The sequence below is a fragment of the Patiria miniata genome, unplaced genomic scaffold (genome assembly GCF_015706575.1).
Source record: "Patiria miniata isolate m_02_andy unplaced genomic scaffold, ASM1570657v1 HiC_scaffold_1, whole genome shotgun sequence".
NCBI lineage: Eukaryota > Metazoa > Echinodermata > Asteroidea > Valvatida > Asterinidae > Patiria > Patiria miniata.
The window spans coordinates 8,617,041-8,733,566 of NW_024037047.1; the positions used below are offsets into that span (position 1 = coordinate 8,617,041).

At 42.0% G+C, this 116,526-nt stretch overlaps 1 protein-coding gene, 2 long non-coding RNA genes and 1 other non-coding gene across 7 annotated transcripts; 3 read left to right on the forward strand and 1 right to left on the reverse strand.

The window, feature by feature from the left end:
• Positions 1-18,581: 18,581 nt before the first annotated feature.
• On the forward strand, positions 18,582-82,410 carry LOC119721965 (nuclear receptor subfamily 1 group D member 2-like). 4 transcript variants are annotated; one of them, XM_038191930.1, is made up of 10 exons: positions 18,582-18,662; positions 29,072-30,356; positions 60,618-60,757; positions 73,069-73,210; positions 73,593-73,816; positions 74,685-74,870; positions 77,143-77,392; positions 78,342-78,457; positions 80,663-80,856; positions 81,821-82,410. In XM_038191930.1, the coding sequence occupies exons 2-10, from the start codon at positions 30,209-30,211 to the stop codon at positions 81,993-81,995; spliced, it is 1,575 nt and encodes a 524-aa protein (XP_038047858.1). In that variant the 5' UTR covers positions 18,582-18,662; positions 29,072-30,208; the 3' UTR covers positions 81,996-82,410. The 4 variants fall into 4 exon arrangements, with proteins under 4 accessions (XP_038047858.1, XP_038047884.1, XP_038047866.1 ...); XM_038191938.1 differs by lacking the exon at positions 18,582-18,662 and adding an exon at positions 18,673-18,987; XM_038191956.1 differs by lacking the exons at positions 80,663-80,856; positions 81,821-82,410 and adding an exon at positions 79,423-79,472.
• Trnat-ggu lies at positions 37,600-37,672 on the reverse strand. The gene has a single exon. It is a non-coding gene; the product is annotated as a tRNA-Thr (tRNA).
• A 7,758-nt stretch (positions 82,411-90,168) lies between the features above and the next one.
• Positions 90,169-92,317, forward strand: LOC119721993. Its single transcript, XR_005270361.1, has 3 exons — positions 90,169-90,287; positions 90,467-90,561; positions 92,201-92,317. It is a non-coding gene; the product is annotated as an uncharacterized LOC119721993 (long non-coding RNA).
• Positions 92,318-113,390: 21,073 nt separating this feature from the next.
• LOC119721986 lies at positions 113,391-115,364 on the forward strand. The gene is made up of 3 exons (XR_005270359.1): positions 113,391-113,474; positions 113,759-113,860; positions 115,076-115,364. It is a non-coding gene; the product is annotated as an uncharacterized LOC119721986 (long non-coding RNA).
• The last annotated feature ends 1,162 nt before the right edge of the window (positions 115,365-116,526 follow it).

A 116,526-nucleotide genomic window follows, 5' to 3' on the forward strand; every position in this document is an offset into this window, starting at 1 on the left:
AGCGAGACCGTTTACCTCACTGCCATGTTTAAGATCTGAATCACAATCAGAATTCTTCGTGTGTCAATGACCTTGCCCCTTTAAAAACATCCCGGATTTGTGTGCTGCGGCATGCTGTGCCAAACTGGACACCAGGGAGAAAGCCGGCAGGAAACCAGTTACCGGTTGTTGGGTTTTTTTACAGAGAGGAAATGAAGAGAGTTATATGATTTGAGTACTGGATTGAACCAAAGTTTATGAGAGGGGTGTGAGTGGTTTCAGATGGGGGAATCTGGGTTAGGGTCAGGTACCGATATACAGGGAGGGGAACTCCCCTCCAAATGATTTTACCCCTTTTGTTAATAATAATGTTTCCCAAAAGTTAATTTTTCAAATAACCATCCTCCCAATGTGCACTGAATAGCACTGGATTGAGCATTAAGGATAAACTTTTCGTTTCGACATTTCTTTATCTTGAAATTTCCAAACCTTTTCCCAAGGTTAAAATTTCCCCTTAATCCCCGATATTCAAATTTTTAGGAGTTTTAACAACTTTGTTCAAAAAGGATAAACCAAAAATTAGAAATTGAGAAGTGTCAGAATTGGGTATTTGTGGCAGCAAATAAATTTGCGATATAATCTTTGAAAACTGAAGGTTTTGATGTCCTGCTGGACATGAGACTGCGCGTTTGACGTTGCAGTTCTCATTGCGCAAAGCTAGTGTGCTGGCAGGTTCTACACGTACGCGCAACATGCTCAATGAACGCAGTGCAATATCATCCTCAGTGTGTGACATGCAGTTTTATTGTCCATACACGTGGCTGCCTAGACCAATGAAATTACAGTATCCAAGCACACGATATAACAATGTGACTTTCAGACTGTAAACTTTGATTTGATATGAAGGTGTACAGAACAATTTAGATTTTGGTACTACATGTACATGTCGCATCATCAGCCATTCGGTCTGAACATCATGCCCCAAAAAATAAGTCAAAAGGTTACGGTTTACATGTCGTTTATAATTTGAAGAGAAAATTTGAGGGGAACCATTTGTGGAATGTTCTGTAATTTGTGCCGTCTTACTGTCCAGATGCTATCTGAGGTCCATTTATCATTTGTCCGGCCCGCAGGGACCTTGAATGATGTACTTGGCCACTACATCACTGACAGGTCAAAAGGTCGGCAACATGACAACCAAAGAATGCCACCGCCATCTTTAAAGAGACTGTGTGCATCTCCTACTCTCTCGTTGAAGATTTAATTCTTGGGATCACTATCATTTTTTTTGGGGGGGGGGGGGTGGGAAGTAACACGTAGAGTCATATTTTGAAGTGCGCCCGAAATCAGCATCCGGGACACGTTCTCATTCAGCCGATTGCAGCTACGCGATGTTACGCACAGAACCTACAAATTATAGCAACCGTGAACTGCGTGTGCATCGTGTCAACGCTTGCGCGCACCCGTTCACGACTTCGCCCAGTTAAAAACGAACTACTAATGGAAATTTCAAAAAATGTGTCTTCAGACGCATCTCTGGAAATGACCTTGTTTTAGTGTTTTCTTCAAAATGAAAGCATGACAGGAAGAATAATTTGAAAGGGGAGTTTAGTGCCATTACTATCTTTAAACCAAGCAAGCTTGTCAACAATAATTTCGTCGGTTACCTCTTTTAAATATTCTACTCTACCTTTAAGCTACAAACGCTGTCTTTGTTGAAATTTTTTTACATGCATGTACCCCGTTTCCCCATTGAAAACGCCTCATTGAAACACTAAAATAACTCCCACTGCTAAATCTTAGCTCCGCCCCTAATTTTTTGGAACCTCCATCCAGAGACTGACCTTTAATTCAGCAGGCTGCAGGCAGGAGTGAGTAATGATTAGCTGTTGCCGAGCGGAGAGGAAAGTATGTGTTTCGTCTGTCAACGCCCGGCGTTCTGTTATATGGGGACTGACGGCCAGTTTACTCGAAAATGACCACGGACTTGAAATTGATTGTGGCATGGTCAGCCACTTAGACTGGCCAAACTAGTCTCCTGAGCAGTTTTGATGCATGCTAGGAAAAGGCTGGAGTTGCAACAGATTATACCTATAGACCTTTATCATGCTGCCACCATTTCAGTCATGTTCCTAATGTATCCAATACCAGTACTGAATGATAATTTTTGTGCAAAAAGGAACCAGACTATTTTTCCTTCCAGTCTCGCTTTGGTTACGTTGATTTGAATGGGAAAAAATCACGATGGCCGCAACATGATAATGGTCTACTGCCATGATCATCTCAACTTTCCAAATGGATTTTTAAAAAAAAATACAGTTAGGCCAAAAAAAAAAAGTCTCCGGTTTCTGGTATGGAGCTTGCCCCAAAAGTGGTGCGGCGACGCGGCTTTTTTTTTTTTTTACCTGTTTTTTTTGTTTTTTTTTTGCTTCAAATGTCGGCTGATGACTGCAAACGGTGCCCGACTAAACTTAGTGCAAATATATGGGAGTCCAGAGAGGCCACATAAAGCTTATTCTCGATCATAACCCCATCTAAAAACACGTTAAAATTGTGCAGCAGCAGGATTCCAGTCAAACCAGTGAGTTTGGCGGTTTTGAGACATCATCTTGTATTGAAAAAAAAACTTTTTCATTTTGCCGATGCGCATGGCTACGGCGACGCGCGCGCATACCAGAAACCGGAGACTTTTTTTTTTTGGCCTTATCTGGGTTTTTTTGGTTTTCAGAATTTGAAACAAAAAGCAAGAAGTTTCTGCCAATTTCAAATATTATTGAAGGGGGAGGGACTTTTGGCATGCCCCTCTTTTTTGTAATGACAAAGACTTAGTTTGAAGCTAATATTTTGCACATTTTGACGACACTTTTGTAAAATTTGAATGAGCTTTTTTTTCTTTTACAAAATGTTACGAGGAGTACCATGAAACGCAAGGTTTTTTCTACCAACAGTGCAGAAGAAATAGTGTTCATTCACTGACCGTTTTGACTTTACAAAATGCTTGATCCAAGTCAAGAGGGAGAGGTGGAAAGCATGGGATATGTACAACAGTGTTATTGTTAAGTATCAAATGTTAACGAATTCATTTCATTTGGAAAAATCAGGATAAATTGATCAAAATGTTTTTCAACTGAAGTACATCAATGTACATTTATACTAAAAATTTTAAACAGAATCATAACTACACACTTACAACCTAATTACAATGCAACCATTGGCATTCAACTGAGAATTATATTTATGCGATATTATGTTTAACGATTTTTAATAGAATCAATGTGAGGAGAAAAACAAGGAAATTGGCTGATCGGATGACAGGTTACATGCCTGCAAACATCCAAATCAAATAAAGAATGTAAACACAAACAAGCAAATGAATCATACCTGTAAATAATTGGATTAGAATTTGTAAACAAACACGGTTGATGATCCAACATGTACGAGGAAGTAACGAACGAACTAATAAACAGATGAATCATTTCTGCAACATGAACTCGCAAATGAATGAGTTAGCGCAAGGGTACAAATTCTTCCCCAAAAATTCCAGTTCTAAGGAAAAACCATTGGTTTAGAATTTAAAAAATTATATTATGAACATTAGCTTTTTTTGAGTTACATGTACATGTGCCTAAATCTGTAATCACATTACATGTATTTTCAAATTTGGCAAAGGAATTGACAATTATGAACAGCGCAACATGATCACACAGCAAATGAACGAACGATTACAAAGAGTACAAACTCTTCGAAGAAAATCCATTAAAATACACAGAACCATCGGTTTGGAATGCATAAAAAAATATGTTATTAGCTTCTAAGTGCCACATGCTTATAATCTGTCATCACATATTTGCATGCATACCAATGGTTTCAATGTGTGATCAATTCCGACACCGCAAAAATTCATGAATTTTTTAATAAAAATTATTATCATAATTGTACCGGTAGGGATATACCTCAATGAAGATATAGGCCTAAGCGCCGGGGACTGTGTTATAGGTTTTTTTATTGACCACAACAAAGATGGCGCCATGCAAGCACATTTGCCGTCCAACGGTGCAGTGGACATCACTGCGTGGTCTATTTTGGGCAGCTAATATAAATTACTGGCTTCCCTACACGTAGGGACACTTAAGCCACACATCATGCGGTTTCACTTCATCAAATTATGCACCGTGCTACGGCCGGCCGTTCCTATCACATACTGTGTGTTACTCGCGCCCGATATATGCACATGGAGAAGCAATGTCCAGTGAACTGGTTACACCATGCACATGGCCGCAATGACTGACCACCGCTGACCACTTTATAAGGCATTTTTTTTTTTACTGTGCGGCCAGCTAACCACATTGACCCCACACAAAATCATGAGCAAGAATTTCGTTCCTTAGCATCAGAGTTATGTGTATATAAGCGCTTCTGCGTTGAGTGTTTTGGTCAACAGTTTCAGTTCCACAAAATATGTAAATTCACAGTTTCACACACACACACACAGGCACAAAACACGATTGCCAGCAATAAATATATGTATCTCATAAAGACTTGGGCGTATTAAAGTTATTAATTTATGAAAAATGTATGTAAAGTCCTGATGAACGAAAGGCAGAACATTAAGTTCCATATTTTGGCTTTGCATATTCCATTATCTCTTCATAAGAGTGCATTGGAATTAATACTGAACAGTTATAAAATTTATTTAAACAGTTCTCAATATAAAAAATGTCTTTTATTTTGTAGCAATAAAACAATTTTATCAATGACACGATGTGATAAATAAATTAAAGCAAAAAACAATTCCAATTGTGAAATATAACTGAGTACTGGTAGTTCAGTAAAAAATATTGCAACAAATGGGCAAGAACGACTACATTCGAAGTTTGTTTCTATAAATACTGTGGATTAATACAGATTATATATATACTTCAGATTATTTTTTTATACAGATTATGTCATTAACACATCTAGTAAATACAGCCCCATGCAATGGGGATGTCATATTTTGAGGTCAAACGTGGGGTCAGTCACAATGGTGTGCCTACATGCATGCACTCATACACACGTGCAACACATACGCCTCGTCCAAGTTGTGTATATATACACACATGTACATGTACATTGTACATTGTGTACACACAATGTATTGCATTTTAGTTTGCCTATGCCCATGTCGTGCAATTAATAGCTCTATTTATATAAAAAAAATATTAAAAAACCCGAGAAATACAGAGTCAACGAACGTTGCTGGCCTGAAGGTTAAACTGGAATTTGTTGTTTATTCATCCTTATCCATTTTTTGAGAAATGGGCAATTCCACAGAGTGGACATGGCTGAAATATGGAAAATTTATCTTCAGATCGAACTACAACAAGCTCATAATGTGGTATCAAATAAAACGGGACAACAAGACCTTTCATTTGAGTGATGTGCCAGTGAGATACAAAGTGGTTAAATGTATTTTTTTTGTGCCCCTCAAAAAATGGTTCGGGGGCTAAAATTACAAATTTTAGGTAGTCATTTTGAAATCTTGTTTTCACATGAAGAAAATGTCCCCAAAACTCATTCATAGTAAATGGCCACTTGGAGAATATTTTGATCCGGGGTACGTTGTTGAAGAAGGAATTTAAAATTATAACATCATAATTTGGCAAAATAACTGTATATTACACAGTGTGTCAATCTTCTCAGTGGGTGGGGGGGGGGGGGGGGGAGGGTACATACCGGTCCCTTGATGAGCACTAAATGTGAGCATGAAGCGGGAAGCTGAAACAGCGTGGGGTTTGGGGCCCGTTTAAGGGCCCCGAAGTTTGCTTGACTCTAGATGCTCTGTGGTGCAATTTGTAGACGCTCCTAGGCAATTTCTGACCACTGAAACTAATTCCATTTTAGCAAAAGATCATCAAAAGATCATTAAACGTCATTTTCGAGTTTGGAGTCATTGAATCAGGTATTCTGAGCTATAGAATCATTACAGTAGGCTACAATTTTTATTCGGGGACGAAAAAAATGGGGGGACAAACGATATGATATCCCCACTTTAAAGGGGGGGGGGGGCTTTTTTCCCCAATCCCCCACTGATTGGCACCCATGAAATTACATTTCAAACATGACAACATGATTATGTTTAGTCATGTTTACAGAAGGATTTGGTTGAGCTTCTTCGATCAAGGAAATGCTCGCTGTACTGTTTCTTATCAAAAAATCAAATCAGTTTTCACAGGAAATTACTCAAAACATATCCTGTTACGAATAAACTTCAGCACAGAAGAAGCATACATGTACACGTACATGTACATATTGGATCATATACTATGTGAGGGATTTGGTGAAAATCCAAGGATTCGGCACGTTTTTCGATACACCATATAAAAAATAAATGATACAACCCAGCTGCATCACTTTATGTGTATGATACAAACAACGTATCTGAAAGTACAGAACATGCCACACACAAAAAAACGGTCATCAATTTATATTTTTCTTTAAAAAAAACCACACAACCAATCCAAACGGGGCTTCAATGGTCGTATAACGTTTTGTGTATGATTGCATGAAAAGGAATATCGAACAGAAAAATAATTTCAGATGAAATGCATGACTTGTAACAATGCAATAGGGCCTTATACACAGGATTGTGGCATAGATCATACCTTTTGTCCCTTCTCAACCAAGCGCAGTCTCTGGAACATAATAGTCGTGCATTTTGTTTTGTATATACAGAGTACAGAGTTGATTTAAAGAGAATATATACATCATTTGCTTCATGGCTGTAATTTTCAGAAATGGATGTATTTTGGGGGTTGGTCATATATATAGCAAATATTGTTACACTAACTTTTTGACATTTTGGGCTAGTAGATGCTATAAAAACCAAGAAAAACCAATCATTTTCCTGTAGTCTGGTTTCCTGACTCCATATAAGATGAAACGGAGCAATTTATAGCAAATGTTAGGTCAGGGAACCAGTCTAGCTGGCTTGTACCCGTTCATAGGTGTATAATCGATTGCAAACAAATGCGGACTAACTACGTACATGTATGGTCAATTGGGGGAAAAAAGGCCAGTTTTTTTCCACGCTGGTCGGCCGACCAGTGTTGGAAATTAATACGAAAATACCACTTTTCTTGAAAATGACAGTATATACCAGGTGCCATGATTTTACAGGATGCTTTAGACAGTCATTCACTAACAGTCCAGCAAGGTATTTCAAAGTAATTTGTTAGTTTCATTTTTTGACGTTTGCAAATGTTGTATTTTCCCTTTAATAACCAAGGAATTAATGCACAGAGTTACCGGTACGTGGCTTTTTGCAGGTTAACTCATACCACTGCATATCTCAAGTCAGTTTAGGAGGTATTGGGAGGGGGGGGGCTGGAGGAAGGGGGGGGGGCACTGGAGGGGGGAGGGGCCTAAAGTGCCCAAATTTGTACAAATATTTTTAAGCTCTGGCAGGAGTTTCTACATGTTACTTCATGGTCGTCCCCCCCCCCCCAAAAAAAAATTGAACAAATTTTTTAAGAATTTGAACCAAAAAAGTATCGGCAATAATTGATAACCATACGTTGTGCATGAACCCTCACAATGCAATTGAAAATGGTGAGCACCGTTTCTTTCCCTTTTTTTCAGCTGAAAATGAAAACCTACCAACAGAAAAATGCCAAACCACGAGGCCAAAGAGTAATGGTTTTCCATCATGTGAGTACAGGCCTATTCATTAGACAAAATTTAATGGCCCAGCAGGATTAAAACGTGAGCCTTGATCACAAGGTTTGCATAATTATGCACAATTTTATGAATAAGCATGTACATGTAGGGAAGTCTGCATTCATGACATTTGTGATCTGTATGTATATAAGGCCTTAAAAAAAAGTCTTCGGTTTCTGGTATGGCGTTTGCCCCAAAAGTGGTGCGGAGACGCGGCTTTTTAAAAAAAAAAAAAAAAAATTTTTTTCCTTCAAATGTCGACAGATAGTTCTGCAAATGGTGCCCGACTATTAGTGCAAAATATATGGGAGCCCAGAGAGGCCACATAAAGCTTATACTCTATTGTAACCCCATCTGAAAACACATAAAAATTGTGCAGCAGCAGGATTCCAGTCAAACCAGTGAGTTTGACGGTTTTCGGAGACATCATCTTACATTGAAAAAAAAACTTTTTAATTTTGCCGACGTGCATGGCTACGATGACGCTCGCGCATACCAGAAACCGGAGACTTTGTTATTAATTCATTTTTATGTCACTTCTTCACTTTATTTTATAGCATTATTTTGCTTTTAAAGAACAATACTCAATGCTGCAAAAAAATATTAAAATAGCTAGGCTTCATTTCAAAAGAACATTCTCGTCCACTCTGTAAATCACATCAGAATGCTTTAATGAGGATGTTTTAATGTTGATTTTTCATGAAAATTGGCACGATCTGTAGTCGAAACAAAAAAAAGGTCATATCGGGTTTAAATTGCATTAGTGTCTACATGTATGTCTGATTCTACTTGTACTAAATGGTATGGAAATCAATCAACATTATAGTGAGTTAATTAGTGGAAACCGGTTTTAAGTATGGCAGTTTACAATAACATAATTTATTGCCGTTGGTATTAAAGCTTTTCATTTGGCACAAATTGAAAATGTGCATTTAATTAATTACAACGCTGGTTGTGTTTTTATACTTTTGCAATACTCGCTACATGTAGCCACACAATGTACAAAAAAATGTACATGTAAAATTTAGATGCCTGCTCATGCACGTACACATACATGTACAAATGTACATGTACATGTATTCACAAGTGTACAGTACATGTACATGTACTGTACATGTACTTGTACAGTAAATATACATTTATACACTGTGGCACTAGAAGGAGTGTTGTTGAGAAATATGTAATGAATTATTCATAAGGCAATGAATTATTCACATTTTGTAGGTTGAAGGTCAGGCCAACACCTCATCACATGCCCACATGTACATGAACATCAGTACACTATAGCTCCATATGTACATGTACTGTACATTATGAAGCCCTAGGCCCACATGCTTTATTGAGGTCAACTGAGGACATGCATGTAATGACAATGGAACATTCCTGTAGGGGCCAGTGCAGTGTGTGTGTGTGTGTGTGTGTGGCATGTCACATCATCAGCCTAATAATCTCTCATGCATTATGCAACAGGATGTCTGCATTATTCATGAGCTAGGTTGAAGGGCAGACTTGTGTACTTTGAAGCTTCTAATCCTGGAGTTTAAGAGGTGTTTGAGAGGTCACCCAAGGACAACAGCCACATTCATATCAACATGAGGCACTGCGGCAGCCATATTTTTTTGAGAGCTTATGGGGCCATTGACTTTATGACACTCCTCATAAAAATAACAGAAGCTTGCCTGGTGCACAAAAAACTGACAGCAGAGGACCAATTGAAGGCCTTACACTCAGCATGGCTAAATTGGTGACCAGTCAAACATGCCATATAATGTGGATGTATGGTTTTTATACAGCATTATTCAGGCAGTTTGCTGAAAACACTTTACTACAGAAAAAAACTTTGTATAAAGGACCCCCCCCCCCCCTCCACTGCAGTATCAGGACAGCACATGTTCTGTACTGTTCCTTGCTCGGTGGTTTCACCATGTATAACCTCAATGGTGGTTAATTGCTCATTGCAAATATGTTGAGAAATGCGGATGAATAACGTGAAGAAGTGTTTCCAGTTCTGTTAGAAAATATCTGGAATGTTTCCATGTTACAGTTTTTGATGGGAGTCTAGCCAGAGTTTTTTAGCATCAGTATCATAACCAACTGATTATCTTCGTCAGCTACTGTTTAGTCTAAACATGTCTGAAAAACTTCCATCCGATCATAGTCTATCTCCCCTCCCCAAAGATCTATTAAAAAAAATGTTCTTTATACCCTCGCGTCCCTGAGTCTGTGATTAGACTGAAAAGTCCTTCCACTTAACGTCACTATTTTTTTCCCTTTGTAAATGCACCCTCCGGCCAGCAGTTTCATAAATCTGAAAAATGACTTTCCCCACAATGCCTTGCGGGCTATAGCAAAGTCATTCAGTATCTACCGGCAGAAAAAATGTAATAAATAAAAGGTGAAAAAGCAGTTCAAGGAGAGGCTAAACGGAATCAACCATGGACAGAGCTAACAATCACAACATCAAATTTCATAGTGTGTGAGGGTTACACTGCCATTATAACCAACAGCAGGGTACTGTAATTTCTTCTTTCGTTTTTTTGCCACGGAGCTGTTTTCTTTATACCAGTAATTAAGGGCTTTGGCGCTGGTTGTTTATTCTATTTCAATTTGGCCTATTTTGGCCGTCTTTTTTTTATTGTCATCACCTGTTGTGGTTTGGTGGGTTATGAGCCACATGTTTGTTTTTGATGTGAAACTTTATTAACAACTTTAGGAAGAAATCACCTACATGTATGCTATTTACAGAACATTTTGAGCTTCAATTAGAAAAAAAAAATCTGGAATGGTGGAAAACGTTATCTCTGCTATTTCATACCCTTTTAATTTAAAAATATTTGTCATGTAGATAAACAAAACCTCATCATCCAAAAAATGGACAAATTTCCAACAATCATCCCTGGCCTTTAATGTCGGTGAATTTCATGTCGCAAAACCTTCATGGAATATAGAGCATCAAAGTTCAATATGAAAGTTCACTGACCACCTTACGCAGTTTGTTCTGTCCCCCCCCCCCCTCCCAATATATAAAGTTAAAAAAATTTACAAGCTGAAGGGAATTAGGGCAAACAGTGCTGGCCAGTGACGGGTTCTGCTGGTTTTCCTGGAATATGGAGTGTACTATAGTATTAGAGAGATGTATGTATTCCCACATGCGTAGTAGACAGAGCTTAAGTAAAGGATCTGTCTATAACATCATGTGATGAACTATCAAAACCATAATGTGGTGTAGGCCTGGGCGAGGAGTGGATTTTTCTACTCGAGTACTCACAGAGAAATTGCTTGTGAGTAGTCGAGTACTCACGAGTAGTTTACTAATTCCTCATAAAAACACAAAAATGGCATTACGAAAAATACTACGAGTAAAAACGTGGATTTAATTGGCACACCGCATTCTTTAGCACTGAGATATAAAAACGTTGGGTAAAATACTGTTGGGCAATGTAATTTACCCGACATTGGTATGAAATTACCTCATATTGGGTTGAATTGGGTAAAAACTGTCAAACTATTGGGAAGAATTTGCCCAAGAGTGTAGGCAGTTGATAATTCGACCAGCACTGGTCGAATTATCGACCCATTTTGCCAAACTTTTTTACAGTGTACTATGCACAATTTTGGCTCATTTCACTTGAAAATTTGTTTGTTGAGAGAGCTGTTGGAATCCCAAGGAAACAGATGGAGATAGTGATTCCTTTATTGCAGGGGATGTATTAAGACAAAATACGTAACTTAAGTTTGGCACAGAATCTGCAAAGTGGTTATTTTTTCTAAGTCAGCACTTTTGAAACAAAAATTGCTACTCGTGAGTAGCTATACTTCTACTCGCGCCAGGACAAGTACTCGAATAGCTAAAAACCATAAGTAGTACGAGTAGCAAACACTACTCGTGAGTACACGTGAGCTATTTTAGTTTTTGATATGATAGTTTTTGAAGTGTAAAACTGAAAAAAGGTGGGTTCGGGAGGAAGTCTTCGAAGGCCTATAAGGTAACTGCCTAGCTTGACTTGAGGAGGAAAATTTAACAATGGCTTCAAAAGTGTACATGTCGTCATCGACACCACGACACCACCGACACCACCCAGGTCCACTTCAGTGTTACTTCATGAAAATCGCTTAACGACAAATTTCGGTTGCACGAAGTAACACTCGAGTGTGCACATGCACATCGGACACTGGCGCAAACGATTTTTGATTTCCCAAAGTTACAACACTGTTACAGAAATACTATTTGGATAAAAATGTTTTAAACATTTGACAGAAATGTAATTAATTTGTATTCTTGTAGGATTTCAGAATATTTTGATAAAAAGCCTTCAAACTGGTGAAATAATGATGAAAACGTGAAAACGAAAATGACAGAGTCAGCGCACAGTGTACATGAGTGTTACTTTGTGAAAACGAAAATCACTCGGTTCTGTAAAATACGCGCACATAGCGCGCACTCAAGTTTAATTACTTTGTGGTGTCGCTGACAAAGTGTACAACATAAATCTAATTCTGTTATTATTATCCTGTGCAACTGATGCTAAACTCCACAGCTGGTCTAGCTTGATAAGTGAACAAACATCCGAATGGATTTCTTTACATTGATCATTCTGAACAACTTATTTTACTGGCTGTTTATTGGGACAGGGCAACACCTGACGATGTTGACTTTAACGGTTCAGAGTTTATTGTGATTTCGAAATCAAACGTTCACTCTGGCCACTTGCTGCCATTTTGCTTGTGCGTATAGAGTTATAATCATGCCTTAAAAACAGATGGCAACTTTCTTTTATTTTTAGCGCAAGCACATACTGCTGGATTATTCTTTTTGAGGCAGAAATGTAGTTCTGCTTTTTGTGATTGCCAGACTCATTGTGATTCCAGTAGACTGCCAACTGCTGCAGTGCAGACAGTCAAGGTTTTTCTTTAGACACGAATTTCCATATTTTATCCCGCTTGCTACATGTACATAGTACATGTAAAGGTTTGCAGTATATCAAAGATTAACTTCATTTGAACTAATCCGGAAACAAATGGAACACTGTGGCCCTTGCGACCACATGCTGACCAAGAATTCTGAAGTTCCATTCTAATCACTTTTTTTGCATAATGATATTGATAATACCGAAAGCTGGTGTTTTTCAATTATTATACTTGTTGTTAAAGCCATGCAATGGCCAATTGAAGTGGCCCCACTGCCAATTAACCTATTGCCGTTTGCGAGTTAGCCACGCCCCTTAGACAACCCTATGGAATTTTTGTACTCTTTGAGTTTTGTTTGTCTCAGATTTTGCGCGTTCCGCCTCCATTTGAATAATCATGTAACTGAATATTTCACAAGCTGCGTTGACGCGATTCTAACGCGACTCTACCGCGATAGGTCAATAGGGTCTGATTGTATGACGTCAAAGTACAATGTGACCATCCAGTTTCCCTGTGATTGGCCACCATTGCAGCAGGCAAGCGTTTGGTTAGCAACCACGTCTTGCATTGTAAACTAGACAGCTACGGCATGTTTTCACGTAAAATAACAGCAAATTCTTTATACAATGGCATAATGGTCACTACCGGTGTCGTGTACAGTTGTCATAACCGTGCCAACCCAGCAATGGGTGTTGGCTCTGCACTTTTCGCAGAGATTTTACCATCCATCACAGCTTTGAACATTTGCCTACTACCTACTGTGCAGTGTGCAATATGATCTTTGCCTACTACAATGGCGATGCTGACTTTCGGGTACCCAGATGTAGGCCGAGTTGCATGGGTCAGCGACAGAGCCCTATCCGGGTCGTATTTTGTAATACATGAGTACGCCACTGATTACCCCTCCTGCTATCTGAACAGTCACAGACAGTCAAAAAAATCAATCCTCTTCCCCTGCCTAGTCAAATTCAGTCAACAGACAAAAATAGGCAACTGGTAGGCACAGCTGGCTTGTCAATCACCTACACTCAAAGCATAGCTGTATTAGGTTACATAAACAGTCACAGCCAGTCAATCCTGCATTATGTTGGCTTGGAGCACTTATAACTGTTGAAAAGAGTCACTTGATTGATTTTAACTGAAAGGAAAACTTGGAACAGAATGTATTTTGCACAGGAGGGTTACTACTGTCCCATTTGCTTAACACGCAACTTTGCCCTACTTCTGGTTCCATTGTTCCGATGCTGCCTGTGTGCAGTACGAATGGTTAGTTGCAATGATGGCACATTTACGAACCGGATTGACCTTGACACAAAAGATCACGTGACTTCTAAAGATGACTACTTGCGCAAGAAATGATTTGCAAGGAGTGACTCTATCCACTATTTCCCCTTAGTAATGATGTCAAACTTGTGCTGTCAAAGCATTAACTTGAGGTCAACAGACTGCGGTCAAGGAACTTTTGTCCAAGCCCCTCCCCCCCCCCCCAAATGGCTGATACGTCCCTACCCCCCCCCCCCTTCTTAAAAAAGGGTGATAAAACAAGGTTGATCTTGAGGCATTGATGTTAGTTGCTACCTCGGGTGTATGCCAAATGACCCTCCTAACAGAGAACCATGCAAGACAACTTCAACGAATTTTGCTTCAAGGATGTTCAAATTTGAAACACCCCATAACTGAACTTAACTTTGAAAGATGATTTCAAATCCCTCAGCCCAAGAAGCTAGCTGCCAACTAATACTACGCAACTCTAGATGAAACTCATGGCTCAATTTTTTTTTTTTTTGGTGGTTTTTCGTCGCCTACGCTGGGTGAATGGATCCAATTATTGTGAGCTTCCGGAATCTAATGACCGATTCACATAGCTTTCTTGAGTCATCCCCTGCGAGTATTATGCATCCACTTAGGGTTTCCAGTACGGAGAAGGCCAACCTTCGCCGTCACACTTCATAATGCTGTACCAGTTACCGCAGGTTACCAGTTGCAATGTTAAGAAATCGTCAGCGTTTTCTCGAAGGGACGAATTTGACCACGGGGTGTTTGTTGAACAGTGGTTCTGAGAAAATCGGGTTTTAAGTTGGTCACTTTTGGAAATAAAGATTTCGCCTATTTTTTGGGACTAATTTTTTATACAGATAGTAAGCTGAGATCTTAACTTCAAAAATGTACCTATTCAGAATAATAGAACAATTAATTGCGGAGTAAGCGGACTAATTAATCTCCATAGAGATTTGTCTGTTCGTGAAAACTCAAAATCCCACACGTGCGTTGTTTTGCCGGGCGCATTTGCCCATACCCATTGCGCTAAATTTGTCTCTACATGAAAACTAAAAATCCCACACGTGCGTTGTTTTGCCCTTTGCGCTCAATGTGGCACTTTGTGAAAACTCAAACGCCTATATGCGCGTTGTTTTTGCCCCATAGAACAACGTGATAAAGTTGGAATCTGTCTCTTCGTGAAAACTTAAAATACGATTCAGGTGAAATTTTCCCTTCATTGATTGTCATGATTTCACTGATTTAAACTGGTTTTGACAAACAAAAAACTTCGCCAAATGATTCGTTGCTGTTCACTTCACCAATTTCGGCTGGAAAAAGAATGTCGAAAAAAATATATGGATTTTTGGCCGAATTCGTCCCTTCGTGAAAACGCTGACGAAATGGGGTACCTTTTGGCAATTTTATTATTCTGGTTTCCAGCTCGTAGAAGCAAAATAAACTAGATTCACATGATAACATTGTCTAATACACCATTTTCATATCTTGCAGAAACCACATTCAAACAAAAAGGTACACAATTCATCATGATGTTCCTTACTTGTTGCGATAAGTGGCCTCGGCTGTTCAAATCACAGAAAAACGTGTGCCCTTGCCCTAAAGGCATCACTATTTTTTTTATCTACAGTGCATTGCAATCAAAGGTCCAAAGTTCACCACTGAAATTTTGCAATCAACCAAATTCTTAAGATTTTTTTTTTCCTTTACGCAAAGCAAGCGACATTTCCATCTAAGAATAATAAATAAACTTAAAGAGTTTTATTTCCTTACAAAAAGAAAGTAAGATTTTCATTTAAGAATAATAAAAAAAAACCGACTTAATTTCAAACTCAATGTCATGGACAAGGTTGGATGAAAACCTTGAAAATAACCAGCGAAACTGTTGACACACAAGATTTATAAAAGTTTTAAAATGTGGTAATGAATGAGGGTGGAGGTTGTTGTTGGGGGCGGGGCATGGGAAGTGTGGAGGGGGTGATGGAAAGACACTAGTTCAGGGGTGGGGGGGGTGGATGGGAGGGGGGTGGATCGGGAGGGGGGTGGATCGGGGGGGGGGGGTTAACACAAATTTCCTTTATATTTTCTGGCGAAAGCTTGGAGGGGGTTTAAGGTGTCTAGATTTACCACTAACTCAGAAGTAACGCCTGTTAGGCAGAGGGAAGTTATGTTAAAAGAAGGGTGCGCATTAGATTTACCATTTGCCCCAGTCAAAATAAGACTAGTGACAGAAAGGCATCCATGCCTTGAACACTGTATAGCAGTTGTCCTGTTCAAAATGGGTTGTAACAAAAAGTCTACACAATGTAATAATCATCAAAGCATATAGGAAATGGATTTGTTACAATGTAACATAATCTGATACATTGTAATACAAAGTAACAGAAAAAGGAAGTTGTATGAATTTGGTGTTGGTGTTGCAAATGAAAGTGTCATTGCAGGAAAAAAGCTACCCTTTTTGGTATTATGGACACATTTTTTTGTCATATAAATATTGGATGAGCATAAACTAATATTAATGAAGACTTTTTTTCTGAAAATTCCCTCAAGTACCACTACAAAGAGACTATATGCTTGTTGTAAACTCAAGATTAAAAATATATGAGTTGATTTTTTTTTCGCCTCATCTTAAAGTTGTGTGTTTGCCCAAAGAAATTCCTGAATTGCTGAATATTCCATTAATGTTCTGAAATAATATGCATCTTTAATATCCTTTAAAAATTAAACATGTGAACATGTTTTCAGTTTTTTAATGACCTTATTCTGACAAGCTATTCAATTAATTTATGCGTTAATTTAAAAGACATTGACATTGACATTGTTTCAAAACTATTAAACTATTACTGTTTTTCCTAAATTAACATAAAGTCTGTTTCCTGAAAACTAAAGGAAGCATGTCTTCCTGTGCAAAGGAATTACGAAAAAAATGCACTGACAAAATATTCCACATGACCTGAGATTTTAAATACAAAGTAAACAAACTTACTATGCCATCCTGTTTGTTTATTCACATAAACAACTGTATTTTCAGGCCAAAAACTGACCCATCTAATTCCACCATTTGTTATTATAATGAGGGTGACACATTACTCCGAATACTGCACTGGACACTTCAGGCAAGCCTAATGCTCCGGCCATGGCTTTTTGCGGTTGACCATGCACGCGTTGGTGACCGCGCCACAAAACACAAATCCAACATAATCAGGCAGAAAAAAAGATAACATTTCAATTAATTCCCACGGAATAACAAACTCAAATGTTCTTACCTGTGAGTGCTAACGCCATATTGTACATTCAGAAAGCCTGTCTTCTTCCGATCGCCGACGAAATGATGGTTTTTCTTGCCGTTCTTGTTTTACTTTTTTCTTTTCCTCGATTGATAATCTCCCTATCCTCGCCCGTGTGCAAGAACTAGATCCCCCCGTTTTGAGGGTAACTTCACAATGTTGGTCACCTCGTCAAACGGATCATTCGTTGGCTGAATTGAACCTTTCAACTCCCCTTTGGCCGTGGCCGGAGTGGCTTTAGTTCAAGGCCAAAAGGGGATGGGCAGTACACTGTGCACTGCTTGACCACCGCGTGTGCGTGGATTATGTACCAAGGCGGGTGGTCACACTCTCCGCAGAGCGGCGCTGTTGCCCTCGGCCGATACCCGGTGATTTTCTTCCCCCGCGGGGCGAGTCTCTGCTCCGTCACTGCGGTGCCTGAGTAGTAGGGGACATTCTCGGTCTTCCTACCCCCGATGACCACTACAAATTCACCTCACTGTTCCAGGAAAAGACAGATCGTGCTAGTCATTCAATACACCTGTAATTTTTACAGATGAAGAAGTTTTATGCGTGCTGCACTTTCGCGGGAGTTTCACACATAATTTTATATCGGAACGTGCATGTCATATTTTGTTCTACGCACATATCTTTCACATACAAGTTCACGTACATATTCTATTTCAACATACATGTACATGTACACGATTCCGAGCGCTACGCATTGGATCGTCCACATTATTCCAACCCTAGATGTTTCATTAAAGGGGTGTAAATTACACAAACAAAATGCTCTATGACAGAAATATGTTTGGCCCAATCATCCTATTTATTATTTGCTGAATTCAGATCAAGTGATATACTCAGTTTATTTTGGTATTTCCCCGATTTAGGGTATTTTCTCCGTGTGATATCAAATGACCGCTGTAAATTTTCACCCTCGAATTTATTGGTATCGTCCTGATGGCAAACTCTAACCCTTCACCGACCGCAAACAGAATTATACATTTTTATCAGCAAATTGATAAATTGTAGTATTTTACCCTTTTTAAAATATAAAATATTATACTAATAACATAAAGAGTGAAGTGGTTATTTTCGTGTGGACTTAATGTTGATAATAATATTTATATCTTGGAAAACATGATAATATCAATAAATATATAAACTGGGATTTTTGTAAGGAAATATATAGAATTATTCATCTTACTGAAGGGGAAGGGACATTGCAAACTGAATGTTTCAATGTATACTTTTATACTATCGATGAGATCTGAACTAAAATTCAATCTGAATTTTGTTTTAATAAATACTATTTCTGATTTTACTTCGATTTGTTCTTTAAATTTGCCACTTAAGTCAAAAATTAATTCAATTTTTACTCACCCTCTCAAGGCAATTTTCGTATGCACCCCTATTGTACAGAATCGTGTGATCTATTTGTCAAGGTTGAATATTATTATTAGAACAACACAACATGCAGTGTTTTCCCAAGGACAAGCTGGACGTGCTCCGCTCAAATCGCCGGACAATTTGGTGAGTATTTTCTAGAAATCAACTGAATTTTTTACATATTTTAGGTTGTCTGCCGACTTTAGGAAGGCATATGGTGTTATGTGTACCCTGGCAAAAGCGAGTTTTGTTATTTTAACGTTGTTTTATTTGGAAAGACATATCGGAAGCAGTATCGAGACAATTGTGATTTTGTTCGATCGCCGCGCGAGTACCATGGTACAAACAACCATGGACATGATGGAGGAATCCTCCATGGTACAACAGGGTTCGCACTACCAACTGTGTGGTGAACGAATGGTTGGGGGCATTTCGTGTGGTCTTATCAGGCAGATCTTGTGTTTACATGGTAGGTGACAACTTTGCAGATATTTCCACCATAAAGTCTTTTAAAGATGTTTTTCAAGATGGTCTCATCTGATTAAGCACAACATTACTGGAGTTACCTTAGCCCCATAAATGTGGCCAATTGACTACCTCCGTAAATAAAGGCCACACTTCCACCATGTACAAAAACATGTCGAACTTGGTCAAATTTTGATTCTCACATTTTTGGCTTAGTTTGTAGGTTGTTTTTTTTTGCTTTAGAAGCATACTCACCCTCTTTATACTAGGCTAATCAGAAAGTGCTGCCTTTTTCAGATGTCTATTTTCAGTGAAATTTCCAGATTCGTTTGCACACATTTGCGTATCAAAATTTCAACATGAAATTTCACGAAAATTAGACATCTGAAAAAGGCAGCACTTTCTGATTATAAAGAGGGTGAGTATGCTTCTAAAGAAAAAAAAACCCTACAAACTAAGCCTAAATGTGAAAATCAAAATTTGACAAAGTTTGACATGTTTTTGTATATGGTGGAAGTGTGGCCTTTATTTACATGTACGGAGGTAGTCCAGTAAATTGGCCACATTTATGGGGCTAGAGTTACATCAGCCCTATATTTTATTATTGGGTTGTCATATATGACAACCCAATAATAAAATATATGGCTGAAGTAACTCCAGCTACTTGATGTGTAAATTAACAAAATTTGTCCATAAATGTAAAATAGAATTGATATAATATTTTGGGAAAAGAATGTTGCATCCTGACGCCACTTTTTTTCCTCACTCATGTGTTATCTCACTGAAGGTCAGTCATTGAAAATATGTTGAAAAGACATGAATCTGGGGAAAGAGTTCCATACCTGGACATCCCTTGACACCCTGTGCACAAACCCTATGAGACTGGTCTGAAAAATTCCAAGTGTTTTCTCAGTAAATGCTTCAATATCTGCCCTGCTAAATAAGACTTTTTAGGACATGTTATCGCTTTCTGATGGCTGATTCGTCACTGCACGGAAAACTTACTGATGTCCATATAATTACATAATATTGGATGGCTCTGAGGTGGATACCAGAATATATTGCACAAGCTATGACAATATTGCACGAGTCGAAGACGAGTGCAATATTGTCATAGCAAGTGCAATATATGGGTTGTAGGGACTGAGCAACATTAATTTGAAAAAAATCATTTTTGCGTGCGACCAGGAAAGGTCAATATCGCGATACCTCTAACATAGCTAGTGGTTGTGTACAAAGTCTATGGAGAGTCCAGAACATTTTAAAGTATAGCTTCGGAAACCCTAGTAAAATTTGGGACTCTCAATACTGTGCACTTGTTCAGAGAAAAAGGCCACTTCGTAAAAAAAAGGACACTCTTTACAAATTATTGGGGGGGGGGGTAAGCCCGTTGAAATAGGGCATTTGAATGGAAAAAGGCAGTCTTTACAAAATATTGGGGGTAAATACCCCCTCCCCCCCCCCCCCAACTTAGTTCAAGTGATAATTATGTGCAGTTTTATGCTTGCACCGTAGCAATTATTGAATGTTTTTATACAAAACTTAATGTCCATTTATGACCAACAGACAATAAAATATTGGAATTTGATTTCATCATTATTTTTAATACAAAAAAATCAGTGAAATCATCATGATATACCCTGAAAACTGATAATAGTGATACTATAAAAGTTTAGTATACTGTATAGTGATAGGGGAAGTGGGTTGGCTGGGGGTGGGGTGTGTTGGGGTGGGGTGAGTCGGGTTGGGGGTGTGTTGAGGTGGGTGGCAAGGAGTGTGGAAGAGGGGTGGGGTGAGGGTGTGTTACTAGGCTGGGGTGGGGTGAGTCGGGTTGGGGGTGTGTTGAGGTGGGTGGCAAGGAGTGTGTAAGAGGGGTGGGGTGAGGGTGTGTTACTAGGCTGGGGTGGGGTGAGTCGGGTTGGGGGTGTGTTGAGGTGGGTGGCAAGGAGTGTGAAAGAGGGGTGGGGTGTGGTGAGGGTGTGTTACTAGGGTGAGGTGGGCCGGGGTGAGGTTGGGTGATGTGGGGTGGGGTCGGGTGATACTGAATGGGTTGTGTTTGGGTGGGATGACTGATAGGGTGTGGAAGTGGGGTGGGGTGGATATAACATCTTAACAGAGAACCTATGGAAATATCGTTTGCACCATTGTCTTTCTCCTTTCCAGAGCTTTTATTTGATGTAAATTTCAGCTATATTTGAACTTAAACTAAACAGTATGCTAATTAAATAAGGGACACAGTCACGTTGACTCAAATTACGACAAGAAGAATTCATGGAGTATGGTGTCTTTGGGAGGGCATAACTCACGATAGGAAGCTCCTATGGCAATATCGTTTGCACCATTGTCTTTCTCACATCTAGAGCTTTAATTTGATGCCAAGTTTGACTAAATTGGAACTTAAAATAAACAGTATGCTCATTTCTAACAAAACAATCACGTTCACTCAAATGACGACCAGAATAGTAAAAAAACAAATGAAAGCAGGTTATTTCTAAGCCCAGTAAACTAACTTGGGTGCTGGAACTCCTTTTTTGAAATTTTGCACCGTGATTGTGTAAAATGACCTACGACAAATTTTGGCTGCACAGAGTAACCCTCAAGTGTGCGCGCACATCAGACACTGGCGCAAATGATTTTCATTTTCACAACACTACAATTAACACTATTACGGAAATACTATTTGGAAAAGAACATTTTAAAACGTTTGACAGGAATATCCGTAATTCTTGTAGGATTACAGAAAAATTTAATAAAAAGCCTTCAAACTGGTGAAATAAAGACGACTGTTAGGCCAAAAAAAAAAAACTCGGTCTTTGGTCAGCGCACGCGTCGATAATAATCATGCGCGTCAACCTTTTTTTTTTCTTCAAATTAACACGGAAGCTACAACAGCGCCCTCTATTGCTGCACCTCCTCAAATTTTTGTACCAAGGAGCACCAAGGAATGGGGAAATTGTACCAAGGCAAATGATAAAGGGCACCAAGGCAAATTATGGAGGACACCAATGTATAATGAGGACACAAAAAAGCAAAATAGTACCCACCTTGTCTGTACAATACAAGCTTGAAAAAAAAAAGAAAAAAAAAGCGCGTCACCGCATCAATTCCGGAACTTCGGTCTGACCAGAGACCGACTATTTTTTTTTTTTTTGCCTTACTTCGAAAATGAAAATGAAAAATACGCGCGCACAATAGCGGGCTCTCAAGTCCACTGTGGGTGACACTTCATGGTGTTGCTGACGATTTATCACACTATAGTCACACAGTGCTTTTACCAATACTTTGCATAGATCTCCATTCATGAATGTGATACTGCTCTTATAGATAACTTCATTCTTGGTTTGCTGTTTTTTTTAAAGCATATCACACAATGACAGTGACATATTACACTTGAAGTAAATTCAATAAACCATAAAGATTAAAAAAAATTAAAAAGGACGAATGCCCACCCTTACTAAAGTTATCAGGATAAGTTATCATTTTGTTGAGGGGTACTCGTTTTTTTTTAAGCTTGAGATCTAGAGCGCAGTACATGTGTTTTGAGACACCTCCATTTAAGTCCTTTTTGCCTATTTTCTGAGTTAAAAAGGCTGATGAACTGACCTGGTTGTGGTTAGATTCTACCAAGACCCCCCCCCCCCCCCCCAAAAAAATAGAAAAATCATGCAGTGAAAAGTAGCACATGCCTGTTAATCAGTTACAAGTACTGCATTTAAAAAAATCACATTACATGGGCCCTTTAAAACCTTAACCCTGCTGAATCCAACAGGATCCAACTATATCATAAACCCATTGGAGCCTGTTGGAGCCTGTTGGATTCTGTTGGATTCTGTTGGATTGAGCAGTAAACCCCTTGTATAAATGTACATGTACATATTCAGAGTCGGAGTCTGTTGGGTACTGATAAATAACGCCAAGTTGGAATCTGTTGGATCCAGCAGACAACTAAAAATTAGGCACAGTTGGATTCTGTTGGATTGAGCAGGAAGTAACTGTTGGACTCTGCTGGATTTAGCAGGGTAGTCCTGAGGAACCCTTAAGGGGTTAGGATTAATCGTAGATGTCTTGACAAAGCACGCACAGTGTACTGGAGAGTGGAGAAATTATGATAGGATATCAAACACTTCATTGTGGGAGTTGGCAACACACAGTTTTGCTACATGTTATGTATTGAGTCAGATTTAAATTGTAATCATGCTGTCTCATTCAACAATCACCTCTATGTATACCCAAAACCAATCCAGTCCAGCTGCCTCCATCCCATCCCATCGTTCCTATCCCATGCCATTCCCACCTAACCCTGCCAAGCCCACCCCATCCCAACCCGGCCCAGTCCATCCCCAGCCCAGCCCAGCCCAGCCAATTCCATCCCCATTCCAGCCCCATTCCAGCCCAACCCAGCCCATGCCCATTCCATCCCTATTCCAGCTACGCCCATTCCAGTCCAACACAACCCAGCAAATTCCATATCCAGCCCATTTTCCAGCCCAAATTCCAGCGCAGCCCATTCCATCCGCATTCCAACCCAACCCAGCGCAGCCCATTCCATCCGCACTCCAGCCCAACCCAGCACAGCCCATTCCATCTCCATTCAAGCCATGCCCACCCCATTCCACCCCACCCATTCCACCCCACCCCATTCCACCCCACCCCATTCTATTCCACTCCATCCCACCCCATTCCACCCCATTCCACCCCAACCCATTCATCTCTACCCCACCCCATTCAACTCCACCCCACCCCATTCAACTCCACCCCATCCCACCCCACCCCATTCAACTCCATCCCATTCCATCCCACCCCATTCCACCCCACCCCACCCCATCCCTTTTTATCCCACCCCATTCCACCCCACCCCACCCCACCCCATTCAACTCCATCCCATCCCATTCCATCCCACCCCATTCCACCCCACCCCACCCCACCCCATTCAACTCCATCCCATCCCATTCCATCCCACCCCATTCCACCCCACCCCACCCCACCCCTTTTTATCCCTCCCCATTCCACCGCACCCCACCCCACCGCACCGCACCCCACCCCACCGCACCGCACCCCACCCCATTCCACCCACCCCATTCCACCCCACTCCATTCTATCACACCCACCCATTCCACCCCACTCCACCCCACCCCACTCCACTCCACCCCACCCCACTCCACTCCACCCCACCCCACTCCACTCCACCCCACCCCACTCCACTCCACCCAACCCCACCCAACCCCATTGCACTTCACCTTACTCAAACTCTTCTCCATCCCACCCCATGCACCTATACCCCTCACCCCACTTATACCCCTCACCCCACCTTACCCTATCCCACCCCTTATCCCACCTCACCCCTTCAATCCCACCCACTTCATTCCAGTCCAACTTTTCCCTTTGCCACACCCCCCTCTGTGGTTGACAATTCAAAAAAAGTGTTTGCGTGCTGGTTTACTTGATTCAGTACATTCTGCTAAATTATACCACCACACGCCCTACTACCATAATGAAACAGTGACAAATTATTAACTGGTTTCCTGCACACTGCAAGTGCAAAACAGTTTTCTGGTTGTGTACACGGAAACATATATGGCAGATGGTATTGAACAAAACCGTACGCAAACCCACACAGCTGCTTGTGCAATTTTGTTGGTGTTTTTTTCGGGAGTACACTCTGTTACAATCGGTCAGCATTTCTGGAAAAGAATGGACAGTTGTGAAGGAGAGCAAAAAAAGGGGGCTTGTTGTCCATCTGGTCATGCAATAAACCGGCCATGTTTACCTCAATTGCTGAGCTTCCGGATTTCATAAGGTGATCATCAGAATTATTGTCGTACAATGCTACAGCAGATGATACGTAGTGAGTATGCATGGGGTGTGGGAATTTAGTTTCTGAGATTACCATCCAATAAATGGAATCTTATTTGGTCACAAAGAGTCCTGTTGTATGCTGATGTGCCTGAAATTCATCATAGATTAAAGGGAATGTACCTTGCTTTTGCTGTAATTTTCAGAAATAAATGGATTTGGAGGAACAGTATGTTATAGCAAATACTGTTACACTGACTTGTTTCACGTTTTGGGCTTGTAGATGCTGGAAAAAAAACAAGACAACCAATCGTGTTCTTGTAGTCTGGTTCCCTGACCCCACTTAAGATGAAACAGAGCAATTTATAGACGTTGGGGAATTATAAGGTCAGAGAATCAGTCTACATGTAGCTGGCTTGTACCCTTCACAGGTGTGTAATCAATTACAAAGAAAATGCGGAATAACAAAATATGAAAAATAAGGAGCAGTTTTTGAGAAAAAAAAGCCAGTTTTTGGTCGGCTGACCAGTGTTGGAAATTGATACAAAATACCACTTTACTAAAAAATGTCAGCACACCAGGAGCCACAATTGTACGGGATGCTTTAGACTGTCGTCCCCTTACAGTCCAGTAAAGAATTTTGTGATAATTTCATGATTTTGTTTTTTGATGTTTGCAAATGTTGTATCTTCCCTTTAACTACAAAGTTTGCATTTTGCTGACAAGTACCTATAAAGGCTTAGTGCTGCATACCCAATATTTTTCAAATAATGAATGTTTGTGAGTGCAATGGTAAGAATAATTTCATGAGGTGACAGATTGAATGTTCACCTCGTGCAATGGAACATTCCATCCATCACCGAATGAAATTATTCAAAACGGTACTCCTGGATAAATCCTCGTCATCTGATTGGTCAGAGCCACCAAAAGTGTGACCATGCAATGGAACGTCCATTTTCACCGGAGAATGGAACTTCTATTTTTGGCCGTGCATTGGGACGAATAATTCAATGACACGTGATCAAAGACCCACCAATCAGATGACGGGTATTTATTCAGGCGTTGTATAATGCATTTTATTTCTGCAGAAATATAATTTGAAACTTCTTTGTATTTTAGAAATATATCAAAACAAGTAAACATTATCTGTTACAATACCCGTCAATCCCCGTCATTTGATTGGTGGGTCATTGATCATCGAATTATTTGCCCGAACCCACAGCCCTGCGGCTCAACAAAAATTGAAGTTCCATTCAACGGTAAAGAGAAGTTCTATTGCAAACTAAATAGATGTTCCATTGAATGGTCGCACTAGTATTACCATATTTCAAATAACGAGGATTTATTCAGGTGTTGTATTTTATAACACAAAGAATCTTTTTCCAGAATTTCACGGAAATTGCAACAAATATGTTTACTGGATCATCACATTGAATAGAAAAGTGCAAAGCACATTGATATTTTTAGCTTTATGGTGTCACACTTCAAGGAGTTTTATATTCACAACATCAAAGTCCAAAGCATCTGGCAACAATTAGGCTGAAAAAAAATTGTGTGGTTACAATAACACTCTAAAAATTATGCAGGTACGTGTACAATGTAAGGTAGGAAAATAATTTTTTTTTTTTATCTTTTTTATTTTTGACTCTCGGTCTTTCATACTTACTTTCTTTACTTTACAGTACCTGTGATGGTATTAAGTATAATTAACGTGGTTTATTGGTTTAAAATTGACTTCCTGAATTATTATTTAATTAACTCTAACTCCCTAGGCTTTTTTGCTAGCTAGGATGTAACCTCAATCCTGCAAAATCCTCAAACTGCCTTTCCAGGATGTCACTGGCCGAGCCTCAACATATTGACAGTCACTGCCGCAGGATTTTGCAGGATTCAGGCGGTGGTCACCCCTCCATGGACCATATTCAAGAAATACTGGAGGAATTTGCAGGATTGAGGCTATATGCTATTTTTCCATGAGGCCAATTGGAGGATTTTGCAGGATTGAGGCTACATCCTAACAAAAAGGTCCAGGGAATTTAGGGTTAACCCCTAAATATGCCATGCAACCAGGGATCAAGCACAAAGTTACCATGCTAGCACAAAAGCAATTCTGCAAACCTTTTAAAAACCCCGGAGTAGTCTGAATTCCACTTAAAAACTTCCAAATTCCAAATTCCATTTTACCAGTCACCTGTGTGTGTGGGTACCGTCACCTTAATGGCGTGTATCTGTCATGACCAGAGCAAACAATTCTCTGAGTGGTTGATGTGATACGACTGCGATAACTGCCACTTCCTGAGCCCCGGGTAAAACAGCAACAGAGGGCGCTGTTGAAAGCACACCGAAGCCCAGGCTCGTTATTTCGTTGCTCGACTGACAGTCGAGTCATTACTCTCTTTCTTCCTGTTGGCGGCGATGTCCCCTTGTACCCTCCTCCCTGTATACACTCTATAAAATCTCAAGTGCTGTCAACTTTCGCAGTGCAAAATGACTATTTGATTTCATATTCGACACTTGATAAGCTGATATCTTTATCTAGGTGAACGAGAGTAAAGTCTCACCTACAAAATGTAGTAATGTTAACCCTCCTACATGTCCTATGCAAACATACATTCTGTGCCAAGTTGTCCTGTCAGTCAAAATCAATCAAGTGACTGTTTTCAACAGTTAAGAGCTCCCAGCTTACATAAAGCAGGATTGACTGGCTGTGACTGTTTATGTAACTTGATACAGCTATGCGTTGACTGTAGGTGATTGATAAGCCAGCTGTGCTTACTTCCTGCCTGCTTTTGTCTGTTGACTGAATTTGACTGGTCAGAGTGCTTGTTTGAAATATGATCTGACTGTTGGTGACTAGCCTGTGTAAAAGGCATGGCAGGGGAGGAGGATTGATTTGTTGACTGTCTGTGACTGTTCAAACAGCAGGAGGGTTAGCAACGTGCATCAACTGATTGCCTCTTTGATTTCGCTGTCCTTCACAACTGAAAATAATCAGTTCAAGGCGAATTAATCCGGTGCGATTGGATTATCTGATGAATTATGTGCCCTGTCTTTTTATAATGTTTACCTGGTTGAATGTCTGTTTCGTTTCTGTGTCACCACACAGTAGCGCATTGAACAAAAATTTCACGTTGGGGGACCCTACCAATTTTTCACCAAAATGTCACTATGCCGGACAGCCTTGTTGATGGTTTCAACCGTGTCCGCATACAGTGCGCCACGCACAAGCGGGCTTCAGTGCCTTGGTAAGATTAGTCTAGGGGCTAGACGTTGCATGGTTTAATACACAATAACCCGCCGCGATAGCCCGCCGTCACAAGAGGGCGCTATCATGACCAACCAATATCGCCCACGGACTTGTCAGTAGCAACGTCTAGGGCATCTCCTGAAATCTCCCCCCGAAAAATGAGGGAAACTAGTGCGCATGCGGGACTTCTGCAGGCAATTACGGTCCATTTTCAGTCCCACGCATACTACTCACAACAAAAGAGCTGACCAGTGAAGTTGCACAAAGGTCTGGCTGCATCTTTCATTATACATTTAAATTTGAGTGTTTACTTCGGAACTACAGAACTATGAATTTTTTGAATTGCGCACTGCACATATTAGGCCAAACAGGTGCGCGCACATTACACAACCAATTATGAATAGGAGATGTCCTAGATGTTGCTACTGACAAGTCCGTGGGCGATGTTGGTTGGTCGTGATAGCGCCCTCTTGCGGCAGCGGGTTATTGCGTATCAAACCATGCAACGTCTAGCCCCTAGACTGTGGTTAGATGCGCAGATATACTGGTACCCCTGCCTTCCCCCTCCCCCTTTTTTTGGATATGGGGAGGGGGTTTGAACCTTGATGACTGTTATGTCATGCAAGCGTCTATGACCCTCTTTGCTCTTGACGAAAATGGAGATTCTGCAATCATCTGTTGTTCCATAATCTGGGTTTAAGAAAGTGACCTACATAACATGTACACTTTTGAATGATTCCAGTGTCATTATTGAGCAACTTGGCATTGAGTCAGGTTGATAAACACTGCTGTCCTAGACAATGACATGACATTGGCCTTGCCGCTCCTAATATGAACGCCTTCCTCTTTTGCCTTTTTCACAGGAAATAAGAATTTCCTCCGACCCTGAAAACATAAAAAGAAAGTGGGCTGGAGTAACTGTCTACAGCTGTGCACGAAGGGCTTCACCTCCGTCGGCCTGAAAAGTGACAAAGTGTTTTCTGGCCAGGTACCATCGCTGTCACGCTGTCACGCTGTCACAATTTATTTTGTTTGATTTTTTTTCTAGTGAGGGGGAGGAGGGGTGATGTGGTGGTGGCTTGCTCAGCCCAGACACAGACAGGACCCAAGAGGCGTGAAGGAGAAACGTGCTAATCTGAGCCAGGCGGACGTATTCGGCATCACCGCCCCCCTGAAGAATTTCCTCCCCTGGTGGAGTCTGTGGCAGGGCGAAAGAAAAGTTCGACAGAGATTGATCCTGGCAGAGATTGATTTGGATTCGCGTAAAATGACAAGACAGAAAATTTGCTGCATCTGCCTTCCCCGCGACTCGTCTGGGGACGGGTTCGGGAACTGATGCGTGGGCGATTGCCCCGTGAACACAGTCGTTTTTCCCTCCTATGGTATCCCCCACCCCCTCCCACCGGTAATTTCCTCCAACTTAGAAAATCCAGGTGTCACGATTGAGTCATCTCGTGGCTTGTCCAGGATTAGCGCTAATTTTCCCCCCGGAGAAATAACGGGAAAAACTTGAGACAAAATTTCCGACGGCGGAGTTATTTTTTTCGGGGGGGAGCTGCCCGCAATGTCAATGTTATGGCCCACATGTTACGGACGATCTTGAAAACACGTGTGGAGCTCGGTTGTTACTGCGGAGAACACTGTGCCATTGCATCCCACTTTGAAAACAATGGATTGTATTAAAGAAAGAATTGCAGTACCTTTGCATTGTGGGTACCATTGCATAAGACAACGATGTGTGCATTAGTCACTGCTGTCTGTCTTGCCAATGCACCCCAACCAATCAGAGAGCAGGAAACCTAGGTCTTCAAAGTACTAATTTTTTTTTTGTATACTTAATTTGGCAGTGGATTGACTGTATTGCACTGGATTGATTTGCACCAATGAAAATCAGGGCGTCTTCGATAACAGTACATCCCATTGGTCATTGCACCGCCCACTTTGCACATTCCGGCCAATCAGGAGGCCCCTTCTTCTCATGCAACTCTGGAGCTTAATTGAACCTTCGTAGATGATTTAAAAGTGCAGGCTCGATTCTCGTAAACCTCAGATCTGGTTTTTCACTTGGGACCTGAGGTAGTTACATTACACGATCACCGAGTGATTAACGTTTCCCCTGTAAGACTTTTAAACAAAAAAATATTCACGTTTTGACCAACTGCGAGAAAAGTGTGGGCGAGTTGCCATGGAGACGGCACAAGAGACATCGTTCGTCTTCCCGCTGAACGTCGTCGAGAATTCCGGAGATCACGCACACAGTACCAAGGCGGACCACAACTTGTCGCCGTTCAAGTTGGAGGGCGCCGAGGAATCTCACGTCACGCATTGTCAAGGTAAGATTTGAGATACAGAATTCACAACCAAAGTTCAATGGTTGCTTAAAAGGTAGAGTAGATCATCTGTCATTTGTGGATTTGTTTCCATGGTTTCGTTTGAAGCAACAAAAGTGCGCAAAATCCAAGGACGGGTGCTTAACAACTAACCTGATGAAGCTTTTAGCTCAGTGAATGCTGTACATTCTAGGGTCTTGATTTTACTTCAAAAGTTGCCAAGTCGTGTTTTGAATTGCGCCCAAACTCGGCATCCGGAACACGTTCTCATTCAGCTGATGTCGTGCACTGTGAAGGCCACGTGATTCAACAGCACCCGCTCTTTGAAATGCTTCAGTTAAAGTTGGCTAAATCATAACAATGGTGTTGAGGTCATAGTTTTCCCATCAAAATTACTGAGTTATTCATGAAATTGCTTCACCCCAGCCCCTGCCCCCCTACAGAAAAGGCAAAAACTTGTGTTCTGGCATCATCCAAACCTAATCCTGCACTGTGATATGTGAGACTCTCTGGCCAAATGAGATAGAACTGGGCAGAGGTCAAAATGAGGGTTTGCGAGTATTATGAAAGAGAACCAAATTCTCCTTGCAATACTGTTTTTCGCACTTCAATCGATCATTTCATTGACAAGTTATGGCTTTTTAAATTCCACATCAATTGACGTGTCAAAAAAGTAAAATACTGAGCAAAAGGCCTTTAAAATACTGAGTTTTTTAGTTCATGAAAATGACAGATGCCAATTGTTTTTCCTAAAAATGTTTTTTTAATATTCCACCAATTTTGTACTGCTTCTAATATGTGAAGTAGAGTACATGTACCGTATGTGGAGCGCTGTGGTCCAATGGTTACGGTGTTTGACTCACGTGCTGTGGTGCGTGGGTTCGAACCCTGACGGGGAACATGGTGCTTGTGTGCTTGGGCAAGACACTTTACAACGATTGCCTCTCTCCACCCAGGAGTATAAATGGGTACCCGTGAAGGTAGAGACCAGAATGCGCTGATCTCGAGCTGCTGCAAAAACTGGTCTCATGGCGTGATCAACAGGGATAATAATTGTGAAGCGCTTTGAGACCTTTGGTAGAAAGTGCTATATGTACCGGTATAAGCACCACATTGTATCAAAGATTACAAATATCAACAAATCTGAAAATCGAAAAAAAATTCCCTTCCCCCATTTTTTTCCACTAAGGCCTGTGCCCGGTTCTGTCTCATTTTGCCAGAACGCCTCACATATATTTAATGTTGCTCGCACTCCGGACTGCTGACAACCTTGTTAACTTCTTCGCAGGCTTTCTCTGTGTTCATGCGCAACATGACACAACTACTTCACACTGTACATAACATGTACCGGTAGCCTTTGTGTACATCTTGCACTTACATTGTAAGTAACAACATTGTCCACTTGTCAGGCATGCAAGTTGACCTGATGGGGTCACGGTGTATTGAACTGCATGCATATAGCAGTCATACAGCACATTATTATCTCAGCCAGTGATTGCTCACAGGATTATCCCTCCCTGTACAGTCAATATCCATTGTTGGTCCAGGCATTGTTATCAGGTGTAATTTGTATGGGCTTTTGTCCATTGAGCTTGTCAAGAGAGTGCTTTTGTGTGTACAGTGAACAGTGTATGGATGTACTGGAGGAATCACGGATGATACATGTACAGTCGAGTCTTGTTAATACAAACTCGTTCGGACCTAGCCAAATTGTTTGTTATATCACAATTTTGTATTATTAAGAGGAACATCAGTCCCATTCATTGTGCACATAAATGCACAGTCGGCACTAAGGCTTTATGTTTGTCATAACCAGAATTTTGTATTAAAGGGAATATACATCATTTGCTTTTGCTGTAATTTACAGAAATGGATGGAATTGGGGGGTTGGAAATACCGGGGGTATATAGCAAATATAGTTACACTGACTTTTTTGAGGTTTTGGGTTCGAAAATGCTATAAAAACCAAGAAAAACAATCATTTTCCTGTAGTCTGGTTCCCTGACTCCATATAAGAAGAAACAGAGCAGTTTACATACATTGGGGAATTGTAAGGTCAGGGAACCAGTCTAGCTGGCTTGTACCCGTTCATAGGTGTGTAATCGATTGCAAACAAGTGCAATGGTCAATTGGGGCCAGTATTTGAAGAAAAAAAAACAGTTTTTTGATACAAAATACCACTTTTCTTGAAAATGACAGTATACCAGGTGCCATGATTTTACAGGATGCTTTACACTGTCATTCACTAACAGTCCAGCAAGGTATTTCGAAATGATTTGGTAGTTTTATTTTTTGATGTTTGCAAATGTTGTATTTTCCCTTTAACAGAGTTTGTACTAACGAGATTCGACTGTACTGTACACTGTATTTGTGCTGTGTTCTTCTGTCGTATGAGGCAGCAGAAAGTCAAGCTATTTCGTCCAGTTGTCTTAGCCATGTTCTTGTTTGTTCACTGACAGTGGCGAAGTCCACCATGTCAGCTGGGGGCCAAGTGCAGCACATTCGTTGATGGTGTGCTGTGCTGTCTGCTGTGGTGCTCCACAAACGCAGGCTGCTGATGTCAGGCATGCAACTTTTCCTCGGATCCGCTGATTTCCTCGTTTTTTTACTTCTCATGAATGCCATTACAAATTGAAAAATGCTGTAAAGTCTTGTTTGATTTTGGAATTTCCTTGTTTTGTCTAAATTCCTAGTTGCATGCCTGTGATGTGCGTGCTGATGGGCTTGCTGTGTGCTGAGTGGGTTGTTCATATAATGGTCTGGAAATGTCAGACTTCTCAGCAACTCTGGATATTAGGAAACACCTTGACAATGAGTTTCCACTTTTTTACTAGTCAGGGAAAAATAAGGGTATTTGGGGGAAAAAATACCCAAAACAAATGAGGTACATGTGAAACTCAGGAAATTTGAAAGTTACCCCGAAGGGAAAGATTTGTGCATCTTTTGTGACGTGTGTCCACGTTGTTTCCATTGACTGGCTCTTTCAGTCCATGAAAAACATGAATAATTTCACAACCCTGTTGAAAATCAAACCAATACTTATTACCAGGGATAAAGCCGAGATTCCGAGCTTTAAAATGATATAAAAAATAATGGCGGTACGTGTTTCCGCGGCGACGCTATAGAGCTTCGCAAAAAAAAAAAAGTTGCGGGTATTTTGGGACTCGCTGTTGTATAGCTCTATGGTTGTGTTACGCTCTGCACAAACACAGTAAGCATTTGAAGTGTCTAGTTTTTGGCATTGCCTTTGGATGAAAACAAACCTGCCAGGGTTTCACAGCCTGGACACGCTGCATTGAGGCTTGCTTAATGGCCTGCATCTAGGTTTAAGCATCTCTCACACATCAGCTGTCAAAGGTACTTGGTACATATGTACGACTTATGTAGATGTATGTAGCTTATATCCGTGTTCCATCTGTGACACCCCTGAACCCCACATACTGTATATAATTTTGCATCAGTGATGTGTTAAACGAGGGACACATGTGGTTAGTTTATCAGAGCCGAAGCGTTGGAGATGGGAATTACAACATAATATCACTATAGGTCATAGGAATTGTTACACGGATGCTCTGTATGATCACCGTCACTAGACCCATTTAAGGAGGGGGGGGGGCACAAAAAGGGTGTCACGACAAATTGCAGACACAGTACTACAGGCAGAAACATAGCCACAAAACAAATTTATGATTTTTATTGGGGGGGGATGGGAGGGAGGGTTGGATATGAGTAGTGACGCTGACAATACTGGAGTGTCATGCCATAGCGGTTAAGAACACCGGACTCATGTTCTGGTGTTTCAGAGGCAACAGTGGCGTGGGTTCGAGCCCGCCGGGTGGACACTTGTGCCCGTGAGCAAGGCACTTTACCATTATTGCTTCATTCTTCGGATGGGACGTAAAGCCGTAGGTCCCGTGTGTTGTGTAATCCAATGCACGTAAAAAAACCCAGTGATACTTATCGCTAAGAGAAGGGGTTTGCCGCGGTGTTTCTGGCCTCCTATATAAACACCCACGTGGAGTATTTAGAAGACGAACCAACCAAGAACCAAGAATAACAATAATTTGCCCCTTCCCCGACTTTGGATCAACTTTTTAGGTTTTCAAGGCATTGTGTCAGCATAGGTCAGGTCAGTTGTCTAATATTAATGCAGTTTCATGGTGCCACACTACAGGCTTTGGACAAAAATGTGTGTAATTTGTACAGCGCAAACTGTTTTGGTTGTATGAGAAGTCGGCTTGAAACACCATGGTGTGGGATGAACAATGATGATTTTTGTTTGTGTACTTATTAATGAATTTTTCAGTGAAAAAGGAACAGCTTTAAACTGTTCAACATTGTAACAAACAAAATATTTTTCAATATAATATAGATAATAAGGTTCAAATTGACCATGTATCGGTATTACCGTTTTGGCATTTGAGGTTTATAATTCCTTGGAATTGTCCGTGGATATTAATGATGACTTAAAATAGCCAGTTTTGTTCAGTGGGTGTAATGGTGATGATATGAAAAAAGCTACATGTACATTAAGACTGATATTTGCACAATTATTACTTCCCCATATTTTTCACAATTCCTCATATTTGAAAGGCGACAAATTCCCGCCCCTCCCCCCTCAGCAATTTCTATATTAGGCCAAAAAAAAAAAATATTCGATCTCTGGTCAGACCGAAGTTCCGGAATTGACGCGGGGATGCGGCTTTTTTTTTTCTTCATGCTTGGATTGTACAGACAAGGTGGGGTACTATTTTGCTTTTTTGGTGTCCTCATGTACATTGGTGTCCTCCGTAATTTGCCTTGGTGCTCTCGATCATTTGCCTTGGTGCAATTTCCCATTCCTTGGTGCTCTTTGATAAAAAAAATTGAGGAGGTGCGGCAATAGAGGGCGCTGTTGGAGCTACAGCGGAACATTTTGGGAAAAAAAAAGATTGATGCGCATGATTAAAATCGACGCGCGCGCTGACCAGAGACCGACTTTTTTTTTTTTTGGCCTTAAATGGACGTTACAGTTTGATCAGGTGATGTGAAATTAGGGCGGGATATCTCACTGCATGTGACGTCCATAAAGTTGACGTCACCACCCTCCCATTCTGGTGTGGCAAAGATAAATATGCAGCACACTCGTTGCGTTATCGCGATAACCACTCGTAGTCCACAACTGATAATGGGTTTGTTTGCTTTATTCTTCTACATATAATGGATTTTTTTTTTTAAAGAAATAACTTCACACAGTAAAAAAACAGTTAAAAATTGATATGACTTATATTCACACGGGTGGTTGAATCAATGGTTTTGCTACAAATATGCTTCCTCGTATTTCATATGTGAAATTCGAGGAAGTCGTATTGTTTATTATATTCCGTTATGTACAGGAATCAAATGTCAAGTCCGGGTTTGGTTTCATGTTCATATTTCATGTGTTTACGGAATGAATGGCCTTGTTAAAGGGTTCATGTGATGAATTTTTCTCAGGAACACATTTTTTTTGCAAGTTTCTACTCCGCATAAATACATATGTACCGGTAAACTATTTGACATTTCTTCTTTCTTTCATTTGAAAAGTGCACTTCTTTAAACATTTAAAATTGCCTGTGCTTTTCCGGATAATTGAGGGTGCTGTTGCTGTGATGTCATTTCAGGAAGACACTGATCAGTTTAGGGGGGTTTCTGTTCAAATTGTGAACCCGAAATTTGTTTGAAAAGTTTGCTCGTTGGAATACTGTCGTGCACCGACACAACAACGAATCACCAAAGAAAATTTACGCCGGCAAAATATCCAAAATTCTAGGAACTTTTTGCACTGAAATAGCTGAAATAACATTGTGGTTTCGGCCCGGAATGGCATCACACTTTTGCTCATGGATACAGAAATTCGCATTAGCATTAACACAAAAAAGACACCAAAATACCCTTGAAAATGGCAAAATAAAAATTGAATATATAGGGTTAAATGCGACACTACGATGCATTTTCAAGGATTGCATTAATTAACCCTAACAGAACTCAACCCAGTATTTATGAGCAAAAGAGTCACGGAAACGGAAGATTACATCCCCCATCTTGGAAAATCGGCCATCTTGGAACCTTCCCCCCACCCCAAAAAAATATCCTCCCATTAAAAAAAAATATAGAAGCTTCTTTTTTTTGTTGCTTGATCCAAGATTCAGAAAAGTCTGAATAAAATGAGACAATTGCATGAAGAACTGTTGTCATTCTACTGAAATCCGTTGCTAAATGAACAAAACCGATGGAACAAAAAAAATTTGCAAATTATTGATGACTTTTCTAAAAAAATATCCTCCCATTAAAAAAAAAGTCTATAGAAGCTTCTTTTTTTTGTTGCTTGATCCAAGATTCAGAAAAGTCTGAATAAAATGAGACAATTGCATGAAGAACTGTTGTCATTCTACTGAAATCCGTTGCTAAATGAACAAAACCGATGGAACAAAAAAAATTTGCAAATTATTGATGACTTTTCTAGAATTTGACCCTACTTTATGTACCACACCAGTTTTTACACGTGATGAAACAATGGGCAGTGCCATTTTGTTGACCATTCCGTTCCCGTGGTGATGCTGTTGGCGAGTATGAATCACAATGGAATTTTTTGGGGCGTTTGGGTGCAGATGTACATACGTATGCGTGTACATAAAGCGCGTGACGTCTGTGTACCTTCAGATAGCGGCCCCTCTTTGAACGCACTGTGTGATAATTAACCTGGACCCTGCTCCCACACGGCGTGCAGTAATGTGCACACGTGTGCTGCGTGGCATGCCATAGAGACATGTACGGGCAAGCAAGAGCCTCACACAAGTACAGAAGTTCACTGACTGAGTGGAGCAACAGTCACATGCTCGTAGTCATACGTTGTACGTGCATGCTGGCATCTAGTTCTCCTGAAAAGCTGTCTATCCGTCGTACATGGGACTGCATTTTGGCTTAGCCGACGAGGCAATGCTTGAAGATATTGCCAGATTGTTGCAAAGCTTCCCCGAGTCTCAGAGTAAGTTGCTCTACAGACCTTTATCATGCTGCCACCATTTCAGTCATGTTTCCTGTATCCAATAACAGTATTGAATGATAATGATTTGTGCAAAAAAAAGAAGCAGACTATTTTTCCTTCCAGCCTCGCTTTGGTTACATTGATTTGAATGGGAAAAAATCAATTGGCTGCAACATGATAATGAGCAAACAGCACTTACGTGTATGTACTCAAATATTTTGAAAAGTTGAACATAGAAATTGACTGGAGCTGGGCTTGAACCTGCAACCTCCGGATCACCGTTCCGGTGCTCTACCAACTGAGCCATCCAGCCCTGTGTTGGCAGTTACCCAATTCATCAATATAAAATCTTTGTTCAAGGGGCGCTAGTCAGAAGTCTTTACTAAAATATCACTAAAAAATTTACTAAAATATTTCATAACTAGAAAAGTACATGAGTGATTTGAATGCTTCTTGTACTAAAAGAAAGCTTATTAATTGGGCTTTCATATCCTACATCTTGAAAGCGCTACATGCAGAACTTCCATTTGGGTTTCCTTTTTTATTACTCGCCCTGCAGTGTTTATAAAAATTTGTCAGTGAAGGGAAAAACCCAGTATTGAAGGAGGTTTCCAGTATTTGAACCTTTAAACTGGTACCCACTACCTTCGGTTGAGAATTGGGTACCCGGGTACACGCGGGTACCCGGGTACACGCAGGTACCCGGGTACACGCAGGGGCGTCAATTGGTTGGGGGTGGGTGTAAATTCCCCCCCCCTTACTTTTTAAAGTGGGGGAGGATAGCATATAATTTGTCCCCTCCACTTTTTTCATCCCCGAATAAAAATTGTAGCCTTTATGTGATTCTTTAGCTCAGAAAGCTGCTACAACAATATATATAGCGCCTGTCCATGAAGAAAATCATGCTCCTAGATGCTTTCTATAAAAAGTGACTCCAAACTCTAAAAAAAAAAATTACTCCAAACTCGAAAATAATGTTTAAATGATGATCTTTTGCTAAAAAAAAATGGTTAAAGTGGTCAGAAATTGCCTCAGATCGCACCACAGAGCATTTAGATTCCAAAATTTTCAGGGCCCTTAAGAGGGCCCCCACGTGCTCGCTTTGGTTCTATGCCCCCTCCACATTTGAGAAGCGATTGATGCCCTTGGGTGCACGTCCTAGCCCTACATGCATATATATCCAAAATTTCATTTATCTATGCTTGGAGAGCCCCCCCTTTCCCCATTTGAACAGGTGAAAAACACCCACATCATTTTAGGATATTTACCCAGTGTGTATCACTAAAAAAATTGCCCATCTGCAGGGTTTACTTTAAACATGTTAAAGAATATAGTCCATCATTTGTAATTTTTGCATTTTGTTCGTTTGAAGCAACAAAAGTGTTCAAAATCTAATGAAGGATACTGAACAACTAACCTGATGACGTTTCAGCTCAGCTTCAGCTGTATATTCTGAAAAAAACAGCATTCTAGGATCTCAATTCAAATCAAAAGTTGCTGAATCATGTTTTGAATTGTTTTGAATTGCAGCTATGCGATGTTGCGCACTGATCCGACGAATTGTAGCAACTGCACACGTGTGCGTCGTGCCAATGCTTGCGCGCGCTTCGCCGAATAACAAAACGAACTACTAATTTAAATTTCCTACGGTGGCGTCTTAAGACGCACCGTTGGAAAGGCCTTCTTTCGTCGATTACTTCAAAATGACAGGTTGCCAGAAAAAAACAATTTCACAGGGAGTTTTAGTCCACTTACTATCTTTCAACCAAGTATGTTTTTCAACAATAATTATGCCAGTTACTTTTTGGATAGCTGCAAATGATGGACTGTAGCTTTAAGAAGCACATGTACATGGGTCACTCCAAACATTTGGGGTCCAATTTTTGCATGTGCGTCCCTGTTACATCCGATTTTGATAAGTTCACGACACATTCCTTTAAGTGATCTGTCTCTAAGAGTGATTATGTAAAGCACAGGTATACCTTCCAAACAAATAAAGAATAATTTAAATATGCTTGCTGCATGGCAACTCAAAATCACAGGGACACACAAAAAAAGGCCCACTTTAGGCCCCCCCAAAAAAGTCTCCGGTTTCTGGTATGCGTGCGCGTCGCCATATGCGCGTCGGCAACATTAAAAAGGGTTTTTTTTCAATGTAAGATGATGTCTCACAGTCAAACTCACTGGTTTGACTGGAATCCTGCTGCTGCACAATTTTAACATGTTTTTAGATGGGGTGACGATCGAGTATAAGCTTTATGTGGCCTCTCTGCGCTCCCATAATATTTTGCACTAAATTTAGTCGGGCACCATTTGCAGACGGTGTTGTAATTTTGTAATTGTGCATCTGGAAGCCAGACTGACAGAGCGTGGTCCTGTATCTAATTAGCTCAGTATACTTCTCAAGCCTTATGGCCTTACTGAGGTCACCTCAAGCTGCACTCTGAAGGATAAGTTTTAAGGGGATCGAAACGTCATCTGCAACATCAGCCGACATTTGAAGAGAAAAAAAAAGTTTGGTAAAAAATTATTAAAAAAACGGCGCCCACCACCTTTGGGGCGAGCTCCATACCAGAAACCAGAGACTTTTTTTTGGCCTTTTGGGCCTCAAATTTGATGGCATGACCCACATACACTGTCAGTACATGTCATGCAAAGTGCACCATGGTGCACTTTGCCTAGTACTGCCCATGAACTATTGAAAATTGCATTTCTGAACTTTGTATGACCCATACATGCACAGGAGATCTGCATCTCACCTTTCAATTATTTTTTTTTTTGTGAAAAACAAATTTCTGAAGATTTGTGTGTGTGTGTGTGTGTGCACAGTGAATTATATTTATATAGTTATTACCTCTGCTCTAGATTTTCACAGGCTGTTGGTCGCTTTGTGGTTAGAAGGCAGGAAATTTCTATCAGATGCAACAGGCCGGCCAAACAGAATGATTTTACCCTGTAAATATGCCCGGAATGTTAAATTCTTCAGCAAGTACACAAGTCTGGAGTTATTTACTGTGTTGTATAACTCTTTTAAGGAGGGGGGGGGTTTAAGATGTGTTACTCATTAAACATCAGACTGCCAAGTTAATTCCATTTGACGTTTGCATAAATCGTTATTGTTGCCCCAAATTTGTGGCTGCATGGAAAAGTCTGTGAAACTTCACTTCTTTAATTTTTGAGCGCTCCCCCCCCCCCACTAGTGTAAAAGATGTAAAAGAGCCTCATGTGATGGTCTCGAACACTTTATTTTGAACCTGGGTTTGAACCTGGGACCTCCAGATTGCCGTTCTAGTGTTCTACCAAATGAGTTATCCAGCCCTATACATGTATGTCGAAGGTTCCCTATTTTGTCAATGCCTTTGCTCAAGGAGCGCTAGTTAGAAGCCATAAACCATAATCTCACCCAAAGTCAGGATGCTAGCAACATGAGCAATGCTGCAAACCTGGAAAATAGCAAACGGGATCAATTAATTTTGATTAAGACTGCTTTGGTTGGGGATAACAAGTAATTCTCCCCCCCCCCCCTGGACAGGATGCCCCTCCCCTCACCCACGCTTTCTGGTCCCATTTCCTCATCTCGGATGTTCTCCAACTCGAACCATCTCCCACCCCTTCCTCCCCGTTTTACTACTTCCCCGGGATCGTTCACGCGACTTCCCTCCTCCCACCCCCCCAACCCCTTGTCCAAATATTATCGTCTTTTCTCTATACTCTTTAGCCAGACCAGTGGGGCACCTGTCTTTCAAAAGACTGGCCATGAAACAAAATTAATTATCTGTGCCCATTTGTGTGGAGCTGGAGGGCCATTCTTTGGTCACTGTGTGACATAAAATTGGTCTCGTCTGACTTGTGAGGCTTTACCCCTTGTTAATTACATCTGACATTACTTTCGCCGATTCATCAGGTTAGTACTTAGTACTCCCTAACCTCGGAGTATAGTTTCTACTTTCACAACTTGTGTCAAAATGTTAGGAGCGGTCATCAAAGTTTTGGTCAGACGTTAAAATGTTATCGGGCCCATATCGGAAATGATTCACACTTTTCTCCAAAGTTCTAAGGACACACACACCCATACTAATTTTGGAGTAAGACTAGTCTGTTGTGATTTACAGAATTCATAAACAATGTACACCCTCTGCTTTAGTTTTACTAAATGGGAATTGTTCTGTGGTCACTTGTTAATTTCTGTGGTCACTTCTGTGTAATTTCTTTCAAGCAGCGATACGTTCATATCAGTGGTGTGCCCGAGTACCCGACCGCTGATGTCAGGATCCAGTTCCAGATTATGGAACAAGGCACCCATAACCAACTTTACAAATTACTTAAGTAACTTCTCAAACACAATGAAAAAGAAAGGTTTTGCATGCCACTTGTGGGGAATTTTCAAAATGAAAACCATGCTCCATGTACCGGTAGGCTTCATGTATGAAAAAAAACCACCAGATTTCACGTTGATGTGCATTACAATGCGTGACAGATGACACTCGCAAAAGTCGCAGTTTACACCGAAGCTACAATTCCTTCAGACAACTTCCTGGATTTGAGTTTTGGGGTTGGGTTTCTTTTACGGGTACCCAGCTACCCAGGTACCCGGTACCCAGTACCCAGGTACCTAGTACCCATGTTTTACTTCAGCGGGGTACCCGGTTCCCGTCCTACCCGTAAATGCAAACCACTAATTCATGTAGCGTTTTTCCCGTGACTGATGGAATTTGTATTAAGCAATGTCTGCTCACTCCATGCTTTCCAAGAGCTTGCGAGAAAAGAAAATTGGGTCGGGGCAGGGGACGAGTCAACTCAAACTTAACAACTTCCTGCTTACTAATAACCAATGTAAGCTGGGGGGGGAGGTGGAGGTAGAGATAGGGGCACTTGTCCACCCCTCCGCTATTTAAAAATGTCTTTCCGTTGCTTGTCAAGGTGTGTAGACAGGAAATTGCTGCCACCATTATAAGTTAAGTGCGGATGCCACCTGGCTTTCTTGGGTTGACTCGCCTGACTCGCCAGTTCACATCTGAGGTTAAATTGTTTTCAAATTTATTTTCCAATTTTGCAAAAGGGAACTAGAGATTCCCAAATGCCTGAAAGTGGTAGTGTTCAGTGGTGTTACGTGATTTAGACATGTGTTTTCATATTGGATTGGAAACAGAATGCAGGGCCTGATAAAGACTTGTTCCATAGGCCCTATAGGCACCAGTGTTCCTTCCGTTGGCCCTACTCTGCTGGCCCTAGGCCCGTGGAGTGTCGTGGCCTAGCGGTTAAGAGCACCGGACTCATGCTCTGGTGTTTCAGAGGCAACAGTGGCGTGGGTTCGAGCCGGGGCCCGGGCACTTGTGCCCTTAAGCAAGGCACTTAACCATTATTGCTTCGTCCTTCGGATGGGACGTTAAGCCGGAGGTCCCATGTATTGTATAAGGCCTAACGCACGTAAAAGAACCCAGTAACACTTATCGCTAAAAGAAGGGGTTTGCCCCGGTGTTTCTGGCCTCCTAGTTATACTCCCTTGTGGAAGTCCTTAGGAGAAGAACCAACCAAGTACCAAGTACAAGTACTAGGTATCGGCACCAATTTCACAGCTCTGGTAAGCGCGGGAGCCTTGCATTTCATGTTGACGCTAAGCTGTAGGCCTACTAAGCAAGCCAGGCCAAACTGGTAGGGTATAAAAGCCTGTATAATGTATTGTGTGTATTGGGTTTGCTACCACTGTGTGTATGTATCGGGTTCGCTACCAGTACCAGTTGTTACAGTCTATTGGGTTCGCTACCAGTTATTACCGTGTAGCTATAGTTTGAAGCTGTTGTTTCGCAGGCCCTTAAATTTTGTCAGAGGCCCCAAAGTTTTTGTAGGCCTTAGTGCCTATTGTGCCTATTGGATAATCTGGCCGTAGCATTAGAAATGAGTCATTCCATAATTTGAGGTCCAAAACTGTGACATTTTTTTGTGTCCCTGTTATGCGCCTATCAATTGCCCCCCCCCCCCCCCCCCCGCATTGTTGTAAATAAAATGCTGTATTGCTGTTTTATTTCGTTCAAGTTTGCCTTGTTGCCGAAGTGCCCTAGGTAAGTCTTTTTTTGTTGGGCTTTTTAAAAATTGTTTCAGGGGTTCTTGTTCAGCTGTTTTATTTCGTTCAAGTTTGCCTTGTTGCCGAAGTGCCCTAGGTAAGTCTTTTTTTGTTGGGCTTTTTAAAAATTGTTTCAGGGGTTCTTGTACCCCCCCCCCCCCCCCCCCCCAAAAGCTCAGCTTACAAGAGCCCCTTTTTGCTGGCTCAACCAAGACTTCTCCCGATGTCCTACTTGCACCTGTTGCAAAGTCTTTTCGTCAGGGCCTGGTCCCCATGGGATGTACCAATTTCTTATCCAAACACCATCTTAACAAGACCATCCTCTATTGGCATGCGTTTCACACCTCTCCCGGCAAACATTTGTACCTAGGGGTGCTGCGGTGATGTGCTGCGGTGAAACAGGACATTGTTCCAAATTAATCATCAGGAGGCGAGGCATTGCTTGAGAGTTGGGGTGGGGAGGGGAGAGGTAGGCAGGTAGGGGTAAGGGGGTAGGTTTGGAAAGGAGAGAGGTCACTTCAGGAACTTTTCAAAAAGTTATTTCTCTGTGCGGAAAAAAAATGTCACTGTATCAACTATACCGCACACCGCTATACCAAACATTCAGCTATACCAAACATCGTTCTTGGCTCCCGATTTTTGTGTACAAAACCAACCGAACATTGTTGTTGAAAACCGTCAACAGAAGAGCGACAAGTGGCTATTATATCCCCAAGGCACAGAAGGAGAAAGCCACCCATCGATGTAGGTAGTAAGCTCAAAACTGTGTAATTACATAATTTAATAGTCGGCACATGTTCAAAGTCGTCTTTTAGTAACTACCAGGGCATGCAGGTTGAAGTAATGAAGGGCGCCATTTATTAAAAAGTGAGTACTGGAGCACCGGCAGCTTAAAATCGCTATACCGATCGATCACTATTACAAACTTTTTCTGTGGATCCCGCGATGTTCGTTATAGCGGCATTCCACTGTAATTGTTGTATATCCACCTATTAGTGGCCCTTCGTGGTTTATGTCAATTAAACTATTTGATGACTCATTAAAAATTAAAAGAAGCATAATAACAACAATTTAAAAAAAAAAAAAAAAAAAATTTCAAGATTTAGTTGTGAAGCTTGACAATGACAAGGAAACAGTGCAGCTGTAGGCCCGCAAGAAAAAGACAATCGGGAAATGTGGAATTAACGAAACCAAACATTGCCCAGGATGTATCCTTCGATGGCTCGTTAGCGGGATGAGAAGTAAGGTTGAACACGTCTGGATTCCTGTCCCCCAAGTTATTTGTGTCATCGGCACGAACAAAAGTTGTCTGGGTTTTCCTCCCTCTGAGAGTTGCAGCCCGAGGAGGAATAAAGTGCAGGCCACAGTAAGCTGAGCCAAGTTGCTGAAAACCTGTGCTCTTGGACCATCGCCGAAGTTGAAGTTGAGACCTCTCCAAGAACTTTCAAGACATTATTACTAATCAGTTGCAGTGTTGAGAACAAAACAGTGCCGAGTACCAAACTAGCGAGTACCACTCGCACCCAAGTACCGGTCCTGTGACCTCTGAGAATGAGTAGAGGTACCCGAATCCCAGTACTTGGAGTTTCGAGTACAAGTTTTGTGAAATCCTGTCTAAGCACTTGGACCTCTGAGTACAAGTATGAGTATTTGGACCTCTGAGTACAAGTACGAGTATTTGGACCTCTGAGTACAAGTATGAGTATTTGGACCTCTGAGTACAAGTACGAGTATTTGGACCTCTGAGTACAAGTATGAGTATTTGGACCTCTGAGTACAAGTACGAGTATTTGGACCTCTGAGTACAAGTACGAGTATTTGGACCTCTGAGTACAAGTGCGAGTATTTGGACCTCTGAGTACAAGTGCGAGTATTTGGACCTCTGAGTACAAGTGCGAGTATTTGCACCTCTGAGTACAAGTACAAGTATTTGGACCTCTGAGTACAAGTACAAGTATTTGGACCTCTGAGTACGAGTATTTGGTCCTCTGTGTACAAGTTTGCGTACTTGGACCTCCGAGTATGAGTACTTTATGGAGTGCTCAAGTGTAAGCCATTCAAATCTCAAGTATACAGTGAAAACTGAAACCACCAATTCAGCAACATGGGTGTTATGGACTACTTTTGGGTAGTTTGAGTTTGAGTATTTTGATATTCGAGTACGAGTGTGAGCAAAAGTATTCTCAAAGCGAGTACCGAGTACGAACGCTACAACACTGGTCAGTTGTTTGAAATTTTCGGGGGGAACAAAAATGAAGTGTGCTGTTTCATGAAAGGAATCGGAGTGTGGATTTTGAGTCAAAACTCAACTTCACTTAAAATTTGTTTTTCTATGAGTAATGGTCCCTCCAAGACCTTCCTGAGTCTACATGTAGGTTTTGAATAACATGTTTATTGTATATCCAACTAAAAGGGGGGAGCGGGGGGCTGATATCAGCTGCGTGTGTTTTTTTCCAAGCAGATTCTTTATAAAATTTGTAGGTTGTGATATATAATTTTTGCCAAAAAAATTCAGACTTCGAAAAATATTCAATTTTTGAGGAAAACATTCTCCTTCATAGACAGGAGCCTGGAATATTACGGACCATAATTACAAAATGATTTGTCTAATTAAGCTAAAACTTTGCATCTAAGCACTAGGCATGAAAGTTTCGACTAGGGTGCCGAGTTTCAGAAAATGTCGAAGATCAGAAGGGTGGGGTGCGAAATGTAACGATGTTGGTTTAACTCGCGTGAACTTCCCCTCCCGCCGTAAGTGTTGTCCGACATTGACAGTAGGGATCCAATAACTTTTACAGGTCTGCCATCCGGAGAAATATTTGGTTTAATTATCCGAGGTGTTGGATGTTGACGTGGCTGGGGGGCAGAGGAAGGACTCGCCCCTCTGATGTACCCCCCGGCCAGACCGGACATCCTCAATTCTGGGACATTTAAAAAAAAAAAAAAAAGCGACACGAGCATCCAAGGAAGAGGGAATGACTTGGCATTCAGGTAGCCTTTGCGTAAATCAAAGGTGTTGACAAAAAAGGTGAGATGTTTTGTCTAGTGGGTTTTTTTTTTGGGGGGGGGGTGCATAAAGGGTTGATTGATGATAGGAAGACGGTTGGGAAATAGATGACACTTGGACTAGTGTTAAAGGGAAGATACAACATTTGCAAACATCAAAAAACGAAATGATCAAATTATCACGAAATACCTTACTGAATTGTTAGGGACTGACAGTCTAAAGCATCCTGTAAAATCGTGGCTCCTGGTGTGCTGACAGTTTCAAGAAAAACTGTATTTTTCCAACGCTGGTCGGCCGACTAGCATTGAAAAAAAACTGGCTATTTTCAAAAACAGCTCCCATTTTTTTTCATATTTAGTTGTTCCGCATTTTCTTCGCTATAGATTACACACCTGTGAAGGGGAACAAACCTGCTAGAATGATTCTTTGACCTTACAATTCCCCAAAGTCTTTACGTTTCTCCGTTTCATCTGAAGTGGGGTCGGGGAACCGGACTGCAAGAACATGATTGGTTTTCTTGGTTTTTCCAGCACAAACAAGCCCAAAACGTGAAACAAGTCAGTTTAACAATATTTGCTATAACATACCAATCCTCCAAATCCATTTATTTCTGAAAATTGCAGCAAAGCAAATGTTGTACATTCCCTTTAAGCTGCTTTGCAAGAACAAAGTGGAGCTATAGCACCCAGTTGCTTGAAACTTGGTAGAAGTAAAGAACATCACACAGGGATCCAGTTTTCGAGAAGAGGGGGGTTAGCTGTGAATGTTTTCCTGCTGATTGTGTGGAGGGGAGGTGGGAGGTCTGAGGTATCAGTTTTGTCAAAGGCAGTAGCCCCAGCCCAACATTTCACATGACCAAACTGGGGTCAAAGGTCATCATGGGGTCAAGGTCAAAATAACGTCAAATTTAAAATACATGTATGCTCAAATAGGTTCAAATGACAAAAGTAACACTGTCAACAGTTGGCCTTTGTCAATCCGATGTCCATGGGGCCCTCTTCATCTGACCTACAGCTATGAGGTCAAAGGTCAAAATAAGGTGAACACTCATTCGTTGGCTTGCAGCTTCCGAGATCCGATCGAGCTTGTTACATCTAGCTGTAGATAGAGATCTGGATAGTGTGGTATACGTTCTCCAAGAAGTTAGGAATCCATAGACCCAAAATAAATGGATATAAAGAAAAGATAAGCCAAAACATTCAGTTGTACAAAGGCGTTCGATCGTCCCCAGCTGATTTGCATACATGTAGCCGCGTGAGGTCGCCGTTCAGGCTTTGTACAAGTGCATAGCGTGCGGCTAGTGTTTATGTTTGCGGTCAGATTTTATTACGGACACTATTGACCAAGGCTACCTCATTGCAAGTTGAATGTCTCACACAAGTGTATGCATGTAGGTTAAGTAACCCGATTTCTGATGAGATGCACGTTGCATTCTAATATCGCACTAATGCTAACCGCATCTATTGAATTCATTCCCCGCGGAGAGAGGCCACTGACCATGCACAGTGGATCAGACACGAGAAATGAGGGAGATGGCTGCATATAGGCCTAGCTGTAAAAAGGCTGTTTATCTTGGCTATGCTTCTTTTTCAAGGTTCCTTGAAAGCCGCTTGCATAATTGTATCATTTATCAAACAAATAAAAACTCTATTGATGTCATGGAAGGTTGTACATGATTTTAGGTAAGGGTTATCGAATAGACCATTGTCATGTTGCAGCCATTTGATTGTTTTCCCTTTCAAATCAATGTAACCAAAGCAAGGCTTGAAGGAAAAATAGTCTGGTTCCTTTTTTGCACACAAAAAATTATCAATCAGTATGTTATTGGATACAAGGAACGTGACTGAAATGGTGGCAGCATGATAAAGGTCTATAGAACAGGGAAGATATGCTCGGCTAAAGTTACAGTGACTTTAAAGGCATAAATGATTATTTGCTTTTCATGCATTTTGTTCGTTTTTAATAATAACACCACTCAAAATCCTAAGAACAATGTTCAAAACCTAACCTGTTGAAGTTTCAGCTCAGTGGATATTACACTTTTCCTGTAAACAGTTAAAAACCACGCACAACCTTTTGATCACGCAACACGATGTCGTCCATAGCTATATTTCCAAAGATCAGTAAATTGTGGATCTTACACAGCTTACATAACACAGCGCTGAAGTTGATTACGGTATATGGAACTTAGTCACAGTGTCCAAAAATGTTGTTGTGATCAATTGATGATTGTGCAGTGATGCCTGACTAAAATTAAATGAAACTCATAGGGGTTGAGGACAATGCTTAGGAGTATCTGAACAACCAAACATTTTCAAAATCATGGTTTTGTAGTTATGTTAAAAACGGTCAGACAGACACTTTTTGGGGACATACTGGAGAGTCTCTCTTATTATTAAATTAAGGTAAAGTCCATCATTTGCAATTTGTGCATTTTGTTCGTTTGAAGCAACAAACTTCCTCAAAATCTAAAGAAGGGTGCTGAACAACTAACCTGATGAAGTTTCAGCTCAGCTTCAGCTGTAAATTCCGAGAAAAACAACATTCTTTGATCTAGATTTCAAATCAAAAGTGGCTGAATCATGTTTTGAATTGGGCCTGAATTCAGTTTTCAGTAAGCCGATTGCAGCTCTATGTGATGTCGTGCACTGATCCGACGAATTATAGCAACCGCGCGCATGTGCATCGTGTCAACGCTTGCGCGCACTTCGCCGAATAAAAAAAACGAACTACTAACGGAAATTTTCAACTGTGCATCTTAAGACGCACCGTTGGGAAGGCCTTCGTTGATATCTTCAAAATGACAGCTTGCCAGAAAGAACAATTTCACAGGGAGTTTAGTCCCCTTACTATCTTTCAACCAAGTATGTTTTTCAACAATAATTACATCAGTTACTTTTTGGATAGCTGCAAATGATGGACTGTAGATTTAAGTGCACACAGCTCAGAAATCACAATATTGAGTTCGGCAACATAGCCGTGAAATTTCATACCTATACACAGCCCCAAAAGTTCAACTACTGCTACTGCCCCGCACGACAGCATCTTTTAAAAATTTGATTTTGCATTAGCGCGACGGGTCCCAGGGGCCGCCTGACACATGTTTGTCCGGACTTCATCAGAACTTTGTTATCGCTTTGATTCACGTGAAAGTTTGAATTCATTTGGGCGGCGATAAGCGGGCATTATACACGGAGACTATCTTGATGTGTCAAGCTGGAAGGATTATCAGATTTTGGCTGACATTGTTTATCTTATATCCTTGCTGAACTGTGAATAGGTCATTGACAGACAAGTAATAAGAGGTGAGAAATCTGCATGTGGTCAAAACAAGATGCCTGGATTGGAGTTGTGAAAGCCTTTAAAAAAAATTCTGGGAATTGTTTGCGGAAAAAAATGCATTCCTTGGCTTTTTATCTTGGGGTGGGGTGAAGGGGATGGTGGTGAAGCAGAGGACGGTTGCGGGGATTTAGGCCTATAACTCAAACATTTATCAGAACATTTATATTTAGGCAAAAAAAAAATAATAGTTGTGCTTCCGAGTTCCGATTACTTGGCATTCCAAAATAGGGTAGGTTGGTTGGGAATTTTTTTTTGGCCAACTTTTTTTGTGTACGATCATATGGAGGCGTCTGCGTGCAGTCAAGGGTATAAGGTAGAAATTTATGGTTTTGGGTGCTTTTTCCTCATTTTTCCCATAAAAAAATTAGGGTAGGGGCTGTCAGAATAGGGTAGGTAGGGAAACCGGAAGCAGAACTATTATTTTTTTTGTTGGCCTTGATAATATTTATAGTAATGAGATGCTTAGATTACAATGTACAATACCAAAGCTTTATACCAAAGGTCTCAAAGTGCTTCACAATTATTACCCCTGTTCATCAGGCAATAAAACCATTTTTTTTCTGCAGCAGCTCGAGATCAGTGCTATGTGGTCTCTACCTTCACAGGTACCTATTTATACTCCTGGGTGGAGAGAGGCAATTGTAGTAAAGTGTCTTGCCCAAGCACACAAGAAGCATATTCCCTGTCGGGGTTCGAACCACGGCACGGCACGAGTTGAACATTATAACCATTGGACAACGGCACTCCACGTATTTTCTAGTTGATAAGTAAAAACCGAGAGAAACTTAGATCTTTCGGTTTTACGCTAACTGTAGTACAGTGGAACACCGCTATTACGAACACCAGGGGATCCACAGAAATTGTTCGTTATAGCGATCATTCGGTATAGCAATTTTAAGCTGCCGGTGCTCCGGTACACACTTTTCAATAAATATAGCGCCCTTCATAACTTCACCCTGCATGCCCTGGTAGTTACTGAAAGACGATTTTGGACTCATGCCGACTAATTATGTAATTACACATTTTGTTTTGCTTACTTTAATCTACACTATTGAGCTTACTACCTACACCTACAGCAATGGTGGCTTTCCCCTTCTATTCCTTGGGGAAATAATAGCCACTATTGCTCTTCTGTTGACATTTTTCAACAACAATGTTCAGTTCGTTTTGTACATAATAGAAATGGGAGCCAGGGACAATGTTCAGCATAGCCGAATATTCGGTATAGCAGTGTTGGTACAGCAACCTTCCACTGTGCAATGTACATGGTTTTCATTCAACAAAATGTTGATTCCTTAAAAAAAAAAATGTCAGACTGAAAAGTCTGAGCAGTATAAAACACAAGATTTTGCTTTGTGTACTGGTCGAAAAATTTGCTAAAAAATGCATGTGACTAGTTTTGGGGGGGATAAGAAATTTAATTAAAGAATTTGGTGCATTAACTGTGATGTAGACTCAAGAGGCATAGACTTGCAATGTTGATTCTGTCCGTAGTGAATCACAATTGAAACTTCTTAAAAAAAAAAAGAAGAAAGAAAACTTCCTCAAAATCAAATGATTCCGGTTCTCTGCACATTGTGCATTCATAACACTCTCATAAATACTTCATACTGGCTGATTGCAGTGCAAAAAAATGTAATTTTCTTGTCCAGCATACCAATTTACATTTTTTCAGCGCAGGGATTTATTCGTAATATTAGATTTCTTTGCATTTCCAACCTGACCAGTGGTATATTTGGAGGGTCAGTGTTTTGTTATCAAATTATGAAAATGTGTTATCGCCTTGCAAGCTATTTTTTTATCAACAGAGAAAAAGTACAGCGTGTTGCCGGAGACATTGGCTTGGTACAAACACGAATGATCGCAGACCGATTATGGCCGCCACTTGAAAGAAAGCGTTACATTGAAAATTCAGGCCTTAGGCAATTTGACCCAGATACGGAAAATTCTGCAAATTATTTTCCGGCCACGCACCAGATAAAATGCGTTTCTTCTCGACTTCTCGTCGGAATGCTGGATGTCATTTTTTTTGTCTCTGTTCGTTTATGCATCACCCCACACAGTAATCCCGCCGGCCGATTGTGCACATTGTTGTAGACCTACTTTTTGAAGTTTAGATCGGTTTTGTGTCTTTTTTTTTTTTTGTGTGTCAATTTTTATTTGTCTGAAATATGCACTGGGCCATGGTTTTCATTGATTTGGTGCAGAGGCATATTTGTACAACGAGAAATATTTTCGTGATGAAGTTGCAAATTTTTCTTTCTGAATTCAACAAAGTCCAATAGGCAACATTGGGGGGGGGAGGGGGAGGGGGTAATAGAGGGGGAGGGGCTTGGGGGGGTCCTGCATGAACAATGAATACTCATGGTGCAGCCAAGATTGCAAGGGGGGCACTGTTGCCAGAAGTGCTGTCAGAAGTTGAGCCCTGCATGCATACAGGGTGTCCCCCCCAAAAATTATGCAAGCAGATATTGTTGAATTTTCCAAATGTTTGCATATACAGTAGAACGCCGCTATACCGAACACCGCTATACTGAACATTCGGCTATACCGAACATCATCCTTGGCTCTTAATATACAGGTTTTAATATACAAAACACACCGAACATTGTTGTTGAAAAAAGTCAACATATTTGTAATGCACACCAAGCTTAACTTAGAAGATATATTACTTTAAAAATCTGGAGGACACTTTTTACAAAATGAACAACCAATCATCCCTACCTGGTACATTTTCCTACTTGTGACGACAGGCACATTTTGACTGACAGCAGAATGAGCTAGGGAGATTTGCACGTAATTGACAGCGTGACCGGCGGGCTACCGCAGTGTGCGTAATGTACTGAATGTTCCCGGATTCATGACGCCCCGTCACTTCAAGTAATAAATGCACACTTGGCACTGTAAAGAGGATTTTGTAAGCTTCATTTTGATTAGTCATTCAATGCAGTTGGTAAAACTGTGACCCCGTACCTAGGACCAAGCAAATTTTCTACTCATCAGTCCTTTGGCCGCCATAAAATACGGCGAACAGCATTTCGCTACTACTAGTATACTACGCTCCACCGCTGTGTTGTTAAAAAAGTAACAACTCAGCGCGCGCGCGCGCCCGCTCGCACGTGCCCGTGCGCGCCCGTGCGATCAGGCGATATATGGTAGACTTGCACTGACAAACACTGGGTATGCACACATGCAAAAGGATAAACACGATTGATGCAACAAAAGCTCATTCCGCGCATACCACACGTAATCAATAAGTGACTTAGTAAAAGTTTAGTACTGATGTTCATTTTGCGACTCGCCGTGTACAAACTATTTGTAATGAGTAACCAACCGATTGTTATTATGAACACTTTCTGGGGATCCAACGATGTTCGTTATAGCGACGTTCCACTGTCCATGTATGTGCATCTTGTGCCATGTGTCCAAGTTGTGTCCATTGACTGACTGGCTATGGCGGCTTTTTAGTGTTTACGCAGTGGTGAATATTACCCACCTCTCCAGACAATAGCAATTGGCTGCATTACACTACCTATTGACTTCCAAGCAACTGTTAAAGTGACAATACATGTATTTCTTATGGAAGTTTGTACATTTTCTCAGGGAAATATCATCAGGGGGGAAACCTCAGGGAAATTTGTTTTCATAAGTACTGGGAACCCTGTACCAGATAAAAGGCTGATTGTTTTTTTTTGTCATGTCCTATGTTCAGGATCTCCGTTACTACATGTACATGGTTGCATAACTGTGGATTATATCTGTACACAAGAGACTGTTTGTTAGATTTGTGGACAGTCAACTACACATGACCAGAACAGAATGTCTGACCGTGGTCTGACCTAGAAAGTTTGGTGACTTCCAGTTAGCGTTGACCTCCACTGAGTTCATCAGGGAATGCCCAACATTCCTGTGGTTTGGTGCTAGCCCAGTTTTCTCCACTGCAAATGGGTTTACAACCTAGAAATGTCCAGCACATTTGTAGTTGGGAGTCTATCATTATTCACAGGTATGTACAGTGAATGGGGACCACCCAAAATTAGAGATGTCAAATTAGGATTTATGTGTTTATGTGAAATCTTTGAAATCGGACAGAATTATGTAGGTCGGGTTTAAGGCATTGGGCTAACCTACATTTTTGTAGCACCCCCTTCTCCACTGAACTAGGCTTTTTCCTCCAAATTGGTCCCAACGGCTGTATAGAACCATGAAGTAGATGTACATGTCGTGTATTGTGGGCAATTCCAGCATACATGTATACAATGTATACATGTATGTAACTGAAAGGAAGTGTAATGTCAGTGACGACGCCAGTTATACTATGATATATAACTTAATAATTCAGAGAAATGATCCAAAACTCCTAGTCTGTAATCTCCTTGACCATTACTAGATGATGGATGCAAAAGATAAGATGTATATGTATAACTATAAGGGGGTTGGGGTGAGGGTAGGGGAGCACGGGAGGAAGGCAGTGCTTTGTTTGAGACCATGTCCAAACCGTAAAAATGCATCTGACTGAACCCTTTAAGCCACTGACTACTACATGTACCTTACACATGTGTATTGTGTAATATGGACCAGTCCTCATATTACTGCTATACCCGTACTATCATTATCAATTGCAAAGGATGTAAAGTGGGTGACATGCCCGCCAAGCGGGTGACTTGCCCGCCAAGTGGGCGACTTGCCCGCCAAGCGGGCGACTTGCCCGCCAAGCGGGCGACTTGCCCGCCAAGCGGGCGACATGCCCGCTAAGCAGGTGACTTGCCCGCCAAGAGAGGGACTTGCCCGCCGAGCGGGTGACCTGCCCGCCAAGCGGGTGACCTGCCCGCCAAGCGGGTGACCTGCCCTGCCCGCCAAGCGGGCGACTTGCCCGCCAAGAGAGGGACTTGCCCGCCGAGCGGGTGACTTGCCCGCCAAGGGTGACCTGCCCGCCAAGCGGGTGACCTGCCCTGCCCGCCAAGCGGGCGACTTGCCCGCCAAGAGAGTGACTTGCCCGCCAAGCGGGTGACTTGCCCGCCAAGCGGGCAACGTACTTGCCCGCCAAGCGGGTGATACATGTACATGTATACCCACAAAGCAGGTGACGAGCGGTGAAGCTGCCTCCTCTGCAAAGGAGGCAAGGCAAAGGCTCATGAGTATTATGCATCATCAGCTCTGATGTTGAAAGATTCTCTCAATTTCAGCAAAGACATCAATAATCCAAAATGTTAGCCTGGAGTGAAAGTGATCGGTGAGAGAGAAGGAGCTGACTGTTGTTATGAAAGGCTGATATAAGCCGTGAGCCATTATTCTTCATCAGAGCCACATTTTCGAGCAGTGAGTGCAGAAGCAGACAAAAAGGATGATCGACGCATCGTTTTGTTCCGTACATTGCCCTGGGTTTTCCCAGCGCACAGTAATTACCGTAATACATGTACGGTACCTTGAATATGTGAATAAAACTAATAAGCATATTTTGTATAAACAGACACAGATGTGTTTCGAAATCGTGGCTTTGTCTCTGAAGGTTTTGGCTTCACCAGATTTTATTGGCCACTTGACTGGGCGGGGGGGGGGGGGGGGGGGGGGGGGGGGGGGGGGGGGGGGGGGGTTGAGGGGGGAGTTGAGGGGGGAGGGAGGGGAGGGACATAGATACATGTACTTCAAATCAATAAGGAATATATTTTGCTTTAAGAAATTCAAATCTTCAAATGTGAGGCCTGAGTTTGGAGAATTTTTGCTTTGAACAGGGGTGTGAAATCTCAGCTTTATAGCTGATTTCAGCTTTTTTTGTTTTGGATTTCAGCTTTTTTCCCTCACTTGCTGTGTACAAAAGTATAGGAGATTTCCAAATTTCAGCTTTTTTATACCTACTTCAGCTGTTTTCAGCTATTTTTATTAGTGGTCACTCACACCCCTGTTTGAAAAAGGCATGTAAGCCTACATGTTGGAACAATTCCGCTCACATTCTGTACCTGAAACTTTTACCTACCGATATAACAAAGCTACCTCCGTGCTCAACATTAAGATACATTGTAGGACTGGTACCAAACATCCTGTGGCATTATTCTGCATGAAATGGTATGGGGTGGTTTAAGTGCCCACAGTAAAGGCGGATCTGGGGGGGAGGGGGGGGCCAATGCGGCCATGCCCCCCCCCCCCCAAAAAAAAAAGTGGTCAGAAATTGCCTCAGATCGCACCAAAATCAATCAATTTTTGGGGGCCTTGACTAAGCAGGCTGCGAACCCCATGCCGTAATTTTTTGACCCACAAAATTACCATTTTCTTGAAAATGACTTCACCCCAGGTGCCATAATTTTACTGGATGCTTTAGACTGTCATTTACCAACATCCTAGTAAGACATTTTTAAAAACTTGGTAGTTTTATTTTTCAATGTTTGCAAATGTTGTTTCTTCCCTTTATTCTCATTTTCCTCTGTGCTAAAAAAAAACATGTAAAAGAAAATTGCCTGTGACATGTATTATCATGTCCACCATTTTGAATTGTTGGTGCTAGTAGTACAGTTTCATAATGTATTTAACATTCCCAACTCCCAAAATCAACCCCCGAAGTCATGAAAAAAAAATATTAAAATCTCCAGTGTAGATCTATTTATTTGTTCGTGTGCAGTATTTCTCCACCCCCTTTACTGCCGTATTTCTTTGGCTAATCCCTCTCTCACACACTGGCATATCTCCGGTTGTAATCTAATATAAAATTCATATGCCCCAGGCGGTTTTTATGATTATGGAGTGGGCCATATTCACAAACAAGGCTTGGGTCCGACAATTGGCTCCATACTGCCTTCAATAATAACAATACCTGTACACAGGTTTTCCGGGCAGAGGTGCATAGCACCGATGACTTATCAATTAAAGGTTTTTTTGTAGCAATCTAAGTAAAAATAATAATACTGCAGTCTTATATAACTCATGTATCTACCAACAATTAGGTACTCAAGGCGCTGGAAATTATGTCTATTATTAGAGACAGGTGAATGAAGTACATGAGAAATATGAGACCCATTATGTAGCACCTTTATAAGGGTTTACAAGGCACATTAAGCAGCCACTGTCAGAAACACCGGGGCAAACCCCTTCTCTTAGCGATAAGTGTTACTGGGTTCTTTAACGTGCATTACACAACACACGGGACCTACGGCTTTACGTCCCATCCGAAGGACGAAGCAATAACGGTAAAGTGCCTTGCTCAAGAGCACAAGCACCATGTTCCCACGGTCAGGATTCGAACCCATGTACCACGGCACACGAGTCGAACACTGTAAACATTGGACCACAGCACCCCATCTAAAAAGTAACTGACCAAATTATTGTTAAAAAGCTTACTTGGTTTAAAAGATAGTAGTGGCGCTAAACTCCCTGTGAAATTATTCATTCTGGCATGCTAACATTTTGAGGAGAACAATAAAAGAAGGTCATTTCCAAAGATGAGTCAAGTGATGCATTTTTGGCAATTTCTGTTAGTAGTTGGTTTGTTATTGGGCATTTCAGTGAATGGGTGCGCACAAGCATTGACACAACCCATATAGTATTATTCGTCGGTTCAGTGCGTGACATAATGTAGCTGCAATCGGCTGAACGAGAACCTGTTCCGGATGCTGATTTCGGCCGCAGTTCCAAATGTGACGCGGCAACTTTTGAATTAAAATCAAGATCCTAGTTTATTATTTTCTTAAAATATACAGCATTCCTAGAGCTAAAACTTCATCAGATTTAGTTGTTAAGCATCCGTCTTTAGATTTTGAGCTCTTTTGTTGCTTCAAACGAAACAAATAAACAAATGACAAATGCTCTTTAGACTCTACGTTTAACACTGAATATTGACAAAAATATAAAGTACTCTTCGTTGTTCGATAAAGTTATAGGTAACTACATTACGTTTTTTTTTTGGTGTGAATTTTAACCTACATGTAGACAGGAAGATTTTTTAGGCTTTTGTCTGAAATCAGACCTATTGAATCTGAAAGAAAGACAACCTTTCATTCAATTTTCAGACTTTTTTTATAAATTGACAATCTCTTCCATACTTGGAACACCTCAACCATTTTCAGATAAACTCAATGAATGCAAACAGTCACCTCATCTCCACACAAAAGTACATCTTTAATATTGATATCTAATCGACATTTTCACACCATTTGCCCAGCATCCATTGGTTTTTTGTTCATTCTCCCTATGGTTAAATTGGAGCTCCGGGTTTTATATTTCAATAGCTCCATTGAGGATCTGGTGTTTTGTTGATGTAGCAGCGCTGCGTTTGTGTTGTCATCCTCATAACGATAATTCATAGCACTGGGGTGTTGTTCCCCGGTACTAATCGTTGTTTGGAGCTCGTATCTTTCAAAAACTGACAGCTCTCAGGTAGGGTGAGATGTACTTCTTTTGCCGTTATTTTTTCTTTAGCCTTTTGCAACCGACCCGTTTTTTTGATACTGTTTGATGTTCAATATTTTGATGTGATTGACTGTGTGCTATTTTGAACTTGAAAACCAGTGCATGTTATGTCTTCGTTTTTTTCTTTTATTTTTGGATGGCGGTGAACAAAAGTGCATAATCCATGTCATCGATACTGTAACCTTCACTTGTTTTGATGTAGGGTAAGAGTGTCGCGTTGTGGAGTTGGCAGTGGTATATTGGTTCCTGTTTTTGTCAGACAGGTTATTGCATTTCAAGGGTTGAAGGTGCAAGTAAATATTGTTAGTGGTATGGTATTGTGTTTGAAAGGTGTATCGGATCATTTGCATCTATCCCAAAAGTAAGCGAATTAATATCTAAAAGCTTACTTTGACTAAAGATCGTACTAAACACCCCGTGAAATTATTCCGTCTGGCTTGCTGTTGTTTAGAAGAAATCAAGAAAATGTTGGTGATTTCCAATGATCAGTCAGTTGACTGATTTTTGGAAATAGTGCCACTAGACAAAATCGTGTCTCACGATCAAAAGGTTGTGTATGGGGTTTTTTTTTCTCGAAAAGTGTAATTTCCACTGAGTTGAAACTTCAAAAGGTTAGGGTTTGGACATGCTTCTTTGGATTTGGAGTGGTGTAATTATTGAAAATGAACAAAATGCATGAAACGATCCTAAAAGATTGGAGCTGTCGAAATGATACTGCATTGAGATTTCTTTCTGAATAAAGCTTGAGAGCTTTTTTGGCATGTGCTCTTTCGCCTTCTCAAAGGAAGACTTCATTCTTCGCAAAGTGATGTTTGATTAAAGGGAATATATTAACATTTGCAAACATTAAAAACCAAAACTGCCAAATTATTATGAAATACCTTACTGGACTGTTAGTGAATGACAGTCTAAAGCATCCTGTAAAATCATGGCACCTGGTGTGCTGTCATTTTCAAGAAAAGTGATATTTTTGTATCAATTTCCAACGCTGGTCGGCCAACCAGCGTTGGAAAAAAAATGGCTTTTTTTTTTTTCAAATACTGCCCCCAATACCATATTTAGTTAGTCCGCAATTTGTTTGCAATCGATTACACACCTATGAACGGGTACAAGCCAGTTAGAATGGTTCCCTGATCTTGTCATTTCCTGACGTCTATAAATTGCTCCGTTTCATCTTAAGTGGGGCAGGAACCAGACTACAGGAACATGATTGTTTTTCTTGGTTTTCCAAAACTTCAAACTTCAAACAAGTCAGTGTAACAATATTTGCTATAAAATACTAACCCCCAAAGCATCCCTTTCTGAAAATTACAGCAAAAGCAAATGTTGTATAAGTGAACTGTAACGCATCCAACACAAAGAACAATGCACCTTTATAACAAAACAATCGTTGCAAGAATATTGTTACTCGTCATGATTTTCTTCCTTGTTTATAACTTTTTTCTTCACCAGGATAAAGGCCGGTTCATATTTCATGCGAATGCAAATTCAAAGTGAATTTGACATCAGAAAACATTTGCTGCAAAATTTGCTGGTGTTAAAATGTGTTAAACTTGCTATAACGTCACAAAATTGCATTCACGTGCATTTTTCTCGCCAAGTAGGCCTACTGTATGAACCAACCTTTACTTGACAAGCATGGCTGTTGTGGAATACACAGAAAAATGAACATTTACGTAAAAAAAACAACACAGTAGTCAATGAAATGAATAACTGAACATCATTGCAGGCCTTACATGACTCGTCACAATTTTATTTATTTTTTGATAATTATTTTTCTTCAACCGTATACAGGATGACATGACGGGCATAGAAGGTGTGGAGAACACCAAAACGTGTAACTGAATAACCAACACAAAACTTAATCAATTAATCGTATAACTGAGTAACCGTGCAGGTCTAAAGCCGGTCTCAAGTCGACCTTGCGATAACAAAAAAAAAAGTTGGTGACCTTTTCAGGATCAATATTGTCTGAGCTAGGAATGTTATGAAAAACATCAGTCGCCAATTTTGCAACCCGAGTGCAACCGCGATGAGATGAAGTCTTTCTCTCTCTCTCTCTCAAAAAAGGCAGCTGCAGAAGTGGAAAAATTACAACTTCTGCACCACAATGAAATGTATTTCCGACAGGTTAGAGTCAATCGCACTCAACCAGTGTGAAGTTACATCGTGCAGGTATGCGGATCATCAAATTTGATTGTGAATCGTCGATGCGTCTTGGGTGACATGATAATGGTTGCCATTATTCTGTGTGGAGATGCCGCTTGTTTCACCCTAATCGCACGATTTCTCGATTTTTGGGACCTGACCATGACTTTTGTGCTTGATACTGACGGTTCCGTCACGGCGAAAGCAATTCGCAGGTCATCCTGGGGCTGCCTGAAGTCTCTCAATTAGAGATATTTATTGATTTGTTTATACATTTCTTCATTTTCTTCATTTTCAATTTAGAGGATGACATGACGGGCATGGAAGGCGTGGAGAACACGGCCAAGCAGGCTGGGGAGAACGACCTGTGCTTACCCTGCAAGGTGTGCGGCGACAAATCCTCAGGATTCCACTATGGCGTCATGGCCTGCGAAGGATGCAAGGTATGCTCTATCACAATTCAAAGGCATTACCGGGTTTGTTTACCGCGTCGCGGGCACGTGTGGTCTAGCGGTAGGGCATAGGATTCATGATCGTGGGATTATGGGTTTGAGCCCCGCCGCGGCCATGCGTGTTGTGCCCTTGAGTAAGGCGCTTTGCCTCAATTGCTCCTCTCAACCCAGGTGTTAAATGGGTACCGGCATTAGTCAATGCTGGGAAGGTAACAGACTCGCTGTGGAGGAGGACGGTGATCGATCCCCCCGCAGCAGCATTTCTTGGACTCGAGTCTGGCCCAATCGCTTCCAAAGAGAGGTGGGCACTCCGTTCCTGTTAACATAGATTCGCCCCCCTTTACCTTACCTTTCAATTTTAATTCAATTCAAAGGAAACATTTATTTCCATACTTTCCACAAATAAGTCAAACTAAGTTTTTAAATAAAAAAAAGGGTAATTAGATACAGTAAATAAATAATAATACAACCTTTACCTTACCTTTACCTTACCTTTACCCTACCTTTACCTTTTACTGTGGTGACTTACTTGTGTTGCACGTAGCATTAAACAAGACTTTTTAATATGAGCCAGATGTAGCCCATTCATGGGCACTACTGGGTGATAGCACTGCCCGGCTCTAAAGGGAGCCAATTACTCAGTCAGTCTGTGAGATAATAATCTTTATGTGGGGTGCTGTGGTCCAATGGTTACGGTGTTCGACTCGTGTGCCGTGGTACATGGGTTCAAATCCTGACGGGGAACATGGTGCTTGTGCTCTTGAGCAAAGCACTTTACCATTATTGCTTCGTCGATCGGATGGGACTTAAAGCCATAGGTCCCGTGTATTGTGTAGTGCACGTTAAAGAACCCAGTAACACTTATCGCTAAGAGAAGGGGTTTGCCCCGGTGTTTCTGGCAGTGGCTGCAATATGTGCCGCGGCACCTTGTATACCCTTTATAAAGGTGATACATAATGAGTCTCATATTTCTCATAAACTTCATTTACCTGTCTTTGAAAAAATAGACATAATTACCAGCGCCTTGAGTACCTAATTGTTGGTAGATACGTACGCTATACATGTACATACTCTAGTATTGTTATTATAGAGGACTGTCGCAGAGCGGACCCTAGCGCCGCTCTACTCAGACCAGAAACCGAGGAATAACTAAAAAAAAAAACCAGAAGACTAAAGGCAGGATTTATCAATCAATTATTTATTATCAATTAATTATTTATTACAAGAAAGAAACAAAGCAGATGTGAAACTGCAGTTTTTGCCTTGAATTACATCACAGTTTTGCTCGTGAATAAGCTATAGCTTAAGAACCAAAAAGACACCAAAACATCCTTGCATTGTAAAATGGCACTATGCAGATTGTAAACAAAGTTTAATGGAACAAAAAGGTACATTTCAAGGATTGCCTTCAAACAAATTCTAGTACATATGCCCTTTAAAGGTAGAGTATATCATTTGCAGCTATCCAAAAAGTAACTTACGAAATTATTGTTGAAAAGCATACTTGGTTTAAAGATATCAATGGCACTATTAACTCCCTGTGAAATTATTCTTTCGGGCATGCCGTCATTTTGAAGAAAATATTAAAAGAATGTCATTTCCAAAGATGAGTTTATAAGTGACGCATTTGTGGAAATTCACGTTAGTAGTTGGTTTGTAATTGGGTGAATGGGTGCGCACAAGCGTTGGCACCACGCACACGTGTGCGCTGTTGCTATAACTCGTCGGTTCAGTACGCGACATCCCGTAGCTGCAATCGGCTGATTGAGAACGTGTTTCGGACGCTGAATTCGGGTGCAATTCAAAAACATGACTCGGCAACTTTTAATTTGAAATCGAACTCCCAGAATATTGATTTTCTCGGAATATACGGCATTCACTGAGCTAAAAGTTCATCTTGAATGTTAGTTGTTAACACCCTTTAGATTTTGAGCACTTTTGTTGCTTCAAACGAACATAATGCACAAATTACAAATGATGTACTCTACCTTTAAATGGCACTATGCAGATTGCAAACAAAGTTAAATGGAACACAAAGGTACTTTTCAAGATTGCATTCAAACAAATTCCATTACATATATACATACGCCCTTTTAATCATAATGTATACATGCCGCAATTTACATGTTATAGCCTTTGCGTATTTCTTTGTGGTTGAATGCATGTTTAAATGTTAAAGACAATAAGTCCAATCAAATTGACCCACCCACCCCCCCAAAAAAACTCATGACACCAAACTTTTCAATCATTTTGAAATTGGCATTGGTGAATAAACATGTACCAGTACAGAGATACATGTCCATGTGGTTGAGTGTACTTTGTGCATGATTATTGTTTAATTCATGCACTGTGACGTGCTGATTGGCCTCAGAAAAAAAAACGAGAGAGAAAAAAAAGCCGAGAAGTTATTACTGTACATATACTGCTATTGGTCGTATGGTTATATCCCAATCGCACAGCGACTTAATCAGGCATACTACCGGTGATCTAGTTACATGATGATTGGACAGGCTCAGTGCTGCCCGGCCGTTCACCTCAACAAGAAATTTCCGCTGTTGCCTGTTGACAATTGTCTAAGCATGCAGGGTTCAGATTGAAGTCAGGAGTCAATCGGTGAAAAACAGAAATAGCTACATGTACATTCTTACCTGTTCAAGGTTTTAATCAGTGCTGACGCTGGGCGAGAAACTCGATTACTCGAGTGCTCACGAGTAGATTATGCTACTTGTTGTTCTGCTCGTGGAGTTTCATCTGATCGAGTACTCGTCCTGGTGCGAGTAGAAGAAGGTACTCGCGAGTAGCAATTTAGGGTTCTCGACTTAATACGTTCACTGCCAACAAGGAATCAATCCCTCCATCTCTCTCTCCCTAGGATTCCATTCATCCCCCCCAAAATGTAAAATTCAAGTTAACTGTGACTCAAAACATCACACAGTAAGGATATCTCAGTGCTGCTGAATGTGGTGTGACTTGCCCGCTATTTGCTTGTATTTACGTCATACCAACATATATGTCATTTTTCTGATTTATTGGGGGGCATGGCTGGCTTGTACGTAAAGCGCTCGCCTCTCACCAAGGTGACCACGGTTCGAATCCTGGCCGCGGATCGCATGTGAGTAGAGTTGTGCGTTGGTTCTCTTCTGTGCCATGAGGGTTTTTCTCCAGGCCCTCCGGTTTTTCTCCCTCCATAAAAATCAAACACTTTCGATCTCAGGCTGTGCTCCATGGTCATATATGGGTCGATGTGGCCGGCAGCCATAGGCGCCTTTACGTGCCAGCGGCCCGACCACGTTGTAGCCGCGTCCTTCGCAATTCAGCATACCAGCTGCGAGTAAGGATGATTAGCCTCCCAAATTATTATTATTATTATTATTGGAATTCAGTTAACTACTCACAAGTACTCGAGTACTCGCAAGTAATTTCTTTGCGAGTACTCAAGTAGAAAAATCCACTACTCGCCCAGGCCTCATCAGTCCCGGCTGTTTTTTCCCCTGGTATTATTATAATTTTGCAAAACATCATTATTTTTTATGAATAATGTTTTTTATTCATTTTTTTAAGTGGAGTTTAATGGCACATAAGTTTGATATAAAACTGGCTGGTAGTTTGGGTTTAATCATCGTCAGTTTTTGTAAAGTGATGTGACATTGTTGATGTTGCAGATTATCGGTATTTCATATTTTCAAGCTGATTTATGCTACTTTGGTCCAAAACAGCTAGCAGGCATGCAACTTTTCCTCAGATCAGCTGATTTCCTCTTTTTTTTTACTTTCCGTGTGTGCCATTGAAAATAGAAAAACCCTGTACAAAGTCTTGGAAAGATTTGAATTTCCTCTTTTTTTTTGGTGACTTCCCAGTTGCATGCTTGAGCTAGTACATGTACATACATCATTTTTTTTTCAGTTGGATATTATAAGATGGAATTTTGCGTCGGGGTGATATAAATCAAATTAGGTTTTGCCCTTCAGTTGGATATTGTTTTTTGAATATTATTTGAAATAGGCATGTTTTTTTGTGATAGCTATTTTAACACAGGTTTACTAGTATAACCTTTAAGTGTTGACAGAGGACACTTAAAGATCCCCCAGGGAGAACCATTCTTAGACAAATGATGGGGCTACCCTGGTAAAATGAAACAAAAGAACAAAATAAAAAATGCAGTAATGCACTGCACAACAGTCGAGGTGCATGCCCCTTTAAATTTGTCACCCTGAGGTGATATGCAGGTTCCTTAGGTTCTGTCTAGATTTTAATTTCATAATGTTATTTAGCACTTCAAGCTTTCAAGTGTTTTCAATACAGATTGGAACTAAAGGGAAGTGCTTGCAGGCATCATTTTGTGCAGCGTTCCATGCTTGCAGGCTTGCACAGCACATTTGTGATTGATTTTGAGGGGGGTGGGGGAATGGGGGGGGGGGGAGGCTTGAGGTTATGCTACTTATATAGGACAGTGACCCTGTGTGTTCCTGGCTAGGCTGTGTTCACAGTAACCGAGCTGTTGGGCAACCAGAAAAACAAACATCCGTTTCACAATTAACTCTTTCAATGCCAAAGTCGTACATGTACGAGGTATATTTGTTAGTTCGAAATCGCCAACCCCGTACATGTACGAGGTAATGTTCGTACTTAAAATTGCCAAACCTTGTACATGTACGAGGTAGAGTAAGCATGTTATCACAAGGGGGCGCTCTCGCTCTTTCTAATTATATCATTTTCATTCAGTTACGACCTGTATTTATTTGTTTCATTCGAGTTCTTGCGAGAGAGCGCAGCACAGACACTCGTATAAAAGTGCGGAATTCCCCTGTGTGCAGGACAGTGTTTCAGGGTGTAGCACTATGTATGTGACTACTATTGACTATCCAATTTACCAAGGATATATCAGAGAGCAACATCAGCAAATTTAGTGAGTAAAACTTATTTACTTTTTTTTTACAGAATTTTGAACAATTTAAAACTCTCGAAGTTGGGTACTTTAGGGTTAAACTTTTCAAATTTCGCGGGCACTGAAAGAGTTAAAACATTTGACCATTTCTATGGTTTTTTATTACCTTCCCGACTCCATTAAAATCCATCACCCCATTTTGTTGGATTAATTTATTGGTTTTTTTGGGGGGGGGGGGGTGGGCTTGGTCCCGCAGGCCTGGTTTGACTAAATACTGATGGAGTGTTATGGACTTGGGCTTGGAGGTCAAAAGCAAAGCATGCATTGGAAGCAGTGTGCTTGATGGATTTTGGCGGACTTGGTCGAGTACTCAGTAAAAGACAGTAGGGAGTTAGTAAAGCCTACCATTTTGGCCATACGTGGCCATCAAGCCATATTTTTAAGTGGTGTTTTGAAGAAACAGCCTATAACTAAAGTTAACACACAGAATATTTATGAAAACTTGGGTCAGCAAATTAGGACAAGTGATGAATGTAGATTCCAAAATTACATTCCGATTGCCGATTGCCTGTATAGATATGTGCGTTGCTATTAAAGGAGTTCATTTGTGAACTTTGATCGATTCTTTGATTTTTTAAAAACTTTCTGAGACCCGAACATTTGGAGCTAAAAACATCTATAACTCCATCGAGATTTTGTCCGATTCCCATATTCTATATGACATTGGAAAGCTTACTCAGTGTCCTTTCCGATGAGACCAAAATGCCAGTTTTCAAAAAGTGCTCCGTGTGACTAGTATGCCAAAAGACGGCTGGATACTAAGGAAGTCTTATAGAATAAAAGATATAGAATAAAAGATATTGAAAATGACAAAGTGTGAGACTAGACTGAGTTTGGTCATAGCCTGAGACACACTGCAGGGTTCAACTTTAGTGGTAGCCCGCTAGCAAAATGCTAGTCAAAACTGCGGCGGGCTAGTCAAACTATTCCTTGTAGCCCGGCTGGCGAGTCAAAAAATTATTGGGCTACGGCACAGATGAAAGGGCAGGAAGAAATAAATCATTACATATCAGAAAGCAAACCTGTATCAATTTGCGGCTAAGTTTATTAAATGTTTAAGGTTAAATTATTAGCTGTGTTTCTTAAAAACACTGACAAGATTGCCTCAGGATACACGTTTTACATGTGTGCACATTGTTGTTCATGAGACACTCTATAAAAGAAAAATGTTATGCGGGTGAAACTGCCCGCGGGCCAGTTAAGAGTCTGTTTCAGTAGCCTGGCTGGCTAGTGAAAAAAAGAGTTAAGGTCGAACCCTGCACGGCCCTAAAAACTGAATAGTTACCAAACTAATTTGCCATCCCAAAGTTATTTAAGTGTATACTTTCAATTTTGTTGATCCTATACATTTGAATAAAAGAAATTGTGTTCTCTATCAGACCTACAATGTAATTGTGCTGAAAAGGCACTACATTTTATGAAGTGTGTACAATTTACAAATAAGATTTGCAAGCAACTCTACTTCAAATGACAAATCTCACACATTTGTGATTTCAGAACAAGAGGTGAGAAAGATTTCAACAAAACAGATTGAACGAAAAGTGCTTCTCAGTCGAGATTAAGATTGTTACTTCAACCCCAGAAACATTCCACGAATAAAGTCAAGGTGAAGAAAACTGTTGAAACAGGACACTTGGTCATCCATTTGCCCTTATATTATTTGCAACAAACAAATACACACACACATGTTCAACATTATCTATGCAAGGAAAATTCCCACCAGAAACCCACAAATTTGGACATTCCTGCCCCCTAACAGTCTGTCCCAACAGCTGCAGCACCAACTACGTGCTAAAAAGCTAATCAGCACAGAGCTGGCCCCAGCTAGCACTCACACAATAAACCCTGCGGTCTGGCTTCAGTCAACATGAGTGGCCTTGAACCTTTCAACCTAGTGCATTCTGGGTACATTGACTGGGTAAAAGGAGGGGGGGGGTATCTCTAGACCAATAAATCTCAGATATTTGGGTCGGGATAAACAAGGTTGGCCGTTGTTCTTGAAGTCAAGTTGTTGGCTCTTCTGTGTGTTTTTGTATGTTTGAGGGCAAAGAAACATGTTTTCTCAGGTTTCAGTTTGCTGCAGTATAACATACATGTACTACGTGTCGAAACAAAAAAACTTGTCCTACGTTTGATCCTAAATAACTCTGTTGTTTACCAATGCAGTTAAACCAAAATTTCTGAGCTTCTAAAAACAAGGCATGACAAATTTTGTGAAGAGAGTTTCATCAGCTTTGTGTAAAAGAGTGAGATTTTAAATGCCATACGAAAACACATACTCGCCTTAGAATCTGCCGCTTTCGACTTGGCATCCTCCAATGTCGGTACAGCAATGCATGGAGATAATGGTGGAAGATGCGTGCTGCGGCCGAAAAATTCTGAAGGAATGCAGGATCACCCCTGGTGTCATTGCACACCTGCTCGATCATTTGGTGCAACACAGGATAGGCAGGGTGGTTTTGGGTGATACAGGGAGTAACAGGCAGGGCAGTTTTGGGCGCTACAGGGACTAATAGCCAGGGTGGTTTTGGGTGATACAGGGACTAATAGCCAGGGTGGTTTTGGGCGCTACAGGGACTAATAGCCAGGGTGGTTTTGGGTGCTACAGGGAGTAAAAGGCAGGGTGGTTTTGGGCGCTACAGGGAGTAAAAGGCAGGGCGGTTTTGGGCGCTACAGGGAGTAACAGGCAGGGCGGTTTTGGGCGCTACAGGGAGTAATAGTCAGGGTGGTTTTGAACACTACAGGGAGTAATAGGCAGGGCGGTTTTGGGCACTACAGGGAGTAATAGGCAGGATGGTTTTGGATGCTACAGTGAGAAATAGGCAGGGTAGTTTTGGGCGCCACAAGGAGTAAAAGGCAGGGAGGTTTTGGGCGCTACACGGAGTAATAGGTTGGATGGTTTTGGGTGCTACAGGGAGTAACAGGCAGGGTGGTTTGGGTGATACAGGGAGTAATAGGCAGGGCAGTTTTGGGCGCTACAGGGAGTGATAGGCGGGACAGGGAGTGATAGGCGGGCCCAAAACCTCCCTGCCACAGGGAGTAAAAGGCAGGGAGGTCTTGGGCGCCTCACGGAGTAATAGGTTGGATGGTTTTGGGTGCTACAGGGAGTAACAGGCAGGGTGGTTTCGGGTACTACAGGGATGAACAGGCAAGGCATTTTTTAGCCCTACAGGGAGTAATGGGCAGGGTGGTTTTCGGTGATACAGGGAGTAATAGGCAGGGCGGTTGTGGGTGATACAGTGACTAAACAGTGAACTTATCTTCAGGCACGTAGCCAAAGTTTTGTTTGCCCATTGCAAAAAAGAATGTTCATCCTGTTGAACTCATTTTAACCCCGATTTTGCTTTTAAAAATCTCCGTCCCATTGCAATTTTTCCACTCTACACAGCGTCTTTTCTGTGTGATACGTATGTAACATGGACAGACACACTGCAAGGAAAAGGGTGCTTTAAAGGACAAATTCAATTTCTAATAGGCACTTCCAGTGACATTATTGAGCCATTTTACATTGTTATCAAACCAAAATATAACAGTTTTCACACTGGCTTCAAATTTATGATGCGATTAGGGTTACGTACGAACAGGGACAGACATTTGTTCGAAGCTTGCAATGTTTACAGCAAAAAATTGAGAGACCAAGATCATACTTTTATCATCAAAACTTAAAGGTCTTCTCAAATGTCACACTTTTGGGCCCATTAGTGTGGAATTGCCCAGTTTTTTTTTATCTATTACCATCGTCATGAAATTCCCCATGTAGATTGTATGCCCGTTTTTGATCAAGATCCTGGAGGTACCCTGGGGATTTCCCCTACTCTGGTTGGAAATTTTCCAATCGGACACTTATCCAGCCCTCCGCTCCTCCCCCTGTCAGACTGATGTCATAATGTGGGTCACGTTAAGCGGCCAGCAAACGTAGTTACTGTTTTTCACCGGTCCCCCAATAACATGACTGATAGATCGGAAGTTATCACGTCTGGAACTGTCGCACCAAATCAGGAAACCCATATGTTTAAATGTCCCCGTTTTCCTCCCTACATTTTGTGCCCTGGGGCACTGGCCATCGCAAATATTGATGTTATATTTTAATGTATTGCTCATAATACCCTCCTTTTGGCTTCCTGATAATGTGAGCACATTTGCAGCCTGTTTTTTCGTTTTGCCTTAATTGTCGGCAATTAGACCCGTATTTACAAGGTTCCCAGCCTCTGTGGAAATCAGGGAAAACCTCAAAAAATTACTGTCTTCCAGTTGGGGGAAAACCGGGGAAAACTCAAAAAAAAATCGGGGATAACTCCGGGAATTTGACAGTGACATAGAGGAAGGGAAAGGTTTTCCCAAGAAAATTTTGTGTGTGTGCATCTTGGTTGCTTTGCTGCAACCACCTCTTGACTTCCCAGCAATGTCGTTATTAAAATTGAAAACTTTGTCATTGAATTTCTGATATTTTTCAGGGAAATATCAGGGGAAAATGAGGGAATATTGTTTGCATGAAGTGCTAGGAACCCTGATTTCAGCATGGACGCCGTGCATTAACAATAGATTGTGCTTCGCGATGACTCGTGAGAGCTCCATGTGCAGGACACACTGCACTGGTTTAGGGAGAAATGCAAAATTTAACTGTTGGTGTCTCGAGATTAAACTCAAGGTTTTGTGAGGTTTTACAGGGTTTACAAGGGAATCGTTTTGTTTGCGCATGTGATGAACCTCAAGGTTTTGTGAGGTTTTACAGGGTTTACTAGGGAATCTTTTGGTTATAACATGTGCGTCCGCAGACTGTTGGTGACTCGAGATGAACCTCAAGATTTTATGAGATTTTACAGGGATTACCAGGGAATCGTTTGTTTGCACTTGTGATGAACCTCAAGTTTTTATGAGATTTTACAGGGATTACAAGGGAATCGTTCGTTTGCGCTTGTGATGAACCTCAAGTTGTAATGAGATTTTACAGGGTTTACAAGAGAATCGTTTGGTTGTGCATGTGATAAACCTCAAAGTTTTGTGTGGTTTTACAGGGTTTACATGGAATCGTTTGGTTGCCCATGTGCGTCCATAGACTGTTGGTGACTCGAGATGAACCTCAAGATTTTATGAGATTTTACAGGGATTACCAGGGAATCGTTTGTTTGCGCTTGTGATGAACCTCAAGTTTTTATGAGATTTTACAGGGTTTACAGGGAATCGTTTGGTTGTGCATGTGATGAACCTCAAGTTTTCATGAGATTTTACAGGGTTTACAAGAGAATCATTTGGTTGTGCATGAGATAAACCTTAAGGTTTTGTGAGATTTTACAGGGTTTACAAGAGAATCGTTTGGTTGTGCATGTGATGAACCTCAAGTTTTTATGAGATTTTACAGGGTTTACAAGAGAATCGTTTGGTTGTGCATGTGATATATACCTCAAGTTTTTGAAAGAATTTGGAGGGTTTACAAAGGAATCGTTTGGTTGCCCATGCGCCTCCGTAGGCCTTTTTTGCTAATATCAGAAGTCACCATGGTAACAAGCGGATCATACACATGTGCTTGCTCTTTTGGCCAACTATGTCTTGTGCCTGTTTTTAGAGACATTGTTTTTCTTCTTTTATGTCATTCCTCCCAGACAATTCTCTGGGCTCCGTTTCAAGTGGAGTCATACCTGCTTCCTTTTTTGGGTTCTCTGTTTGGGGGAAAGACGGGAAGAAATTCATCTGTTATATTGCTGTCACTTAGATGACAGCAGTTAATATTGTCAAACACATAAGGAGGGTTGTTTTAATATTGGAAGGCTTTTGGGGGGCGGGACGGGGGTTGGGGAGTTTCCAGCGAGACATTTTGTGATTGACGGAGCGGAAATTGAGAACATTAATCGCTGGGGGTGCTTCAAGCTACAGCCAGGTGTATGTCTATTGCCAAGTGTTTGCATGAATCGGCCTAAAAAAAAGGAAAAAAGGTGTGGTTGGTTGAAGTCAGGCAGTCAGCGTGGTATATTATTTCTTCATCTTTGGCTCGGGTTCGAGTTCAACAAAGTGAACAAAGCACTAATTTGAAGTAAAAATCCTAAACACAACTGGGCCGGTTGCTGAAGAACTGAATATAGACCGGAAGCACTATTCGCTAGATCAGGGCCAAACATTGTTGTAGTTGAGCCCGCCACATGTCTGTCACAGGTCCGGTTAAAGGTAATCACAAGTCAAGACCCAAGTCACAGGGGAAGAAGTATAAGCAATCCTGAATGTTATAGACCACTATCATGTTGCAGCCATCTTGATTTTTTCCCATTCAAATTAACGTTTTTTCAACCAAAACGAGACTGGAAGAAAAAATAGTCTGGTTCCTTTTTGCACAAAAACATTATCATTCAGTACTGTTATTGGATACAGGGAACATGACTGAAATGGTGGCAGAATGATAAAGGCCTATTGTAACAGTTCACAGTTCTTTTGAATAGCTTGTGACTTGACTTGAGACAGGGGGACTTGTGATGGACTTGTGAGAGCTTGGGATAGACTGGATTGCAACACTGGTGCCAAATTGAGGGGAAAAAACTAACTTTGGTATATTGAATTAACCCTCCTATGTAAACATACATTCTGTGCCGAGTTGTCCTTTTAGTCAAAATCAATAAAGTGACTGTTTTCAACAGTTAAGTGCTCCCAGCCCACATAAAGCAGGATTGACTGTCCGTGACTGTTAATGTAACTCGATACAGCTTGCTTTGGCAGTGGGGTCATTGATAAACCAGCTGTGCCCTCAGATTGCCTGCTTTGTCTTTTCATGGTCTGTTGACTGAGGTTGACTAGTCACAGTGCTTGCTTGACATGATCTGACTGCTGGTGACTAGCCTGTGTTAAAAGTATAGCAGGGGAAGTGGATGGAAATGTTGACTGTCTGTGAATGTTTGAATAGCAGGAGGGTTGAGACGTTTAAATCAGGTAAACTAAATAAATAATAAACTGAGGGAGAGGGGTAATCGTCCGTACTCGCAGCAGAAGCTGAATTGCGGACGCAGCTACAACGTGGTCGAGCCAAAGGCAGCCACCTAACAAACCATGTCTGACCACGGAGCACAGCCAGATTGAAAGTGTTGAATTTTGCGGAGCGAGGAAAACAGCAGGACCCCCCCCCAAAAAAAAATCTTGGCGCAGACAGCTCTACTCAACATGACCGGAGATGCTGGGAATCGAACCCAGGCCACAGCAGTGAGAGGAAGGTGTTGAACCCACTGCACCACCCATGCCACCAGTGTTCAAATAAATGTGCATATAAAAATGTTCAAGTAACTGTGCAGTCTTAATGATAGCTCCAGAACATGCGCTCTGCCCCTTACCAAAAACTTTATCAACCTCATCGCATTTTTTCTCTCTCTCGCTCTCTCAGGGTTTCTTCCGACGCAGCATCCAGAAGAAGATTGACTACAAGTGTCACTTCTCGGGCAACTGCGCCATCGAGCGGATAAACCGCAACCGTTGCCAGCACTGCCGCTTCAAGAAATGCCTGGCCGTGGGCATGTCCAAAGAATGTGAGTGTTGGCTCCATAAACATTTATTTTGTCGATCGCAAAAGTTGCCGCTCTGCACAGTGCTGTATTGAGTGCAGAAAAGACTAACGTTTGTCAAATTCACATAATCCTGATGCAAAATTTGAGGGACGGGTGGCCTAGTGGTTGGAGTTTGTAACTCGTTGGTTGTGTCCTTGGGCAAGCCACTTCACCCCAACTTGCCTCTTTCCACCGAAGAGTGTAAATGGGCACCAACGTAAGCTGGAGAGTAACCTGCAATGGACTGGAATCCCATCTAAAATTCTCAGACGAATGGCTTGCCTTGATTAGCCGCTACCGGCTCGGGAACATACTTTATTTTTGACGAAAAATTCTATCAAATATTTCCTTTTTTTCCCTACAGCTGTCAGGATAGGCCGTTACTCCAAGCGCGTCAAGCAGAGCAACATGGACGAGATCAAGCGGTTGTCCAGCAAGCCAGAGACGGCGGCCGAGCGGGAGGCACGGGAGCGGCACGAGATGGAGATCTACACGCTGTCGCAGGCCGTGCTGCAGGCACACAACCTGACCTGCGAGTACACCAAGGAGAAGGTGGATGCACTGCTGCAGCAACAAGACAGCATCATGGTGAGAGGACGAGACGCGAACTGGACAGTCCATAATAATTATAACAATACAGTTTGCGCACACATCCACTAATGGAGTACCGAAGTGTGACATCATTTAGAACCAGAAAGTGGAGTGCAAACGAATGGAGTACGCGCGCGTTTTGGTTCACGGGCTGAATCACGCGCTATTGTCTTTTACACACATTTTGTGTGCGTGACGTATTCACTTCGGTACTCCATACTGGTGGATACGTGTGCTTTTTAAAGGGAATATACAACATTTGCAAACATCAAAACACGAAATGATCAAATCATCACGAAATATCTCACTGGATTATTAGGGAATGACAGCCTAAAGCATCCTTTAAAGTTGCGGCTCCTGGTGTGCTGACATTTTCAAGAAAAAGTGTATTTTTCCAACGCTGGTCGGCTTGACCAGCGTTGGAGAAAACTTTTATTTTTTCAAAAAGTGCTCCTAATGTTTCATATTTAGTTCGTCTGCGTTTTCTTTGCAATTGATTACATACCTGTGAAGACTACAAGCCTGCTAGACTGATTCTCATGATCTTAGAATTCTTCAAAGTCTATAAATTGCTCCGGTTCATCTTAAGTGGCGTCAGGGAACCAAACTACAAGAACATGATTGGTTGTCTTGGTTTTTCCAGCATCTACGAACCCAAAAAGTGAAACAAGTCAGTGTAACAATATTTTCTATAACATACTAATCCTCCAAATCCATTTATTTCTGAAAATTGCAGCAAAAGCACATGTTGTACATTCCCTTTAAATACTCATATTGATAACTCATGACCGGTGACCCGTGAGTCATTTACTCAATGTGAGATGCCACGTTCATGGTAAGTTATATTTTTCCTGATTTGCCTTAGATGAGGCTCAACGCCGGCGAAGACCTGAACATTCCTCCAACCGTGGACTACAGCAAGTGGAAGCCGGAGGAGCGATCCAACAGCAAAGTCTTTGCCTGGAAGATCTTCTGTGAGGCCATCATGCCTTGCACACAGCACGTGGTGGAGTTTGCCAAATGCTTACCGGGATTCCTCACATTACAGCAGGTATGACTTCCAACACCAAAAGTGCTTACAAGATTTGCTTAGTGCAACAAATATTTACTTAACAATGCTGGTTACCAGCCCGTCGTGCAATATGTTTTAATACGTATGACTGGTTCTCAGCCCTTTTTCCTCAGCACATAAGTAAGATTTGAGGCTTTGCATGGTGGAGATACTAAATAATGAAAGGTTTGCGGAAACACCATGTGCGAATAATTTCTCAACTAAGAGAATGGTTCTGAAAAGAACCAGAGGTATGAACTCAACGTTCCGGTCAGTATGCTCTGACCGGCCTAACCACCTAGGCCCTTTTGGCTAGGGACCATCCACAATCTTGCAGAATCCTCCAATTGCCACCAAAATCATCTGTTATTTCTGGAATTTGTTCAGTGGAGGGGTAACCACCGCCTGAATCCTTCAAAATCCTCCAATAATTAACCTTAGTACATGCGTGATTCGTATGATTCTTGTACTAAAAGAAAGCTAATGAAATGGACTTTCAAATCCGATATATATTGAAAGTGCTATATATGCAGAACTTCACTTAAAAAAATGGTTCCGACATTTGGGCTTTGTGGGTTTTTATACTCACCCTGTACACTGTACAGTGTTCTCCAACTTTGAAAATCAAAGGTTGGCGCTGGGGTCGGCGGGGACTCCTGCGAGCGCGGAGCGCGAAGCCCTTACGGCGTGGGGTCCGGGGCCCGCTTAAGGGCCCCGGGAAAATTTTGGATTGTAGATGCTCTGTGGTGCAATCTGAGGCGATTCTCCAGGCCAGTTCCCCCGATTTTTTTAGCATTCAAAAATTTCCTTTTCAACCTAAAGCAGACTTCTCTCAGATCAAATGACACCTTTTTGTAATTTGGAAAAACAAAATGGGATACAAATTACAGGTTTTTTTACGCGATTTTATGGGTGGTGCCGGTGCCGTGCGATCGTCATCTTTATTTTCATGTTGCGTTTTGTCGTTGTCATCGTCATTTTCCCCCAAAATTTCCCTCTATTTATGACCTACCTGTATGTTCTTAAATGTCGCCAACTAGTTTGGTAAGTCAAATAAATTAAAAGTGGATTTTGTTCTCTTAGGGAACCGGGCCCATACACGATCGCCATTTATAACTTTTGACAATCGGCATGATCGGAACATGTGCACGCGTGTTTTGGCCTCGAGCTCGTTTGCCTCGTACACATCAATGCGTATTATATTGTGTACCGCGTGTGCAAGCACTGAGAAAAAGAAAGTCGGTTGGCTGCACGTAAGATCTGCCGTACGTACTCCTGCTGGTGTGTGTGTGTACTAATACAGATATACATTTTTGCGGCGGGGTTGTCGCTACTTGAAGTATCGGCACACTACGGAACTGGGGATTCAGTTGTACATGTACATCGCGCGTACTATAGTACGTACGGGTGCATATGGGGAATCGCTGGTGTTTGCACGGCCGGCCGTGCGTGTGATTGATTCAGCGAGATTTTAAGACAACCCCGATCGGGCTGGGATGACATCGAAATACATTGTTAATGTGTGGAAAAACAACTGAAATCAATTATTTTAGTAGTAAATGTACACTGCAGAGTCAAAAAAATTAAACCTGGCGGCAGGATTTTAAAGCTTGGCGGGGACTTCTTAAACATGGCGGGCGCCGCAGAAAGCATGGCGGGGCGCCAGGTTTGTTCTACATGTTGGAGAACACTGACTGTAGTCAACCTCGTCCCCAGTGCTTACTTTATTTCCAAAATCATTTTCAATAGTAAGCCCTGGATAGGAAACTTTCTTCCTGTATCCTGATTCGATACCGCAATTGGCCAGAAATGGATTTATATCGTGTACGTACTTGGTGTTGTTATTCACAACATGCAGTACGTGTTTTCGCGATCATTCGTCCATGCCTTCTCGAAAATATTCATTTTCTTTCCAATTTGTTCATATTAATATGAAATGTAATACTGCATGTAGTCTCGATAAGATCGTAACAGTTTAATTCAAATAAAATCGTGTTTTCGTAACTCACGACGAATTGATTCTGTTTTTACCCCAGACACCGCACACAAAAACAAACGCAAATGTAACGCACAGGCAGGCACCAAACTATATCTCATTTGCATAGGTGTTCAAAAATCTGGCACATGTAAATGATCCAATACCAGGGTGAGAGAGCAGCTAGTGGTGGGCGCGTACTGCTCGACACCCTGGGGACGAGGTTGCACTGTAGTATTTTTTTTTAATCTAAACTTTGACCCTTGACCTGTGACCTGTCATCCTCTTTCCTTGCAGGAGGATCAGATGACCCTGCTCAAGCAGGGTTTCTTTGAGGTCTGGATGATCTACCTGTCCCCCGTCATGCTGAGCGAGGAGCGGCTCATCCTGCTCGGGAGGGACAACGTCTTCGCCCGGGACTTCTTGGCGCGCATGGAGACGCCCGATCTGTGGCGTCACATCTTTGAGTTTGCCACGGGGATTCACCAGCTGCGACTCAGCGACACGGAGGTGGCGCTGTTCGCCGCCATCACCATCATGAGCGGCGGTGAGTCCAAAAAGAAAACAAAGCTTTCAAGAACTCATCACGTAAAGGCATATGGGCTCCGTGGGCCAACAAAAGAAGGCGCGTTTTTACCTCTATTGAGAGCTCCGTGAACGGGACACACAGCGTGCGCGTACTTTACTGGTTGGCGCGCGAAGAAAGTATGCACGACTTCCTGAAATTGCAAAAACTATTAACCACCGCGTCTTCGTGTGAGCGTCAGGTGTCTGCGATAGTCCCCGAGATTAATCCCCGCCTCAAGTAACTCTGGATACCAGGCGCGGTTCTACGGGGGGCTAGGGGGGGCTGTAGCCCCCCAAAAATTTTGTCTAGCCCCCCAAAATAAATGCCGTAAAAAAAAAAAAATTGCATTAGCAAAAAGAAGGATTGTGATGTACATGCGAACGGTCTCCCCCTAAAGAAGAAATAGCCGTGACAAGGGTGCATTAGTTAATATAGTGTGAATGATTTTAGGATTTTATTGGAGCTCCCCATTGGAAATATGGCATGAGCCACGCTGAATTCAGGCCAAATTCAAAACATGATTCAGCAACTTTTGATTTGAAATCGAGATCCTAGAATGTTGTTTTTCTCGAAATGTACAGCTGAAGCTGAGCTGAAACTTCATCAGGTTAGATGTTCAGCACCCTTTTTTAGATTTTGAGCACTTTTGTTGCTTCAAACAAACAAAATGCATATTTTGTTGCTTCAAACAAACAAAATGCAAATATCTTCTAAGCAATAGTTATTACCACATGGTGTTACCGCAAACCGAAACGATACCGATACCCCACCATGCAAAGCCTCAAATCTTATAAAACAAAATGCAGCAATAACAAATGATGGACTGTACCTTTAAAGATTGTACTGGTACTGAACACTGAACTCGAGAAACGTAGGTGATTTCCAACGATCAGTCCATTGTGAATGGTTGTAATGTCTGTTCTTCCAGATCGTGGAGGGATCAAGGAGTCGAAGCAAGTGGAGGATCTTCAGGAGAAGTTTCTGGAGTGTCTGCGGCGCGAGATCTCCAGGCGAGAGGTGAAAGACAATCACCTGTTTGCAAAGGTAGATTATTTGTTTTCACGATTTTAAAACGAATACATGTATTTATGCAAAACCAAATGTCAGGACCATTGTTGTCATGAAGTTGTGCATGTAAGCACTTTCCAAATCTAGGATATGAAAGCCCAATTCATAAGCTTTCTTTTAGTACAAGAATCATTCAAATCACTCATGTAATTTTCAAGTTATGGAATTTTGAACACAACCACCATTTTAAAGTTCTGTCCACGGATCACAAAAAAAGGTAAGTGTTCTTTCAGCAAAACGAAACAAATCACATTGGGATGTCTGTGAATTGTTTTCGTTTTGCTGAAGCAACGCATATTTTTTGTGTGATCCGTATACGGAACTTTAAAATGGTGTTTGTGTTCAAAATATCGTAACTTGAAAAGTATGTGAGTGATTTGAATGACTCTTGTACTAAAACAAAGCTCATGAATTGGGCTTTCATGTCCTAAATTTTGAAAGTGCTACATGCAGAACTTCACTAAAACAATAGTACCAAGATTTGGGTTTTTGTTTTTTGCACTCACCCTGTACATGTCCCTACCTGGGATCCCTCATATAAAGTGGTTCACGGAGCCCCTTCATACAGTTCGTGCATTGGTGTACGTGTTCTACATAACCCCCAAGGACTGACACACAAAGGGAGAACAACAGATCCTCTCAGTCCTCGGGAGTTGGGTCTTTTGTTGGAAACGGTCCTCTGTAGTAGGTAAGGCAGAGTGTTATATTACAGGGATAAGGGAAACACAGAGCTTTGACCTTGAGAGTATAGTAAAACACAACCGCACCACCCACACAGTTGTTCTGCAAATTCTTAGTCATTGCTGTGACATTATTTCCCCGTATTTCCAATCATGCATCCACAATATTTCTCCCTTTCCCATACTCTTTAGGTCCTGATGAAGATGCCACTACTGTACTCCACCTCCACCTAATCTTCCTCCCATTCTTATACTCTTAAGGTCCTGATGAAGATGCCGCTACTGTGCTCCACCTCCACCTAATCTTCGTCCCTTTCCCATACTCTTTAGGTCCTGATAAAGATGCCGCTACTGTGCTCCACCTTTACCTAATCTTCTTCCCTTTCCCATACTCTTATGGTCCTGATGAAGATGCCGCTACTGTGCTCCACCTCCACCTAATCTTCCTCCCTTTCCCATACTCTTTAGGTCCTGATGAAGATGCCGCTACTGTGCTCCACCTCCACCTAATCTTCCTCCCTTTCCCATACTCTTAGGTCCTGATGAAGATGCTGTTACTGTGCTCCACCTCCACCTAATCTTCTTCCCTTTCCCATACTCTTAAGGTCCTGATGAAGATGCCGCTACTGTGCTCCACCTCCACCTAATCTTCCTCCCTTTCCCATACTCTTTAGGTCCTGATGAAGATGCCCCTACTGTGCTCCACCTTTACCTAATCTTCTTCCCTTTCCCATACTCTTTAGGTCCTGATGAAGATGCCCCTACTGTGCTCCACCTCCACCTAATCTTCCTCCCATTCTTATACTCTTAAGGTCCTGATGAAGATGCCGCTACTGTGCTCCACCTCCACCTAATCTTCCTCCCTTTCCCATACTCTTTAGGTCCTGATGAAGATGCCGCTACTGTGCTCCACCTCCACCTAATCTTCCTCCCATTCTTATACTCTTAAGGTCCTGATGAAGATGCCGCTACTGTGCTCCACCTCCACCTAATCTTCCTCCCTTTCCCGTACTCTTAAGGTCCTGATGAAGATGCCGCTACTGTGCTCCACCTCCACCTAATCTTCCTCCCTTTCCCATACTCTTTAGGTCCTGATGAAGATGCCGCTTCTGTGCTCCACCTCCACCTAATCTTCTTCCCTTTCCCGTACTCTTAAGGTCCTGATGAAGATGCCGCTACTGTGCTCCACCTCCACCTAATCTTCCTCCCTTTCAAATACTCTTTAGGTCCTGATGAAGATGCCGCTACTGTGCTCCACCTCCACCTAATCTTCCTCCCTTTCTCATACTCTTTAGATCCTGATGAAGATGCCGCTTCTGTGCTCCACCTCCACCTAATCTTCTTCCCTTTCTCATACTCTTAGGTCCTGTTGAAGATGCCGCTACTGTGCTCCAACTCCACCTAATCTTCCTCCCTTTCCCATACCCTCTAGGTCCTGATGAAGATGCCGCTACTACGCTCCACCTCCACCTAATCTTCCTCCCTTTCTTATACTCTTTAGGTCCTGATGAAGATGCCTCTACTACGTTCCACCTCCACCTTGCAGATGGAGACCATGCTACGTTTCCGCATGGAGTTCCCCAACGTCACCATCCCGATGCTGCTCGCCGAGCTGAACAACGTCGCCGGCGAGGATGCGGAGGATCACATCATGATGCCGCTCATGAGCGAGGTGCTCGGCCTCAACGGAAACCAGTGAGTGATGGTTTGTTTCAAGCGCAAACAGAAGCGTAGCCAAAAATTTGTCATTGTGGAGAGAGAGGGGGGTGTTTACCCCCCAAAAATTCCGAAATTTCAATATGCTGGACGGCCTTGTTAATAATGGATTCAACCCGCAATAGTGCGCCATGTGCGGGCCGTATGCAGAGATTACATTCAGCACGTTGATCAGTATGCAAGGTTGACCCCCCCCCCTTTTATTATTGTTTTTTGCCATGGCCGTATTAAACCCCTCCCCCACCTTTCGCTATGCCACTGAGCTCAAAGATGTAATGTACCGGTACGTGCTATTTTCAACTTTCATCCCAGAAATTAGATTATTGTTTTAAATTGCCATTTTTTTCTAGCAACACAAAAAGTTGCTCACTTTAAATGAACCGTCGAATGAAAACAGTCTGCCCACGTTTAATTTAGCAGAATAATTACTTAACAAATTTTGAAGTATTTATCAGAATCAGCTGACTGGTTTTAGATTGGGTTTTGCCCTTTGCCGACGTATTTATAAACACTGTTTACTCTGTGTTGTTTGAGGGCTTGCGAGAATAAAATCACAAGCTTACTCAGGTGGGACTCGAACCCATGACCTCCTACTTACTGGTGCAGACGTCTTACTGGTTGACCACCGAGCCTGCAGGGGTCAGCTGGCCCATTGAGTCTGATGTAGCAGTGGGTTCCACAACCAAACTTTTCGTAAGATGGTGCTCACCTAAAGAAGCTGTGATGAAAGGACTAGGAACAGTCTTCTTGCAGGGCGGATCTGTTTCTGCTCAAATCATAATAGTCCTTCCAATAGACCTGAGAGCGTATGGGAGCGAAGTCGGGACGCCAGATAAAGTGGGGACCGTCTACTACATAGGAAAGCGCACATGTGTAAACAAAGCGTGACGTGATTACGTCTCAGGCTTACTTTTTTGTTTGTTTTCTCTTGTTAAAAAATTAGGCGGAAAAGACCTCACGACATCGCGGAGCGTCTCCCCCTGACGAAGATCACAAAGGAAGGCGGTCTGTTTCAGCCGCCCAAGGCCGTCGGTGGGGTGCCCACCCAGCGTTCCCCGTCATCGTCAGAACACGAAGAAGTCAACATGGTGGTGTCGATGATGACGGCCGCGACGTGAGAACGCCGACAAGAGATCGGTTCATTTTTGTACATTAAATTCATCAATCATTCATGTGAAACAATGGGCGACGCCGAGTTTGCACAAAAAAACGACGTTACTTGCAACCGTCGTTGGGGAGCAATCCGAGCGGAGCCAAGCAGGGTTTGAACTATCATTGCAACGTAAATGCACATCTTGTGTTTTTCTGTGGGATTCAGGACTCTAGATTTTTAATTGTGAGAGAGCTGTTTGTATATGTCATCCACATTTTGTAGGAGCCTTGTTGTGCCATTGCCTTAAAAGGCGGCAGACTCAGGCAAAATAACATGTCATACAGTTGTACCTTTTTTTAAGGAGTGGCATATCTATAATCGCTTGCGTTCAACATTTCCCGATCTGTGGTCTAGTTGTACAATTTCTGCAGAGCCCGGCCTTAATGAGATCCAGTTACATGATGTCAAGGTACCAAGTGACTATCTAGTTTCACCGTGGTCGGCCACCATGGCAGTAGGCAAGTGTCTGGTTAGACAGTAGGGGTATAATGTTCACATAATTCTTTATCAAATGGCATAATGGTCACTACCTGTGCCATGTACGGTTGTCATGATCGTGCCGACCCAGCACCGGGTGTGGTTCCATGGTTTCTCTCACAGTTTTTGCCATCCATCACAGCTTGAAGGCTTGCCTACTACCTACCGCACGCGGCGCTATATGATCTTTGCCAACGACAATGGTGACGCTGACTTTCCAATCACGACCCTACCTAGAGTCGTGAACTTTTAGTAAGGCTGTGTCCAAACGACATTGGCTATGGTAAACAATTACAACAGCGTATATGGGAAGCAGCTGAAGCCGATTCCTATCAAGGGCTGATCCAGAACACAATTTTTTTGGGGGGGGCCCAAAAAAATTTTGGTCCCCCAAAAAAGTTGGTCAAAAAAAATAACGGCGTGGGGTTCGGGGCCCGCTTAAGGGCCCTGAAATCTTTTTGGATTCTAGATGCTCTGTGGTGCGATCTGAGGCAATTTCTGACCACTTTAACCAATGTTTTTTTGAGGAAAAGATGGTGGTGTACTCATTGCCTGCCTTTATTGCGATGTCACATAAAAAAAAAAAAATGGTTTCGTTTGGGGGGGGGGGGGCATGGCCCCCTTTGGCCCTCCCTGGATCCGCCCTTGATTCCTATAGATGAGCGTGTTACGGCTAGCCTTACCCAAGTCATTCGAAATGCAGCCCAAGTCAAGAATAAGTCCATGTGTAATAGACCCCTCTCATAGACAGCCATCTTTGTAGGCAAATTACAACTGCGCATTCAACGCCATCCAGAAGGTGTGCAAAATAGCATGTTGGTCAAAATTCCTTCAAAATGCGGCACAGCTGATGCGCGTCATGAAAATTTGACTCCAAAATGCAGATGCAGGTGTTTCAATCTGTAGGAAGTGACATCATTTGAGAGATATCTACTTCCAACAATGATGATGTCTCAGGGCACTTTTCATCCAATTCATGTGTATTTGTGATTCTAATGGCATTTGTGATTCTATTGGCATTTACGACTTGAAAAATTTGAAATTTTGTTGTCTGGTCAACCTTCAGACTATAAACATGTATTTTTTTTGGGTCAGGGCATTTAATACCAAATGTTACCGTACAAGTTAATAAAATATACCACCGAAGCATACAGATATATAACTGTATGAATTCACCAAAAAAAATACCACCGAAGCATGGAGCAGAGTCAACGTTCTTTGTGCATTGCATCTGAACAGTCCTTAAAACCAATAGACTGATTCGATAGGCCCCGCGCCAGGCGCGGTTCTAGAACCAATATTTGGGGGGGGCTAGCATGGTGGAAGCAGAATTTTTTCAGGGAGGCGTGCTGAAATGTGGACCGGTTATTTTTTCCAGACGCTTAGGCCTCCGAAAATCAATAGGTTGGGGGGGGGGGGGGGGGGGGGGGCTCATGTCATATTTTCAATGGGGAGCACCAATAAAATCCTAAAATCATTCACACTATATTAACTAATGCACCCTTGTCACGGCTATTTCTTCTTTAGGGGGAGACCGTTCGTATGTACATGTACATCACAATCCTTCTTTTTGCTAATGCAATTTTTTTTTTTTTTACAGAATTTATTTTGGGGGGGCTAGACAAAATTTGGGGGGGGGGGGGGCTACAGCCCCCCCTAGCCCCCCCGTAGAACCACGCCTGCCCCGCGCACGGGGCAACAATACCAGCACCCCTAATTCCTATGCCTTACTGCATGTACCAAACACGCGCGTTGTATGGGAGTGCACGCATTTCGGACATTTCAAAAACTTCAGGAGTCGGGGCTTAGAAAATCAGTCTATTCTCAAATTTTTCAGAGAAATGTGGCGTTTGAGGAACGGAAGTAATTTCTTCACTTCCATATCAATGCAATGCATCACTGATGAAAGTTTGTTATTTTATTTTTTTTTTTATTATTTGATTTCCCATCCAATGCAACTTGGAATATTGACAGCTCAAATTTATCAGCAAAGAGATCGATATATATTTTTCATTTTGTAAAAGGTAGCAGTAAGTTATTCATACATTGTATAATAATGTTTTTACAATTATTGTTATTATGATTGTTTAGATTAAGATTGTGTTTTACGTGGTGTTGTAATGTGTTTTCCATTGTTTCACTGCCCACCGATAATTTTGTTTTTTAAAGTGCATGGAAGTGATTTGAATTGTACTGAGAAACAATGAAATGAAATAGCGAATGAAACAGAAACTGAATCCTGTTTTAACAACTGAAATAGAAGCATTTGTCTGAAATTTGGAGGGAAACAATTCTGTTTATAAAATCTTAAAGAAGATAGAATGGAATGAAGATACTACGGAGCTGGGCACAATTTACTTTTATTTGCTAGGAATGCCACTTTAAGCCCCCCAAAACACAGAAGGCACTGCTAGCGTTATGAATGGAAGTGTAATGTCCGTGACACAGCCAGTTAACCATGATGAAATGATTCGGAGAAATGATCCAAAACTCCTTGTCTGTAATCTCCTTGACCCATTCATCATCATCATCATCTAGGGGTCGCAACCGAGATCTCGTTCACAACGCCACACCAGGTGTCTTTATCCCTCATTATGTACAGAAGGTCTTCAGTTTCACATTGGGTGACCATTACTAGATGATGAGTGTATCAGATTTGAAAAATACATTTTCAGGTTTGTTCACTGAGATCTTAAATGCCTTGTCATGATCTCATGGACACTACATAACGATCCAAAAATGATCCCAAAACTCCTTGTCCATAATCTCCTTGACCATTACTAAATGGTGAGTGTATACATTTTCAGGTTTATTTTGAGTGCGTTCGATTACTTCCCCCAGCTTACTCGCGCCTGCTCCTCGCGTGATGACAGACATGCGCAATGGAGCTACATGTAAATAAACGAACGGTTTCGGGTAAAGTTTCATGCAAGAGCTGGGAAGTTGAACTTTGACATGACACTGAGGCTGCATCGGAATCAACTGTCTAGAGCTAGGTCTAGGTCCGCGCCCATTGAAAATACGCGGGGAAGGGCTGAGAATAGACGTAGCTGTAGCTCTGGAAGCGCACGGCCTCTGGCGCTAGCCGGACGTCACGTTGGCAGCCATGTTTATTGCATGGCCTTATTGGATACTTACCCAACTAACCGGCTCTGCGAGTCGGTCACTTGGGCCAGGCTCGAGTAAGCGCGAGAAGTCACGTGAGAGGTAAATTGAACTCTGTCGTGCTTGCACGAGTAAGCGCGGGGGAAGTAATCGAACGCGATCTCACTGAGCTCTTAAATGCTCTGTCACGGACATTACATAACGATTGCTTTGCCCTTGGGTATTCACACAGCACGTCACATATAAAGAAAGCATCATAGGATAGGCCTACATTTTGTACACGTACATCGGTTGTGCTGCACCTTTGAGAAGTACAAAAAATAAGACGATATCATTAATACTAGACACTTTGAATATACCAGTAGCAGCCATGTTGAAGGTGTTTGTTTGTTATTTGACTTCTTTCACAACGCAAAAAAAGGTCTACTATAGGGGGGAAAAAAGCACAACATTTCCAAGATGGCTGCCACATCACTTCAAAGTAGTCAAGTTCATCATATTTGTCATGAATTCCTTGCTGTTTTTTTTCCCCAAACATATGCAGTGAGTTGGAGATTGGATGTCATTCAATTGACTTACAAATTCCGTGGGACTTTGTTTCCTTCACGAAGAATACCTCGTATAGTTTGAAATACAATAACATTGTTTTATTAGACATATGTAAATTAGTTCTTTAATTATGCAGTTAATGGAGAAGTGCATATTCATGAGTGCATATATTATATCTGTATTTTTAGATACAAGACAGAATGTTGCGGGGATAATTCAAGTGTATGGGTGTTAAGGTTGATTAATTTTTTTATATTGTAAAGTTGTGGATTGAATTCTTGAATGAACTGAACTGATTGACAAGGGATAGTCTTGGCCCAAGACTGGAGTTGGATTCGATTCCGGCTAATGCAGCTGGTCCCAATGATGAGAGGGCATTATTAACAAGAAAAATCCAGCCTTGGCACAAGACTAGACTAGGGGAAGAAAGGAATTCTAGTGAGCCTCGCCCAGTTTCAAGGGTCGCACACGCATGAATACCAAAGTAAAAAGAGTGATTAATTTCAGATGTTTGTTTCTAAAACTTATTGAAAAAAAAAAAATAAACGAAATTTAAAAAATCCCAGATTTGACTTTTTTGCAAAGAGGTATATTTAAACAATCAAAATGTTGATTTTTGTAACATTGGGTACTGTACATAATATTTTGTAAAATATTAAAAACAAAAACAAAAAAAAACACCAAAATGTTTATATAACCTTGTACAGAATAATGGTTTTGATGTTGTTTACATTGTATTTCTCCTCTACTTTGGTAATTGGCTGACTTTAAGGCAATTTAAAGTTACATAATTTAAAGAGAGTTTGTAAGGGGAACAATTATACTTTTTAAAATACATAACATTTTCATTTGCTGTTTTTTTTCTCCAGAAATGGATGACTTGGGGGTTAGTATTTTATAGCAAATATTGTTGCACTGACGTGTTTACAGTTTTGTGTTCATACATGCTGGAAAAACTATGACTAAAATGCTGTTCTTGTGGACTGGTTCCCTGACCCTACTTCAGGACGAAACAGAGCAATTTATAGACGTTGGGAAATTGTCAGGTCAGGGAACCAGACTATAGGCTTGTACCCATACACAGGTGTGTAATTGATTGCCAAAAAAAAAAGGGTACTAACTAAAGTTGGTAAAATGGGGGCAGTTTTTGAAAAAAAAAGTCAGATTTTTTTCCAACGATGGTCCACCGACCATCACTGGATATTGATACAAAAATACCAATTATGTTGAAAATGACAGCACACCGGATGCCATGATTTCACAGGATGCTTGAGACTGTTGTTCACTTGCAGTCCAATAAGGTATTTCATAATAATTTGGTAGTTTTGGTTTTTTTTTATTTTTGCAAATGTTGTATGTTACCTTTAAGGCCAGTGTAGTGAGGAATGTGGACTCTATGAAATACAGACCCATTGGTTGTATTGGGCATGCCTAAATGAAGATAGTTATAGGACAGTGACAGGCCACATGTGAGGAGTCCATATAAGGTCAAGAGACTACATTTTATAGGAGTCCAAATTGCATAGGACATTGCAATATTTGCACTGTGAATTTGTGAATATTGACATTTCAACACACCCCCCCCCCCCATTTTTTTTTTTTGCCGTGAACATATTTGTGACGTCATATTTACTCTGCATTGGGCATTTGTGTAAAGTTTTGTCTGTTTGCTCCAAATGTATCGTATCCACTAAGTTGAAACTTGAACAAGTTAGTTGTGATGCAGACTTCTTATGATTTGAGCAATTCTGTTGCTTCAAACGAGGGGAAAAGGCACAAAAAATTTATCCTACGTACCTTTAAGAAAGGTTCAAGAATTTGTTTTGTTTAGTAGACGACTTTTAATTTAATTGCATCCTCAACCATTGTCATATTTTGAAATAACTATTGTACCCTCAGCGCATATGGTATTTAATACTAAATTGACACGATGTAGGGCTGTATTTTTATTAAAAAATAATGCAATTCATGTATTGTCTTTATTGAACCGAATCCGTGCTTAATGTGTTTCATTCCCTGTTTTTCAGTGCTATATACAGATACTGAATGTTTATGAGTGCAATGGTAAGAATAATTTTGCGCGGTGACAGATGGACTGTTCCATTTCACAAGGTGAAGCTGATTGGAATGGAACATTCCATCTGTCAGTGACTTTAATTATTTTGTCTGTTGCACAAATATGAAACATTTGTTGTTTGATTTAATAGACAACACCTGAATAAATCCTCGTCATCTGATATGTGATTGTACAATGGAAGTTGTATCAACTGCGGAATGGAATTTCCATTTTTGTTTTAACTCGTCTAACTTGCAAGGCAATTTGGGATTGGTTTGGGGTTCAAAGGTCAAAGTTTAAGGTCACCGTAGTGAGTTAAAAGGTTAATGGTTTCTGGATAACTTGAGTTACAATTGAGATTTTGGTGGAAGAAGGATTTTGAACGAGTTAAATTTGATAAAACGCTCCGATGAAAAGCGCTACACAATGCAATTTGTTTTGGGGATTGTTAAAAAAACTGTATTCAACATTATTGGATCTTCAAAGGGTTCAAATTTCCCAGCCATTTCGATTTGGTTTATTATCGATCTTACATTTTTAATGAAATTTGGCAAAAAAGCTTATCTTCAAACAATGCATGCTTTGGCAGTAAGAGCAACATGTTGCGGCATTGAATTGAAATTTTGTGTATTTGTTAAACGTGATGGATAACACAGAATGGAGAGGAATTGTCAAATAATATGAAGACTACAATCGAAACAATGTTCTGCACTGTCACGGAAAAAAAACAACACCTGCTGAAATTAATCAACAGTAATTTTCTTTCAAATGAGGGCGCGCTACACAAAGAGTGGTCAACACTGTCAAGAATTTTTGTCAACACGTGATAAACCTGCCTAACTTAAGTCAACTTTTGTGTAGAATTACAAACACGACGCACTCGGTTTCCAGACGATTACTTAAGAAATAAACTAAAAATAAAATTAACATATCCAGAAAATGTTCCGTGCGAAAAAAAAATACACGGCGAATTAGGAGTCAACTTTCAATATTGAAAAAAAAAAAACCACACACACACACTCGGTTTTCAGAACCGATATCTCAAGAAATGTATGTTGCATTGAATTGAAAATTCGTACAATAATTACTTATGACAGAAAACCAAAGACAGTTGAAATTGGAAAGGAATCGTAAAATAATACTACCAAAAAAATATACAGCGAAAACAACTTACTGTTTAAAACACGGAGAAAAACAACTTACTGTTTTAAACACGGAGAAAAACCTACCGTATAAAGCAATCCTTAATTTTCTTTCAAAGGAGGGCGCGCTACACAAATAGTGGTCATCACCTAAAACGAATTTTGTCAAAGAATAGCTACCTAAAACCGAAACACATTTCCCATTTCCTAAGCAAAAAGAAAAACGGATTTACGAAACCCATTTCCCATTTCCTTAAACAAAAAGAAAAACGGATAACGAAACTCAATTCCTATTTCCTTAAACAAAAAGAAAAACGGATAACGAAACCATTTCCCATTTCCTAAGCAAAAAGAAAAACGGATAACGATACCCATTTCCCATTTCCGAAGCTCAAAGAAAAACGAATAACGATACCCATTTCCCATTTCCAAAGCTAAAAGAAAAACGAATAACGATACCCATTTCCCATTTCCGAAGCTAAAAGGAAAACGGATAACAGATATCGATTCTCCCATTTCCCATTTCCATACGCAATAGGATAACGGATATCGATTCTCCCATTTCCATTTCCATTCGCAAATAGGATAACGGAATTCGAATCCCAAATCCCAAATCCTATCGAGAACAAAATGAGGAATTCGCAGTGCATGATGGGAAATTCGGAACTTTTTCGCAACTTCGTCCCCTGGGCTTACTTTATTTGTCAATTCTTTTCATATTGTTAAGTACCTGTGAATGCGTACTGCTCAACACCACGCAAACGAGGTTGCACTTGACACCGTTAATTGTGAAGAGCGCCACCTAAGTTTGACAAAGTGCTTTTGTTAACAATTGCCAATCTCACGTGGTTCGATGCATATTCGTAATAATTGGCGCCGGGCAAAATGGTGGAGGACTTTCGACAAATTCAACGTCACAACAGTCCAAGTAAGTTTGCCAATAATGGCCTGAAAATGTAACCATTTGGCCTTCGGAAGTTAGGTGGGAGTGACTGAACTACTGTAGATACTTCAGAAGTTGACGAACTGTTGAAAACACGACTGGAACCTGAGTTTTTAGAGAAGGAATTCCTTCAGTTATCTTTTTCTTTTCTCCATTTTCCCGAGAATCTGGTGAGATGGGCGTGGTTATGAATATGAAGGTGGAAAGAATGTTGCAACCTGACTTGTTTCTTCATATAGGCCCCATCATCTCAATAAAGGTCAGTCATTGCAAAAATGTTGAAAAGACATGAATCTGAGAAATATTTCCAATTTTGTTAGGGAAATATACTTAGAAAATTGTCTTGACTTAGCCTAATTTGGAAAGAATGTTCTAATTCTACCTCCATGGTTGCAACTAGCCCCATAAATGTGGCCTATGTACTGGACTGCCTCCGTAAACATAGGCCACACATCCACATGTACAAAAATCGTGTCGACTTTGCCAAATTTTGATTTTCACATTTAGGCTTAGTTTGTAGGGTTTTTTTGCTTTAGAAGCATACTCACCCTCTTTATAGGCTAGTCAGAAAGTGCTGCCTTTTTCAGATGTCTAATTTTTGTGAAATTTCATGTTGAAATTTTGATACGCAAACGTGTAAAAATGAATCTGGAAATTTCACGAAAAATAAACATCTGAAAAAGGCAGCACTTTCTGATTAGCCTATAAAGAGGGTGAGTACGCTTCTAAAGCAAAAAAACCCTACAAACTAAGCCTAAATGTGAAAATCAAAATTTGGCAAAGTCGACACGATTTTTGTACATGTGGATGTGTGGCCTATGTTTACGGAGTCAGTCCAGTAAATAGGCCACATTTATGGGGCAAGGTTGCAACCTGATGTAGCCCAATAAATAAATGTGGCCAATTCAATGGACTACCTCCGTAAATAAAGGCCACACTTGGAACATGTACCCAAATATGTAAAACTTGAAAAAAATTCCGTACTGGGCCACAACTTTTCTTCAATAAATTTTCATGCGCCAAAAGTTGTATCCTTTATGGTTATTCCCTCCACTTTCCCTCCTCTACTCTCACCCTCTCCTTTCCTTATTCCTATTTATTAATCAGTCACTTACTTCATCGAGATTCGAACCTCAGACTCTTGTTTGAAACACGAGACTCTTAAACGCTAGGCCGCGCACGATCGCTGTTGCAATAATCAATCTTTGGACGTATTTGAAGTAGCCATTGAAATAAACTAAATATTCATGAGAAAATAAATATTCATAATGACGTATTGCACTCTCATTGGCCGGCTCATGCGACGTCATGGTTGTCGATGTCATGCGATGTCATGCGTACCGCTGTCTGTCAGCCACTTCAATCAGTTTTGACCGGCTGCTTCAACTTAGTTCTGCACGACGTGTGCATCCAAAATGGGCTCTAAAAACACATTTTGCCTAATTTTTTTTCGCATTAACACAGCTTCCTGGATTCCTCTTAGGTGAAATCCGAAGGTGAGGTGAAAATTGATGTGTTTAGCGGCAGGTAAATTTGTGTCCCAGTATGGAATTTTTCCCTAAAACTTTGTCAAATTTGGATTTTCACATTTTAGGCTTTATTTGTAGTTTATTTACACTTCAGAAGCATAATCACCCTTTTTAAAGCGATAGAAAATGTATCCCCCCTTTTTCAGACATCAACTTTTCGTGTAATTTCGTGTTGGAATTTAGATATGCAAACGTGTCCAAACAAACATGGAAATTCCATGAAATATAGATGACTGAAAAAGGGGGGATGAATTGAATCTGGTATTTTATAAATTACAGCATTTTATAATTTGACCAAAGGCAATGAAAGTAGGATAGTTCAAATTACGTGAACATCTATTTGTATGCCGAGATTGATCTTTCTTGCAGGCATGCATGAAAATGCACAAGACCCCTGGATTGTGAGTGTTCAGTTTGCAAGTGGAGTTGTTCGTTGGATTGTTCGGAATCATCGGCAAAGGGGGACAAGGTTGCATGTTAAAGTGAGGTGAGGTAACCATTTTTCTTTTCAGCTCAAGGCCACCTGTACTTGTTCCCCCTCCCCCCTCCCCCCAATTTTCGGACTAAGACGTCCCATGTGTTGTTCAGAGTGAGTCAAACAAAGATTCTTGTACTTTTTTATGTGCAAACAAATTTGAATCTTTCCTGATTCTATAAGGCCAAAAAAAAAGACTCCGGTTTCTGGTATGCGCGCGCGTCGCCGTAGCCATGCACGTCAGCAAAATGAAATTTTTTTTTTCAATGAAAGATGATGTCTCAAAACGCCAAACTCACTGGTTTGACTGGAATCTTGCTGCTGCACAATTTTAACGTGTTTTTGGATGGGGTTATGTTCGAGAATAAGCTTTATGTGGCCTCTCTGGACTCCCATATATTTGCACTAAGTTTAGTCGGGCACCATTTGCAGTCATCAGCCGACATTTGAGGCCAAAAAAATCAGGTAAAAAAACAAAAAAGCCGCGTCGCCGCACCACTTTTTGGGCAAGCTCCATACCAGAAACTGGAGACTTTTTTTTATGGCCTAAGTTGTAGCAACTGCTGTACATGTGAACCAATTTGAGCGAGGATTTAATCAATTTAAAAAAAGTAACACAAATGCTCTCATAAACAAGTCAGGTGTGTTTACAAACACAAATGCCCCGCAACCGTGACTGTTCCCATGACATAACACCACTCTTTTAACATCAACTTACATGTACCTTGGTCACATGGAATGTTTATTGACAGCATTAGTGTTTTCTGTAGGTTTTATATGAATCAATCTCAGAATAAATACAAGATTTCTATTGTTTTAGCCAATGTGACCTTGACCCTTGACATTTCAACCCCCAATGCAATAGGCTTTTTCATATTACAGGTGTACCAAGATTTTGGCCGTTTTGGGTAAAAAATGAAATGTTTGTTTTCTGCCTGGATCTTGACTTTAGTGAGCTAAATTCTCTTGGGGATTTATTTCTGGCATCTACCCACCTTGTGTGAACATGTGACATAGTTTCGTGAAGTTGGATTTTTTGGCCAAAAGTTAGTATTTTTGATGACCGCGGATATGGAAAACTTTTCAGATTTTGGCCTTTTTGGGTAAAAAAATGAAATGTTTGTTTTCTGCCTGGATCCTGACTGTAGTGAGCTGAAATTTCTTGGGGATTTATTTCTGGCATCTACTCACCTTGTGTGAACATTTGACTTAGTTTCGTGAAGTTGGATTTTTTGGCCAAACATCAGTATGACCGCAGATTTGGAAAACTTTTCAGATTTGGACCATTTTTGCAAAAAAAAATGAAATGTTTGTTTTCTACCCGGATCCTGACTGTAGTGAGCTGAAATCTCTTGGGGATTCATTTCTGGCATCTACTCACCTTGTGTGAACATTTGACTTAGTTTTGTAAAGTTGTGTTTTTTGGCCAAAAATCAGTATTTTTGATGACCGCGGATATGGAAAACCTTTCAGATTTGGACCATTTTTGCTAAAAAACTGAAATGTGTGTTTTCTGCCCGGATCCTGACTGTAGTGAGCTGAAATTTCTTGGGGATTCATTTCTGGCATCTACTCTCCTTGTGTGAACATTTGACCTAGTTTTGTGAAGTTGAATTTTTGTCCAAAAATTAGTATTTTTGATGACCACGGATATGGAAAACTTTTCAGATTTGGACCATTTTTTGGTAAAAACTGAAATGTTTGTTTTCTGCCTGGATCCTGACTGTAGTGAGCTGAAATCTCTTAGGGATTCATTTCTGGCATCTACTCACCTCGTGTAAACATTTGACTTAGTTTCGTGAAGTTGGATTTTTTGGCCAAACATCAGTATTTTTGATGACCGCGGATATGGAAAACTTTTCAGGTCTACTTCACTCAACTTACCTGTAGAGCAATACTACTTATGCATATTCCCCCTACCGGCAGGTATTTTCCACTAAGAGTTATATACAATAGCGCCCTCTGGCGCCCTACCCATAATACCCTGCGGCATGTGTGCCTCGTGAGCGTCCTCTTTTCTCTTGGCAGGTCGGGTAGGATGTCTGTAAAATAGCTCCTGTTTTTCCTCGTCAATTTACTACCCTTTTTTCGCTCAAGAGAAGTTTTTAATTAAAAGAGTTAATAAAACAACAGTTTGTAGAGTTTCTCATCATCTTCTTGGTTATATTTATTCGATTATTATGAAGCGTTTGGGGAGAACCGATCTGTCACAAACCGGGGGGAATTCCTCTCCCACGGGACGGACCGAGTTCTCGGGGGACTCTGCCGTTAACGCTGCATCGTTACCGCGGCAGCAATCCCTCGTCAAGCACCCTCAGCCACTGCTGGCTGGGGGCATTGGTAGTTCTGCTGACAAGTTAAAGGGTCCTCGGTCTCCTTCTCTGTTCAATTCAAGTGGAACACCCAGGCAAAAGGCACGTTCCGGCAAGGTTTCTTTAAAACATACCTCCTGTGCCAGAGCGAAGCCTAAAAAGAGCCGACAGGGCAAGCGTGGCTTGGGTACGAGTGCCGCTATAGCCCCCGGCCCTTCCCCGAGCGCGGGGCAGCCTGAGGGGACACATCCATATTGGTCGATGTCAATTACATGTACTCAAATGGTCAATCTCAGAAAGCCATCAATCAATCCCACGGTCAGGCCAACTCAGTTGTTTGTTTTCTCAGCTGCATACCTCTTGAACTTTGCCCAGATGATTTTGTGTGGCCGTGTTAGCAAAGCTTTCTGTACGCCGTGCCACATAGGCTAAGGCCTTCACTGGTATCAACGAATTCTATTCGGCTTGAGTTGTTTTGATGACTACCATAATGGACTTACCTGACTCATGACGACCTCTACCCATCTGTCTCGTGGGAGCTCGTCAGAGAGACTTTGAGGCTGACATCAATATCATTGGGCCAACACAGTGTTGCGCCCCTCTTGCATTTCCCTTGGGAAGATGTTGATGAGATTTAGTCGACTGTCTAACACATCAGCATGGGGAACAAGCCCTGGCCTGAAGGGTACACAACTGCAACTCCTGTTCAGGCCAGAGCACTGAGAATTTTGCGGTTTTCAAACAAAGATTCTCGCTGCAACTTCATGGTGGCCCCATCCAGCCGTTTTTCCGCCTCACTCCTGGCCTCTGCTCATATAGTAAAGGCAATTTGGCTGTGCTGTGGAAACAAAGATTGGTGGCATTCACCTATTTTTCTTGTACCGGCCCAGTCAGCACTGCATTCAGTGGGGTAGGAAAAAAATCCTTTCTTTCTTTCCTTCTTTTCTGCCTGGCGTCGTTACCCCATCCTTTGCAGTTGACCAGTGAAGAGGTTTTTACCTTGTTTCTGGAATTAGGCAAAGGACTGCCAGTTTTCTCTCCTTTCCCTTTGCTCATCTGTCCTATCATTTCTTTGCTGTCTATTCTCAGTAATAGTCCAGACCCTTCTGATTTTGGTGCTGGCCTGGAGCCCTCTCTGGATTCTTAGAACTCTGCCTCTCCGTAGGGTACTGGAAATAAACATGTTGCAGGTCATGGCCGCCTGGTAGTACAGGGTCCCGAACTCATTGGTAATGCTCTGAGAGGCTGACCTATCAACAGGTGTAAAAGGTCGAGGTGGTTGTACTGCCATGGACATGCATGGATTGGTGGTCCGTGCACCCACTTTCGGTTGCATTCCTGAGGCCATCGGGGTGACTTTGTTACGGCAATGTGTTCGTTTGAGTTCCTTTGATTCCTTTGAGTGCTTTAGGCCATTATCAGTCCTTGGACTGACTGACTCTCTTTTTAATCTCTTTCTAACAAAATGCAAACATGACAACACAAACAAAGAATACAGAATCCTTACCTGCCCACGCAAATCCACCTTCTCGTGCACAGCGTTCAAAGCCTCTTGGTATTGCTTTTTCAAATATCATCCTATACAGTGTTTAAACGTCGGTGAAGGGCAAAAACCTAACCTAATTTAATTTATATCACCCCGACGCAAAATTCCATCTTATAATCAAGGGGTTTTCGTTCTAACTTCACTTCCGTTCAGTCTTTTGTTGTTAACAACTCACCTTTACTTGTTAGCTCTGTCCGAGAGTAGACTGAACAACAACATTTCTTCTGATTCATTGAAATTACCTGGTTATATCTTTCATCGCCCTGACCATCCTCCATCTCATGGTCTGGGTGTCTATGTTAAAGAAAGCCTGCCTTTAGCCCATGAAAGCACCTTGGAATGCAACAACCACGAATACATGTGTTTTCGGCTCTCTCTTCTCCATTCCACAACATATCTGTACTTTTTGTATCGTTCACCTTCTACTTCATCCTGTGCAGTGCTTGATGCGATCTCAGATAGCATCGACCGTGCTATTTCCCAGCACCCTGCTTCTCAAGTCATGGTGTTTGGTGACTTCAATGTTCATCACAAGGAGTGGCTGATTCACTCTCGTAATATTGACATTCCCGGTATTGCAACATATAATTTTTCCATCTCGCAAGGTTTTACTCAGATTGTAGCTTCCCCTACTTATATTCCGGACCGAGCTTTCGATGGTAGGTATCTATTGGATCTCTTTTTGTGCTCTAACCAAGACGACTGTGTTGCCAAGGTCTTGCCCCCAATTGGTAACTCAGATCACTCAACTATTTCTGTCTCTGTTTCATATTCTTCCCCCTCAACTACATTTCAGCCTTTCCACCGTACTGTTTTCCAGTTTGGAAAAGCTGACTGGGATGGTTTTCGATCTTTTGTTGTCGACGTTCCTTGGTCAACGATCTTGAAACTTGGTCCTGATTTGGCTGCAGATGAGTTATCCCAATGGATTAACCTTGGTATGGAGATATACATCCACGTACCTACCAGATCAAGGCCCATTCCCAACCTTGGTACACCCCAACTTGTGCTGCAATGATTGCTCATCGTAACCATTTTTGTAAGAAGTATCATCTCTTAGGAACTTTGGATAGTAAACATCTCTTCCGTGAAGCTCGTAATTGCTGTAAGAGAGTTTTAGAGGATGCAAAGCAGCAGTATGCAAACTCAGTTGCATGTTCCATTTCAACACAGCGGCTTGGTTCTAGGGACTTTGGGCGGATTGCGAACAGTGTTCTAAACCGCAGTAAGTCTTCTATTCCTCCTCTTTCATGGACCCGAAGTTCTTACTTCTCCTCTAGATAAGGCAAACCTTTTTGCTGACAATTTTGTCTCTAACTCTACTCTCAATGATGAGGGGCATCCACTTCCTCCCTTTCCACCCCGTACAGCCACTGAGGTCCCTAATTCTCTTATCACTCCCAAGAAGATTGCCCGGATTATTCATACCTTGGATGCCACCAAGGCGACTGGCCCTGATGGAATTCCTGTAATTGTACTTAAAATGTGTTCTCCAGAACTTTCTCCTGTTCTTGCCAAGCTGTTCAACTTGTGCTTAGTTGACTCCGTGTTCCCTTCATCTTGGAAAGTGGCATCCGTTGTCCCTGTCTTCAAGGGTGCTGGTGAGCGTTCAGATCCTACTAACTATCGTCCTATCAGTCTCCTTTCCGTAATTAGTAAGATTTTTGAATTGCTTTGTCAACCAGCAGCTCCTTGGATACTTGGAGGACAACGACCTTCTAACTGACTGCCAGTATGGATTTCGCCATTCCCGCTCGACCGGTGATCTGCTGTCTGTAATTACCGACCATTTTAATATGGCCTTAGATTGCAGGGGTGAGGCTCGTGTTGTAGCTTTAGATATCTCAAAGGCCTTTGACAAAGTTTGGCATAATGGCCTGCTCCACAAGCTTCAGTCATATGGTGTGTCGGGTGGAATGTTGTCTATAATCTCTGCCTTTCTTTCCAACCGCAAGTTGAAGGTTGTCCTTGAGGGTCAATCTTCTCCTACTCGCTCTATCAATTCAGGTGTTCCCCAGGGCTCGGTCCTTGGTCCTACTCTCTTTCTTGTGTACATTAACGATTTACCTGATAATGTTTTGTCTCAGCTTGCCTTGTACGCTGATGATTCAACCCTCTATTGTGTTTCCCCTAACTCTTCCAGCACTTCTCGAGGTGAGGTGGGTGTCTCACTGAACAATGATTTAGAGAAAGTACTGAAGTGGGAAACAACTGGCTAGTTACCTTCAATTCGAAGAAAACTAAACTCCTGTCCTTTTCTCGCTCTAGAGATGTTACATTTCCTTCCTTACATATGGGTCCGTCGACTTTGCCTGAGGTATCACACTTGCGCCTGGTTGGACTTGACATCTCCACTAATACAGGTTGAGAGATGTATATTTCAGGTATTGCCAAGAGTGCTTCCATGCGAGTAGGTTGTCTGTATCGAGCTCGGAAGTTCCTACCTCCTGATGCTACTCTCTACCTGTACAAGACAACTATACGTCCCCTCATGGAGTACTGTTGCCACATTTGGGCTGGAGCTTCTGCCTGTCATTTATCTTTACTAGATCGTGTGCAGAAGCGCATTGTTCATTTGGTTGGAGAAGAGTTAGGATCAACACTACAACCCCTTTCTCACCGAAGATCTGTAGGCAGCCTCTGTCTGTTCTACAGATATTTCCATAGTAAATGTTCCACCAGTCTTTCCAACCTGGTTCCCCCTGTCAGGGTGTTTGAGCGTGATACAAGGTTTTCTGCTTGTTCTCATCCTTACACTGTGGCTGTGCCGAGATGTAGAACAAAGAGCTATTCCAGTAGCTTTTTCCCACGAACTGCATCTCTGTGGAACTCCTTGCCTGGTGAATGTTTCCCTTCATCCTATGATCTGCCATCTTTTAAGAGGAATATAAATTCCTACCTTAAGCTTTCCTGAAGTTCTACATGTTTATGTTTTCTTCTTTTGTAGCCCTTTACCTAGAGTGGCTTTTAGCCTTGTTTAGGGCGAATTTGCATTAAAAAAAAGGCCATGACCTGACTTGTGCAGCGCCTCCTGTGGTTCGCCGTTGCAAACCTCACAAGGGTGGGCCTCTCACAGATCGCAGCCTTCACTAACTGTCATGGCAGACATGTTACCCTGACGGTTAACTGCCCACCACCCGCATCTAGTGGCGGATTGGTGAGGCCCTGTGTGAGCATCATTCAAGTTCCATTAACATACTTGAGATGCTGGCAGGAACCGAGTGTGCCCATCCGATTCCTACGGAAGGATTTTGAACTAAGACTGTCAGAGTCCTCTTTACCTCCGGACATCTTTGTTCCAGGCATCAAATCATTGTCCGTTGCAGACAGAAAATGTTAGTACTGATTATGACTTTGACTTCTGATCCCTGAGGAAGGATTTATAATGAAGACTGTCGGAGCCCTCTGTGCTTCTGGACGTCTTTGTTCCGGGCATCAAATCATTCTTGTCCAGACCGAGAATTTTGGTGCCAATCATGACTTTAATGTCGTACATTTGCTGCACAGGGACGCTTTGAATCGGTCACTTGCAGTTACAAATGTATTTGTCACGACAACCCTGCCATACCGACAGGCTTCTCGCGACTCGTATTTGTCATGACAACCCTGCCATACAAGCAGGCTTCTCACGACATGGTTGTCATGACGACCCTGCCATACAGGCAGGCCTTTCACGACATGTATTTATCATAACAACCCCACCATACCTGCAGGCCTTTCATGACAAAATTGCCTATGGTCATCCATGAAACCACGGACGTATCAACGGCAGAGTCAGTGTGATCGGTCCGCATGCGCAAAATAAGGCAGAGCATGGGAGAGCAGTGTTGAGGGCCACTGACTGAGCCCCACCATGTTCTCAAGACATTTTCAGACCGGAGACCTCCCCAGCATTGGTGTCTCCTAACTCTGATTCTTTATTGAGCTCTGTACATGTACATTATAATAGTGTCTATATGTACCATGTCATGATGTTTTGCCTTTCATGATAATTTTTCTTTTTGTGCCCCACCGAACTCTTATGTGTATGTACCGGTGGGCTGTAATTCATTATGCGCGATTCCCCATATCGGGGAACACGTCTCAGTCAGCATGTCGAGGCTACCATATGATTAATTTCCTTATCATGCCGACCTTTTGGGGCTGCCTTGTCCACTCACATGTGGAGCGACGGGCCCATTCAGGGTTTACACGTATTGTTACGTGCCCCTGTGAAAGCACAATAGCATCTCGCATGACCCACCACCTTGACGGTGCTAGTCTATGCATTAGTAGTATTGCTCAACAGGTAAATTGAGTGAAGTAGACTCCCCCCATAGAAGTGTGGTTGGGGTCTACGAACGAATACTTACCTGTAGAGCATCCCTTCAACTTCAAATAACGTGAGTTTGATGTGAACATAAATTTCATGGGTAATATATTTCTTGAAAAAAAAACATTCATCTGATTTCTCCCAAACTATACAGTCATCTTTTTGTGCAGTAGGTTTATGCAAACAGAATTGAAGTGTGACCCTCAGTGTTCATCCTCGCTCATCTTTGTGTAAAATAAGTGGATGTAGTTTCTCTCTGTGTCATTGGCACTTTGATTCAGTTATTTGTCCATCCCTAAATTTTTATATCCATTAAAAGTAGTTCCCCTGATGAGCCTGTGTTGGTACTTAACATGTTCCAGGTTGTCTGGTTTTGGTTATCTGTGGCATCTTTCTGGTGCAGCTAGGCCAGTAAATTGGTCCAAAATTGCCTACGCCGGCCAAATCACGATTTGCATGCTCTCAAATTCTTCAGTTTTAGAGCATTTTGAAGGCCGTCAACTTCATGATTTGTAAAACAAAAAAGGTTGGAATCTGTGCAGAGGACTGCGAGCTCGAATTTCTGTGAAATATGGATTAAATTAGGCCCTCAAATGTCGCTATTTTGCAATGGAGCGTAGGCGTCCATTTTCAAAAAGGCGATGAGCTTCAGGACTGCTTTTAGGGGTGATCATCTTTGTATGGAATTTTCTCCAAAAAAATCATTGGTTAACCCCAGAAAACTGAACAGAAAATGAAAGAGTGAAATAAGCATTAATTTGATGTACATCTTGAACACCTCAGAGAGTTGTGAGTATTTTTCGTGAATTTCTGAAGTTTGGGTATTTACCATTGGGGTCTATGGAAATTTTTTTAATTGGTCTGCAACCCTAGGGAGGTTGCTGACAGGCGATTGCCAGTATCTTTCACCATTTGTCCGGGCCTTCCACGGCAGTTTCTTTGGGCCTCAGATGGGCATCTGAATCATGTGTTTTTGCTGCAAGTTCATGGTACAGTACCATCTCCCAGCCTCTACTAATAATAATAATAGCAGACAATTATACATCGCTTTATACGCTGCAATGGGGTATCAAAGCGCTTTACAATTATTATTTCCCTGTTTCAACGGGCAAACACTCCTGAAACCTTTTCAGCTCCCTGGGGAGTTTACAGCTCGATGATGCCTGTTAGGCGCAAGGAAGCTAAATAAACCACAATTACCATCTCTGCCCTCACAAGTACCCATTTACTCCTGGGTGGAGAGAAGATGAATGGCAAAGTGCCTTGCCCAAGTGCAAACGCACCATGACCCCAGGCGGGATTCGGACCTGCAACCTGCAGAGTTACCTGCAACCTGCAGAATTACCTCCAGACCACAAATCTGACACCCTGAACCATGAGGCCACAGCACTTCACTCTGCCGTCTGCCATTAGAGGGACACCCGATTGTCCAGCAGTTGAGAAGGAGGGTAGCCAGAGTGTGGAGCTCATGTCCAAGTCAAGGAAGCTGACGTCTGAAGTTAGAGGTCCTGGATGCTGACTCTGTCTTTGTAGATGATGCTGATCGAGAAACTATCAGGGAATTACTGTTGATGCACCATGTTAAGTGGCAGTATTTGAAAAATAAAGAAGAAATGGTTCAAAGAAGAACCAGCACGTGTCTTGAAGGTTTGGTTGAAGGCTTTGACTGTCATCAGGAGAATGCCTAAACATGAGAGGTAGTCATTTGTTACCCAGCTGTCATGTGGTAACGTTATTTCTATTGGGCAAAGACAAAAGAGAACACTGTTGTAAGTACGTCTGGTCACTTTGCCAAAATATGTGAAAGTGTTTATTCAAACATCATAATAAACAAACAATGTACAAGAAAAAGGTTAAGTCAGTTTCCTAAATAACAACACTTTAAATCAGTATGGCCAATACTATCAAACTTCAGGAGAAACATCACTTTAAAACTAAAGGCCAACTACATGTACTATCTAACCTACAGGGGAAACTTAACTTAATAATCTCATGGCCACAACTACCAGAACTCTTATCTGCCATGTCTTAAAGATAAACACACTACTCAGGCTGGCCAGCACCCTTGTTGCTATAGCAACAGACTTTCCACTGTATGGCTCAACTCCAGCCAAGTCAATGGCCTGGGGCATACTACTGCTCCCCCAGTGCTACCCTTACTGTGTGACAGGTGGTCTTTCCATACTACACACACAAGCAAGTCATTGTTCTAGCTAGCCTAATTAGTATTCACTCTCCACAACATGGCAAGGCCATGCTTCAGCTATACACTCGGTGCTTGCAATGGAAGTTTCCTTGGCTACATGGTGAAACTTGCATTCAATGTTAAAATCTACAAACACAGTTTACTATAAAACATACATGGTCCAGTTTCTTAAATGAATGAAATACAAATTATCAACTCCACAAACATTCACCAAACTTTCCTCAAATCCAGGAAACTTAGTGAAACTTTCCATGAATAACTGAAGTGAATAACTAAAGTAAAGTTGCTAAAAACTAATCAAACTTATATCATCTTAAATCTCATCCAAAGTTACAAAAAGTGAATATACAAACAATAATGGAAATATCTAAGCATCATAAAACAAACTTCAATCTTGTCAATCTCTAGATAACTTGGCAAAAGAGTAAACTTGACAAATTCAAAGAACAATTTACCTTCAACCAACTGATCAACTCAAGTCATTGATTGTATACTCCAAGTAAATGAAAATGTGAACAACAGAAATAAAGGAACCTAGATGTGAATAAAAAGAAAGAAACGTTTGTACATACCTATTGGGCAAAGACAAAAGAGAACACTGTTGTAAGTACGTCTGGTCACTTTGCCAAAATATGTGAAAGTGACTAGGCACACTCACATGCACTCTGTGTTGTCTTTGGCCAATTCCAATTTTTTATGGGGGTGTTACTTTCTACAAAAACTTCTTTCTGGAGGGGTTGTACTACAGAGGGGTTCTACAACACTCCCCTCCAAAAAGAAATGTCATCACGACATTTTATCGGTCCAACATTGGTCTATATACAGTTCTTTGGAGAATCCTGTTTCCGAACAGTATCATGGTGGACAGCGCACTACGGTCATGGGAATTACAGTCCATTCGCGCAGGAACGTCCTGCCGTCCAGATGAGTTTTCCCAGTAGCTCCTCTGGTGCCGGGATGAGATCCAGTGGAGGGGATCCAATCTCCATGGATATCTCGTCCTAGGTCTCACAGACCAATCAGGTGAATGGACAGGTATCTCAACATTGTTGGGTTGTAGTGCGAACTTGGTATTCATGTGCACGCTCATCTTCTGAAGAGAGTATTCCTGGTCCTTGCTGACTCTCCTTCCGCTCATTGTGCACACGATTACTGTCTCTCGTCATCTGTCTTGCCACACCATGTCTCCGCATTGATGGTCACTATACTACAGCTTATGGTCTCACTTGCCCAGGCTCCATCCAGTAAGGTGAAGGATTCCATGGCTGGTAAGGCTCTTGCACTGGATGCTGCCAAAAGGGTTGTCCAGGATAGAATGGATGAAAGAACTGCTGTTGTGATGGAACTTGTGCAACTGGCTGCTGGGGGTGCTGATGAGCCATTGGTACCATAGTAGGGACTGCCACTGAGTTCAGCATGGTTGGTTGACAAGATGGTGTCCCAAGCCTGTCGTATGTTAACATTGTTGGAGGGTGTCTGCTGCGGGTAGGTCGATGCGTCTCCTCATCACCTGCCTCTTGGGGTACGCCACTCACTTGATGTTCCGTACTATCCAGCATTGGAGATGGTCCTACCTCTGTCATGGCTGACGTTGTAGTAGGTTGGGCAGATGGCACAGCTGGTGTAGTTGTTTCTACTCCTTCCTGGGGCTGAAGCATATCTGTACCCTCATCTGCATCAGTGGCTGGAAACTGCAAGTCACCGTGTTCCGAAAGTGCTGCATCCGCTGGGGGGACTGTTGAGACAGCTTGAGGGTACTCTGTTGTTGCTCCTTCTGCATAGCTGACTTTAGAAGGGTGGATTACGATGACTGGTAGATCATCGTCCTCATCCTCACTCTCTGCAGGTGGCGGTTGAACGGCTTGGCTCTCATCTGGTTGGTTCGTGCTATGTTGTCTGGGAGCAGCTTTGGACTCTCTAGGCTGAGATTGCTGGGATGAGGTATGAGTACCAACTTGACTGTTGTCCCCACTGATGAAGTCGCATGGAAACAGTAAGTTCCGGTGCAGCACCTTGCTCCTGCCCTGACCACTCTCGGGTTGAACCTCATAGACTGGGATGTCTTCACCCTTCTGGGTGACAACTCGGTAGATCCGGTCTTCCCAGTACGCTCGGAGCTTGGACGGGCCCTCAGCTCTTGCCAAATTTTTAACAAGAACTCGGTCACCTGGGGCTAGGATGGTACTCCGTGCTCTTCGGTCATAGTAAGCCTTGCTGCGCTGTCCTGTCTGGTGTGAATTTTGGGCTGCTACCTTGTAGGCTTCTCGCATCTCGTTCTGCCAGCGTTGGGAATATTCTCGGCTGGTGACCCCATGTCCCTCTGGTCTTTCAAAGCCAAAAGCCAGGTCGATTGGTAGGCGAGGATGTCTACCGTACAAGAGGTAAAACGGTGAGTACTCGGTGGTCTCGTGTTTTGTGCAGTTGTAAGCGTGCACCATCTTGTTAACGGCAGACTTCCAGTCGCTCTTCTGGGTCTCAGGGAGGGTCCTCAACATCCCAAGTAAAGTCCTGTTGAAGCGTTCAACTTGACCGTTTCCTTGGGGGTGGTATGGTGTCGTGCGGGAGTTCGTTATGCCAGAGTATTCTTGCAGCCTGGCAAAGAGATGGTTCTCAAACTCACGCCCTTGGTCGTGGTGAAGCCTCTTAGGGAACCCGAACTTCAGGATGAAATCATTGAAGATTATGTCCGCTGCTGTCTTCCCGCTTTTGTTCTTAGTTGGGTACGCTTGGGCGAATCTGGTGAAATGATCCACCACCACCAGGATGTACTCAAACCCGCCCTTGCTCCGCTCCAGGTGGACATAATCGAGGGAGACAAGCTCGAAAGGTTGCGTTGTGGTGATGTTGACAAGGGGTGCTCTGGTTGGTTTGGCTGGCTTCTTCTGGATAATGCATCGGCACACTTTTGTGATGTAGTGCTCGATTTCAGCTGCCATATGAGGCCAGTAAAACCGCTCTCGAGCAAGATGGATTACTCTTTCTGGCCCAAGGTGCCCGGCATGATCATGCAGCTCGCTGTAGACCAGTTGCTTGAACTTCTGAGGTAGGACGAGTTGTGTGCGCACACCAGTCTTCCGCCAGAGGATTCCGTCACCGTCTACCTGGAGCTTTCCCCACTCGTGTAGAAGTGATATGACTGTCGGTGCCTCACCTTTCCGTTCTTTGCGTGTTGGCAACCTTCCCAAGGTCCTGTAGTGTAGTACCCTTTTGATGCTAGGGTCATCCTCTTGGGCCAACTTGATTTCCTGCTTACTGAACTGCTGAATGGGTGTCTGTACTGTTCCTGTGGTGGAGTCTTGGACGGAGAGTGCATGTGCCCAAGCTGTCTGGCCATTACACTGAGCCGTAATCCCTTGACCGGTTGCCTTCATCACATCTGGGGATACCGCCTCGGTGTGGACACTCTCCAGGTGCTCAACACTCTGTGGGATACGGGACAAGGTGTCTGCATCGCCATTGGCTCTACCCGGTCGGTACTTGATCTCCAAGTTGAAGTCAGCTAACTCGGCAACCCAACGATGCCCTGTGGCATTCAGTTTGGCTGTGGTAAGGACATAGGTTAAGGGGTTATTATCTGTGTATACTGTGGTGTGTTGGGCGTAGTACAGGTAGTCACGGAAATGTTCCGTCACCGCCCATTTGAGGGCAAGAAACTCGAGCTTCCCGGCATGCATGTGGTAGTTTTTCTCGGCTGCTGTTAGCGTCCGGGAACCATACCCGATGACTCGTAGTTTCCCATCTTGCTTCTGATACAGGACCGCACCGAGTCCATCTTGGGATGCATCGGTGTGTAGGACAAAGGGGAGAGAGAAGTTGGGATAAGCCATTACCGGGGGTCGCTGCAAACAGTCGAGGATAGACTCCAGGGCATCCTGATGGATTGTCTCCCATCTTATCGGTTCATTCTTTCGTCTGTGGGACCTGGTCTGTTTGCCCTTCAGGTTCTTGTGTGGATGGTGGTTTTTGGGAGCACATTGAGTCTCAGGTTGGCCTTGTTTCAGCAGATCGTACAACACTTTAGCACGTTTGGAGAAATTAGGCACATAGCGTCGGTAGTAGCCAAGAAGACCAAGGATTTGTTGGACCTCAGTGATGGTTGTTGGTCGTTTCTGCCTCAGGGCTTCAAGTGCCGACGTCTCCTTTGGATCCATGCTGTGGCCATCCGCTGAAACTATACGTCCTAGGTACTTTACTTGTGGTTGGAAGAGGGAACACTTGGCTGGTCTTAACTTCATACCATGCTCCTGCATGCGACGGAGAACTTTTCTCACCCTCTCGACGTGGTCTTCAAAACTTGTACTAAAAATCAGAACGTCGTCGAGGTAAACCATGCAGATCTCGTTGTTCATCTCATCAAGGCAGGACTCCATGTATCGCTGATACACGGCTGGTGCATTCTTGAGCCCAAATGGTATACGAAGCCATTCATGAAGACCCCAGGGAGTCACGAAGGCCGTTAGATGACGGCTGTCCTCTGTCATGAAACCCTGGTGATATGCCTTGCCTTGATCTAGGGTGGAAAACCAGCGGTTGCCTCCTAAGCTATCTAGCATATCTTGTATGCGTGGGATGGGCTGTCTGTCAGTGATGGTCTTCAGATTGAGCTGTCTGTAGTCCACACACAGTCTCAGGGATCCATCTTTCTTTCTCACGCAGACGACTGGAGAAGAATAGCTTGAAGAAGACTTCTGGATCCATCCTCTGTTTAGGAGATCTGTGATGTAGTCTTTAACTTCACGGTACAACGGTCGAGGTATCGATTGGTAGGTCCGCTGCACTGGGATGGTATCGTTGAGTTTGATGCTCATTTGAAGTTTCTCGATGCTTCCCATGTCTTGCTCGTTCTGGGCAAATGCTCTAGATTCTTCCCGGAGCATCTTTGCGGCTATGACTCGTTATTTTTCTGAAAGATGCTCAAGGTTGATGGGAGGGTCCCAGGTACTGTTACTGTTGAGGTTGGACACGCTTGCAGCGGTGCCTGCTTCCATCTTTGCTGAGGTTGTAGGTTGTAAAGCACCCTTGACTTCTGCGGGGAGTATTGATTTGATTGCCTGTAGAGTGCCAAGGCAGGTTCTTCTCCCAATGGTGACATCATGGCCAGTAGGGTTAGAGACAAGGATGTTGATGCGACAAGAGCTGCCTTTAGGGATTGTCACAACCGCATCACCTATCTCCAAGCCATCTGACCACTGTTGTTCTACATCAGCTTCGAACATCACTGTCGTAGATTCAGGTGCTCCGGTGTGAACACGGCATTGAATACTGGCACACGAACCTTTCTTCACAGTGACATCTCTCCTGCCTGTCTTCACCGTGCAGAGCTTTGATGATTCTGGCTGTTGCAGTAAGTTCACCAAAGCTTGCACGTTCTGCTTCCCAGTGGCAGGAAAGGTGTCCTCCATGGCTGCCAACAGTGATTTGGCTGAATACTCAGGGTCTCGCACTAACTCCTCCAGAACATTGGAGCCGATGATAGGGTTACTGAGGGGGTCACTTGTCACCAACACTGGAACCAATAAGGGCTGGTGGCTTCCAGTTGGAAGCTGAAATTCTGCTTCAATGTAGCCATCATACGGGAGCTGGGCATTATTGGCAGTCGTCACCATCAGGGTGTTAGTCTCAAGCAGGTCGGTCACTGGTCGAAGAACTGCATGAGGCATGTTCTGGCTGACCCATGAAGAAGACACAAGAGAAACCTGGGCGCCAGTGTCCCAAAGGGCTTTCGTTGCTCTTCCTCCTAGGTTGCACCGGATGGTACACTTTGGGCCGACTAGCTTGACTAACCTGGAGCCCTGCTGGGTGAGTTGTGTTGACAATGCCATGAGGGCTACACTCTCTGGCACATCTCTTCGGTGTGGTGGTTTAGGTGAATGGGGTTGGGGTTGATCATTTGGAATTGTTGGGGATTGTTGTGAGGTCAGGGCAGTTACGCATCCCCTCCGCTCGCCCTGCTGCCGTTTCCCGACTGCTTGGTCTGTCTCCGTTGCTTGCAGCCCCTTCTGAAGTGCTCAGAGCTGCCACAGGAGAAGCAATGGTCACACTCTGGACCCTTCCCAGCTTGACGACAGCTATTGCAGCCCCATTCGCGTGATGGAGGGTTTCTGCTGCCGCCTTCACTGGACTTGGGCTTCTCAGCTGCTTGCTTGTTGGAAACTTTGAGAGCAGCCAAGTCTGCCTGAATTTGTTGAAGTTGCTTCATCAGGTCCAGCTGTTGCTTTTCCACGGCATTCACTTCCTGGACCTTCACGGCTGTCTTGGCCTTCTTCTGTTTGGCCAGTCTCACGATCTCCCTCCCTTCTGCAATCTTAAGTTGTCGAAAGAGAGATTCGTCTGAGGTGGTGGGGTCAAAGAGCAATGGCTTCAGCTCGCCTCGAATGTTGTCGTTTTGGAGACCAGTATTCAATGAGTGCAGAAACATGTTCTGCACCAGTCCAGGGTCATACTTGATGGTGGACTCCATCTTTGATGCCTTCAGGATCTTCTGTCGGAGGTCGAGGGTCCTCACCAAGAAATCGTGTGCTGACTCCGTACTCCCTTGCGAGGCAGACGAGAGTTCTTGGTACATTTCTGTGGCGTTCCCCTCTCTATAGTGCGCTTCAAGGATTTCCCGAAGGGTTGGCAAGGTTAGCCCCTCTTTGCTCTCCAGGTAGCTCCTCAAGCGCATGCCTGGGCTGATGGACCGGATGACAGCCTCTACAATCTCAACCTCCTTGTAGGATTTCCGCAAACCGCTTTCAATCTGCATGATGAGATTACTGTGGGAGAGCCGGTCCTTCTGACCAGGCTCCCCAACCTGGCCACTGATTCGAAACTCCTTCTTCAGTAGGCCAACCATTTGGTTCACTGGTAGGGCAGGGGGGCTGGGGGCCGGTTCCGCTGTGGATGTCGAGCTTGACTCTGGGGTGGCTGGGGGGTCTTTGGAGGCGCTTGACGTTCCTGGACTGATGGTCTTCAGGAAGTCACGAAGGTCTTCGAAGACCTTTTGACCTTTGTCCTCCATGTCTTCCATGGTCTCGCTGTTAAGGTGGCGGGTCAACCTCCGGATGAGGGCCAGGCGTGCGCTCTCCTTGCTGGCAGTGTGTTCATCAACACCCAGCTTCGTGCACACCTGCTGTAGTTGCTCCTCCTGCAGGCAGCCAATCTGGCTGACTACACTTTGCTGCAATGCTAGCAGGGCCTCCATCCTCTCGTCTGCTCCGTCCTCAACTGCGTCACTGAATCAGGTCAAGGTGTCTCCCTTCACTCCCGACGCCAACCGGTCGTCCTCACTGCCTCCTGCCGTTCCAGGGCACTATCTGCTGCCAGGGACGTTCACGAGGATAGCTGCCATGCAGTAATGCATTCACATGCATTTACCACGTCCTGGCAAGATCGCCAGATTTGTTACCCAGCTGTCATGTGGTAACGTTATTTCTATTGGGCAAAGACAAAAGAGAACACTGTTGTAAGTACGTCTGGTCACTTTGCCAAAATATGTGAAAGTGTTTATTCAAACATCATAATAAACAAACAATGTACAAGAAAAAGGTTAAGTCAGTTTCCTAAATAACAACACTTTAAATCAGTATGGCCAATACTATCAAACTTCAGGAGAAACATCACTTTAAAACTAAAGGCCAACTACATGTACTATCTAACCTACAGGGGAAACTTAACTTAATTATCATGGCCACAACTACCAGAACTCTTATCTGCCATGTCTTAAAGATAAACACACTACTCAGGCTGGCCAGCACCCTTGTTGCTATAGCAACAGACTTTCCACTGTATGGCTCAACTCCAGCCAAGTCAATGGCCTGGGGCATACTACTGCTCCCCCAGTGCTACCCTTACTGTGTGACAGGTGGTCTTTCCATACTACACACACAAGCAAGTCATTGTTCTAGCTAGCCTAATTAGTATTCACTCTCCACAACATGGCAAGGCCATGCTTCAGCTATACACTCGGTGCTTGCAATGGAAGTTTCCTTGGCTACATGGTGAAACTTGCATTCAATGTTAAAATCTACAAACACAGTTTACTATAAAACATACATGGTCCAGTTTCTTAAATGAATGAAATACAAATTATCAACTCCACAAACATTCACCAAACTTTCCTCAAATCCAGGAAACTTAGTGAAACTTTCCATGAATAACTGAAGTGAATAACTAAAGTAAAGTTGCTAAAAACTAATCAAACTTATATCATCTTAAATCTCATCCAAAGTTACAAAAAGTGAATATACAAACAATAATGGAAATATCTAAGCATCATAAAACAAACTTCAATCTTGTCAATCTCTAGATAACTTGGCAAAAGAGTAAACTTGACAAATTCAAAGAACAATTTACCTTCAACCAACTGATCAACTCAAGTCATTGATTGTATACTCCAAGTAAATGAAAATGTGAACAACAGAAATAAAGGAACCTAGATGTGAATAAAAAGAAAGAAACGTTTGTACATACCTATTGGGCAAAGACAAAAGAGAACACTGTTGTAAGTACGTCTGGTCACTTTGCCAAAATATGTGAAAGTGACTAGGCACACTCACATGCACTCTGTGTTGTCTTTGGCCAATTCCAATTTTTTATGGGGGTGTTACTTTCTACAAAAACTTCTTTCTGGAGGGGTTGTACTACAGAGGGGTTCTACACATTGAATGATGCAAGACGGATCCAGTGTGGATCAATGAAGCAGGATGGGATACAGCAAACTCAAGATTGCATAATTAGGAAGACATTTTTCATAGGGTATAAGTGACTCATCAGTCGTAGAAGTAGGGACCCTATGGGATCCGTGGACAAGTACCCCATCAATGGCCAGAAAAGGAGAGTTGGGGTGACGTAGACTGGTTCCCAATCCATCCACTGCGTATTTCAAATGTATCCAAAGTTATTGGAGGCGTCGAATAGTTTAATTTGAATGTATTTGCACGCCGACAATGCCTGACGCTCACGCAAAGACGCAGTGGCTATAACTTTTGCACATTCAGGAAGTCATGTGTACGAGCCAGTACAGTACGTGCAAGCTGCGAGTCCCGTCCACGGAGCTCTCAAAAGTGGTAAACACGCCCTCTTTTGTTGGTGCACGGAGTCCATATCTGTAGGTCAGTGGTGCTGCATCTCAGGTAGTGACCTTATAGGTATAGATGACTCACTGGTCTTGATGACTAAGAGTTGTGACTGCAGTAGGTCTTTAGATCACTGGTGCTGCACATTCAGAACCCAGGCTAGGGTGGTGGCTTGCCTGTTGAGTATCTCTTTCAGTGGCTGCTGTTCCGACTCAGTAGTCACATGTACCTAGACAAGAGGAAGGAGATGTGCTCCAAGAGCATTAACACAGCTTCGCCGCTCGAGAGTTTTTCTCTTGTAAACTACTCTCAGTGACTACTGACCGTGGCCACTGGCTGGCAATTTGAATCGGGCTCTTTTACACTGTCACTGGATTATACTTGGCTGCTAACACATACACACCACTGCCTGTCTTTCAGAGCATTGTCGAAAATTTACAATGCCAGCTCAAGGCTTTACTAAAAGCACACATTAACCATATTAAATGGAAAGACAAACTCCCACTCATCCTGGTAGGAATTTGTTCTGCAGTCAAACCAGACTTGGGCCATAGTCCAGCTGAAAATGTTTTTGGCACTATATACTCATTTGATCAGCCTGACAGTGGCCAAGTTTGGGCAAGGACCATTAGTCAACTAGTGGTTGATTTGTGGCGTACCTTAACGCCTGCGCACTGATAGCAATGTGTGAACGTCTCTAGTCAAACGCTGGTCAAAATGTCATCGCAAAACTTCTGGATCCTGGCTCTCTGCTAGCGTTATGAATGCGAGCAGCTATTGGTTACCAGCGATGCAACCAGCCCCAGTAAGTTGGTTCCATATAGTCGACTAGCGTAGTCAACCACTGTCGACTAGACAGAGTTCGGGCAAGCGTTAGTCGAACTATGATTAACCATTGGTCAACTATAGTCCATGCACGAACTTTGCTAGTTCTGCAGCTTAGTTCAACCCAGCAGACGTCGACTGGCTCATCAAGGCATCCATGTGTCAGCTCCATTCAATGCCGCCCCATCAACAACAACAGCGAGCGCTGTTCACATTCCAAAGGACACACACACTGAAATTCGTATTCTTGTGGAGACATTTCTTTGTTCTGGTGTAGTAAAGTTTTTCGAGTTTGAAAGTGAAGTTTCAAAATGCTCTTATTTTAACCAGAATTAATTTCCTTGGATGAAATTCGGACTTAATATCCGTTTTCTACAACTTTTCCATTTGTGATTAATTTTTGAGTAAAATCCATATATCTATTTCGTGAAAATCTTGTGGAGACGTATTCATCTATAGAAATTGCCCTGTGGAGACGTCTTTTGTTCCCTATTGTACACACGTCTCCAGAGGGCACGGTGTATCAGATCCTAACTACATGCATCCTTGTATTCGTGCATCATGATGGAGTACGCAAGCCCCGCCAACTACCCTATAATGGACCATAGAGGGTTATCAGCCTCACAACATTCAATGGTGGGGCTCCTGTCGTAGCCAGGACATTGTTGCAGCGCCCTCTTTATAAACAGCTCTGGGAACACTAAGGTCAACGTTCACTCACGTTTCTGTCACCTTCCATTCTGCGTGCCCGGCATTTCAGCACATGTGTGAAGTCATGTTCACTACCATAACTAATCTATATTGCAATATTTGCACATTCTTTGACAAGATAAGACCTGAGTAACTTTTTGCTCTCGAAACTCGTCAAAAGCCTGTTATCAGAACCACAAGAAGAGGAACAAGGGTTTCAGGTGAGCTAAAAACTTGTTCAATATACTTCAATACTTGCTTTTGCAACTTTCTTTGTGTGAATTATGGGTTACTTATAGATTCCTGCTACCCTTTGCTGTGAATATGGATATGATGCAAAGGAAATTAAATTTCAAAATTCTGTGTTTAAAACTTCTCCCTACAAATAGTTGTTCTCCCAACTTAATGGAGCCTCAAAAGCTACAAACGCCTGCACAAACATTAAAAAAAAACATCATAAACTGCATGTATGCAAGTATGCTTTTTTTTGTTAATTGAATTTCAGGTTTTCGTGCTCTTACCAAGAAGACGTTGCTGTTGATGCTGGAATGCCCTGAAACTGCACCACTTTGGGACGACATCAAACACCAGAGAAACTACATCCAAGGTGCCTTGGGCCAAGGTGGAATGTACTACTACTAGGCTGTTAAATGAGTAAAATAAAAGTTATATGGGCAATTCCATGCTGGTGGAGACACAAGACCAAAAAATACATTTGCCGTTTGTTCAAATTTGATTTGCTGAAGTGACACAATGTAAAGCTTGGCATTTTTAATACTGAAATATAGTTTCTTCCCATGCGCGCACAATTTTGTGAGTTACGGTACACCATCACATCAAAGTCTGCAATGACGTCCTGATATCTTATGGTAAGGAATTTGGAATTAGTCTTTTGCTATATTCAGTACTATTTTGTTCTCAATTTTGTTATGTTACCGTTTTGAAAATGGATTTTATTTTTTAGTTGTCAATTTTAGTCAGATTTTGCTTGTAAAAAGCGATACAAAGTTAATTTTTTTCTTTGTAAATACCTACATTTTCTGATCAGTGAATTATTCTGGTAAATTCTTCTTAGCACGATTTCTGGGAAGTGTATTAAAATAATAAATTTCTATTTACATTGTTGTTTTAATGCTTAGGCCAGCCATGATGTACGGTAATGTCGGCTGCACATCATGTTATGCAGTCACAATCTCTTAACATAATGTAGTGTCAGACATTATTACACAGTCCGTAGTTGAGGGGGAAAAAAATACATAATGTTATTTAAGATGGACTTAAGGGAATATACAACATTTGCTGTTGCTGTAATTTTCAAAAATTGATGGATTAGGGGATAACTATTTTTTAGCAAATATTGTTACACTGACTTGTATGAAGTTTTATGTTGGTAGATGCTGGAAAAACCAAGAAATACAATCATGTTTTTGTAGTCTAGTTCCCTGACCCCACTTGAGATGAAACAGAGCAATTTATAGATGTCAGGGAATCGTATAGGGTCAGGGAACCAGTCTAGCTGGCTTGTACCCGTTCATAGGTTTGTAATCAATTGCAAACAAAATGTGGACCAACTAAATATGGGGGCAGTATTTGAAAAAAGCCAGTTTTGTTCCAGCGCTGGTCGGCTTACCAGCGTTGGAAATTGATACAAAAATACAACTTCTCTTGAAAATGACAGCACACCAGGTGCCATGATTTTACAGGATGCTTGAGACTGGCCTTCACTTTGGTATTGCTAGAAAAATAGTAGTTAAAGTTGTGTAAGTATAAACATGTATACAAAAAAACCAAATAATTTTGTTGAAAATTTCATATTTTCCAGGAAAGATATACAACCAAGTAGAAACTTAATCACAGCAGCACAGAGAAGGGCACAGCAGAAACAAAACTTGGAGGAAAAGGATTGCATGAAGACCACAAGAGGAACAAATGAAAGAGGAATCAATGGAAACAGAACACAATACAAGCAGTTTAGTGTACATGAACAAAACTTTGAGAAAAAGCCGTTTCAATTCGGGCGATTCACGATGCAGTGTGCCAGCAAGAGGCATAGCGTTCTGCCGCCTTACCAAAAATCACCATATATGATCAAAAGAAAAGAAAAGGGCAAACATATACTCGTATCAAACGCTTACGAAACTATACTGACCGGAAAAACAAACAATTTCAAATGTCCCATGCTGTGAATTTGTCGACCATCTCCCACAACGCACTGGGGAAAATGAACTCTCTGTGGCAAACTCTTGGTGATGCACTGCATTGTGAATCGCCCGAATTGAGCTTGTAATTTGTTTTGCACATTGAGACCTCAAATTGCTATTAGCAAAGAAAATATGTATATGACATGTACTTAGGCAAGTCTATTCACACAGTTATTGTTAGGCCAAAAAAAATAATAAGTCGGTCTCTGGTCAGCGCGCGCGTCGATCTTTTTTTTTCCCAAAATGTTCCGCTGTAGCTCCAACAGCGCCCTCTATTGCCGCACCTCAATTTTTTTTATCAAAGAGCACCAAGGAATGGGAAATTGCACCAAGGCAAATGATCGAGAGCACCGAGGCAAATTATGGAGGACACCAATGTACATGAGGACACCAAAAATGCAAAATAGTACCCCACCTTGTCTGTACAATCCAAGCTTGAAGAAAAAGGAAAAAAAAAGCAAAAAAAAAAAAAAAGCTGCGTCCCCGCATCAATTCCGAAACTTCGGTCTGACCAGAGACCGAATTGTTTTTTTTTTTTGGCCTTATTGGAGACAACATTTAATATTGTAAGGTCATTTCTGAGAAATTTCTCACCTCATCTGCTTTGTTTATTTTTGAGGTGCTGACAGTATATAGGTTTTTGTATTTTTTTTTTTAAAGTACATCTCTAACTTTTGATCCTGAAAAATTATTTTCTTTGTTGGAAATAGTCACAATTGAAAACAAAACAAAATAAAAGCTGAACCTCAGCAGAAATGTTTTGATGCCTAATTCACAGTAATGTCTGTCACAGTCTCATTTTAAAAATGTAATTTTCCAACTTGTTTTTGAAAACACTGCACATTGTATCTACTGGCTATGATATTAAAATAAATGGAGTATTATATCTGTTGTACCTTAATTTAAACTTGAAGAGAAATTTCAAATTTGTTCAATCGTGTGTTTACCTGCGTTGCTTTTATGTAATGGGAGTCCCGATAAAGTGTCCTGATGAGGACGACAGAAAAGATTGGTGCGTTTGTAAATTGTACGATACGTTTAGGCCCAACTACTGCTCATGCAAACCCAACTT

What these genes read in the sequence shown, in the direction of transcription:
- LOC119721965 (XM_038191930.1), top strand. Translation starts at nt 30,209, where the DNA reads ATGGAGACGGCACAAGAGACATCGTTCGTCTTCCCGCTGAACGTCGTC. An exon ending in GATTCCTCACATTACAGCAG is followed by an intron (nt 74,871 to 77,142) that starts GTATGACTTCCA and finishes CTTTCCTTGCAG; the next exon opens with GAGGATCAGATGACCCTGCT. An exon ending in CATCACCATCATGAGCGGCG is followed by an intron (nt 77,393 to 78,341) that starts GTGAGTCCAAAA and finishes CTGTTCTTCCAG; the next exon opens with ATCGTGGAGGGATCAAGGAG.